The sequence below is a fragment of the Paramacrobiotus metropolitanus genome, unplaced genomic scaffold, assembly GCF_019649055.1.
Source record: "Paramacrobiotus metropolitanus isolate TYO unplaced genomic scaffold, Prichtersi_v1.0 Parri_scaffold0000013, whole genome shotgun sequence".
Lineage (NCBI taxonomy): Eukaryota > Metazoa > Tardigrada > Eutardigrada > Parachela > Macrobiotidae > Paramacrobiotus > Paramacrobiotus metropolitanus.
The window spans coordinates 1,211,440-1,329,288 of record NW_026570233.1 but is presented as its reverse complement, the minus strand read 5'-3'; the positions used below and the strand labels follow the sequence as shown (position 1 = coordinate 1,329,288).

Here is a 117,849-nt window from a genome sequence, read left to right as displayed (position 1 = left end):
AGATTCCCAATTGCTCGGCGCATGCTTGGCAAATTAAAATGGTAGATAATCGGATTAAGTATGCAGTTCATAAAGCACAGACACATAACGATGTAATAAACATTATCATCCCAAAATCCTACCAACTTCGCAGACAAGAAATAGATCATCTGAGGGATAAAACATACGACCACACACAGCACGATGAGGGCAAACAGCTTGAATATGCTTTTCTCATCGCGTTTTTCCAGTCTCTTGACAATTTCGGTCGCAGAAGCATCTTTTGCGGTGTTTGTATTGTTGTCACCGGTGTCTTGCGTGGGCCGGGACGGGGCCACGCTTCCGGCTGCACGAGGACCTAAGCATGAATATGCCCCATTTTATTATTGCCATCACTTTTGTCACGAAAGCAGTATCGGTAAAAATTTACTCTCCGCATATACAAATACTATGACAATAAACGAACGACAGGCAGTATAAATGCACATCTCTAAATGTGTACGAACATTTCACAGAAATTTTGCGGATTTCAACCAGTAGTGATGACCTTTGTTACACTGACCTTTTGTGGCCTTTGGTTTTGATCTCCCATTAAGCTTCACCGCAATGATTAAGTAGCTCAGAAGCGCAAATATCGGTGGCATATCGAAACCCAGAAATTCAATAACCAGCGAATACACCGGTTGAGCGGCGTAATTCAACTTGCACTGCAGATAACCGGTGTTATAATACAGCGCATCCAGCAGAATATACGGCGCAATCAAAGCTACCGTGTACATCCACATTGAAACGCATAGCGCCAGTGTAACTCGGTTGGAACGCGTGGCTCGGTAATGTAGCGGCATAAACAGCGACCACAGACGATCCAGACTAACCAGAAAAAGAGCATACCCAGATGCGCTAAAGAACAGCTTCTCCAGAAATAAGTAGTACGGACAGTATGACCTGCTTTTTGCGAACAAGGCGTACCAGACGAATCCCGTCATTTTGAACATGGCTAAACCCAAATCACATATGGAGATATTCAAGAGATAATATGAAAACGGGTTACGAATGGTTGGTTCCTTTAAGAATGCCAAGATAATGAGTACATTATAACACAGTGTACCGATGATAATGGCGCAAGCTGCAGTTACTAAAATGCACACTCGGAGCGGGACGCGTTGTTCGGAATAATGTGTAGATGAATTGAGCGATAAACTGAAATTCCCATACGTCACATTAGAATCCATTGCTGCGTTACGCGTTTAGTGTTTAATTGAGTATTAAAATATTTTTCACTGCATCGACACCCGGCATTATGTAGTTCAACATATCACGGTATTATGTAGTTCAACATATCACGGTATACACCGACCGGACCATTCAACAGCTGCGAGCGATGTCTTTCCTGCCGGCTTCCTGTTTCAATAATGCAAAAATTAATAACAGTTATGTGCTCTTCTATTCGAGCTACTGGCTGCCGCTCGGAGCCCTCCAGCTGTACCGCACATGACCCCGAAAGTTAATTAACCAAAAAGTAGTGCGGCAATCTTTAGGGCAATCATCTTGCGTCACACTAGGGCAGATATCACTATACTTAAGGTTACAGAATTCTGCGTAAATGTTTGGATGAGCAATAAAAACAGCAAAACCGATGTGCAAAAATAGTAAACATATGCCAATGCGCTGTGACGGAAACTGAAAATGTTGAGTTTCCATTCGCTCTAACTTTAATTAAATGTCTCAGCTATGCTTGACCTTTGTGCCAATCCAGTCTTGCGCATTTTTCGATCGGCTCTTTGTATTGAATAAATTCAACCTCAAAATAATGGTACTGTTTCAAAAATTGATAAAAAAAAAATTTTAATTGAATCATTCATTCGGAATATGTTACAAGAGTGATAAAATCTTAAGACTACAACGCGTTGATGGTACAATAGTTGTTTAACGCTTATCACTTTCAAATCTGGATAAGCTTACAAACTGAAACGGCATCAAAATAATATTATGTTTCTTGAGTATATTATGGTGAAATGTATGTATTACAAGAATCGTCTAATCGTACATCGAGCTGGGAACATATTGTATGTGCCACCATGTCACTCTGCAGTGCTCAGCGCTAAATATACCATTTGTGGAATCCGGTAAGCGTTTTTACCGCCAGGTGGAAATGAAACCTGTGAATGTTTAGCGTAAGGGACCACGCGCCAGTGGGCGTTTTGATCAGCAGAACGAAAGGATTTAAATTTCATCATTGGTATTCTCTTGTACAGATACAGAGTCCTCCTACAATCCGCGATGCTCCGCTTTGAAAGACAATAATTTTCCCGAAACGTTCACGAGGCATGTGCTACGCAGTTTTTAAGGAATGAGAGAGAATTTAAATACAGACAATATCGTAGATTATTTTAAAAAGTTAGTAAAGGTGCCGTAACAACAGCAAACAACAAGAGATTCAGTCACCCATATGGACAATGCCAAATCCGTGATACAAACACCGTTTTCTCTAAATGATACGTATTCGAACTTTCATGAACATTTAAAATAATATTAATTATTGATTTCGAACGTTGAACTTATGTTGTCGCTCTTCTTTAAGACTGTATACTGTAACAGCAACAGTCTCGGCAACAGTGTTGTTCATCGAAGAGTCATCATTTTTCTTATGGCTCGCCGCATACTTGGCAAGTTGTAATGGTAGATAATCGGATTGAACACACAGTTCAAATAGCATAAGCACATCGTGGTGTAGTATATGTTGTCATTCCAGAAGTCAGCGAGTTCCGCATACAGAAAATAAATCATTTGTGGTAGGAAGCAGAAAACCACGCAGAGAACGATCAGAGCAAAAAGCTTGTAAACGCTTTTTTCGTCCTGTCTGGCCATGACTTGTTTGACCTCGCCCTGAGACATATCGCCTGTAGTGTGCTGGGTAATATGATCGGTGATGTGTTGTGTAGTTCGGGACGGCGCCACGCTTCCCGGTCTCCCCAGTCCTAAGAAATTTAATTTACAGTACTAGTATATTGATGTGTAACTTATTACAAAAACTTAACAAAATACTGATTTTGTTAAATTTACCCCTTGTTGATTTTTGAACATTTTGATTGTGAACAGCAAACTTTTCAAATACGTTACTAAGTATAACGGTATAATAAACTTTATGATATGTGTCCTTGCACCAAAATGGAAGCTAAATCATAGTACATACCTTTTAAAAGCTTGGTTTTGGAACGTCCGGAAAGTTTTACGGCAATAACAACATAACTCAGTACCACAAATAATGGCGCCGAATCGAAGCCTATAATTTCGATGACCAGAGAATAAGTAGTCTGAGCGGCGTAGTTGAATGTACACAGCAAACTGCCGCGGCTGTAGTACAGCGCATCCATGAGAATATAAGGCGCCACAAGAGCCACAAGAAACACCCACATCGACAAGCACAAGCCCAGAGTCAAACGATTGGAGCGCCTGATTTTGTAATGCAGTGGAAAGAAGAGCGACCACAGACGATCCAGACTAATGAGCATTAAAGCATAACCGGCAGCAATAACAAACAGCTTCTCAAAGAAGTTATAATACGAACAGTAGGGCGTGTTTTGTGGGAACACGATGAACCAGATAAAGCCCGGCATTTTGAATAGCGCTAAACCCAAGTCGCAGATGGAAATGTTCAGGAGGTAAAAGGAAAAAGGGTTGCGGATGCTTGGCTCCTTGATGAAGGCTAACACGATGACAGCGTTATAGCAAACTGTACCGATGATGATCGCGCATACAACCGTGGCCAGAACATGGATTTTTACTGGAAGACGGTCACCTTGAAATGGCGTCGACAAGTTAAAAATCAAGCTTGTATTACCATGAGTTACGTTGACCTCCATGTTTCCCAGATATGACTGAGAAGTCACTCCTGCAGTTTCACACAAGCCTTATTCTCTTATATAATTTTCCTCTTACATGCCGTTAAGGTGATACTATTCCGGATCCCTGGAGCGTGTTACTGTCCAGGCCATCCACGACTGTGTATTTTGCGGCCCATTGAAAACTTCTGCTGAGTATGAGATCCATGGTTACACGGTTTTCAGTCCGAAATTTCTGTAGATATATCCGTTTCTTACCAGAAATGCTTCGAATGACGATCCTGCGGTTCAGGGGACACTTCTCACTAAACAGTGTTGTGTTGTTTGTATGTGGCAAGTTATACTATAGGATCGGCAGAGCGCAATTCTGCTGCCTCCGCTGAAGCCGGCATAAAGTTACCTTTATGTACAATTTCAACTGGTGTATAAGATCTCAAATTACAATCGCCACCGTTTGCTTGTTCGAATAGACAATGAACCTTATTTGACTCGCAAGTCAGAATGATTTATTATTCCATTCACTAGAGGAAGACGCTGCATGATTGTGAAATACTAAGCAGTTCACTGAAAACAGAACCGGGAAAAACCGTGAAATTACCTACAGATACCAAGTACGCAGCACGTGTACAATTTTTCCTCTAGTTGATCGAATTCGGAAGCCAAAAGTGTCGCTCATCCAGGGTCTAATCATTGACAAATTCTGAGTCTGAAACGTATTGTTCATGTGAAAAGGTGACAACAGAAATCCTGATATAATTCCGTTAAAACCATAAGTTACTTGTTGCCGATTGGTCAATTGGGTACAAAATTATTAATGTGCAGTTTTTGCACCCATAAAAATACCATTAATACATAATTATTATACTGTTAGATGGTGGTTGTTTTTGGATACCTACAGCACTTGTTTAAGATGGGTTATCGGTACCATTGGAAACGGTACTCGTATAGAGTAGAGCAGTAAGTATATAAGTAGTTCCAACTAGAGCTTTGGAACTGGAAGAGTTCACGCTGCGTTCTTTGAGGCCACCGGCAAATACGTAGGTTCTCTATGCAAAGCTTAAAAATAGTCAAATTCATTTCTGTTGGCTTATCCCAAGTCAGACTTACAGTCAGCTGGCTGTATTGTAACAACAGCCTATCTGGCTGCTGTTCTAGTGGGGTGGCGATCAGCCTTTACCACGATTATGCGGCTGTTAGGGTGAAAGGTGGCACGGCCGGAAACGATGCTGACCGCTCTTACTGATGTAACACGATTACACAGATGGCTCCGATTGGGATGACGCTGGTTCATCCCAAGCGGTCAAATGCAACAACATAACTTAAGGCATGTTTAATGACAACGGCGTTCAAGAAACGGAGCAAAGTTTAGGGCAAGAGTTTAGGGCAAGTTGATCAAGTTGATGGTGCAAGCTGTAGCAAGCTGAGTACAAGACTGAATTCCAGAAATTCATGAGAAGGAGATCTCGCCGGTAAAGTGAACAGAATTCATAACGCGATGGAATGAATCATAACTGGGTGGTCTTATCGTTCGTACAAATACTATCGCTACAGTATGTAGTATGTACCACCTTACTGTGTTGCGTCCAAATTAAACTGAAGGGGCCTGTTGCTGCCAGACACTGTAAATGCGCGTAACTATAATTTTCACCGGGAAATCGTTCTCAAGGGAACACCACGCACCGCGACGCACGCAACATAATAGCACAAAAGGTTTCTGGATAAGCGCGTAGGCATTAATTTCTACCTAAACGCTAGAACGCGTTTCATCACAATTAAGTATAATTCCAGAAAGGAAACCCAGCGGTAGCGTCCTTTCATAGCAATTTGAGAATTGTGACGATGAATGTGATATATTCTGCATCAGCTATAATCTACTGACAGGTCCCACCAGATTAGGTATAAAATCTGGGTTTCACGGTAGATCATTTCTGGTTGCCGCTGTTTGAATTCGAGACGCGATGAAATCTGTTAACGCGTAGCATATTGTGCACATACTAGTATTTCATACCCCAATCAACAGCCGCTTAATAATGAACAACACGACTTTTATTAACCTGACCATCTTCGCTGCGGACATTCCCGAACCGTCGTCCTACTGGTTGACAGCTTTTTTCGTCGTATACATTCTCGTCAGCCTCTTCGCGAACCTGATGGTCATTTCGGCTTTCTGCATCGAGCCGCGTCTACGTGATCCGTTCAACTATTTCCTCCTGAACCTGAGCATCAGTGACCTCACCAACGCCTTGTTCGCCCAGACCCATCTGGCAGTGTACACGCATTACAATTATTGGCCACTGGGTTATAAGCACTGCACGTTTTGGTTGTTTTTTGATTGGCTGTCGGTCAATGAATCCATATGCATGATGGCCGTGATCAGCGTGGATCGGCTATGGGCCACATTTTGGCCGTTGCATTACCGGCAGCATTTTAACACACGACGGTCCGCGCTGGTGATTTTGGCCAGTTGGATCATCGTTACTGCCGGCATCTTGCCGGGGCAGATGTACGATCGCCTGAACAGTGTGGACCGCTATGGACCGACGGATTGTTATTGGGATTTTGCCGGACCGGTGGCCTGGGCCACACCACTGTACGTAGTGCCCTTTACAGAATGGATTCCAGTCTTCACTACTTTATCATGCTATGGGGCAACGTCCATCCGGCTGTTCGTGCTACCTCGTTTCCGCTCTGCTCCGTCCGCAGGTACGCTGAGTAAGAGGCTATCTCCCGGTGTCAGTACCGAATCTACCGATCGATTCGAAGCAGTGACACTTTCCCTTTGCTGACTATTCATACGATTGCAAAGCAATAGTGGGATAATTCCAGTAAGTGTGTCGCACTTAATTACTGCATCCCCACCAGACAAGCGACCAACAATGATTCAGTGAACATTGGAATATGTTCACCATGCGTGCGCAAATCGTTCCCAGGAATTTTCCTTTAGCAAATGTCAAAAACAAAATTATCGTTAAATGGGCAAATTACGCCAAATTTTGTAATGCAATGCATCGGGAGTGGGCATTATTATCAGCGTATTATGTGAAGCGAGTTCTTTCTGATACAAACGTACACAACTGCTACGATGAAAGCGCTTTGCAGTTTGTAAACGTTTCTTGGTTTAGGATATTAATAAACTCCTCGAATAGGCTTTTTATTTATCAGCATTTGCCGGTAAAAGCAAACTGGACAGCTCTTAACCTTTTATTATTAACTACCGGCACACAATCCACACTACAGTGTAATGGTCATACCGAAGTCTCATCGCATTTCGTTTCAGGCGCTCCCGCCGGCCATCAGCGCCGCATTATTAAAGACCGGCAGGCGTTTGTCATGCTGTGCGCACTTGTCGTCGCCCTGATCATCGGCTGGTTTCCATGGCTGATCTATTCCGCCCTACTGACCTATGACAATTTGCCATTCTCGCAGTTAGGCTTTCTGATTACTTACTGGTTCGGATACACCACCGCGGTGGCCAATCCATTACTCTTGCTGACTTTTAACCGCACTATTCGACGCACTGCACTCTCGTTTATCCGATGCAGGTGGGATAAAAGAGTCTCACCGCAAGCCACGCATACCTCTAGCAAAATTTCCCAAAGAAACTCTATGAACAAGAGCGCAAGCGCAACTCGCTGAAGTACTTTGGACGCCTTTTTGTGTGCATGCAGTACTAGTAAATTTGGTGACTGCTTTACGCTTTGTCTTATTTTCTGTTGTCATTAAGGCTTGCGGAACGAACTTAATTCACGCTGTAGAAGTTGCGACATACCTGTATTTACTGAAACAGTTATGACACCACAATGCAAAAGGTAAACTACCAACACAAAGCAATATTCGTTTTCTCGTTTTGTTATGTAACTTAGGCGCATGCATTCACATGATCCAATTTAAGCTGAACGAAAACAGAAGACATGCAACAGCTTAAATGTTGAAATAATCTAAATAACGTGATTATTTGTTTGGAAAGGTCTGGAAGAGCACCCTGAATCTAATCTCGGCGGATCAAAGAAACAAGAATAAGCGAAGCAGCCTATACAGATACAATATATATAGAGTACAGGCTCATGCGCGGTCGCCAGTACCAGTGGCACCAATCACGGCTCCCAGGGTCTGTCGGCTCTTTTCTTCCTTAGATTACGAATGTTAAGAGGATTAACATCAACAAAAGTATGGACTGCTGCCTAAGTTTAAACGAATAGGGACCATATAATCTGGCGTCACGAATCGGACTTGCATGTTAGGAGGATTTCCGAACGAGCTGCTTCGATTAAACGATTAATTTGGCTTCCTTGGTCTGGATTGGCAGTATGCCGTCTTTCCAGTCTCTTTTCACTTGGCCAGCTGATGGCCAGCTGATCAGTTGCGACTCGATTTACTCTCGCCTGTAACATCACGAACAAGACGTTGACGTTAAGGCTGTTAAGCGTTACAAATTTCCAAAGCTACTTGTGCTTATTACCGTATTAATACTTTTGAAATCAAATCTGGCTGGACCCAGGTCATTTCACTAATTGATATACTATCGCGCAGACTGTGAGTCTTCATCAGGGTCACCAAAACACAGTAAAAACGGCTTTCCGTGCCGTGCATATCATCCTTTTTCATCGAATGATTGCCATTTTTGCTACGGCTCGTCGCATACTGGGCAGGTTTAGATGGTAAATAAGTGGAGTAAAGACGCTATTAGAGTAACATAAGCACATAGTAATATAGTATACGTTGTCATCCCAAAAATTAGCGACTTCCGCGTATAAAAAATATGCCATTTGCGGAATAAAGCAAACTGCAACACACAGAACAATTAAAGCAAAAAGTTTAACTGTGCCCCTCTCGTCCTGTCTAGTGAAGGTCTGTTTGAAGTTGTTTCGGAATTCATCTTTTGCACGTTGCATAGGATGATGACATAAATGGTTTGTACAAGTAGTTCGGGACGTTGTGACATTTTCACTTCCACGCAGCCCTGCGAACCAAATTTTGTAATACGTATTCAAATAGTTATCTGACTGTGAATTACGATACCTCAAGTTTTTCTCGTAAATGCTCATTTTTACTTAGTTTCGATAATTTGTCCAAGCTATAAAAAAAACAAACAAGAGAATTCATCCCTATCATGTACGCTGTACCTCTGGAACGTTTTAGCTCTGCCCGGCCATACAGTTTAACAGTAATGACGAAGTAGCTGAACAGTACAAATAACGGCGGCACGTCAAAGCCGACAATTTCCACAAGCAAAGAATAAATGGGTTGGGCGGTGTAATTCAAGCTGCACTGGTGATAACCGGTGTTATAGTACAGTGCATCCAAGAGGATATACGGCGTTATGAGTATCACGAGACACACCCACATTACAAGACACCAAACCAGAGTTAACCGATTGGATCGTTTGATTCGGTAGTGCAGCGGAAAGAAGAGAGACCAAAGACGATCCAGGCTAATCAGCAATAACGCATAACCGACTGCAATGAAAAACAGCTTTTCCAAAAATAAGTAATACGGACAGTACCCTGGGGTTTCTGGGAAAAGCAGAAACCAGAGAAAGCCCGTCATTTTGAATAGCGCTATACCCAAGTCACATATCGAAATGTTGAGCAAGTAATATGAAAAAGGGCTACGGATGGTGGGTTCCTTAACGAATGCCAAGATGATAACGGCGTTATAACAAACTGTACCAATGATAATGGCCGAGACAACCGCTATTATAATGTACACTTTGATGGGAAGCCGGTGTTCTTGGTAATAAGCAGAGGAGTTAAAGAATAAACTGGTGTTTCCTTGCATCTGTGCCAGGTTGACCTCCATGGTATATAACATGCTGGCGCTGGTTCGATCTTCAGAATGGAATCGACTAATTACCGATCGTTATAGGCACAGTGCCAGCTGCACGCTTATCATCCGTTTTCCTGTCGGAATTCATAAGCTACCATATGGCGTTTACTGACTAAGCTGTGCAATTAGAGAACTGCCAGACTGCGTCCCAAAACCAATCTTTGGTCTCGTAACAGTCGGATTGTTTACGTTGTGCACTTCGAAAGTCCGATCTGTCTGTACGAAGTATCGTCAAGATACCTTGTATTATGATTCATCTGTTCAACTGGCAACGTAAAAGTTCGAATACGTTAAGATCGGCTGACATTATGGCGGAAACGAAAAGGTAGAAACAGAAGTTGTAATACTCACCAAAAAGGTAATGTGAGCTGGATATTGACGGGGCATTTTCTCGGTGATACGGATAATTCACTTACAATGCTTTCCTTCAACATTTTATACTGTATTCTCAATGTTGTACATTGGTGCCTTTATAATACATCGCATTTAAATATAGATATAAATTCGTCGTAAATGAATTAATTACAAGTTGCCATTAACAGGTTTATCCATCCCGAAGCAAGTAGAAACTAATCAGTCATAAACTGGTCATGACGAACAACGAACAACGAAATCTTTATAAGAACATGCTTTAAGAAATTCATTACAGGAGCCATAATAACAGGAAGTTCAGTCTAGTAGACTAGCACGATCGATGCACGAGCTCTTACAGTAGGTATATGAAATCAGCAGGATGAATTGGAACACCTATGCGGTCAAACCCGCGTGATTTTGCAGAAAATACATAGAAAAAATTACAGAGGCCGCGAATAAAAGCAGACTCGGCAACGCTCTTGCTTTGAAGCATTCCGGGTTTCGAAGTTCGGTGAATTTAGGGTACGCCTTCTCAAGTTATAGGCTGAAGCAAAATGTCGAATCGAATCACCTGTATTTGGTTAGGATGGATTATCTCTTGCCCGTCCCGAGCCACTTAACACTCGCCCTCGTCCATGTGCCTGAGAGGCACATTTAATCACTCAGAAATTCAGGGAACGTTACACTGGCAGTTGACTTCTTCCTACCTAGCTTGAATTCCTCAGAAAATTGGTTTGCATTTTACTTATTCAAACATTTAGTAAAAATAAATGACCTGAAAACTTTAAAACTACGAATTCCAACCGCTTCCGGTTGGTGAACAAATGGTAGCCTCCCAGTGTGGCAGCGTGATTTGGCTTTGCTGCCAATTTTTCTTGCGAAGTCCTCCCTTCTTTCAAATTCAGTTTACCAGATTAAAAGTAACTCTTTCTACTTGCGTGCTTAATAAAAACGAAGAACAAAGTGTAGAAAACAGTTTGGATGAATATCAGACCGTTCTACACCATATTAGGACAAATCCATGGGCTGCGCCTGCGCGGCACACAACAAAACTCCGTGTAATTAAACCATAGACGAGTGCGAGTGTTAAGAATGAGCAATTTAGCAACTAATCTGGGTCTGACGTTTCCGGTGCCGTCCTGATAGCTTCACAATCATACTACGCAAATCTTTTACGCCAATGCACAAAATTACTGGATCGACCGCTGTCTCGGTTTCGACCAACCAGTGTGCATACTGAAATATTTCAGCCGGGAATTTAAAACTGCTAAAATCTTCGATCAGGAAAATGAGTATTAGGGGGAACCAACAGATGAACACGGTAACCGTCAACAGAGTCAAAACCGTTAAAGCAGTCCGTTCTTCTTTATTGAGCCAACGCCGGACAGCGGTCGCCTGGTTTCCCTGTTCGGCCCAACCACTCGGTTGACAACGGCTTCGCTTCAGAGTTTTCCACAATAAGTACGGATACGCTCCAATTATAATAAAAACCGGCAGATCGAATGTTGTTACATCGATGACGAACACGTAAATCGGTTGTAGTGACGTGTACTGGCGTCCCTTAGTACACATCGGTACTACTTTACTACTTCTACCCCTACTACTAAGGCTTAGGCTTTACTACAACTCCTACGCGAGTCATGACCGCGACTCCGAGTATCGACTTCTCAGAAATCCCCAGCAGAGAACTTTGACCGCGACTTGCCATTTCGACGTGACCACGCTTCGATGACGTAGTTCAACCTATTGTTCTAGTGTATTAGTCGACCCCATGTTCTCATTAGTCCACGTGTAGTGATGCAGCGGTGTGATTAGTCCACGTGTCCTCAAATGTCTCTTATTGGCTAGAGTTTAGATCCCTATTGTTCTCAGACCCGTACCTGCGCGTACGAAGAGCCAGCACTTGCGGTGCCCAGGGCTATATAAGGCGCTCGTCGCCCACACAAATGTCAAGAGTTGTAATCCCAACAAAAGTAGAGTCTTGTTACTCGATCTGATTAACTTCAGGCTTTTGCTCTGGTTTTCTCTTTCCAAGTGAGGCTGTTCAAACTGACCTCTGGGTGACCTTTCACCTATTGTCAGGGGTCATTCCTCTACTTCGTCGACGTGCATTATCATCTTCGGATAGTCTCGTGACGTAACAGGTTACCCACTTGATCCCACTTGTTTGCCTTGACCTTTCGGTCTCATCATCATCTTCATGCCCTGTAGCGCCAGGTTGATGGATATCTCTTATCGCTTCTGCTAACATCTAGCGTCGGACAGGTAACGTATACTTCTCCGTCGTGTGTGTATTTCTCGTGTTTGCAGGACCCGGACCTCTTCTTCTTTTCCTTTCCTTCTTCATACCAGATCAACGTAATCTTCTACCATCTTCCGTAACAGTTTGAGACAGAGTCGCTCTATCCGACTGGACGTGGTCGGACTAGTGGATACAGCACCCACTTCATTGTGTCAGGTCTTTTAATTCACGTCATGGCGCCCACCGATGGTTCTTATTTTCCCGATGTTACGGAAAATTGTAGATGGTACGTTATTTTGTATTTTCTTTTGTAACTGTAAAACGAAAATTGGTCCAGGTCAGAGTAAGGGTATTGTAATCCCACAAAACTGACCGAGGATCTCTTCCCTCGCCCAAGCCCCCGGGCATCTGTCTCTCATCTTTCTCTCTTCGGGTGAAATAATCCCACTTTCTTTTCTGATCATTTGATCTGGTGTGCCCTTAAGGTACTTGTGTCCTTAAGGCACAGGGTGGCTATAGGGGACCGTACAGCATAGGCCTCCCTTGAAGCGAAAGCTGTACTAATAATTCTAAAACTTAACTGATTATCATTTGATTATTCTGTGTGGTATTCGTGGGCCGACAAGCCGCCAGTGTGTGTGAATTTGCAGCATCATTTTAACAGTGAAATTTGGTTAAAGTAACCGTACAGTAGCCGAAAAACCACAAAGGTTGGCTACGATAAATCAACGATTGGATTTGGACAACTGAAACCTTAAAGGTCAGTTGTGATCTCGTGAAACGAACGGCAATATCAGCAAGGAAACGCTGAGTGGAATTTGTAAGTAAAACGTGCGAAAATTCGCAGAGATTTAGCCGTTCTTTAAATCGAAGCCTTGCAAAACATTGAACTTTCGTATCTGAGTTAGTGGAAAAGCCACTACTCCACGATTTTGAAAATTCTCTTAGTGGAAAAGCCACTACTCTACGATTCTGAAAATTCTCGAGTTAGTGGAAAAGCCACTACTCTACGATTTTGAAAATTCTCGAATTTCGGTAAAATCAACAGAGCGGATATAACCGTCTCGTGTTGTGTTAACGCGGTATCACTGATAGGCGGAATTCAGCCACAGTGTGTAACTAGCGGTAAAATACAGTAAACAGCTGAAACCTGAAAGGTCAGCTGTGGTAAATTGAAACGTAACGAAAGCAAGTTGTACATGCATACTTAAGTGTATGCTGTAACAACGAAATACGAAACCAGCGTTAAGCAGTGCTTTTCGTCTGGTGGGTTCAAACGAAACGGTTCTGTCAGTTGTCCTGTCAGCCCGTGGGTAACACAATCTGGGTGATTCGTCATCCAGTGGGAACTGTGCAGTTTGCTCTTACTTAATCCACTTAGTGGTACGGTATGTAGCAGAAGCACAGAAATACGAAGTAAAGCTTCTGAAACCTTGAAGGTCAGTAGCGTAAACGAAATAATACGAGTAACTTTTGCACGCAAAGGTGCGTGTAAAGCGGTAATACGAAGCGGATCGTTACGATGTACTTAATCCACTTAGTGGTACGGTATTTCTGTAACCGATCGGTGGGTAATACAAACTGGTTGTGTAATCAACCAGTTGGAACAGAGCAACTTTTGCTTACCAAACCCGTTCAAACGGTACGGTATAGCTGCGGTTGTCTGAAACGAAAACAAAAACAGGATGAGTAACATGTCTGATACTGAATTTCAGACAGCGAAAGGTTGGGCTGATCAGCGGATTGATGAGTACAGAAAAAAGGTAAAGGCCAAAATTTCATCAAAACATAATTCAGTTCGGCAATCTCAGAGCACAGCAGTTATGTCAGATGGGCATCTTAATGGTGTCCCGGTAATTAGCGGTAGTTCTGGTGAAAAAGGTACCCCGTGGGTAGATCGGTTGAAAGGTCCATTCACGGGTGTACAAAATTCGAGCCTCCTTTCAAAGTACCCAGTCTGTAGTTGGTCAGTCAACAGTGGCGGTAAATCCATGTAATGTGGTAAACCCGAACTTAACGGTAAATCCACAATTGGTAACTCCGTCGGCGTTAGTGGTAAACCCAAATTTATTGGTAAATCCACAAGCGGTGAAATCAGGCATGTCTTCAGTAATTGCAAATAATGGTTGGAATACATGGCAGTCAGATGTTGTAAGTGCAGGAGCTCATACCCCGAATTCAGTAAGTAATATTGTGGTAACTCCTCAATTGTCAGTCGGAAGCAGCACATCCGCGCAGGAACATATCGAAGATACGTGGGGAAGAAATAAAATTTTCGCACCAATCAGTGGCACTAAACTCACTGATAGTGGTAGTATTGTGAGATGGGACAGTATTCCAAATACGGAAGAAACGGTAAGCAGCCTCCTAATTGATCTCGATAATCAGACCGAGCCGGCACAACGCTCGAGTCAAACTAACTGCGGTAGTTTTGTGAATGAAGATTTATTATCAATTAATGTTGAGAAGGAACAGTTTGTCTCAAATCAGTCATTGCTGTGGCAAATTGTTCACGAAAATGATTTTGAACCACTGCGGTATGAGTTCCTTCAAGAGGTGAGGCAACTCGAACAAAGGTTTCGTAACTCGCACTCTGAGTATGATTTGAGTTCGGCTGTAAGGGAAAACTCAGGAACATTAATACGCAGTTCAAAAGGTTTCATTACTTCGTATCAACAACAGCTTAATGCGCAACAAGAGGTGATAAGATTAAATGGTGTAGTGAGCGGGTTAAATAATAAAAAAGAATCCCTTCAGGCAGAGTTTAATACTGTGATGAATAGTTTGAATAGAGAAAGAGAATTACTCTATGCAGAACTAAATACTGCAAACCAGTATTTGATAGCATCCAGGGCGGATAATGATTTGATGTTTGAAAAAGTGAAAGAAGTATCGAAGAGTAATGTGTTACTTGAAAAATGTAACAAAGAACTCGAACATGATAGAATTGATTTTGTGAAGTTAATGGAAGAGTTTTTGGAAACGGAGTCCGAAAATGAAAAGCAGTTGATGGAAATAGAACAGTTGAAAGTGAGTTTGGCCCAGGAAAAAGAGTTGAGATATAACTCGGATCGCGACCGAGATAGGGCGTTGAAAGAAAGTCAAGACTGGCAGACTTTGTGTCTCCAGAGCGATAGCTGTTTAAACGAAGTTGATTTGAAAATGCAGAATTTGAGGGAATTTATGCGCAAATCTCGGCAGGATATAGTTAATTTGTCAGAACAGCCTAAACAACGCCACGTTATTGGAAAAGTAACTTACGGTGGTGGTGAAAAATGGTTCGGAGCGGACAGACCATTGAGCACAGCGAACACAATATTCAGTCGGCCGCCGGTAGTTGAAAATACCAGGCAGTCAGACTCTTCGGGTAAAAATTCGTTGGAAGCGATGAATGTAAGTAATATCTCGCAGCTAAATTCTGTAAAAACCCCATTTAATGGAAGTACCGGCGCATATCAAGTTTGCGGGGGTGAATTTTCCCCGAACGGTGGTAGTAAAGTTTGCGGGGGTGAAACTCTCCCGGTTGGCCAGTTGGAATCACCTGTGGAAAGGGAGAACGTACCTAAGCAGTACGGAGTACAACCTAATCGGTCAGTACCGGGTATTGAGACCCAGTTCAAGGAAGTAAGATTTCAAGTGGAAAATGATGAAGTAATTGAGCGGATAAATCAGCAAAGGACACAGGTCGGTCATAACGCAGCACAGCACAATAGTGCAGTCGAAGACGGAAATCGTCCGAATCAGGTAAGAAGGTCAAGAAATGACCATGTTTCACAGCAGGTAAATGGACCTGCAGATACTGGTGAATTTTCGGAAATAATGAAACTGATACAGAATGTAAATAAAAATTTTTCTGATCGCAACGAAATAATGAAATTACAATCATACAGTGGTAAAATGAAATCCGGTTCAGTCCGTGAATGGCTCTTACAAGTCGAGCAGTGTCGTACTTGTAATGACTGGAATGATAATATGACATGTCGTCAAGTATTAGCCGCTTTGGAAGGCAATGCAGTTGTGTGGTTTCAAAATTTGGTAAGAGATAAACCAAATAAATCCTGGGAAAATTTTTATAAGAAAGAAATTTTGGAACATTTTAATGACTCGTTCACGTCGCAAGAAATAAGGCGAGAAATGTCAGCTCGAAAATTCAGTGAAAATGATACAGTGGATAGTTATGTGGACAGTTTTATACTGTGGTTTGAAGAATTGAAATTATCGGAGGAAGAGAGAGTCAGTATTTTGTTAGAGGGACTGAACCCGAACAAACTTGATTGGTATGAAAAATTGTTCGTGAGGAAAACTGTTAATCAGCATGAGTTAACTCAAGTAATGCGTGATTTTGAGAAAGTGGAAATCAATTTGGGTCGGAGTTTTACCGTGGCCGAAAACGAGCAGTTTCATAGCGATGAAGACGGCGGTTATCAGGCAGATTTAGAGAACGATTTTCAGGCCGGTTTAGGCAGCAGTCCTCAGGAAATTATTACTTATGCGGATCAGCCAGGAAATAATTTTGAAAACTGCGATATTGAGCAACAGGTTGAGGCAAATAATAATTATCAGGCAGATCCGAGTGCCGTTGAACCGACAGTTATGGGTAATAATTACCAGGAAAACCTTCAACCGGTAATTGATGTAAATTATTCCGATAATGAGCAACAGAATGATGGTTGGTCGTCCGAAAACCAAAACGTGTTGGCAGGTCAAGAGTGTACGGAAAGAAATAGTGTTCAGAATAATATGATCGAATCGAGTTATAATACTAATTCGTTGAGGAAAGGTAAAAAGCGAAATAACGTCGCGGTAAATGTGGACTTATCTCAAGTCCAAGTTTCTAATCTGGATATGCATAAGCCGACGATTGATGCACAAACATGGATGTGTGTGCTCAATGTTAATCACCGGCAGTCCAAGGTCATGATCGATACTGGGGCAAGTATTTCGATAATTCCGCTCAAGTTAGCTCAAAAGATGGGTTTAGCAGTTATGCGGTGCGATGACCATATGGAAGAAATGATGGTAGATTCTGCATATGAAAATTTATGTAAGGTGGAGCCTTTATCTGCATTAATTACGATTCGTGAATTTGGTACGATTTTTGAACATACGTGTACAGTTAGTTCCAAAGTTGATCGTGATCATATCATTTTGGGAATGGATTTCCTTTCTGGGAAACCATTTGCGCTTGATTTTAACACTATGTCTTTGCGTCTTTGTTGCCGAGACGAGGAGCGTCATGCGTATACAAAGCGTACTAGGTATAGGTTTGATGAGATGATTAAATTTCATCACTTTAATCCCGCAGCAGCGCCATACATTTTGGAAACTCCAGCAATCCCGGCGTTATTACGTACGAGGCCTTTGGGGCTTGCACCTTATGCTGAAAATGCTGAATTTGTAACGTATGAAACAGCACATAACATTTTCGCCGACGCACCAAAAGAGTGGAGTCAGGCTGGATTGAATGATGCTAACGTAAGATGGCCGAGAGAGCCAGAATCGTTCGATTTTGATGAAGAAATTCAGAATAATAACCCGCCCATAGATTCGTATGCGATTAATGCTAATTCTGCAAAAATTCGCAAACCTATTGGAAAAACGAAAGTAAATTTTGCTAATAATTTTAAACAGTCGGAAAACGTGAATCAGGGACGGACGCAAGCAAGTTTGCGGGGGTATAAGAATCAGTCTTGGTCGGATAATATTATTAGTCCTCAGTTTTCCGGAAGCAGTGGTCAAGTTTGCGGGGGTATAGCTGGTAGTTCAGCAGGAGCACCGCCCGGTAATTCAGTGACGAAACGTACAGGCAATAACGTGCGAAATTCTCAGTCTAATCAGAATACGAGTACAAAACAGCCAGTTGAGAGGAGAGTTCAAGAATTAACTGTTGGTGGTAAAACGTTGAATATTGTGTCAGTAAACCAGCGTGGCAGCGGTAGCGGAAATTTTCGGAATAATATTGAAGCACAATGTAGAGGTATGCCTCAACGTGTTAAGAGAGATACTAATTTTAAAAATTGGATGACTCCGCGGGTAGATCCGAAATTTAAGGATTATATTCCCTCGTTTGATGAATTTCTTGATATTAAATTCTGGCGTGAACAGCAGAAAATTCAGAAGGATTCGAAGAGTTGGTATCATATGTTTACCCACCCAGAAAAAGCGGATACTAAATTCATAAGAGAAGAAATTAATGATTTTACGGTACGTGATGGTGTGATATATCGTAAAAATGACGCTAGAGCCTCTAACCCGAGACTTTTTGTCCCATTTAACTGGAGAGTGAAACTAATTCAGAGCGTACATTTTGCTATTAAGCACGATAATTTATTGCAAGGTACGACGACTTATCGCTACTTGGTTGAAAACTTTTATTGGTTTGATATGTTGCTACAAATTGATCAAGTAGAACGAGAGTGTGAATTATGTAATCAGATGCGTCAAGGTGCAGCGTTGTCTCAGAATACCGGTAGCAATTATGGTACGCAGTGTGGCGGATCCGAAGTTTTCTAATAGATTTGCGCTATTAGAAGACAACACAGCCGAGTTCGTAAATGGGCAGTTTGTACCGGCTAATGATAGTCAGGACGTTTATATGGGTAAAGCGCCGATCTCAGCGGCAGATCATCGCGCTTTGGTACAGTTAGATGCGAGCAAGTTAGCTAAAGCTAGGAAATTACCGGCAGGAGTAGCTAAGGTTGATTCGTCAAAATTTGCGAATAATAAGCAGAGAAGCGGTAATGTGCGTAAAGAAAAATTCGCGAATAACGTAGCTGGTCAGCAAACGCGAACAGGTATGGGTACTGAAAAACAGAACGGAAATTCTGATAATGAACCGCAGAATGAGATTCCGACATTAGAGGAAACACGGCAAAACCGGCCGAAGCCGATTGCAGAATTTAATAGGATTGAATTGGTGCCACAGAATGAAGTCAGTATTCAGCCTCGGACGAAAGGAATAATTCGGGCGAAAATTAATAAGTCGGATGAGGAAATTGCAGATTGGGTAAGTAAAGGCTTAGTTGAACATGATTTCGAATATTAAGGTAGACGAGTCGGTCAACTTTTATTGTTTGACGGTGTTATCGACGTAAGTGAAAAAGGCTTTTGCCGTATACCTGTTATGAATATGTCGGATGAACGTATAGAATTTGATCAAAATTTTAACCTGGGAAATTTATCGCTCGTTGAAGAAGTTTATAATGTTGACTCGAAAGAATTTAAGGAAAATTATCACGATGCAGTATGTAGTGTAGCTACCACTTGTGAGTGTATGGCTATGAATATTCATAAAATGCCCGATGCTAATATAATTGACGAGGAAACGGAAGAAACTTTTAGTAAAATTAAATTTGGAAATTTAGCGAATGAGGAAGATAAAGCAGATTTTAAGCGGTCAGTGTATAAGGCTAAAGGTGTGTTACCGACTAAGGATAGGCCAGTTGGCTGTTGTACTATTTATGAGCATCCGGTAAATACGGGAGATAGTCCGCCTGTGAAGTCTCCGCCGTATCGCACATCATTGGAAGACCGTAAGTGGTTAAGATCTAAAACTGAAGAGATGATTAAGGACGGAATAATCGAACCTACGAATTCTCCGTGGGGAGTCCGATTTGTATTGTAAAAAAGAAGGATGGGTCACGTAGGTTGACGGTTGATTTTCGTAAATTAAATACTAAATTATTGGGAAGTAGCTATCCGTTACCGAGAGTCGATGATATTTTGAACGCACTTCGAGGTGCTACAGTTTTAGTAAAATTGATTTAAAAGCGGTTTTTGGCAAATTAAGCTTAAGGATGAAGATAAGCAAAAAGCAACTATGGTAGGTGAAGACTTTCAGTATCAGTATGCAGTACTACCTTTCGGGATGAAAGACGCTCCAGCGGCTTTTCAGCGCGCCATGGACCTGTCACTTGTTGGTATTAAATGGAAGAATGCGTTAGTTTTTATTGATGATATTATTTGTTACAGTAAGAATAAAGCACAGCATAAGAAAGATATTGCAGAATTACTGTTACGATTAGAAGAGTGTGGCTGGACTATTAATCCAGAGAAGTGTGAATTTTTTGTTGATAAAATTAGTTTTCTTGGTCATGTTGTTGACAAGGATGGAATTTCGTGTGATCCGGAGAAAACGGAAGCGGTACAGAAGTTCGGTCCGTTCAAGGACAGGAAAGATATTATGCGGTTTTTGGGTATGGTCGGTTACTGCCGACAGTTTATTGACCACTTTCAGGAGAAGGCAGAACCGTTGCAGCGGTTGATTCCTAAAAAAGCGCAATTTAAATGGGGTCAGGAACAGGACGGAGCAATGAAAGCCCTCAAGAAAGCGTTAATGGAAGCCCCGGTACTAGCACGGTTTGATCCGGAAGCTAAAACGAAAATTCATGTAGATGCGAGCAGAATAGCAGTCGGTGCAGTATTGCAGCAGGAAATTAATGGTGAGTGGAAACCGGTAGCATTTTTAAGTAAAGTAATATCTGGTTCGCAGAAGAAAAATTATTTCCCGACAGAACTCGAAGCTTTTGGTTTGGTTTCAGCTTTTAAGAAATGGAAACATTATATTGGTGATAAGTACGTTGAAGTCCACACGGACCATCAAGCGTTAACATTTTTGCATAATTTAAAAGATATGGGTAGTCGCATCGGCCGATGGGCACTCTATCTTCAGCAGTTTAATATTAAGCCAGAGTATGTAAAAGGCAAAGACAACGTTATAGCAGATGCATTATCGCGTAATCCGGGTGATCAGCCGGAACCGGCATCTAATGAGTCGGATGTAGAAGTTGATTATAGGGAAGGTGAACCGTTTAATGGTGATGAGAATTTGCAAAGGCAGTGCGAGAAAGTGAGGTTACGCGAAGCTAAAATTGAGTCTAGTAGATTGCAGTGTATGACTATGGAAGTTAGAGCGTTTACTCCCAATGACCAGAATGGTCCGGCGGGAATTAAGCAGTATATGTTTGTACCACAGGATAAGGCACAGTTTTGGGCAAATGAGCAGTCTAAGGATCCTGCTATTCAGAGGTGGCGTTTAGCAGCTAAAAAGGAAGCTGATGGTATTAAATTAGCACCGTTCGAAACTAAGCAGCTGAAAAAATTAGTTTTAAGACAGGGAGTACTGTATTACCGATATACCATGGACGGCAAAGAATATTTCATGTTTTATGTACCTTTTCAGTGGCGATTGAAATTTCTTCAAGAAAATCACGATAAAGTACATAGTGCACATTTAGGTGTCACTCCGACATTTTTGAGAATGTATAGGCATTTTTATTGGCCTGGTATGAGAATTGATATTGAGAAGTATTGTAAGTCATGTGTGCAGTGTCAGGCGATCAACCCGCAGAACACAGCAACACCCGGTTATATGATGACGAACCCGATCGTAGAACCGCGTTCAGCATGGGCAATTGATATTGCACCAGCGCTCCCTACCAGTAAAAATGAAAATAAGAATATTATTATTGCAGTAGATTATGGGTCAAAATACGTAGTAATGAAAGCTGTGAAAACTATTGAAGCTTTTACGTTAGCGCAATTTTTATATAAAAGAATTTGTATGGTTTTCGGTATGCCGGTCAGTATTACGAGTGACCGTGGTTCAAATTTTATGTCTGAAGTATTTAAGGAATTAATGGCACTTACGGATACTACGCATGTTCCGACTACAGCCGGACATCAGCAAGGCAACGGCCTTGTGGAGAAACGTGTTGGTGAAGCTAAGAAAGCTATCGCTAAGTATATTAATGATAAGGAAACAGATTGGGATTCATTTTTACCCGGTTTGTGTGCAGCTTTTAATAGCAAGGTAGTAAATCGTACTGGATTTTCACCCTTCGAAATAATGTACGGTACTAAGATGCGTCTTCCTATTCATAATTTTATCCCGGAGGTTGATCTCGAAAAGTATCCTATTCCAGCACATGTGTATGTGCAGAAGCTACAGCAGACTTTAGCGGAGTGTTTGGATCTTGTCCATACTAATGAATTGCAGCATAAATTCAGGGATAAAATCAGGTATGATGAAAATAAAATTGCTGTTTAATATAAAGTAGGTGATCAGGTAATGATGCATAAGATTGGTCAAACTAAGGGGAAGAATAATTCTTTATTACCGAAATGGACGGCAGGATACACCATTGAAAAGAAAGTGGATGATGCGCATTATATTGTGACCTCGAATACGCGTGGTAATGTAAAACGTGACAGAGCGCATGTGTCGAGATTGAAGCCCTTTACTTTTCGCGAATTTGCGTCAGAAAATGAGCCCGAGGACAAGGTTGCTAAACCGTTAAAATGTAAAGAAGGTATGGAAGTACAAAGTGAGAGAGTTCTGTTACCAGAACCGACGTTCCCTGAACTTAAGGAAAATGACTTAACACCCGAACAAATTCAGATGCTAGCTCCTAGTCCAGGCGTAATTAATCGTACTAAGAGCGGTAGAATTATTAAGCCTGTTGAAAAATTTGGTATGCAACCGAAAGCGGCAAAACCGGCTAAAGCGAAGAAGAAAACGTAAAGTTTTTAAGAAATATACTTCAGTAGGTTATTACGAAAAATCGCTTGTTGAAACCTATTGACTCGAATATTAGATTGAAATTTGAAATTTGGGTTAGTCCATACGGTGTATGCTGTTATGAGTTGTTAGAAAACGTGGAAACGTAAACCGGCATTTTGGCGACAGTAAAATAAATTTCTGTTAATTAACGTGAAATTAAGCTGATATCAAATTGGCTGTAAAATTTAAGTGATGGAAGAGTGTTTGGGATTGGTGTAATGATGAATGTTGGGTTTTTGAATTTTGAAAAAGCTCAGTTTCTGTCATGAAGCAATGGTAAATCCTATGTGATAATTCTGTGAGGCGGTGTTGTGAGTCGTAGTAAAGGATTGGTCATTATATGAAGTAATTATTATCACAGTAAAATCTGTAGATTTTGAGCTTGCGAAGTACATTGAATAATTTGAATTACTTAAACGGCATTTGTGAGAAACTCACTAATATGGATAATTTTAGAAGAGATTAACTTTTCCAGACAATGGTACGGCAGTATCTCATCGTGTGACTGTCAGTACCAGTTATGACGAAGCGAGAATTTTCAAATATAACATAGCAGGAGTTTTTAGTTCACGTCATGCGCCCAAACGATGGATCTGTTATATAAGTCGTCGGATTAAAAAGGTATCGATATAGTTTACCGAAACGTAATATTTTTAAAGAATTATGCAGTGATCAAATTTAAGGATAATGTTTTGAATATGAACGAGCGGTAAGCAATGCGTATTAAGTATAGTACTTGGCTAAGAGAATTGTTGATATTTATCGAACTACAACGGTGAGCGGAAAATATCTACTATGAATTCTGAAATATCTTTGAAGCTAGAGAAATGCAGTAATTTTCAGCGAATAGAGGATAAGTTATGATTATGAAGACAAAATGCGTACAGCGCAACTTGACGCAAAACTCGTATAAGTGGAAGTTTTGGTAATGTGATGTAATTGAAATATGCGGAATCGATTAATGATTTACGGTTATAACCTCTGAAGAAATGGAAATATGTTGGCTAATACGTAATGACCTTTCGAGTTACAGAAATCTCAGAATCAATAATATAGGCATTATTCTGTTGTATGAACCCGGGAAGTGGACAAATAGTCCCACCCACCCTTAAACCCCGTTTAATTGAAATAGAATACCCAGCAGTATAATTTTTAATAATTTTCGAAGAAGAATTATCGTTGAGCAGAATGAAATATAATTTCCCGAGCTTTTGATCGATAAATTATTGAGGTTTTATCTTTTACCGGATCAATGAACACTTAGGTTTGGTAAATGAAATGTGAATATACAGTATGTTTCGGTTTTAAGAATTGAGAGAAAATCCAACCGATATTGGGCAGTAACGGTGTTGGTGACTCCTGGTGTCACCTTTCCACACCATTCACTAGCCGCAATTTCAGCCGTTTACATTGTGTGATAATTTATGTTACGGAGAGATTTATATCAATTTTTGATAAATGACGAGCAGATTGTCTGAAATATTTAGCCTATGTAAATTGTATGGTTTTGTTGAGAGGAGAAGTCAGAGTTTCGAGAATAAGACAAACTCAGCCGGTATATGATAAAAGGTTCTCAAATAGTTATATCACGGCATGGCACTCCACCATGGTTCTTATTATTAATTATTCGGAATTTTTATGAATCTTTTTGCTGAGAAATGAAAACTTGGTTTCGACACGGTGAATTAGTGACTAAGCGGTGTAGCGGATATGTACATAATTATGACGGTAATTGGTAGTTGTACCGATGTACCTCCACGGTACATATTGTAATAATTATAACATGGTGCTTTTTGATTGTAATGAAGTTTTCCTATGCACAGTAGGTCTTTGATTCACGTCATGGCATACCACCATGGTTTGCAACCGTTTGTTAAAATAACCGTCATAACTGAATACTGTAAGTGGAAAATGTTAACATTTTTGTATTTTTGCACAGAGTGAAAATTACGATTGAACTGTTTATTCGGAATGGTATACGGGTTAAAAGCCATGAATATTGGGTAATTCGAAATTTAACGGATAAATACGTGTACAGAGTTCAGTACTCAGTGAGATACTAATTTCTACAAATTTTTATGGGAATTTAAAAAATGTTAAGATTACAGCAGTAATTACCTGCCATCTCGAGCAGCATCAGATAAACTGATGATAAAAACTCGTAGCGGTGCAGTGAGTGCGACATTCAGAATACCTTTGCAATATGCACGGGGTGAATCGGTATCAAGTTCTGAAATAAATTTTTGTAATGCATTATTTTTCCTCTTTTGCCAAGTGTGCAGTAGTAAGGATACAAAATAGGAAAGTGTAAATTTTACTTATAATTAAGTATAATTACGGAATTCGGTATTTAGTTGCAGAAATTGTAATTTCTGATAATAGTATGGTGAGAATCCTAGTGTAGTGGCTTTTCAAAACTGAGCAGTACAGCTATAGATTTTGTATAATTTGAGAAATGGAATCTCGTAGTCCAGAGAAATTAGCTTTGTTTAAAATTCCAGTAAGAAAGTGTTTTGAGCAGCGAAATGAATACAAGCCTAACGAAATGTGCCAGTGATGGCGCCCCCCGGTGTCATCTTTCCACACCATTCACTGGCCAGTTCAGAAAGTTACCGTAATGTTGCGTATAATGAAATTTGTAATCGAGGTGGTTTCTTAATACATAATTATTACATCATAATTTTTCTATGTGAAATTATTACTGGAAAAGTGAACTCTTTACAGAAAAGGTGTCAATCTTAAAATTATTAGTGCCGCGGTGGAAGTGGCGATTATCGTTTCTAATTGTGACTTGAATATTTCACTGAATTAATAAAGAAACGTTGATAGGAAAGTGAAAGTTTTCTTGGTGAAAGTACCAAATTGTTTTCGGAAGGGATTATGCATAATAATACAGTTCAGTCTTAACGCCTAAAAAGATGATAGTGAGCTGAAGTACTGTACTTCATGTTGAACAAATAATAATATGATTAGGTGAAAATAACGGAGTTATCAGCTCCTCAGTACTTAGTAATTCAGGAAAATATGAATTAGTAGTTAAAAGTAAAATTTTACATGAAATGTTGTTAACAAATAAAACCTACCGTAGTAAAGTAAGAAAATTCGTGCGTTAATTTTTCAGTGTGTAGCGTGGTGAGCCGAAGGCTCCGAAATCAGCTGTGTCGGTATGACTTGCAAATTTTGTCAATGTTGAGGTTTTTAATTCTTTAAATTTACACCTTATCCTTGTTTCACTGCGATTGGCATTTTTACTGTTACTGACTGTTCTTATCTGGAAATGGCTGACGATTCTTTTGATTCATTTGTGTCGGTTGAATTTGTTGGGAGTAAATCTCCTCCTAAGGCGTCGGAAGGTGTTCATATTTCTGTGAAACGAACCACGGTGAAAGAGAGCGTGATTATGAAGAAAAGTCCTTGGGTGATTGTGGATGGAAAGTTGTCCCGTGTTGATACTGTCAAACCGGTTGTTCGTAAGGCACCAGTAACGCGGAAGAAGAGAACAGTCGGTCGCCCAGCAGGATCGGGCACGGCAGTCAAGTATGTTGGTCCGAAAAGACGCGTGGGACGCCCAGCGAGAGTTGTCTCTGTTGAACCCGATGAGAAGGAAAATCAGGTCTCTAAACCTCCAGTGACGAAAGTCGATGTGGCAACGCAGGTTGAAGGATGGCCAATTGTGAGTGTATCGTCTCGGCTATCCTTACATCCGAAATTACCCGCGGTATCCTGTGATGAAGATGAGAACCAGTCTGTTGTTGCAAGCGAATGGATTGTCAATGATCGAAAATTAACCCATAAGCGAGGCCGTGTGAGTCCGCTAAATGAGAAGGAGAAGCGTGTAGCTTTGGATGTGGGATCTGAACGACCTGTGCAGTTGAAGAAAGGAAGGGATAGTGATCAGATTGACAAGATAGATTTTGGGTCACCGAAAGTGAAAATTACTGGCATCAAAGAAGCCGTCAAGTAGAAGAATGTTGGTGCAAATGTGCGAGAAGCGATGGATAGTATGCGTTTTCGTCCGAAAGGCAGCTCATCCTCAGTCGTTGAAAGCCAGAAAGTGATTACGCGGAGCCAGTCTGTTTTGTCGAAACTAGGCCGTATGAGTCCGCTAAACGTGAAGGAAAAACGTGTTGAACAGAAGAGTATTCGCTCAAATGTCGGTGAAGCAGTGGAGCAAATATTTGAGCGTCTTAAGGCCATTTCAGCGTCAGAGGTCGAACGTAAAAGAGCAATTCCACGAAGACAATCTATATTATCAGAAGTTGGCAGTGTGCTCAGTAAGGATGCGTTAAAGAGTCCGAAGAAGCAGCAGAAAGTCGTCAAAACGCGAGCTGGAATGCGCGAGTTGAGAAGCCTTAACAGCGGCGGTGGTTGGGCTATTCGTACTGGTGGTAGACCCAAGAAGGAAATTCCCGAGGATATTCCGAAACGTTCGTACGGTTTTGCCCGTCGCGGAGGCACTAAAGACTGACGTAGTCAGTGGTACAGTATTAGCTAAATTATTCGATTTTTACTTATGTGATAACCCGATGGAAATCCTACTGTCTGGGCATTATTTTCAGTATTTTTACTGTTTTAATCTTTTAAACTCCTACAGTATAATATGAACAGATTTTATCGCCTAAATCGTCTGCATGCTTTTTATCCTATTGGAAATTGACGATGACGAATGCAAGAAGATTTGGTGTTTGGATTCTGAAGTCGTAAGAGCACCTTTTTACGAAACAGTAGGAAAAGAAATTGCCGTGCAAGAGGAGAGATGGAGATGATTAATTCTACGGTGGAATTACGAGGCAATTTAAACGGAGTAATATGACGTACAGTGTAGGAAGTGCGGTATAAGGTAAAGTAATTTCTCGACGTTTTATTTCACGTCATGGCAAACTACGATAGTTCTAACGGCAAGTATAAGAGTCGTTTAATTACTTTTACTGAATTTGTAAACTCGCGATAGGTAATTATCTAGCACTTAAACTGGAAATTGCTCGTAACCTGGAAATTGTTCGTGAATGATTTTGCCTTGGTTGTTTTCTGTTTTTGACCGAAGTGGAATAGGTCTCTCGTAGCAGCTCGTCATTTCCCATTGGAGAATGTGTGGTATCGTGACTCTAGTTGAGATTACTGGTCACTGTGAATTATGATTTTATCTTTTGTTGTTTATGTGGATATTCTTTTGTGCACAGAATTCTTCCAGTTTTAGCGTGCCTGTATTCGGAAATATGTATAGCGGCACAGCGGATACTCGTGCTCTCTTATTTTAGGAAGATTTTAGCAGTGAAAAACTCCAGCAAGGGCAGGACTATCTAAGCAGATGTGGCGGTATGATGCTTCTGATGATTGGAATTTAGTACTGGATAAGCCAGAAAAATGGATGTATAGTATTGAGCTAAGTTTGAGTTATAAGAAACGTGTATATAATAACCTAAGGTGTGTAATTTAGCATAAATGATACTTTTAGACATTGCAGGTAACGATTTTGGATTGTGCAGTATAACCAGTAAAACTGTAAGAATGTCGAATAATTGTAGTACAGTGGCATGCGCATCGTTCGTACAATGAAGTTAAGCGTGGTTTAGCATACTGTCTTCCAAATTTACGCTAATGCTAGAAAACAACCTTTTATTTTGGAAAACTATAACAATAATCTAATGAGTAGTACTGTTTATGAAATACAGTAATAATAACTTCGGTTCCACGAAATTTAATTCTATGTATAAAACAATGCGAATTGTGTTCGAATAAATGCGCGATATTAATTATGTAGAACTTAAATCTGAGTGTAACTGGATGCATAAACTATGGAAGTCTTTTCGAAAAGTTGATTACGATGATTACCTTTTAAATGAAGTTTTATATGTTCCCACCCACCCTAACCCGTTTCAGAAATTATTATGAATGAACGTAAAACACGGATGTTTTGAGCATACTATGTTGAATTCTTGTTGAATTTCGTGGGTATTGTTTGTTTGTGCAATGTTGTTCAGGGTACTCCAATAGGATACATGCAGTTAATTTGTAAATTCAGTATAAGGTCTTCTAGTCCGTCTACCAATTCCGCAGTTAGATGTTCACATAATGGACTTAACGAATAAGCTTTAACTCCATGTTTCGAAGTAGCAATATTTTTCTTAATTACGGCCAATTACAGCCACAGCAGATTTATTATTTTTAAATAGTACAGTATTTGTCAAAACATTTACTATTGCATAAAGTCTGAGTATTGTTAAATCTTGTTTGTTGCAGTTGGCTTTTTAATCCTTTAATTTTCACTAGTTGATCGTAGTACGGTGGCTTCAATCGACTAATACTTTCGTGCTGTTGCCAGTTAGAGAAATACGAAATAACATCAAATGACCAATTTAAAGCACTTAATGCTAAAACAAGAACTTTTTGTCGTTTATACGCTTGGATCTCATGGACGTCCCTGCTCTCCGCCTTTCCACTTCCTTGGACTTCCGGATTGCCAGTTACGCTCCAGGATCCGATGACCTACAACACTCAAACTCACTAACAACTTACCGGATCGAGCGACGTTACTTACCTTTTGATGGCACCGGATAGTCGGGATGGAATTTGGCGATAGTGCTAGATGTTGCACGCACTACGCGGATGGAGCAGATGTTACGATTTCCTATGTCCCTATGTTCGCTTCCTCTACGTTCCACGTCGTTACACGATGTTCCACATTTGTTCCACTACGATGCAGCGAAATCTCGTTTGCGGGGGTGACGTGTACTGGCGTCCCTTAGTACACATCGGTACTACTTTACTACTTCTACCCCTACTACTAAGGCTTAGGCTTTACTACAACTCCTACGCGAGTCATGACCGCGACTCCGAGTATCGACTTCTCAGAAATCCCCAGCAGAGAACTTTGACCGCGACTTGCCATTTCGACGTGACCACGCTTCGATGACGTAGTTCAACCTATTGTTCTAGTGTATTAGTCGACCCCATGTTCTCATTAGTCCACGTGTAGTGATGCAGCGGTGTGATTAGTCCACGTGTCCTCAAATGTCTCTTATTGGCTAGAGTTTAGATCCCTATTGTTCTCAGACCCGTACCTGCGCGTACGAAGAGCCAGCACTTGCGGTGCCCAGGGCTATATAAGGCGCTCGTCGCCCACACAAATGTCAAGAGTTGTAATCCCAACAAAAGTAGAGTCTTGTTACTCGATCTGATTAACTTCAGGCTTTGCTCTGGTTTTCTCTTTCCAAGTGAGGCTGTTCAAACTGACCTCTGGGTGACCTTTCACCTATTGTCAGGGTCATTCCTCTACTTCGTCGACGTGCATTATCATCTTCGGATAGTCTCGTGACGTAACAGGTTACCCACTTGATCCCACTTGTTTGCCTTGACCTTTCGGTCTCATCATCATCTTCATGCCCTGTAGCGCCAGGTTGATGGATATCTCTTATCGCTTCTGCTAACATCTAGCGTCGGACAGGTAACGTATACTTCTCCGTCGTGTGTATTTCTCGTGTTTGCAGGACCCGGACCTCTTCTTCTTTTCCTTTCCTTCTTCATACCAGATCAACGTAATCTTCTACCATCTTCCGTAACAGTTTGAGACAGAGTCGCTCTATCCGACTGGACGTGGTCGGACTAGTGGATACAGCACCCACTTCATTGTGTCAGGTCTTTTAATTCACGTCAGTAGCAGATAATTCAGTTTGCACCCATTGGTTTGACCGGGTAAACGGTACAGCAGCGAGTCTTGAATTTGCATCGGCACGTAGATAACGTGGACGTATATCCACATTCCTACACATGCTGCGATGGCGACAGGTATGGAGTTATGCAGTCGATAGTGATTGGGAAAGGTCACCGCCGCTATACGGTTGCAGGTGATGAGGGCTTGCGCGCAGATGATACAAGACGTGAGGCTGCCGGTTGCCCATAAGTACACTTCGCACATTATGTTGCCCGCCCACTACGTGGGTTTCATCCAGATGATGATGTCATAAAACTCTACCAGAATGAGGTATAACATGTTACAGGACAGCAGATGGATAAGATATATGTAAAAGGATGTGTGGCCAGTGGTTTTACGGATCAACACGCCGCAAGTCACTGCATTTAACACGAAGGCGCAAGAGCCGGTAAACGCTTTAAAACCGGCCAGGAAGTTCCATCGCAGCCCAGTTAAATTGCTGTCGAAGTGGGCTTCTGTTGAATTTCTAAGAGTAAAGGAAATATTCCCGAGCGTCATGTTGAATGCAACGAAAAGCTAATTTAATATGAACAAAATTTAATAGCCAAAATTTAATTAGTAACAGGAAGTCTTCCCAATATCTCCTCGCGCTGATTTAAGTACCAACAACACAATTTTGAGGATAATGCGTGCTCGCTGCAAAGTCTAACAGGGAATTAGCGGCTAGCTCACTCCTGGGTAGAAACCGAAACTGCACGCCAACAAGCCCCCACTTTTATAAATCTTTCACGTGCAACACATTAAAGGCCACCGCAGCAAAATGCTTCGAGGCAAAAAAGAAAGCAAGCAGCTTGGACGACGAAATCTAATAATTGAATAATCTACCAGATTGAAGATCTGGTAGATATACGTACATTTCTCGTAATAATATAATCATTTTATCCGCTTCCCTTTACGTACACGGGTGTTTATATCTACGTGCCCGGAAGTGTGCATCATCTACGATTTGTGCGTGCTCAATATTTCGAATACAAAAATTGGAACGATTTTGCTGCCTCGGTGACCAGCTTTAGCACAGATTGATGAGTTAAAGGTACCGCAAGCAATCAGGGAGCTATAAGTAACACTGCTCACAAAGGGCTTTTGTTTTTCGCTTAAGTGATTCTAATCACATCATTTCTATAGCAAGCTTATTCCTACCCTGATATACATATACCAGCTAAAATTTTCTGTAATCTTCTTATTGCATCTGATATCCCATCTGCTGGACAGTTCGGACCACAGAAACAGATGCATGAAACTTGCCTTTGAATCTGTCTCTTACAACGCCACAAATTTAATATATGCGGGCGGATAGTTATCAGCTCCTTAAGCTCCCACCCCAGCTTTTTCACTATAGCGGAATTTGCGATCTCGGTTTACTTAAATCGATTGCTTTCCATTTTCGTAGGTCATCATCGATCATAGTGACTCTTAGTGACCTGGCAAGTCAAACGGGATTTTGCGTATGTTAGGCTGTTACACAGGTGTATTCACTCCACAGGATCGCCCTATGTTGTGCTCTACGGAAAGAGCCGGTTCAAGCTTGGGAATATTTACTTTAAAGGCGTGTTATTTTACGTTGTAAAGGCACGTTTAACTCCAGAACGGCAGTCGAACAGGGCAGTTTTTTAGCCACACCATCCGAAATTTTAATACACATTTTACCCGTTATTTTATAAAATGTTTCATGTCCGCCGCATCATACAAGGGTTGTCTTTCTGATGCATAACCGCGCGGTGGTATCGATCCGCTCCGGGCCTCTGGCCCGCGAAGCTCGTACATTATCTGGCACCCGTTTCCTTAAAATTTGACTTCAGCAGGTTGTACATGTACTGTATGATGTCATGTTGAAACTGCTACACAGAACTTCAATGACAGAAGGCAATGCTAACTGCAGAGAGTTGTAAAATACATAATATCATTACTTTGACAGCAGCACAAACACTGTAACTGTATTCATAATGGCAAAAACAGCAGTTTATAATATTGTATCATTATCATACTGTGTGTTTTTCAAGCCTGTGGTCTATGGGTGCTGTTTTACCCTAGTGCATTTCACAGTAGGACGCCAGTTCGGCCATATCAAGAACTTCGCTGCTCAAGTACGACTATCTTCGCCTCACGAAGCAGATTTTATTCTTATTACTTGTGGAATGACGGTGTATGGATTCTTGCAGGTTCGTGCTCGCTGCTCGCAATTCCGTATTCCGTACGATGTTTTACGGGAGCCTCCCTGAGCACTGTCAAACGGCCCTCGACATCTTTGATATCCATCCTGAAGTGTTTGCCAATCTGCTTAGGTATGGGACTGGAAAGACAAAAGCTGTTTCATCTATCTTCCTCCGCTACAGTACTCATATCCGTTTAAACTTGCACTTTGCAGTTTCATGTATGTTGATACAGCTCCAAAACTCACGACAGACAATGTCTTTGCGACTGTGAGTTGCGGAGACAAGTACGATTTACCGTCCGCTGGTTAAATTCTGCACTGACTTGATTGTTAGTCAACTTAATCTAGAGAACTTTCTGGCCACTTTCGAAGAGGTGGGACATCCATATCATTATTATGACAAGAAAACCAGGTCGTGGAGTGGTTGTTATTAAGTATTTCCTTGCAGGCATTTCATGGGCATGCCGGTGGAATAGTGGAGAAGTGCCTGGAAATGGTAGATGCCAAGAGTTACCGGATTCTGCAATCGGAGGAGTTCCGCTCTATCAGTCAATACATGATAAAATATGATTAAAACAGTATTCCCATACAATGCATCATGTTCCCATACAATCATCCCATACGATGCATCATGTCATGATGCATCATAGCAGTACAGAAGTAAAGGAAGTGCTATGATTGTATAAAAATTAATTTTATGGATCACCAGTCAGTCTGTAAATACAAATTTAATACAAGCCAAAGCAGTAAGCTTTATCAAAATTAAAAGGTTTAGCTTGCTCAATGTGCACTGTCCACTTCCACTGGATTTTTCGGTATTAGTAATATTGTCCTTAATGGTCGACAAATCGCCAAAAACACGAAAGCGTTTGGAGTCCGCATTGCACGGTTTAAATATTTCAGTTGGTTCGGGCTTTTTCAGTTGGTTTCGTCTTCATTCTTTAGTAAATTCTGATGGCACTCCCACTTAATAATATTGCAATGTCCGTACACTTATAAGTTATAGTACATGTACCGGTAGTACCTATATTATGTATATAGATATTAATAAGTAAAAGTTAAGCCGTGTAAAACTTGCCTTTTCACTTTTATACTCTTACCTCTGTTACTCATGACGTGAGCTGGCCTTTAAGAAACCAGCAGCACACCGCTACTTAATGAAATTTAAAATACAGTACACCATCGCGGTATTTTAACAGTGAGAATGGTGAAGTAATTTAATACCAACAAGTAGGAGTTTTTAGCATCACAAGAGTGCGTAATCTACAGATACATAATGTGTTGTTGCAAAATAAAGGGTGAGCAGGCAAATTTGCCGGGAGCAAAAAGATTGTATTGTAACACATTGCAATATTATAGTTAAAAAGTAAAAACTAAGAAAAAACCATGGCGCCGAAGATAAAACTGCAAAATTTGAACACGGTAGTACCGTGTTCATAATATCAGTACAAAACAAACGGTCAGAAAAGCAAAACTGATTTATTATCAACACAGGGTACCAATTTCTAAACAATACCTCGTTACGAAAAACCTTATCGAATACTTACTGAGGGTGGGGTCTGTATATTCCGAAGGGCATGTGGCCGAGCAACTCACCGGACTTTGCATTCATGGATTTTGGAACGAACGAGATTTTTAAAAGAATTTTGTATCACAAGTATGCAACGTCGATTCGCGGTTTGTTAACAGTCGCTCGCCGATCTTTGTCTAGAACTTAAATTACCCTGAGCCGTAAAATACTTTGTTCCTGGCGTTGTCGTGTGGAGTTGATGGCCGAGAAGAAGGGCTTTCGGATAGAGCAAATATTTAAATAAAGTCTATGCGGCGGAAATTATAATAAATTTATGAATAAAGTGGAAGCATATTGCGAAATCACCCTCTGTAAATGCGCCACCATCTGGCGCTTCTCGTCTATCGTGGTACAAATACAATTTTGTACGGGGCCGGAGCAAGAACAATACTGGCAACATAATCCTCATGAGACACCTTGTTCCCAGGTGCATTTTCCAAATTGAAGTTTTTCACGATGTTGGATATGAAGAGGTACAGTTCCATCTTAGCCAAGGCTTCTCCTAAGCATGACCTTTTGCCTGCAAAAATTGTAATTCAGCCAAAATTGTGCAAATTAACCTTTGTGTGCCGTGCATAAAGAACCATGTGCGTATGTTGAAGGCTCGATGTGTCGACCTCGTAGCTTTGAATAGCATGCTCTGTTATTATTTTTGTGTGCGCGTATGCTGATAAAGTGACCGGCATCATATTGAGCGTACCAACTTGAAACGGCGCAAATCCGGTGGGATGGGTGACCTTTCCGCTGGCATCCTGGAAGCGAGTGGGCCAATACTCGCCAAGCCTCGCCTCTGTACTTCACCAATGGTGATCGCCAGTACAGTCTGTATATCCAGAAATACTATAGTTGTCATTAATGACAATATGACATACAACTAGGCACCCGTCATGGCCCACCGCTAGATAGGAGTACATCCAGTATTAATAATGTCATTAATGACTTAATGACACTTTTTGACCATCTAAAGACTTCCTGATGCCTTTTGGGCCATAACGAGCCAGTGGTGAAATAAAATAGCATTTGGGCCAATACTCGCCAAGCCTCAGTGAGTGGGGTCAAACTTGTCAGGATTTTTCCAGTAACGCGGATCGTGGTGAATGCTGTACAAGTTGGGCGCCAACAGAGTTCCCTTTGGCACAGTATATCCATCAATTACCGTGTCGGCTAACGTCTGATGGAGAACACAAATGGGAACCAAGCTGGCGCAGCGCTGCACCTCCAGAATTGCCGCCTCGGTGTACGGAAGAAGCCCTGTAATTACTGTTTGTTAAATATGATATGCCATAATCGTAGTTTATGGTAGACTAGATCGGTGCTGACCTTTACCATCCATTCGTACAGGCCGGTCGCGTGGGATGTTGTCATCAATCTCCTTCTGCATTTTACACATCACATCCGGGTTTTCGATTAGAAAAACTAAACTCCATAGGGTGGTTGTGGATGTTGTTTCCGTTCCGGCAGCGAAAAGATTCAGCACCGAGGTCACTAGCTGCTTATCTACGAGTGTTTGACTTCTTTATTATAAAGAAAACATGGGTATTGTGATGTTCAATTCCCAATCAAATGCACCCTTGTAGTATATATAAAAGCCGTAAATACAAGCGTCTTGCAAGGAGCCTGCTTGAAGGAGGCAAACCACAATCTTGTCAAAGATATTACGAAAGTTTGTTCTACAGTACTTTGCCCGACAGATTGTAGCGATCGAAGATGGTTTAACTTTCAACTCGTTTATCATGGTGAGAGTCACATGCACTGAATACTGATTACGTAAGCGGAGAATTAAAAGTGCAGTATCAATAAATTTCCTTATGTCAAACAGAAATTTATAAAACGCAAAAATCACCTGAAAAGTTACAGTGACAGCGCATACAAGTACTACAACTGGCTGATGGTGAGTTCAACATGTACAGAGTACACACCTGTACATGGTTTTAGCTCAAGCTCAAAGCCGCACTATTGTAAAGCAAAGCAACATTTGCATGTCAGCTTCTACGAAAATATACCTACTTGTATAGATATACCTACTTGTATCTGTACCTACTTGTATAGATATGACCAGCAAAATATTCTACTGCATGAAGTAATATTAATTCACATGCAGTAACTGTTCACACATATTGTACACGAAAATCCAGTACTTATCGTTAGTTACTGCATTATTGCTCTATCTATATATAATTTATCGCCTACCGGTGAATGTGCTATTCACAGCTCCTTTTTCTTGCTGCTTTTTCCCTTCCTTAATGAATGCATCGATGTAGTCATCGACTTCTTCCGAGGAGAACTTGTTCTGGTGTTCATCAATCAAGTGTTTAGCGAATCCATACAACTCATATATGTTTTTCCAAGCGTGTTTGATGGAGTTCCATGCAACTCCATGCAGGAATGTACTGCAGGAATGGGAACGTCTGTATTACCTGCGTTGTGGGTCCAGTTATTCGGACATTCTCAGGAAACAGCGAAGCCAGTTTGGTGAACTTGGCATCCGTATGCGCAAATCGTTTGCCAAAAACTGCAGACAAACACGTGTTCTTTACCAGCGACACAGTAAATCAAGATAAACCGATTTTGCATTGAGGCAGTAGAGGTCAGAAAAGGTCGTACTTCCATAAGTTTATTCCAAGAAATTTGCAAAACCTACCGAGAGCGCATATGACATTGGACACGGAGTGAGACAGCAATGTTTTGGGGTCAAACGGTTGTTTATTCTGCTTTCGCAGCACCGCGCACATATCTTCTACTTCGGCGATAATGTTATCTTCCAGCCAGGTTTTGCCCATGCCAAAATCGCGTAAAGTGGAGATGGCAAAACGCCGACGTTCCTTCCACAAACCCCTTTGGCTAATAATTAAACCTGGAAAGCACTAACGGTTGAGTTTGTAAAAGTTGGTATGGTTAGTTGATACATTAAGTCTGTAATTCTCATTACAACTACGTAACACGTTTGCGTACACGTCCGTAATCCATAGTAAATTAATGGTCACTTAGTTTAATAAAGGGTTGATTGGCGGAAAAATCATATTACAATTATTTCAAGTTTCCGTTTCAAAGTAGATCAAATTGACATAAATTTACCATGCCCTTGGAAGAAGTCGTTGAAGAGGAAGCGCTGATCTCGCGCGGCATTAACTTCCTCGTTGAAGGCCTTCTTCATTGTGTCGTAGCCGTGCATCACCACCATCGGATACTGATTGCCCATGTGCACCATAATGGTATCCCCGTATTTTTTGCTCCATTCCATAAACTTCTTAAATGGCGGGTCTTTGGTGAATTCCAGAATATGACCGGCGAAAGGCAAACCTGTTGTGAGGCAGTTCATAAATACATAATTAAAAATGCATGTTGTAAACAGCTTAATACTGCACAAGATGCTCGCAGTTATATAATGCACAATAATAATATTGGTATTATTGTGGGATGATGCCTATTAGTCAGAATTATTTCTTCAACATGTACTTCAACATGCCTACTTCAACATGTACAGATATTATAGCTTCTGCAAATTGTCATTTTCAGAAGCCATTTGCATCAGCTGCTGTAAAATTGACATAGAGTATAGCAATATTATAACAGTTGACGGACAGTTAAATTTAGGTAGCTGCATAGTCTTTATGGCAAGCCCGAGTGGTCAAAAGCAAACTGTTTTTTAAGGATTTAGGAGAACTCTTCAATAGCCTTTAGTTTGAGATCTTGATGAACGATTTTGTCATTTCATTAAAGAGTTTCCTTAATGCGCAAGATTCTTTAATCTCTTTTTGAAACTTAACTTTCGTTTCCCACTAAGTTTGCTGGAAATTGTTTAGTCTTTTGTTTTAACTAACCCGGGTCACAGTTGAAACTTTTATGTACACTCTGTGTTAAACTAAAACTAAGCTTCAAAAAACTTTTCAAACTGTATCGATGAATTTCAGTCGAAACTTTAGTTTCAAGTGATCTCACAACTATAACTACAGTTGTCAAAAAATCGTGAAGCTTGCAAAGTTATGGGGAGTTGTCAGACTTGTCACATATACTATAAGGATGATGATACTATAAGGAGCCCCGTATACCGGATAACCTAAAGCTACAGTCGGGACGCCAACAGGCGTGGGGACTGGAGGGTCGGAGAGGCCGAGTGGGAGGAGGGGAGAGGCCGAGGTGGGAGGCCGGGAGGGTGGGAGGCCGGGAGGGTGGGAGGCCGGGAGGGTGGGAGGCCGGGAGGGTGGGAGGCCGGGAGGGTGGGAGGCCGGGAGGGTGGGAGGCCGGGAGGGTGGGAGGCCGGGAGGGTGGGAGGTCGGAGGGTGAGAGGCCGAGGGTGGGAACCAGGAGGGTAGGAGGTCGGGAGGCGGAGGTCGGGAGGTGGGGCCGAGGTGGAGGCCTAGGAGGGTGGGAGGCCGAGGGTGGGAGGCCGGAGGTGGGGAGGCCGGAGGGTGGAGGCCGAGGGTGAGAGGCTGAGGGTGAGAGCGAGGTGAGAGGCCGAGGTGGGAGGATATGTATTACGTTGTATTTTATTATTTTCTTTTTCGTTGTATTTTAATGTTGTCAAAAATAGTATTTTAATGTTGTCAAAGCAGTGCACGTAAAGTATGCCTAATGACCCAAAGTCCGGAACCAACCGCAAAAAAAATAAGACAAAAAGCCACTTTCGCTCGAATCCAGAGGACAATCTTCGGAAATTGCTGGAATTTTTTTTAAAAATTCCAAATTATTTCAACTGTGATCAAATTATTTCAGGCTAGCGAAAGTTCCAGTATGGATCCCATACTAAATCAAAGCAGAATTAGGAGAAAAAATGGGTATCGCGCGAAGCCGACGCACGATATTCCTGCGAGATTTGCAAGAAATTGAACAAAAATATTGAAATGATTATTTTTCTATTTTGAACCCTTTAAATTATTTTACGGTTTTGAACGTTTTTAATCTTGCACACTTGCACAGTTAAAAAAGCTCCTTACTTTGATTTCTACGAGTATCTAATCTGTTTTACTCTACGAGTATTTATCTGTTTCGCCCCTTCGAAATCTGCCCGCTTGTACCTGTTGGAAACTTGAGGGTAAAGAGGGATTACTGCTTAAAAATACTAGCCGATCTTGTAAATACGTAACTAAAGAAATTATTATTTTTGATTGAATTTCTAGCGATTTTTGCAGCAAAATCGACTGTCCGCTTCGCACTCCGCGCGAATGAATTTTTTACTGGGTCCGTGAAGGATCGGTTAGCCAACTTGCGCAGCCGATCCGCTCGTTCTCGTCTCATGATGCCTGACATGACCCATCAGCGCGGAGGACGGGAACGAGTCGGACAGCAAGGGTTTCCTCTCCCTCCTGCCGCCTCCTCGTGGCGTTGTCTGGAAACGTCGCTATCCTGACGGCCAAGTGCAGGTTAAACCAGAGGAGGCCTTACATACTCGTGAAGCTCTGGCAGCGGAGCTAATTTGATGCTGCTAATACTGCTGATTTGATGAACACGGTACAGGTTGTATAGTGTGCCAATATATACTACATGTTTTTTGCCACATTATAATTAATTATAATTATTGTGGGTTTTCCTGGAGAATTTTTGTTTAATTTAGAAATTGTACCTATTTTAAGTTTAATTTTAAAAGATAAAGGTTACCCACCTTAGACATACAACCTTAAAGCCAGATGTTCTTTAAGCCAATTAATTAACGAGGCCAAGCTCTCTTTAGTGCAGGCTTTTCGGCTCTAAGTTGGCGCTGTGGAAAAAGTACGACAAGTACGTATTTCAATACGAACGTATTTCGACAAAATTTAATAGACTCGAGTGATTAATTGCTGTTTAGGATAACTACAGAGCCAAAACTACATATGCAGTTTTTTTGGCAAATTGGCCAAATACATTTCTGGTTGACTATTACTTTATAGTTATCATTAACTACTCATGCAATATTTCACTGGCAGGTTTGCTGTTTATCACAGTTTGTTGTGTAATACTAATTGTTTCATTAATTTCGTTTTTGAGAAAACATTCCCGTTCCGCTGACTGCAGAAATAACCTTAATTCTTTGGGCTTTTCCCAGATCAGATTAGTCCAGATCTGCAGCGAATGCCGGTCAGTTGTTACGAACTGCAATCAGCTCCATATTTATTGGAATTTTGCCGCCTTATAACTTCTACTGGTTCAGACACCAACCACTGGTTTTCCCAGCTGTCCGTCGTGACAGAAGCAACGATTCAGACGATATGACCAGTGATATTATCATATTTCCTTTTTTACCTATAAGAATAAAAATACCTTCCCGCGTTCAGTTTCGTCCTTCTATTTTTCCGCGATTTTAGTAATTACAGTGTTACCACGCCAACCGCCCCGTGGAAGCAGTTACAATATTCATCTAATCAACCCACTGCGGATGGCAACTGCTGCCAGCTGTTGGCAACCGTCGCAACTTTCCTGCACCCGGTCTCCAACCCTCCCAACCTCGTCACCTCCTGGCCTTCTACCATACTGGCCTCCTACCCTTCTGCTCTGTTACCGTCCCGGCCTCCTATTCTCCAAGTTTTCTGCTCTGGGTTGTCAAAGTTTAAACTTAAGTCAAAGTTTAAACCTTAAGTTTAAACTTTAAACCACGAGACTAATTTTGAAAGAAATGTAGCATCTTGAGTTTGCATGAACGTTTATCATATGGAACTTCACAGTTAAAAGATTGTGTAAAACAAAGTTCAATAAACAGATTAAGGACGTTCAGAATTTAATGTGATGTTTCAACATCCGCGCACCAAAACCAGACACTTTCTTAAAGATTTCTAGCAAGGAATGTTTAGCTAATGAGATTTCTTTAATCTGTATCCGTGACTTGGATTAGCAATTTGAAAGAAAGCATTAAACCTTTGTTTGAACTATTTATTTCCAGTTTACACTGCAATTTCAATTTTTAAAGAAAGTCATACAAACTTTAACGATTTTGGACAAAGACTAAACCTTTATCACACTTCGTTAAACTTCGGAGAAAGTTTAGTGCTTACTCTACTTTAGTCCACTCGGGCTTGCCATAAGTCTTTGCGTACCTGGCGGTCCCGGGGGTAAGTTTTTGTGCCGGCTGGAGCGAAAATACGCTATGGCCAAAAGGAGCACCACAGCACCAATAACGAATTCAATCATTTCTCCGCTGCAGTTTCTTTCGGCAGTTTGTATAGCGAAATAATTTAATACGCAAGATAGTATAGAGATAGATTGTTTGTTGTGCTTTTACAAACTTTCTTGTGGAGGTGTGTTTAAATACTAACCGCAGACCGGCCAGAAAAGCTAAAGTGCTTCATCATGTCAGAGGCAGCATGATGAAACACCAAAACTACAACATTGTGCATGTGCCTGGATCTCGAACACCTACGTGGCAGAATGAAATCGTACTGTCAATTTGTATAAGATTCCATAGGGCACTGAAAGGACTTTCATCCTAGCTTTTCAAGCAGTCTGAGCAATAATTTAATGAACGACGATAAGAGATAAGGATTCAAGGAAATCTCGGCAATTACTTAGCATAATATCCGTATTACGCTGTCGGTTGTGTACGTTCTACCTGTATCTGTACGAGTATGTTATAGTCTGTACACGACCTGCTGGTGAGCGGGGTACAATATACAGCACGTAAACAACGCAGTAACATGGCAACTTTCTAACTGCAGGTTTTCAAAAGTTTTCTTATGCACAAATAAAATATACAAAGAAACATGACGCGTAAAACAGAACAACAACTGGCTAATATTGTGAACTAAATACGTATTTTTCTAACCCATTTATTATGAAGATGTATCTGCTGTCTTATTGCTTGATGTATCTGTCTCTTGTTGCTTTGAAAATTCACGCTTGTCAAAAAATGTATTTTTAGGTGTTATCGTACCTGGTTGAAAAACTACTTGAACCGCAAGCGTTACTAGAGTTGATGCAGTCCATACATGAATTCAGCTGAAAGCTTTCCAACGACGGATAGCAAAAATAGGTAAGTAAGACTCTTAGCTGAGTTAGCTCATACAATTCACAATCAGGTGCATGAAATGCTTAGGTAAGTACATGAAGTTTTATATACAGACATCTGTGTGCAATTTTCCACCTTTGCAAAATATTCTCATGCTTTTTTTAATCTTGAGAAGAAGTTACAAAGTTCCGTCTGCCAGCGCAGATTCACAAGCGGATGAATATGCTTGCACGAAAACCGGACATGCATACACTTTATGAAATCGCAACAAAAAATTGTTCCAAGTCGACCATGTATTTTCTGCTGTTATTTTAGAGGCATTCGCAAAATGTAATAGACCACCAGCACAAAACGCTCCCGACATATAATGATGGCGCGATCATCGTGGAACGAAAACCATTTTACACGGCGATGGACCGAGAACAAAGCTGGACACAAAATTTTCATGGGAAACTTTCTTACCAGGTTCGTTTTCTAGATTGAAATTCTTGACAATGTTGGCAATAAAGAGATGCAGTTCCATCTTGGCCAAAGCCTCCCCCAGGCATGATCTTTTGCCTAAAAGGGTTTACAAAAGCACATCCACATAAGAAGTTGACTGCACATCTTTATATAAACTAAGGCCACAGTGTCAGCTGCTTAACGTACCGACTTCAAAAGGAGCAAACCCAGCTGCTGGATGCACAACTTTCCCGTCAGCGTCCAGAAAATGACTAGGATCGAAGGAGGTCGGATTCTCCCAATAGCGTGGATCGTGATGGACACTGTACAGATTGGCCGCCAGCAGTGTGCCTTTGGGAACATTGTATCCGTCGATCACTGTATCCGCGAGAGTTTGGTGGAAACTCCAAGGGGCACGAGACTGGCGCAGCGCTGGATTTCCAGAATTGCGGCTTCAGTGTAGGGAAGCAGACCTAACAAATGTCAAGCCTATAAGCTCTCGCATCTATATTATTGTTACAAACCCGTCCGGATCGCATGGCTACTGCCAATTTTGCTTGGAGTGCGCCGCACGTAATAGTAACGAGCATATGATCGATGACCTTTATCTTCCATCCGAATAGAGCGATCGCGCGGTACGTTGTCATCGATTTCCTTCTGCATCTTGTGCATAACGTCGGGATTCTCCAGGAGAAAAACCAACGCCCAAAGGGTGGTCGTTGATGTCGTTTCGGTCCCGGCGGCGAATAAATTCAATACGGAAATAATCAGCTGCTGTTCTGTAATGGTGTGGCTTGCGGATGATTTTCGATTTAACCAGTGTTTCAAAATTAAACTGTATTTTCTTTCTTGTATAAAGCTTGTGTATACTGTAGCAGTTCTTTTCATGTATGAGTACTGTAGTAAAATTAATTTTGAAATTTGTTTTTGCCGCTTACCGGAAAATGTGCTGTCAACAATTCCTTTGCGTTTTTGCTCTTGGGCCTCTTTTAGGTAGGGATCAATGTAATCATCCGCACTCTCCGATGAGAATTTGCTTTGGTGCTCATTAATTAACTGTTTACAGAATGCGTACAGATCGCCAAAGTTTCGCCGGGCGACTTTCACGGCACGGCGAAATGGCCCGGGAACAAATCGCAAAATGGGAAACGCTTGCACAACTGCCAAAACTGGACCAATAACACGTGTGTTCTCCGCAAAAAGTGTTGATAGTTGTGTCGAATTTCGCATCGGAATGGTCGAATCGTTTTCCAAAAACTGTAAAATCCCCGGTGGAAATGAAATCTGACTGTATCCGTACAGATTTATGAAAACCGTACATACATTATATGCACTCGGTACTTTATGGATGGTGATGCTTAATTATCGTCTATATTTATCTTTTTAAAAAAATTTGTCAAGTTTCAGAATCAGACAATTAGGTGATGGCACCGGTTACAAAGAAATGCAGAGCACTGTAGATAAATGCCACTGCAATGTAATGCCTGCACAACGGTAACTGGGACCACGATCAAATTAACAATATTTGCATTTACTTAATCTAATTAATGCGCTTACCAAGAGCACAAATCACATTGGACACGGAATGCGATAATAGTGTTTTAGGATCAAAGGGCTGTCGATTTAGCTTCCTCAGCATACCACACATGCCCTCGACTTCGGCGATAATATTGTCTTCCAAGCAGGTCTTGCCCATGCCAAAGTCGCGCAGCGTGGAAATAGCGAAGCGACGCTGTTCTTTCCACAAATCTCCTTGCGTAAATATCAGGCCTGCAATTCAGATACATTGTGTTAAAAATTATCTTTCTACTATACTCGACACTCCGTCTTTTATATGACCTTTTTCTGCAAAATCTTTAACAAAGACAAAATCGCTGGTCCCGCCCGGTGGTGACCTCGTCATTCAGGACTTTCTTGATGGTGTCGCAGTCGTGCATGACCACCATGGGGAAGCGGCTGCCCATGTGAATCAGAAACGTGTCACCGTACGTCTTCCGCCATTCCATGAAGCGCTTGCACTGAGGCGTTCTTCCCAGTTGTAGCAGATTGCCCACAATCGGCAGACCTATTAACTGTCTTATTTTGTCCCTGTTATAATTGCATAAAGTATTTACGTATTGTACTAAAGCAACAAACTGCTTGATGATGCTCGGAGAAGTACCTGGAGGTCGATTGTCGACAGCTCGTCGGTCGATCGTCGTCGATCGTGTCGACAGCTCGTCGGTCGATCGTCGTCGATCGTGTCGACAGCTCGTTCTGATCGGAAATAAATCAGCCCCAGAAGCAGAACTATACCTCCAATAACGAATTCGATCATTTTAGTGGTAAATTCTGGGAGGATTCACAAGAGAAATGCGGGAAAAGCTTTGTAATGATATAACGGTAGTTGTGTAAAATCCGCAAGCAATGCACGTGTGGAAAAAGGCTTTAACCGCAATTAAAGAGTTTAACCTTATTAAGCAGCAACTATACAGGCAGATCTGGGCACTGAGGCAACGCCACGCTTTGTGAGTTTAGAGTAATAACTGCGTGATTTTCACAACATATTCATTGGGCCTATGCAAACCAAAACAATAATGACGATACTTATAATTCATAAGTTGCAGCAAATTTGTGACGCCAACAAGAATAAGAGTTCAATAAGTAAGTACAAGAAACAGTCGTTCTATCAGTTGGATAAAAATGTGCACTTTGTTCTTCGATGCATGCCGACTTTTCATGAACTTGATAACCATTAATCAAAACAGTGCTCTAGCAGTAATAAAATAAATTCTGATAACAGTGTTGTGCAGTGTATGAATACGCAGTCCAACAGTGCATTTTGAATTTGTCCGCTTCTAGCGCAGGCACCGTTACAAGGAATAATTGTTTCTATACAAGTAGGCGTTTGTACCTGCCAGTATTTAGTATTCTAGCCTAGAATAATCTCATGCCTAATCATAATAAATGTTGTATTGTACCTTATAAATGAAATATTCCCATGCATTTGACTCAAGTACTTTACCGTACTACAAATGGCTCAAAATTCCTGCACAGGCAGAATGCCGCTTCGACATGCCGGTTGTAAATAAGCACACCTTACTTATTCATCTAATGCGATTCATTGTAGAAATAACAACGTAAAATTAAGCACACTCAACATAGTAAACCATCAATACAAAACATTCCTTAAGCAAACTAATTATGCGCTCATCGTGGAATAAAAACTATTTTATAAGGCGATGGACCGATAATGACGCTGGAAACGTAATTTTCATGGGAAATTTTTCTTTCCCAGCTCGTTTTCCACATTGAAATTCTTGACTATGTTGGCAATAAAGAGATGCAGTTCCATCTTGGCCAGAGCTTCTCCCAGGCATGACCTTTGCCTGGAAAGGTGTATGGATACACGCTGACGTAATTAACATTTTCATTGTACATTTGTAAGCAGACAGTGCCCATGTCAAACACTTAACGTACCAATTTCAAAAGGAGCGAACCCGGCTGCAGGATGTACCACCTTTCCCTCAGCGTCCAGAAAGTGATTAGGATCGAAGCAGGCCGGATTCTTCCAGTAGCGCGGATCGTGATGGATACTGTACAGATTGGCAGCCAACAGTGTACCCTTGGGGACATTGTATCCGTCAATCACCATACCCGCCAGTGTCTGGTGGAAAACTCCTAGTGGTACGAGACTGGCGCAGCGCTGGATTTCCAGAATTGCGGCTTCGGTGTAGGGCAGCATACCTGCAACGTCCTTATACGTATTACGTATCTGATTATGTAATTCGTACGCGCAGGCCTTCAATACAACCAGTTTGTGTTTTCTGATATAGTTGCATTGTACGTATAGTGATGGGTTTATTATTGGTGACCTTTGTCTTCCATCCGAATAGAGCGATCGCGCGGTATATGGTCGTCGATTTCCTTCTGCATTTTGCTCATGACGTCCGGATTCTCCAGGAGAAAGATCAACGCCCGGAGTGTGGTTGTTGCTGTTGTTTCCGTTCCGGCGCCGAACAAGTTCAATACGGAGATGACCAGCTGCTCTTCTGTAATGCACAAGGAGTGTGCATAGTGTATACTGCTAAAATCTCGGTGTAGCCGGTTTTTAATAAAGATTATAAGATTTCTACTAGTATACTTCTGTTTTGGAAAGGACGAGTAAGTTATGAGTTTTCCTTTACGTATGATACTTGTAGATGTTTTTCGTTTTTGATGTTTACATACCTGTAAAGGTGCTGTTAACAATGCCTTTTCGTGTTTGTTCTTGGGCCTCTTTTAGGTAGCCATCAATGTCATCATCCGCACTCTCCGATGAGGATTGGCTTTGGTGTTCACTGATCAACTGTTTGCAGAATGAGTGTTGTTCGGCAACATTTCGTTGGGCGATTTTAACAGCACGGCGAAATGGCCCGGGTGTAAATTGTAGGATAGGAAACGCCTGCACTATTGTCAGAATGGGACCAATGACCTGCACATTTTCGGCGAATAGCGTCGACAATTTGCCAAATCGATCAAACCGTTTTCCGAAAACTGTCCTAACTTGGACATTCTATGGAAAACGAGAAACCTGCAACATGCCATGCAAGCGATCAAGAAAATATAACTGTAGTTATAAACGGTTAACGAGACCGATGTCCTTACATAGAATGCACATCATCGCATGTTAATTATAGATAAAGTTGCAAATTTGCTTATTGCATTTGCGTGTAATTAATTTTCTAACTTCCGCTACTGCCACTGGTACAGCTTGGTCGCGCAAACTTTGAGGGTTACGTAAAGATATATGATCGATGCAATAATTATTAAGTGATGCTTATCTTATATCAGTTACAGTTATTAAGAGATATAAATACACCAAGGGCACAAATGACGTTGGACACCGAGTGGGATAACAGTGTCTTGGGATCAAAGGGCTGTTGATTGAGCTGTCTCAAGACTCTGCACATATCCTCCACTTCACCGATAATATTATCCTCCAACCAGTCTCGCAGCGTGGAAATAACAAAACGACGCTGTTCTTTCCATACATCTCCCTGCGTTAATATTAGGCCTACAGTTAAAACGTTGTTAGACACCGGTGTGCGAATAGTTATTTATCACCCTGTTGGCCAGATGGCCTTTTCCTGCAAGTTCTTTAAGGAAAACAAATCCCTGATCCCGTCCGGCGGTAACCTCGTCGTTCAGGGCTTTTTTGATGGTGTTGTAGTCATGCATGACCACCAGGGGATAATCACTGCCCATCTGAACCAGAAACGTATCACCATACGTCTTCCGCCATTCCATGAAGCGTTTAAATGGAGGCGTTCTTCCCAATTGCAGCAGATTGCCAACGACCGGCAGACTTATTGTTTTATTATGCTCTTCGTCTAATTACATTATTTATATACTTTGTAAAATCAACACGACTGTTATTGCTCGAAGGCGAACCTGGAGGTCCGGGCGGAAGATTGTCGACAACTGGTCGTCAGAAGTATGTCTCCAATGACGAATTCGATCATTTTAATGGGAGATGCTGGGAGAATTTGCAATAAAAATGCGGGAAGAGCTTTTGATTGCAATTAGTCAGTTTGGAAATCCAAGCAGCGACTGCCGGTGTAAATAAGCAATACCAAGCTTCCGAGGAATAGCATGGAGATAGTTTAGGCAGGTTTACTGTACAATGTTGTATGATCTATTGGGCCAATGCAAACCAAAACGATAAGGTACGAACGATACTAGTAACAGTACTTACTTATCACTTTGTACTGTACGAAGCGAAGACATCAGTAACACAGTTCAGCGCGTACAAACCAGTTATTCCATGTACTTGGATGAAAAGCCAGAAGCCTATACTACTGTAGAGCGGCACTGGCTGTACTTTGGTCTTCTAAATATACCGAGGTTTCGTAAATTTTATGACCAGCACCTTGCTCTAAAAGTACAGTAATTAAATACGCTTTATGTGGATAGTCCAACCGAGTATTTTGTATTTGTCCGCTCACACAAAATGTCTAGCGCAGGCACTAGTACTGTCACCAGAAACTTTTCTAGAGGCGTCTGTCTGTACCTACTTAGTATTCTAGCTCAGAATAATCTTTATGCGTAACTATAATAATTTTTGTAGTGCAGCTTGTTAGTAATATCCACATGTATTTGGCTCAAGCACAGTACGTTGTACAATACTTGTGCATATGACTCAAAAATCGAGATCCCTGCACAGGCATAACCGGCTCAACTTGTTTTGAAAATAAAATGCGTTTACTGTACTTATTCTCTGTGCTGCAGTGTGTAATTCTTGAACAACCAACTGCACTGTTCAGTATTAAACCGCATCAGAAGAAGTACTAAACGATTTAATTCAAAGTCACTTTTTTTGCCAAATTATAACCAGCAGAATTTGATTGCATTGTTTGCCTTCTAATGCGGATGTGTTTTAAGGAACGCGAAAACTGCAAAAGACTGCATTTGACAAAGAAACGTTATAATATATGGACAATACTTCGGTATGTAAACTGCGCATCTCTTATAAAATCATAACTATTTGAACTGATAACATTTTACAAACAACAAATTGGCAATGTAATTATCGAGACAACTTGGCGATAAGTTTTTCGGGAGCGGTAAAGTCAGAATTATCACAGACTTTTTGAGAATCATTGCAAGTGTATGGCGGACGGTATTGACCAGGAGGATCACAATGCGAGCAGCCAATATGTATAAATCTCTCCCTTTCCCTGTAAAATGAAAACCGTTTGGTACCTTTATCGCTATCTCTGCCAGATCCATTTCTTACTTTAACGAAAATCAGCCCTCTGGATTCAAAAACCAACGATGGGTTTATATCAGCCAAGGCTTTGTTGTGGGGACTAACATGAATCTTCCCCGCTGCAACAGCAATCAAGGATTTCGCAAGTACTAGTACATTGTATATACGGTACGGAGAAAGCGCATTAACAGGAGAACAAACCTTCTCCGGTGGACTCCATTCTACTGGCAGTGTTTACGGTATCTCCAAATCTGAAGTCAAATGGCAGTTATTGCATGTCATCGATTTGACCTTGATGCTAATGGGCCATGCGTCACAGTGGGAACGCGTTACCAACGTATACATACAGACAATAGCGTGGTGCTTTTGTCCCGATGACCCCCGCAACTACTGGGCCTGCAGCAATAAAGGATCAGTTTACAACGGGAATTACGAAACTTCTTGAAGAGTAGCACTGGGCCTTAATCGACTTAACCTTGCTTACCCGAATTTATCCCGATTCTGATGCTTAACTCCATTTTGTCGTGCGTCATGTCGGCTGAAATTTTACAGCGTTCCAGAATCGCCCGTCCCAGGAGGCATAACACATCCGCATGATTATGGTTGCGCATTGGTATGCCGCTAGATATCTGATAAACGGACATCACTCCTCATAACTCAGCATACTTCGCCTTGCCCATTATTTTAATCAGTACCGCTTTAGGGATCAATATAATTAACGAAGTGGCTATTTTGCCGCCGTTTTTGCGGTAAAATAGCCTTTAGCTATTTTGCCGCACTATGTTCGGCAAAATAGCCTTTTACTATTTTGCCGCACACTGCGTTAAAATAGCCTTTAGCTATTTTGCCGCAGTACGACCGGCCAAATATCCTTTTGCTATTTTGCCGCACACTGCCTTAAAATAGCCTTTAGCTATTTTGCCGCAGTTTTCGATACAGAGCATTATATTTAAAGTCGGTTGCACTATAGCCTGCACTAAAACGCATGCCGACAATCAGACTCCAGACGTATGAAGCAAGAGATTAGACAGCGTGATGCCGGTGGCAATGTCGCCGATGCGCACATCAAGATTTTCGTCACAATCGGGGCGTTCCTCCTCGTGAGCACGGCTCAGATTACGCACCACAAAGTGCTGAATCTTAAAAGAACTAAAACAGGGGGCGGGTGATGGATTTTTCAGCTCAATATGATTGTTGCAGGACTTACAGGGTACAACGTTGTAGGAGGAAATCACTGATGTTTCGTCATTTTATCGTACGCGCTGTATTGTACGTATACTTGCTTAGAGAAGAAAAAGCGCTACCAAAAGGTTAGCGACGACTTACGTTATGTCGCTGTAGGATGTAATAAAAAAACATTGATATTCACCCGTTAAGAACTTTATATCGTGCGATTATACAATGGTATTTAAGTTAATCATCTGACAATATTATATATTGAACGAACGGCAGAATCTTTTATTACGTATATCCACTCGGGACAGGACCAGTCAATCAACTAAAATTAATATTCATAACGTACTATGTACCAGCGCTGGTACTTTTATCGGCAGTTGCTACGGCATAATGGACATCACTCCCTTTCACGAGAATACACATCACTGCTCTTCTATACGTTCGTGTACTTACACAGTTACACTGAACACTACCCACAACTTCTGCAGTTTGTATACGTATTGTATGCAGAGTTACTGTTCTAATAAATTTTGTGCATCCTCTTGAAACCAGCTACTCCTACTGTCTCAAAGGCCACGTAAGATTACGAAAGGATGGACCGGAGCTTTACTTTCTTTGGGCAAATATACCGAATAAGGCCCCAGACGGCCAAGAAGCAATCACACAGAATGAGGAAAACGAACAAAGTTTTACGGTGCTGAACGTCAGGCGTTAGCGTAACAGATTCCCGAATTTATACCCATTTCCCTCATATTTCTTAACAGCTGACAAATAAAACACGCTAATTAAAGGCACGTGCCGGGCGTCGTAATACGCGCACTCCTTTCTTTCCGCAGCAGCATTTCCATTACTTTCACATGCAGGGAAGGAGCTGCATGAATAAATGATGCGACAATGGCCCCCTAATGGATATAATAACTTGTGGAAGCTCTGAAGCACATAACTTCCACTGCGTGATTCTTAACCAGCTGTTCTGCACGCTATTTGTGCACAGAAGTGATCTTTGATTCTTTGTACATATATTTCGAACAACAGCGCATCCTGTTCCAGTAAAACTGAATGTAGGAGTTACCGTTATATGCAGCTAAACAACCTTGCAAACAACATCTGGAGCACATACCGGCATACACAACGCTTGGCTAACAAGTACCACTTATGTCAATGACCGCTTACGGTTTACGCATTAGACCTCAACAACTGGTATGGAGGAAGTTGCGGCATGCCAACCATTTTGCAGCGCTTGACGTTTATTATTGGCACCCTGGGGCGTAATTTCGGGGGTGGCGTTATTTTTCAAATACATATGATCTAGGAGAGGCCATAAATGCAATGGTTACCGTACCTGGTATGGTGGTTCTGAACTTCTGGTATGCTTCCGGTTTTTCACCAGGGTAATAGGTATTTTGCGTAAACTAGTTGCCAACGGCCGAGTTTTGTTTTGACCTTGAAATTTATCAACCCGACTTTTTTGTTTATTTCGGGCGGTTGTAATACTCATGTATTGAATTTGATTTTGAGGCCGACATCTTAGTGGGTAGAAGCAAGGGAAACCGAATCTCTCCGGCGCTTGGCGAAAAGTTCTTGATTTCTTTTCATTTTAAACATAGGTTGTCAAATGCTTTTGAAAGTTGATTCTGATTTCTGAATATATTAGCACGGTATGCACATTAATACATACTGTTATACTTGTATGATGTATGTACAGCTGCAAACTGATAATAATGCTTTATGCACTAAACTGCAGACGCATACTTGGACAGTCCAATGTACCAGAGAAAAAAAACACAAAGAACCTCGGCTGCGTGCGTTTGGCGGTAGGTAGCGGCTACTGCCTCGTGCAACCGAACAAAATTTTATTAAGCAAACGCAAAATAACAATACAAAAGAACAACAGGGTCGGCAAAAACAGAAACACTAACCATTATCCAACTATTCTGGCTCGTCCGCTACATCAAAGCGCAAGCGCTCAACGGGATCGTCTACCGACAAGCTTTCGTCGCTCCTGCAGTGGCCGCACAGCCAATTTTTGTCCAGTGGCCGCGGATCCTTCAGTTGCTGCACACAACTGCTATGAAACAGCTTTATGACACACAGTCTATTTGCGCACTTAATCATAGGGTCGGTATGAAACGCATCCAAGAATTCTGTTGGCATCTTTGGCATGCGACAGTAGCAATGGATCTGGACAATTTTCGCTTTTTCCCAGCTTGACCGAATCGTGCAGCTGTAAGCGCGGTCAGGCGCTGACGGAAACCCGTTTCCTCCGGCAAACGTTCCAGCTTCAAACCTCTCAACTAGATACTCCCGGCATTTCATAAACGGCTGCTCACTGCTCTGCAACAAAAGCAAGGAGCACAGGTTAAGTATTTCCCTCGGCTGTAATGCTTATGGCTCGGGGCTGGTCTATCACCTTAGATAACACGGTTTTTATACAGCACTAGAAATTAGTATAAAATTACTAGAACAAACTTTTCCCTAAGTACAATTTTACACCATTACAATTTTAATTTTAATATGGAAGATAATTTGTGAATCCAAGGTCGCCGAAAAGGAATGAAGACTGGCGCTGTCATTCGGCTAAGGAGTTCATTGCCGAATCGCTTCCTGCTTGCAAATCTGCGAGCGAAAGGAGCGATTTTCTGCAGCCGTTTAGGCTAAACAAATCAACACGGTGCCCGAAATGATCAAGAAAAAAGGCAACAAACATGTTTATGGAAGACAAGAATTTTGATCTTCTGCTCTCCATCACAAATGCATCAGCAATACTGCTACTATCTGTAGATTGTCGAAAGCACACCGGCAGTTTGCTGACCGCTATCTTGCTAACTCACAAGATACAATATTTAGCTTGAAATTTGAAAAAAGATCGACTACCGACATAAAGCTGAGCGACTATTGCTAAACGTCAATAATTTCTTGAAACCTAAGAAAAAAACTAGACAATAAAAAATGCATCAGCATTAAAAATACCACAGTGAAGCTGCTGTGGACATAGTACCGTAGTAAATACTGGTCGGTCGCGCCAAGTATGGACAGATGCACAAAATAAATTTTAATATAATTCTGTAAGTGGATTTAACATTAACTTTGCACCCTTCTTGTATAACTTTTTCATTGCGGACAAACAATAATAAAACCGGGGTCTTCTAACGTGTTCGTAGGGGGCGGGGTGGAGCTTAAGAAAGGAGGGTAGCGGGCGTTTTTCGGGTGCCATTCTAAAAAATTCAGGAGGTGATCTTTTTGTAAGGACTTTTTCAAAACCTATTGAGTGACTTAAAAGGTGTCCTCTGTGGGTAAGCAAAAGAATCTTGCGCTATCCGTGCTCTTGGAAATTTTGAAAACTGATGTATCGCCCATAGACCTGTATGTTAAAAGCCACCTTCAAAAGAATGTGGTTGCCTGGAGCGCGGCTCGCGTTGGGTAAGATGTTAGCAGTTTAAAAAAAGGTAGAAAAGTACCTTTGTATGACCACTTCATTATGGTAGTTCTCAAGTTCTCAACCACTCACAATTTTTAAAAGAATATTGACTGATCATGAGTAATTCTTATTAAGCAGTGCGATGTTTGTGAAAAAATTTAAAAAGAAAATTCGGCTGCCGATTCTTGCAAATTAACTTCTAGTGCAGAAATATGACTAAAAAAGTCGCTGTAGATAAAGAATAATCATAAAAAAATAACGGAAGCATTTTGGGGTTCAACGGTGGCAGCTGAGAATTTTTTGTTACTGTCCACACTTGGTGCGACCGACCTGTAAACTGATTGCGTGATATCTTAAATTTTAAAAGATGCTTATGAAATTGATGGAGATTCCTACAATATTCAGACAGGTTGGGAAAGGTTGCCTCATTCAGTAAAGGTACCTTGTTCACCTGATGTGCATAGACGTGTATTACTTTGTGCAGTACAGAGGTCATTTAAGGTGGAAATACTTTCGCGTATCACAGCTGGCCAATAAGCTGAGTTTGTACTACGCTAATTCTTGCCAATGCCTGGTTGTCCTGTCTACGATACATGAACTGGGGATGCGTTTCTATACATACTATAACTAAATATAAAACCCACCTTCTGCAAGTCGAACGTCATGTGTGTCGGATCCTGATTTTTACACAGAAGGTCGCAGTAGGCTATCGAATAGACTCCGCAGTCTTTGCCGTTGCGTTGTTTCTGCACCATTGGGCTATACAATCTGATTTCTTCAAACGCAGGAGGAAGCTGCATGATCGAAGCGATCGCCTGCTTTATAAACGTTGTTATGGACATTTCAAGGCTATCGAACACATTAACGTAATTTTCCGGTCCGGTGTGAACGTTAGTAACGGTGACCCAGTGGTTTCCTCCTCTGTTAAAGATTTGAATCTTCCTCAAATCTGAGTTGTCCGGATTGAACCATTTTTGCATAGCGTTTCCTCTCCAGACTTTGATTATGCTTCGCGCTCTTTCTTTCTGATCTGGGCTTAGTCGCGGTTTGGAGTCGAGTTCAAAAGTGTTGAAAAAGCCGAGATGAACAAATCCGCCAATATTAGGATTTTCGTGTTGCATAATACTTAGTGCAGCAGTGCATATTGTATCGTCAATCCATCCTCCTTCCGTTTCTTCCAGTATTCGTCCCCGTTGCAAAAAGCCCAAATGTATTCCTTGGCAGGTTATCCAGTTGCAGTTTTTGGTCAAAGAGCAATCTATCAAAACGGTGAAAGATTTTTTACCTAATTTTTGCAACCCGCAAAAAAATTAACAGTAAAAATGCGTTTGTGAGCGGAGGTTTTCTTCCTTGCTGACGTATAACGTACAGTATACGGATTACTTTATGTTTACAAAGACTTGATTTCTGATTAGAAAAGGTATTGTCTGACGATGTGTACTAGTACCAGTATTCTAACGTAACAGTGGTAAGGTCGATGCTGCACGGGAAAACACGGGTGCTGGCTGTGTGCACGGGTGTCCTTTTTGAGTGCGGACGGCTTTGGGCTGTGCCGCTGTGTGCACGGTTTTTTCAAATTTAACTTTTCAGGACTTTCGTAAAATTTCTAGTTTTCCAGGTCTATTCAACCGCAGCAGGTTTTTCGACCGGTTTCTGACATATTTTCTCATGTGGGTAATCTAGAATTTATTACAGATACTTTGTTTTACGGCTCATAACGTTTCTACGTGGCTTGATGCAAGCGAAAATGGTGTCGATGGTGTCGTTCGCATGCTTTATAAGCTGATTTGATCGTGCTTGCGGTAGGTACTTAGCCGCATTTTTGTCGAAAAATTATGATAAGTTGTAATTATATACAAAATTTTAAGTCAATACACCTTTAAATTGAAATTAAAAAATTTCGATAATTTGCCCGTGCACGAAACTAGTCCCGTGTCCACAGCCAACACACGTTCCCAAACTCCGTGCGCGCAGCCAACACCCGTGCGGACCCAATAATATCACTCGGGCTTAACAGTGCACGCGGCCATAATGTTATCGTAAAGTGCTAACAAACTGTTTAGAAATCGGTTTTTGCCGCTTAGCGTAAAAATGTACACACCAGTTTTAACAGCTTTTACTTGAAGCTGGTACACGTACAGATAACACGAGTTCATAGGGTCAACACATGCTCGCAAGATTACGAATATTACTACAGACAATGCTTAAAATTTCCATTTGCTAAACGATAAATGCTAAACTAAAATTCGAAAGTGCGACTCGCAAATTCTGCTGCCGGAAGCTAGTTTGTGCTTTCCTTCTGCAAAGGAAACATAAGGTAGGACGTTGTCACAGTGTTCTGCTTTGTGAAATTTATACAGTGAATGCAACTATGGAAGCTGCTGCCGTGGATGTAACAATAGCTAGTAATTTTTAAGCCTTTTTTACTGGTGGTAGATGGGAAAAAAACCGCTTCGGTTTCTCCCATATTTCGGTCACTGTAGGTGTAGTGATTCATATTTCGGTCTCCTGGTTATTAAGTTTCCTGGCAAATCAAAATCGACAGAGATGATTGTTTTTTTTCTGTAAAAACAACACCTAAAATTCGAAGCATAAAAATGATAAATTTTCATACAATACGAAACAGTTAGCAGAGATGTCATTTCCATTCAGATTCCAGGTGTGACTGTTGTGACTGGGACCAAACAGTGAACCGTCAGTGTGCAGTTCAGGAAAATGTTATGAAAATGTTAATTAACAAAGAAATCGCTTCACACTGGCGACGGACAATAAATTCAATTTTTTATCGAACATCAGTAAAACTAAAGCACTTTATAGGATAAAATAAGAAAAGACAAAAATGTTACCACTAACATTTTACGAAATGGCTACGCGCGAGAGTATCGCGCGCGTAGTACTTTGACTACGCGCGAGAGTTTCTCGCGCAAAGTCAAATAACCACGCGCGCGAGTTACCGAAATTTACATTTACGGTAAGCAAAAAATTCGTAACGTGAAGGCCATTATATGTACCACAGAATACATGCACCGCTTGTACAGTACAGTAGATCTTGAAATAACAGACAACTTTTACAATGCTTACATGAAAATGCAGATCTGTATACACGTACAACCACACCGCCGCCACCGTACATACAGCGATTTGGACAAAATAATGGGCACCAGTAAACATCCGTACCAATGGTGCATGCATTTGCACCATTGGTGCATGCTGAGGCAGGGTGTAAAACCTGGCAGTGGTACCTGCCAGTGGCAGTGCCAGTGGCATGGCAGGCGATAAAACCTGGAGACTCTGGCAACTGGCAAACAATAAAACCTGGCAGATGCCGCATAAAATGTGGCACCATATATAAGCATGTACGGAGTGTGTACCACGTGTAAGCGGTTCAACTCAAACGCAGTGCTTGGTCAACTCAACTCAGTGCTTGGTCAACTCAAACTCAGCTATATATTTTTGAAACCCTTTGCCAGCGCACAGTAACCTATTATTGTACAGTGTTAGCAGTATTAGTTATGCACAAAGTTCGTAAGTAAGCTTCGGCATACTAAAATTCGAAAAGGTCACGTTCTATTTGCCGTTTTGCGCATAGTGCCATATTGCAAAACGATAACACGACGTATTAAAAAAACGATCGCGGCACTTTCAGATCTAGGAGGTGCTCGGCTGGAGCATGCTTGCCAAGTGTCAAAATAAGCATCGTAGCTACTAGCTGAGTTCCTCCGCACACCCCTTTAGCGGCTTAGCTTATGAAGATCGTTACCGTAAGGTATTACCAGTCATAAAGTAATTAAGGCTTCGGTCAAACCGAAGCAGAACGGGCATCATTTTATAAAACATTTGTTAATATAAATGCTCAGATCAGGTTTACTGGTTTTAATTTAATTTTACCAGTTTTGGGGTTAGTCGTACTTCAGCACAGTAGTGCACTATAGTATCCAAAGGTTGTATGCACACATACACATAGCAATACCAAAGTTAAATTGTATTATTGCCACTCTCCTCTAGACTAATAATTCAGAAATGATCAAACGGTTGATGCTACTACGGGAGAGTGGCAACGATTATGCCCAAAACTACACCGCTCACTAGTAAAGCGATCAGAGTATTTTTGTAATTTTTCCGGAGCGGACTGACACCAGTTGGCAGTCGGTTAAACTAGAATAATTACAAAGACTAGTCTTTGTACACTATTTAGTTTACGGCTTGTTTTCGTCAGGTCTATGGAAAGTCTGTAACCAAAATGTTACACGATTCTGATTCGCACATTTTAGGGGGGTGGTTTAGCACAGCACAAGCATCAAGTTACACAAAGGAAGATACTGTAAGGGACTATCTATAAACTACGTTCCCGAAAATTCGTTCTGTACGTAGTTTGTGTATCCTTAACTATACCGTTAATTACAAATTTATAGTATGTACACGAATAATACGTAATTTGCACAGCGAGTCCGCGACGGAATGTTTTCGCTGACTGCGAAGCAGACAAGAAAACGCCACTTCGTGTTTTACATACATGCCCGATTCGGCTAATTTGGATCAGAATATTTTCTCTGTGATTAGGCTGCTCGTTTCCGCTTTTGATAACAATTTATAGCGAGGTTGTACGTACTGCATGTCTGCCAGTTTAAACGCTAATGTTGAATGATAAAGTTGACGCTTCTACGTTTACATTTATGCAACTGCTATGCAGGGTGTAGTGCTAATTAAACATACCCAGTAACATTCCACGGCTTGCTTTCAGTACTGTATTATGAAAGACAAACATAATTTTGAACCGGAAATACATTCTAATCGAGTGCTATAATCCCTTGTAAACACCACGAAATCATGTCTGACTGCAGAGAAAAAACTACTATAGTGAGTGGTTCCGCGCTTTTGTTACGACTACAGACTGCAGGCACATGCTCTGCAAGGAGATACAAATGTTTTATTGTTGTGCGAATAGCAAGTCTGATGTGCGAATAGTGTTTGTACTACGGTATCGGCTTGGCTCAACTGCTCGGCATACGTGCACGTAAACTTCGCTGTTATTGCAAAAAAACCGGCGCCCTGTATACACGCACTTTTACATTCACGGGGTAACTCCATGGGCCTACGCTGGTGCGCCAATTCCACGCACAGCTAGCCTTCCTTATCTTCTGGTTTTGTTTGCTGATTATTTTGCTTTGTCGTAATCACTTGTACATAACGGCGGAAAATAAGCTATGGACACAAGCAGATGAACCCGAGCGATACGCGAGTATTACAGCATATCCTCCTTTGCGGTGTGCGTTCGGTGCAATCCGGTGCTTTGAAGATTTACATCTGACTCTGAGTCTGGTGCTGTTTTTAGTGTTTAATAGTGCCGGCACCTGCCGGCTGCCGTTACTGTCACGTTCGAGAAATGTATGGACTCCATTTAAGGTGGACAGGAATAACAGGACCATAATGAAGCGTTACGAGAAACTAAATTCATATCAGTCTATATCTGCGGTCTCGTTATTCGACTAAGATGTCAGTCTGCATAAGCAGTAAGTAGTTTAATCGTTATTTCTAGTATTTTTGCCTTATTTATTATTGGCATTTGAGAGTTTGACAATTTTTTACTTGACACTTGGCTTTTTAATAATTGACAGTTTTTTTACCGTAAAGTTTTCGATAAGTCTGCGCACACTACAATTTATTTTAATGTTCGTATCACCACCGTATATATCTATATGAAATTTTGTTGGTGCACAGGTTAATTTAACAGATCATAATGATAACTAATAAATTTTGTATAGAATTCAAAATTTGCAAATATCTGTGCTAGCAGCGCGATATTACTTGTACATCATTGGTGTCAAAGTTATATTTTCAGCAGCATTGTTTATGTATAATACTATAATTTCATGTTTAGGTCACTTCTGTACGCCCGGAAAATTCCTGGCGTATGCTTGAATAGTTTGCTATGCGCACGGCAAATTTCTGGCGTGTAGTCTGTTTGCACGAAATTTAAGGTAAAAGTGTATCTTGGCCGTTAGCAATCGGTTTTACGCAAAAGGTGATTTTCCTAGTGAAAAACCAGAGCGTGCCTGAAATTCGGAACCATGACACCAGGTACAACATATCCATACTTCCATAGAAGTACCGAAAGTATATTCCTGATAAGTAAGTTCATCCAGCTGCTCCTTTTCCCTAAGAGGGTTGGCCAGTTGCAGTTGTTCGCGTGTATGTAAGTCTTTTATGGTCCCTGAATGCGTATATCTCAGAAGTTGGTAACTTGCACTGTACACCATCCCAGTTTTGAACTTCCGGTTGCACAGTGCCCGTTTAAAAAACACCATAAGTAGCCGTTTAAAAAACAGGCAAGACGCTTTTTGATCGCACATCTTAATAGCTATTATTAACAGATTTTTGAAATTTGTTTCTGAATTAATTAACGCAATCCTGGTGTAAATAGCTGCCCTTTGAATTATATATGAACAAATACTTGGACCACTTCTATTTGCACCAATTTTTAAGTTGGACAGGATGGGATAGATTTTAGTCGCAGCGCTGAATAACATTAACAGATATGCAGTGGCCAGCACCACCCGCTATTAAATACTAACTTACCGGCTACTATTATTGCGATTTTCTGTGTATTGTCACCTGTGGCACGGTTCGTACCAAAGAAAAAAAGTGAATCGTTTTTTCGCTCCTTGTAGTCACAGTAGACATCTGTATACATCCTTTAGACACCCTGTAGACCTATCGGTAGTCACCTGGTTTCTTAGGATGTATACAGCGTGTCTAACGGTGTCTACAGGTTGTCTACAGATGTCTACCGGTGTATACAGGCAGCCTTTTAGGTTCAGCTCGATACTCTGCCTGTATACACCGGTAGTCACCTGTAGACAGCTCGTAGACACCACTGTAGACATACTGTAGTCACCTGGTTTCTTAGGTTTTTTTAGGATGTATACAGGTTGTCTACAGGGTGTCTACAGGTTGTCTACAGATGACTACAGTGACTACAAGAAGGAAAAAAAACGCTCCAGTTTTTTTCTTTGGTACGAAACGTTCCATATATAACCACTCAGTAACATATTAATAATAATAAATAATATAGTGTCAAAGCGTTCTGACATTAGTAGCGGAAATTATATGCTTTGATCATAAGTGTTCCCGCAGTCTCAAAGATGTTGAAAGTCCTAGTAATAGTCGCAATCTAAAAGATTTTCAACGTAGCTTTCCGTTTTTTATTACCGAACTTCGCGCGAACAGTGAAATTCAAAGTCGACCTTTCTGAATTTCATATGCTGTCGCACAATTACGTACTTGATGTATTGTACATATAGCCGATGCTGTTAACAATTCCCAGGAAGAACTGACTGTGTTCTGGAAAGAGTTTTAAGAATATGCGAGTCATCAAGCACTTCGAAGTTCGAACCGCTTTAATATTAATTATCATGGTAAAGACTCCGAACCCGCTTTTACATGGTGCCACATTTCATGCGGCATCTGCCAGGTTTTATTGTTTGCCAGTTGCCAGAGTCTCCAGATTTTATCGCCCGCCATGCCAGTGGCACTGCCGCTGGCAGGTGCCACTGCCAGGTTTTACACCCTGCCGCATGCTGATGCTCTTTTGGTCCATGCACCATTGTTTTGTGTACTTTCTTAAGCGCTAAGAAATTTTATAATTATGTCGTCGTTGTATCAGATCAGTGCATGCATTGTAAAATGCTTTATTTATTGATGTGCCGTGTAATGCTCTGTTAACAAATAGCAAATCTACACAATACTGGTGCTGGAAATGTGAATTAGTGAATTAACGAAATAATACAAGCACGCTTTCATCGTGGTGCATTATAGGCAACGACGACGATAACTCAATAATTGTATAAGCCGCAGATCGATACTGTACCGGTACAAACACGATTGCATCATGGTACGTTACTGTGTTATATTGACAGCAAGGTTTCTTAGGTTACAAACACGATTGCATCATGGTACATTACTGTGTCATATATTGTGTCATATTGACAGTATCCAGTGTGCAATGTGATGCGAGCAACCGACAACCGATGTGCGAACAACCGACTTGTCGTCATCGCTATTGGTATTGTCATCTGCACTGTACTGTTCTTTACCTTTACCAAATAATGGCGACGGTGCCACTGCAAGGCGTGATAAGTTACCGGATCCATTACGTTACTGAAGAGCTTATCGCGATTGAATTGAACCAGTGATGGGTTACTGAGTTTCTTGGACCCCTTACTTACTTTTACTGTTGCTTAGTTTTGACTTACTTTACTGTTACTTTTTCGCTGCCGCAAACGCTACTTTTACTTACTGTTTACTAATTCGCTCTAATGGTTACTTACTCGGTAAGGCAAGTACTAATAACTAAAGCTTATGCGAAGAAGCTAATTTCGCGCGAAGCGCGAAGGTAACGAGCGAATTTATGGCGAAATCGTAAGAAATTCCAATAAAAATCGCATTGTCAGTAGAAATATTGCCGGTCAGCATTTTTCCCTACTTTTTACTTACATTTACTGTTATTTTAAAAACCTTACTTACTGTTACTGTTACTACAGGTCAAAAACGTTACTGGTTACTGAATGCTTAATATTAGGCTGCTGTTTACTGAGTAACTTTCCCTTACTTACTGTCTACTCAGTAACCCATCAATGCGCGATTCCAAATTATTACGCGCGTTAAACCGGCAGCCGGTAATAATGCTGTTCGTGTAATTTCTAATGCATTTCAGTCTCGCCTATGACCTGGTCAACCCGTGCTACCTGGTCAACCCGTGCTAGTTGATCTTCTTAAATTGCAAACCCTCGGGTAAGGTTTAAAGGGCAAACTCTGGTACGGAAATGTGGAAAAATTTGGTACATTTTCTGGCGTCCTACCTCGTCAGCATCTCTGGAAAGGCAAAAGAAATACATTGACAAAAACGATCAAGTCGCAAACGTGTGGCTGTGATCTTCTGAAAAAGGTTACAAACGTTTTGAAGACAGGAAAACACAATAAAATTTTGCGCTGAATCTAAACTTTTTTTATTGAAATCGCAAAAAAACTCTGAATCGAGTAAAGAGGTAGAAATGTGACCCGGCTAAGTCGGCATTGCACTGAAGCCAGGCAGGCACTGTGTCGACGGCAGTCTGTTTGCATCCTGCAGTCGGGGTCAATTGGACCAGTGCTGCAAGTTAAACGAAGTCCGCTAATATTCGTAATTCACATTTGAAAAATCGTAGTTCTCTATTAAATCGATCACATTAAAGAGCATAAAAAGTGAGAAAGGATGTACAATCCCTTTTGAAAAAAGTCCATTTGGTTAAAGCAGTTGGCTGTGCCACACGTTTGGGCCCTTTGTATGTAACGCATTTGACAGACATTTGCGGAAAGCACAAAATTTTTCTTGCAGCAGAGTTCTGTGTCATTTGTTTCATTATACCTTGTCAAGGGTATACTGCCCGTAGATACTCATCTTCCGGTTTCGCCAGTTGCCTGGTTAAGCGCGTTTCCTAGTGGGGGTATATCAAAAATACGCTGACGTCCGTCGAAATTACGCCATGCTTTTCCGGTAAAAAATCTACCTAATTCACATTTGTGTATCTCTGAGAAATACTAATGTGCACGAACAGTTTCCGCTCTCCATATATCTGAAAAAACCGTCTTAGAAATGTGCATTAACAGATCCCTACCACTGATCACTTTTGCTGCACCACAAAAATTAATTTTGAAAAGCACTTCCTGAAACGCCTAACGATTCACAATATTTCAAACAAACAACAGCTGAGAGCGTAATACAAAGTACACAATTTCGTAAGCGGTGGCCTCAACACATAAGAACATTAAGTTTATAGCCGCTGCTCTACTATAAAGTGTAACGACAGACCGCACTCCGTAGTCCGTACAGTGGTAAAATAGCGAAAGGCTATTTTGCCGGTCATACTGCGGCAAAATAGCAAAAGGCTATTTTCGCGCACTGTGCGGCCAAATAGTGAAAGGCTATTCGGCCGACCATAGTGCGGCGAAATAGCTAAAGGCTATTTTAACGCAGTGTGCGGCAAAATAGCAAAAGGCTATTTGGACGCACAGGAGAAAACTGCGGCAAAATAGCCATAGCCATATATTAATCACTTTACCAAATTGAGAGCCTCTGTGGCGGGCGGCTACATGAATAACCACGGCTGACTGAAATGCAGTCTATGCAGTATGCATTACCATTCAGTCTATGCAGCCTACGCAGCTTATCAGTGTGCAATCTAAGGAGTTAAGACCAGCACTGCATCTATGCAGTAAAAGTGATTAATATATTGATCCCTAAAGCGGTACTGATTAAAATAATGGGCAAAGCGAAGTACATATTAATAACTTCAGGAAGTGTTACCATATAACTGTCGTTTATGGTTTCCACTTTATAAGCATCATAGTACGGCACCACCTCGTCGAATGCCGAATGTGTCCGATTCAAAAGGTCAATCACTTCTAGTGGTGAGCACTTCATTACTAGCTTGGCAAAAACGGGTAGGTCGCTAAATAGAATGGATACACTATCGAATGATTCGGCACTGAGTGGTTCCTTATTGCGTAGCTGTTTTATGATGGATCTAAAATTTAAAAAGAATAGTTAGATGCACTATCTAACAACCCTGTGAATTTAGAATTAATATACAGAATATGTTAATCAAACATGGCTAAAAAAGAGAGTGAAAAGAATTGAAGAAGCCAAACAAATACAGAGGAGACTAAAATTTTTATTAAAGGTCGTCGATGTACTGAATTACGCACAAAACCAGAAATGTATTTTTTACTAAACCAGGCGTTAACTAGTTATCAGCAGCAGCAGCAGCAGTACTGCTGTACCTTGGAAGCATTTCGGCAAGGAGCATATCGGTTTTGGTAGTTTCCTCCACCAATGTAGCCGTTTTGACCTGTACCAGATGTTCCAACTGTTGCGTCTGCTGGTCAAGCAATTTGAGCATGTGCGAAACCACGTTTTGCGGCAGATTAGAAAGCTTTTGAAATGATCGCTTAATCCCAAATATCGGCGGTCGTAGATTGTAGTCACTCCGCATACAGTCCTCAATATCGATCTCCAGTGGGGTCTTCTTTACCGTTCCATCCTCGGTGCGTGACGACAAAGCTACAAACCAAGACAGAATATAACCGGGATCATTGTGGTGTAAATATGTTGTGCAGTGACCTTTTAGCTTTAACGCATCAAACGCAATGATGCCAAAACCGTGTACATCATCCGCACGGCATACTATTAAATGGTTTGTGCTTTGTTTAACGCGCATCATCTTCGGCTCGGTGTTCACTGCTTGGGATATGCGGTCGAAGCCGGCGTGCGATATTTTCAACGTGAACCGGCTATCGATGAAGCAGGTTGTAGCGGTTAGCGTTCCATGGTATCCCAGCGCCGAACTGTGTATGTACATCAGTCCCTACATCACAATTTGTAGAACATTAATAAATTATTATAAGCTCAAATTTGTGAATTACTAGTACTCGTATATGTCTCAAGACTGATATGCAGCAGACGCTATTACAAATTTGTGCCACAAAGTTCTTTGTATTTAAACATTCTTTGATTTATGGAGCATAAAATAAATTATTGTGAGTTCATTTTTCACATTCACAAGTTCTAAATCTTAATGTACAGGTTAGTGAATCATTATATTTATATTATTGAACTTTCTGCAACTGCGTGTTAAGCAACCAATGTTGCAACAAATGTCGGCCATTTGATCACTTATTCAGCGAGAATTTAATCAGATGAATTTTATTAGGACACGTCACTTTACGCGCTAAGAGACGAATCATGAAACGCGTTGCGATAGCGGCAAAAGTCTGTCACGCGATCCCTGTAGGCCATTTATTCCATACAAAAAAGCGCTTACTTTGACGAGGTCATAGAGAAATGACAGCCGGACGGCCACATCGGTGAAACTGTTCTTCTGACTGAGGACGTCATGTAAGGTGCCACGATGACTGAACTCCATTAATAATTCACACGGGCCTTTCTCTTCCACCTTTACCCCATAAAACCGCCCGACATTGGCGTGGTACAAACCATGGACCTGTCAAAAAAAAAGAGTAATCAATATTTACCTTTGTCAGCTGCACGGTGAATAACTAACGACGGTTACCGACTTACCGTTAAACTTATGTTCCGAAAGGCTTTATTCCGCGACAAGAGCTTGACGTTCAGTCTATCCGGAAGGGAAATGGACAAAACCTGCTGATTGTCTAATTGCAACAACGGTCCATGGTACGTTAATGCACAGACACTTTCGTATGATTTGATGGAATATTTGCCGGTGGATGGCGTTATACCGGGTTTATAAAGAAACATATGCCGAAATTCTTGCTCTTTTATCCGTTGCCTAAAGTGAATTAGCATTGAAATAATCTCGTATTAAAAAAACAACAAAAATGAACCATCAATAATAATAAATTTGTTAATCTCCAAATAAACAAAGGTTACAGAAAGTTCGTACCGATAATAGTATATAAGATCGTACCGATAATAATATATAGCTCCACACGCCATAATTATTAGGGCGCAAAGACCGAGTACTAACAGTGTGATGGTCAGGTCACCTAGAAGGGAATCGTAATAATTATCACAGTCATCTAATTCATATCAAGCACAACTCTGAACGTTGCTTTTATGTGATTATATTGAAATTCGTTTCCTGTCTTTTCACTTTACTTCCTAAAGCCAGACAATGCTGTCTATCAAATCCACATTTGGGATCATTGGTCGGAAACGCTGTGGAATTATGCCATTTCCAAAGCTCCGGATCCACAATGTGAAGTTTCTGTATTTCCGTATCATACTTTGCAGCCAACTGCAGAGCACGAATAATCAAAATACTTAAGTAATCGCCTGCGACACTCGAGAATCTTATCTTTAGTTAACCGGCAGGCACTAATATATCTATGAGTTCCGCTAACAGTTTTAGATGTACAGGTTTGTGTAATTTTACTTATTTTAGGCAGTTTTACTTTTTATTTTATACTTTGTGCTACGTTGTGCTACGCTTTAGCTAAAACTTGCAACTTGTCTTTCACGGCATATATATATATATATATATATATATATATATATATATATATATATATATATATATATATATATATATATATATATATATATATATATATATATATATAAGGGCGAAAATAAACGCGTTCCACCGCTCCTGTACTGCTGCCGTCACCCGCCTGGAGTGTGACGTTACGGCAATACATATGGTTAAATCTGGCGCGGTACGTAAGCGCCATGTTCAGCCACAACGTCAAACTCCAGTCGGGTGACGGCAGCAGTACAGGGGAACGGTGGAACACGTTTACTTTTGCCCCTATATATATATATATATATATATATATATACATACAAACATATATATATATATATATATATATATATATATATATGTGTACGTAATTTCCAATTTTCTAAAGATACGAACACTGATATTAAAATATTATGACCATTAAAATGTATAGCAGAAAGATACTAGTTTTAAACATGTCAGTAAAGAAAAGCCCGCGTAGCTTTCTGAACAGTACAGACGTCAGAGGTGACAATTAATTTCCGAAAGTAAAAATTGTTGTAGGAGAGCGCACTCGAGTTGTTGCGTATTGCGAAAACATGTTCTATTGATACCCATGCCAGAATACGCGTGTTTCCGGGAGAAGCCGGGACTTACAAGTATCACGATTAATTCATTAATAATCATTTACCTCGAATTTGCCGTTGCGGGGGTTCAAGCGCAGCAACGGAATGAGAAAGCTGGCCATGCCGGATCTGGCGACGCGGGTAGAACTTGACCGTTTGCTATAAATCTGCTGGCGGAGGTTGTGCGCGAATTGTGCCGGTGTCATGTTGGCCATTTGATCGACAGATCGATTAAGGTACTGTACAACCAGGAAGCACCAGGCATTAAACAAACAACCATTTTCGCTCTATTTCTGCACGGAACAATTAGAATTAACACATACCTCGGCAAAATTTGACAGCAGATCGTATATCAGCGCCGTGGCTTCGTTCTTCTGCGTAAAAGAATAAAACGCTTGTTACTCTGGCAGTTAAATCATCATTACGAAAAGAAGCATTATATGTTGTACCCGGTAACTGAGCGGGACAGTGATATTGTAAACACTCTGGGACGTTTGAGCGGTTTTATTGATAAATTCCTCCAGGTCATCCCATTCGAAGAGTGTGTCCGATGAGATAATTACCGATTCGAAGGCTTTCCTGGCTTTCTGTCAACAAGATTATGTTTCGCATCGAGGATTTCTCCGCAAAACCATTTACAACCACCGGGAACGTTAACGCACCTCATCATCCGCGTCATTCGCTTTCCAACTGAGCAAATACGGACTACCGGGTGTCGGCTGCAGCGCCAAGGTGAAAAAAATCTGGCCAAAATAAATAACACCATTTTAATTTTGGTTACATGTAATAGTTTACTTAATCCGCAAATATTATTGTATACTTGTTGAGATATTTCTCAATAAAAAAACATAGACAAAGTACATTGTGTTCTGCAGGCAGTTACTGGGAATTTGTAAGAAAATCTGGATTTCGCTTCCACGTACCCCAAATTACAAAATATTTTCGCAGTATTTTTAATACCATGTATTGTTAGCCACTGCCGAAGAAAACATCAGCAGCGGTATGCGAAAGCAGATTAATAGTACATTGAACTCCTAACTTAAATTGATTAAGAGCGCAAATGAAATTCTTTTACTGTAGCGTAACTCGCGCTATAACTCGTAACTCAGGTTATTGGGAATAGCGTAACTCGTAACGTAACTCGCGCGCCCCGTCTAACTCTTAACTCTAGCTATTGGTCCATTTTCCATAACTGCCCAGGTCTGGTACATTCACTTAATATTACTTACAAAGTCTCCGTTTGTCATGTTTAATTCGTAAGCCGTAATCTGCAAAAACAAGCAAAGAAAAATTAATATGAACAATTTTTTACTGCAAAAACTGTAAAAACTGAAAAGAATTCCCATATTTCATTGGCAGTATACACAGACATGCGTGGCTTTCTAATTCCCTAATGGCCAGAAACCAGGAAACTGAATTAATATGGTTGCAGCCACTGCGTTTCACACCAGAAGGAGCTACTAAGCTACAATATCTGTACAAGATACAGTATGTACACCTACCATGAATTCCCGTAGTAGAGGTGGGTTGATGAAGACAAGGATCACTGCAAACATCAGAATGAAATTGTTATTTGCAAGAGAAAGCAAATCGGATTGGCAATTTTAGCAGTGTTTATACAGCCGGTGACTTAAAGTATAAAATCAATTATCCATAAGCAGATTTATGGCAGTACCCCAGCAGCGGAGAACCGCTTAATACTATATATTACTCTGCATTATGCCGGTTCCATTTAAAAATGCACTTCTAGTTATACAGATATTAAACAAATACAGCACTATCACCTCACCTCGCGTGTGATTACGCAGGTCATTCAGTACACCACGGTATTGTTCTTTCCCAAACACCGCCAGATTGGTGTACGCATGGGGAATGAACACTTGCTGGACATCGATCCTGTTATACAAGCCGTCTTTGATCAATGCATCACAAAAGTACTCCGACCAGCTCATGCCGACTGACGGACAGTACAAGCCCAGATTTTGGTCCACTTATTGTCCAGGAGAACTTGTGTCACGGCGGCCACCATATCGGTGCCGGGCAGTGGGCCCAGCTGGACCATCGTGGGAAATTTCTCGAAATGGGCTAGATCAAAATTGGCTGGATTCGTTGTCAGGAAAACGGTATCAGTGGCTAAAAAATTACAAAGAAGTTAATGGAGTTTGGTAAAACCAGAGAAATATGCAGCAGGCCGGAGATAGATAAAATAATATTGGAATAATAATTACATATGTACATATAAATATATTGCGTACATACATATTGATATAATATATTGCGTACATTACGATGTCGTAAGGAAATATACATATATCTATAGTAATTATTTTTGTGCTGGATTTTGGTAGACGCCTAATTAAGTAATTTTCTTAACAAATTTAACCTGCGGCAAAGTTGGCTAAATGCACCGGGGCCACGTTACACCAGTCTGCACTGACAATCACCACCATATCATTTGTCCCCAATGTATCCTCAAAAACCATTTGATGATTTTCATAGAAATCGGCCCATGCCGGCAAAATGTTATCATTTGACGCTACACATTCCGCAGAATCCGTGGATACTTTGCTATGGTCGGAAATATCTAAATACATTGGGGTCAATTTGAGTCGCAGGTGGTCAGTAGCAAGCAGTTCTTCGATATCTTGAAATATCACATCATACGCCGGTCGCATAACCAGATATCCGCAAGTATCGTCGTTGGTAAGTGTAATGATTACCACGGTGAGATTGATAAAATTATCGCAATATACGGCATTTGCCAATAATTCTGCATACAACAACAAATGGACGGCAGAAAATCTGAGCATTATGATCGATCTGCGCCATTCAACGCCACGACTAGTTCACATTTTTCTGCTTTGAACAGTCCGGGTGCGACTGTTTCCCGTTTGGGAAACCCTTCCACTTGTCCTTAACTTCTGTGTTTAACGGAGGTGTGGGAGGGCCTTGGAGCTGACGTTTTCAGCTCACCCTGTAGGAAACAAGCATACCGGTTCCCTTATCCGTACTTGTACGATTTTTGTACTAAGACGAAGGGTTAAAGAGGCCTTCCTGTAAAAGTGTTGGTACACCCAATAGTTCATTAATATCTTATACCGTTAGTGCTCACCGTGCAGCGCATTTAAGGTAGTTATAAAATTATGAATCAATGACTTTTTTATGAAGACATAATAAGTTTGGTTTTTATGAAGACATAATAAGTCTAGAGTAAATCACACAGAGTATCGGATTAGTTTCTCCTGTAGTACGAATTAAATTGCCTTCCGATCTGATATTCCATGAATTTCCTGACAGACAGTAGGAAAAAAGTTATGACGAACAAATTGTGTTTGACACATAAAGCGCCGGATCCGACATCAAACGGCGGTTATTATTGATCATATGCGCTTTGTATTACACACAAAGCCTCTTCAAAGGTGCAAATATTTTACGTATCGGATTAGGATAGCAGTACAAAAAAGTCATTTTTTCAGGGTTTTTTAAACCGACAAATCGCAGAATGCTTGCTGATGCGCGTGGGTAACCCACCAAGAGTTACCGCAAACTTTATTTTCTAAATAACGTTTCGTATAACTTGCATAAATTATAACTTGCATCCATTATACTTGCATAAAATAATATTATATGCACCTAAGCGTTAACCGCGCTACCAATTATCTGTGCGTATGTATTTGTAAGTTAATGGAACGACCGAAAACAAAATCGGCATGAAATTCAACATTATCTAGCATACAGCATTAACTTCTATGAAAACTTTTATAAAGATACTTATGAAACCTAAGAAACTTCATAAATGAAAACTGAAAACTATTATAAAGATGAAAACGTTCATATGAAAACTTCTATAAAGATACTCGTAGGTATGTGACGAGTGACGATGTCATAAAATGCACTTTCTTCTACCGTATTAATTATATGTAATAGTCAAGACAAAATATCGTGACACCAGCAGTTACACACAATTTTTGCTCGATCTCCGCTAATTAAACTTAAACTTGCTAACGGGGCTTGTATAAGTGCATTATTCGGCCGACCTGACGCAAATCTTGCCAGTTCCATTGCAACGAGCTCGCACCATTCTAAAACGTAATATAACACGTTTTAGATAACGAAAGTGGTACAACTTTCTTCACAAGTTCATACATTTGATGACCGCACCATTATTAATAAGAACCGTCAAATCTTCCGTAGTCCGGATGCCAGCAGCTTCGCAAGAATACACCTTTCCCACATTGTCGGCGATGTGAACGACTGCGCTTTCGCATTTATCGCCGAAATCGCTAGCCGAATCATCAACCATACCATGATAATACAAGAGCTTTATGGTAATCTGGTGCAGAACAGAAAACTGGCTAGTTAGAATTTCCAGCGCGGCGTCTTGGGCGGGAGCCATTGCGCAATAGCCCGCGGAGTCGTCGTTCGTGGCCTTTACAATCATTACTGTCAAGTTTCTACTAAGTTCAGCCACTATTTGGTATATCATTGAAATTGAAATCAGTGCATAGCACAGAACGCTATGTTGATGAATTTTCCGCAAGTACATCTCATTAAAAATTAATGTATTTAAATAACTAAAAACTATATAAGTACTGCTGGAAGTCTCGCCGAGCTCAGGGTAAATACGGTAACATCATCGTGCACATACATATTATTTCATGCATATAAGTGGCTGCATACTGTAGCCTGATAGTGCATACTGTAGCCTGATCCCTTGGTTCAATTGAATTAAGTTTTTGCAGCCACATCATTACCTATGTTCAACTCCTACCTGGTTAATGTTACTACTCTTGCACCTCAAGTACCAGGTGCAACACTGGAATGATAAACAATCCGGTGTAAAAAGGACTTAAGGGAAGTGGCCCGGTACATGGTACCAAATTCGTGTACATGCACGAAATCTTTCACTTTCGCGCACTCCCAAACCCTTTTTTCTCTTGTTTTATGACAATCTGTAGTCAAATGATTCGTATACACAGGCCTGAAAACCGTTTGCGCGCGCAACATCCGGTTCGCGAGTTATGGCTGTTAGAAAATTCAAAAGTTTAAATGCATTCAGGTGTACCAAAGTCTCATTATGGACCGATCTCTTTCAGATTTTGCGTAAATGCACATAACCACAGAATTTTAAAATGAATTTCAAAAATTTTAAAATTCAATTTAAAATTGTGAAGTCTGGATCGGTGTAAAACATCTTCATGGCCATGTGCATTTACATGCAAAATTGAAGGAGATCGGTTCATAATGACTTTTATTACCTAATTTGATACTTTTGGAATTTCTTCATAACTCGCGAACCATGTTGCTTATACATTTCAAAACTGTGTTCGAATCATTGACAATCATAAAAAAGAAAAAAAGTTTGAGTAACGCAAAATGAAAAAATTTCGTGCTACAATTAATCCTGAACCGGATGTTGCGCGCGCAAACGGGTTTCAGGCCTGTGTATACAAATCATTTGACTACAGAATGTCATAAAACTAGAGAAAAAACGGTTTGGGAGTGTGCGAAAGTGAAAGATTTCGTGCATGTACATGAATTTGGTACCATGTACCGGGCCACTTCCCTTAACGATTCTGGATTAGGGGCAACAGCTGAACAAGCAAAAATGAAAGTAACAGCTCCATGTCGATGACCGTGAGAAATCGCACGAGAATTGTACACTATATCAACGTAAACGTCAAACAACTGTGATGATAACGGTCGGCTTTATATGTTCGCGACACTCGTAAAAATACCACACAAAATAAAGCACTTTGCAAGTCAGCATGGTTATGGCACTGGACAGAGCAAGAACATCAGTTACGTAGCGCTTGTCACCCGTGCCGGGCCAGAAGACACACGACAGTCGTTGTATCTAGCACTGGGCGAGACAGAGATGTCCACTAGAGAGCTAAGGTCACGAGAATAATGGAAGTTAACACTAAAAAGACAAACCCCGAATAACCTGGACTGCGGATCTGGATATCCTATTCCTGCCCATTTTTATTTTACATTGTGGCTTTCCGATCCATCTTTTTTCTCATTCCACAATCCACATTGCTCCAGAAATGCATTGATTTCCTTTTACCGCAGGACCAAAACTCCTGGCCAGGCAGTATGAGCGACAGTGAACTTTGTTTACCTTTTTTAATGCTTGAATTATTACTTTTCCGTTATGAGTGCCGGAGTTTTCACATACATTGATTGATCTTTAAAACGAGCCTCACTAATGTGGGCTTAGTTCAACCTAACTGAGATAGTTTTAAGACGGAGCACCAAGAAGCCCTGAAGTAGTATTCCAGATCACTGCCATCGCGCTTTAATTCCGTTCCCTCCGAAAAGATCCAGCTCAGAAATACGAGCATATAATATAGCATATAGCATGTTTAGATGACCAGTCGATGTGTACATCGGCACGCAGGTGTTATCCGTGCGTCCAGTTCTTCGAGTCGCCACGGTGGCCTCGTTGTCCACTGTCGTAAAAATATTTTGATTCAATTTCTCATTATTTGTTGTTTCCTGAAGGCTGCTCTATGATCTTAGCAGGAAGTACCCTGCCTTTATGACCACAAACAAATTCGGGACATTTTCTTCGAAGAGTAGTCATCATTTCATCGCATCAAGTTTTCTTACAAAGTACTGAGCGGGCGGCTCATTTCTTACTAAACGAGAAAATTGAAAGGTCACAAAAAAGCCGTACAGATCCGCCACGAAACTGACCAAAACCTTCACAACTTAAAGACATTTCAATTTTCCAATTAACGTTAGCATTTCAAAATAACATTTCGAGATAACGACCAAATTTCAAATTACGGAGGAATTAAGCTTTATAAAAACCGACATTCCCTTATAATAATGCAAGAGGCAAGTCACGCAATGCCAGGCAAATGGGCCGTTACAGCTAATTTAATATTAATTAACACTCGGCACTCGGCAGTCGTCCTGCTTCTGTTCAAAGCCCCAATCACACGCACTGCTCTTTCCCCAACTGCTCAACACCGAAACATGTCGGAAAGGGCAAGGTTCTGCTAGCGAACTGCTTCTCTGCATTCCCAGTTCGCAGAAAAATTACAGTTTTCATGCACCCACTTACGCGTTCTAACTGCTATCTAAAAATGCAAATTTGAGAAACTCCCTTTCCATTCACTGCTTTCAGTATTCCTTCAACTTGCAATTTATTCAACATTCACGTTAGCACACATAATTCTGGCTATTCTATCCTTACTGGCGCTATAACTTCACGAATTAGATGCGCGAACTCTCATGTTCCGATCAGCAAGTACAATACCAGTATCCTGACTAGTAAACAGATCCTGCATAAGCAGCACCCCAGAGTCCAGACCATAGGTCGCTGTTTGTTCAACCCGGCTTGAATTTCAAAATGAGTTCACGCTTCGGAGATTCGCATTTCTTCAAGTGCAACGGTGAAAACTGCATAATCTTTTCTTACGCGATGGTCCGATTATTTCGACCACAGCGAACAGCGGTGTTCGTAGAGAGAAGGGTAAGTACTGCATGTACTGGAAATTGTACAATTACCATTGTGTACTGTATACTTATAAACGACGGTATAAAATATCTTAATTATCAGGTGTTTAAATTTCTTGCGCGTGTTTTTTTTGGGTTAATATACATTAAACTATTTTCCGCGTTTTTCTCGACAGAGCCGAACCTGCAGTGAATCTTGCCATATCCATCCCAGGAATTTCACACCATTCTGCGAACAGTACAAATGGTCATATGCATGTATTATTTGATCCTTTTCTACTGTCACACGTGTTTATATTTTGATTTTCACAAGCAATGCACCCATACCGCTGCTGATAAGAACAGTTAGCGATTCTGTGGGGTCGATGAATTCATTTCCATACAATCTACCGAGAATATTAATGGCACTTCCAGCTGAGTCTTCGCATCCCATGGTGAAATCCGATACAGAAGTGGTATTAACCGATGTCGCCATCAGTCGCCGTACATCCCGGAAACTCGCATATCTCTCGAGTAACATCTCGAAGACAACGTCGTAAGCGGGCTTCATAGTCGCGTAGCCACACGTGTCGTCATTCGTGGTGATGGCGATAATCAGCGTAACATTACCGCGTAAGGTCAGGGACAAACATGGTAAAGACAGTAAAATAGCGGCCAGAAAATGTTGCCACAATAAAGTCATCCCAGTACTTATATGTTTTGATAACTAAATGCCCCAACGCCAAACGCGGGCTTAGTTATCCACACAACTTAGCTGTATTTTTCAGCATCCCGATCGAGCCAGAAACCTATCTGCAAGTCGTTTTGCTAACGAAAACTTGTGGACCTGACCCCGTTCAATCGTTTAACATCTGCTTTAAATCCCTCCGCAATATTTGAAGGGGCAATCAATACATAGCTGCCGAGGCATTGGCAAGGGAAAATTTAGTCAGAGAACACTGTAATTTGCCAAAACGCACATAATTACATATACTATGCTTGAAAGAGTCCACAGATGCAAGTTACATATAGCACACAGGTCGTTTTTCCCCATTCGATTTCTTAAATTACGTATGTTATATACGGTTTCACAATGTGAGGCGTTAAAGTACGAGTAGCTTTTCAGGATGGCATTATTAAAACATAAGTGCCCGCGATTACTTCCATTCCGGAATCGCACTCATGGCAAACGGCATTCTTTATACTGCATACTTCAGCAGTAAATGTAAACTGATTTCATATACAGGATGCGAGTGGGATAATGTGCACCTTATCCCCCGCTCCCTGCAAACCTTCGCGGACATTACGTTATTACTGAAATGCATACATTTGCATGTGACCATGTGATTTATGATGCTTACTCGTAGGTAAACTACACCAACCCAATCGGTTTGGCATTCCGCGTGGGAAAAATTCAAAAGCTTCCTACCTGAGTTTCGAGATAATATGATTATGCAACTTTCCGAAATATTTGTATGAACCTTAGATCCTTAATATCGGTCAGAATTATCGGACGAGGTGCTCAGGAAATTAAAATCCTTATTGGAAAGCAGGATATTATACGAGGTACATTCATACGCCCTGCGCCGACACGTTTGTAGTAAAGCAGCTAAGTCGGGTCCTAATTTGCAGTTTTACCGGTTCTACGGTGTACTAAGTGCAAATTATCCATTGTATCGCAATCAGATAACCGCGTGTCATTTATGTAACATACTTTTTTTATTAAGTAATTCGCCTTATGAGTTGTATTAATTTTTAATTGTTAATAATTGGTAATAAATAAGCTACAAGATACCGCTGGCAACTGGCAATTGAGTTATCGCAAATGCATGTGTCACAGGTGCAGTTACACGAACAGGCAAAATTTCGGGAGGGTACTAAAAGCTATTTGAGAATTTGGCGAAACAAAGCGTACATTATCAGACTGGAAACTAGCCATTAAAATTGGCAGTCACAGAACTCTGAATTACCATACACAGAAAGCGCGTGTACGTACCAGATGCGAAACGGGCAGCTTTCGACGTAATGTAGTCATACCGCCCTGGAAAAGAATTTACCGCTGACTGTAAACTTGGGTAAGTCATAAATTTTTGCGTGGAAGAGCACTGCAGTTTCGTACGCCTAAACACGTACCCCCGATCCCAAGGCATGATTTCGTACGCTCGCCTACCGAGCATAAACGGATACAGATTTCGAGCACTCAGCGGATCGCTTGGCGAATACGCAAAACTGTTCGATTCAAAATGGCTATAACTTTATTCTGCCATTATGCACGACAACTTCTTTGGTATCAAAAATCTTCCCACAATTTTCCTCATCTTTTGACGCATTGGTTGGCAGACTTCATCCAGAACTAGATCCTGTTTTAACAGGATCTTGTTCTGGATGAAATCTTTTGTTATTACAGGATCTGATTCTTGAGATCTGCCAACCAATGCGTCAAAAGATGAAAAGTACCAAAATTGTCGCATAATAACAGAATAAAGATTATAACCATTATCAAACAGTTTGCGTATTCTAAGCGTCCGCTGATGCTCGAAATCTATATCTTTATGCTCGCTAGGCATAAAGCTCTGGGATCAGGATCAAGTCAGCACCACAAACTGTTCGGGATTACTGCCGAAACCGTGATGGAGAACGTGGCTGTAAAATGCTCCAAGTTTGTCAATTATGCATGCCACACTGCGGACATCCCGAAATGCTTGGGGCAGATCTAATTCATATCGTTTAACATCCTTCATAAATGCAAATTTGTCGGCAAGCATCGTATTTATAACGCGGATTGCCGGAGCCATGGTGGCGTAGCCGTGCGTGGGATCAGGTGTAGTGTAAAGGTTAACGATGGTCACATTGAAACTAACAGTGACAGCTGTTAACATAAACATACCAGCTACTATGAGAAGTATTATAAACGAATTTCTAAACATCATGATTTTGACTGCGCGTAATTGTAAAGTGGGCATGAATCTTTTTTGCTCCACTTTACAATCGCGCGATGCTTCCGATTCTCGCAAAGCAGCCTGGCGTAATTCTGCTTTTCACACAAGCGCACGTTACCGGTTAGCATAGCAAACCTTTATGCTTTACGCACGTCTTTACCAATTTTATAAAGACAATGGTAAAGACAACAGGGCAAAGTTTATTCTGTTTGCATTTACATTTTGTCACGGGTGCATTTCAGAAAAAGTATCGATCACTCTTTATTCACTATTCCGTCGAGTATGCGTAGAAAGTTACACGTTTAGTGCAGACTTGCAATAAACAAAGGTCAGGTTACAATTTATATGAATGTTTATCAAGACAAGCAATGTGCAACCAAAGCATGGTAAAACCATAGTAAAACTAGTCATGTTTAACGTGTTGCCTCGCTAGTTGGAAATACTGTATATACTCGTACATATACAGTATGTACATGGTTATTGAATGCAGATTGTTACGATTTTATTCCATTTTTGGTTTTAATTAATGATAAGTTTGTTGCAGGCTTTTCCGTTTCGAGGGATGATGAATCACAACGAGAGTGTTAGTGTCTTGTTATTTGATAGTCCTGCCAGTCAGGCGTTCATAGGTCAAGGTCTTGCGCACTATAGGGGTTCTCATAATGCCACAGCCGCCCTCAAATACGTAACATGCACATACGGAAATGGCTGTAGCACGCAAGCGGAAATGTCTGCCGGTGGCTTCGGCGCATTTTTTGCCAATGATATATGGATAATCCGATTATACTTTTGGGAAACTGCAGCAAAAATCAAGATAAATCCTAAACGTCCTGTCTAGCTCTCGGAATGCAGATACCCTGCGAAATTTTAACGATTTTATGTCACAGACGATTATGTTTGAGGATTCATCAAGACTATTGTAATCTGCATACAGATGACATTGTATCTAAATAGTAATAAATGCATTTTTTGCCTGTGAGTAAATGCATATTCAATCGTTCGTTTGTACAACATGCGACAATATGCAGCGCTATTTTTTATAAGTATCACCCTTTTCAGGTACACTAATATCTCGCTTAAATTGCATGCTCTTTCGTTCACATGCTAAGTATATAGATACACGAGTACAGATAATGTATTACTGAAATAACGATAAATAAGGATGCGATTTTGACCCAAAATATTTTATTGTTTCGCAGCCGTTTCTCAGCCGTTCGCTAAGCCTTATAGCTCCACGTGCCATTTATTTTTAAGAATCATAAAACTGATTAGCAATCGTCTATAAAGCAAGATACATTTTCCACAATGCGGCACACGTCATTAAGGGAGCAACATATTAACGCCTACGGGTTCATCTTTCAGATTGCCCCCATTGTGGTCATGTGTATCTGCTATACGCTCATTGTCTTCAAAGTGTGTCTGGTGCGGACAGCGGTGGGGCGGAATAAGCAGAAGGACACCTCGTTGCGCTTCAAGCACCGGTTCAGTGTGGAGTTGGGTATCACTAAGCGAACGGGAACGGTAGCGGTGTTTTTCATCGTCTGTTTTCTGCCCAGCGTAGTATGGAGCTACATACCCGGTAGCATTGTCCAGGACCTGACGGAGAATCTGGCACCGTCACTGTCTCTGCTCATGTGGTTCGGTAAGTGCAGCTACCGGTACGTGAGACCTTAATAGGTCGGATTATACACGTTTGAACTTCAAATGTTAAAGCGCAGCACAAGTTATAACATGGTATTGTATTTTCTATTAAACTTGCGCAGTATTTTGCACAGCAGCTCAGGTCAATCACGAAAATTAACTGCTAACCAATTTCCTATTAATATAATATTATCAGTTCTCATCCCATGTACCTACGTTATTCTTTTTACGTATAAAATTCATGGTCAGCTCAAAAGCATCTTTATTCGCTAAGGAAACTAATTAGCAGCTGTCTGAAAATCATGCACTCTTCACCATTACAATAATGAATTCTGCTCTAAGTATATGTAGGAATGTATAGCATTTATTACCCTGCGCAGAAATATCCATTTTTTTATCCTTTTCAAATCCTTTCTATACGTTATTGCTAAACTGGTATGAATTTTGGTCACAACAACCGCACGTTATATTTAAGTGAACGTTGCCTTCCATGAGTACTTGTACATGTTGTACTTGCTGCCAGAGAAAGGAGAGACAAGCTTGAAAAATTATCGCAGGGATCGCTGTTTCTTCTGGTGGTACAGTACAGAAATGGTACAGAAAATACATAATGGGAAATACTGTAGTTGTACTTACAAGTTAATTCAGCAACATTCACACTGAAGCGCGATTCGCACTGATTATGCCAAATTAAAACGATAAAAATGTACGGAAATCAATAAATCTGCCTTTTTAATAATCCCTCCTTAGTCTACTCCTACAATGTCACAAAAGATCCTCCAGAAAAGCAAGATCCGCCTCCACAACCGCCTGCAGCGCACCGAAACTGCGTTGTTAACATGAATAATGTCCACGTCTGGAAGTACATATTGTACAGTACTAAATACTCGCACTGACTATTGTACTCTTTGCAATTTAACCATAAGATACCGGATGCATGCGTTATGAATAATGATCAGTAATTCTATGTGTACTACAGTACCGCCATGGCTAACTGTTAACTAACGATTTTAAGTTAAAGTTTATTTTAAGACTGAATACAATTCAATCTAGCATCTGGAAAAGGGCACAGCAATAACATACATCGACAGCTCAGCGAGCGCAATGCGTCATCAGCAGAAGTAAAAGAATAAACTAGAGTTGGTTTGTGCGAGTTCGGGCATGTTAACAGTTAGCAATAGTAAACAGAGTATTAGACCAAAGTGGTAAAACAATACAGTGACTAAACCTGGTAAAAAAAACTTTGTAACTAGTTGTTACTTCTGGAAGCGTCATCTAAGCACTATTGCTGCCGGATTGCTCCAGGGCGACTCCGTATGCTCGATTGGTTTGACAGTTTCTGGAGCAATTTTCTGCGGTGCATTCGGGCTGAATTACTGTTGCCGGCCGGCAAGATGCAATTACCGAATACGCATTAAAAGTTTTGCGTATCAGACTACCAGTCACTAAACTCAGGACGTACTGCGGATGACTCTGCAGCGCGGCACGCTAACGGTGGAGGAGAATGTTGTTTACCTGGCCGCCGAAAGGTTTCTCACTTGTAGGATTTGATTATCTGTTGTCTATGGGCATCTTGTCGCAACGCGCACGTCATACTGGAAACTCTTATTTAAGCGCCGAGTTCTGTTCTTTTCATAGCTTCGAGACAGAGCGCATAAAACTGCAGGGGCGTTTATTACAAAGGGACGGGGGCTGGATTCATAGTTCGAACGAGTAAACTTAGACCAGTGCCGCTGTCAGAAAATGGTGGCTAGTGAGACTTAATTAGCTTAGCAGAATCATGGATGCACCATTCAGACGGTACTTACTACAGAGCCGTTCCTCTATCCTCATTAGGCACTTTTAAAAGCACAGTAAAGGCGTTGATTTTGGGGGTGCGGAGTGTTTAATACATGCTTCACAGCACTTCGCTTACTAAGTGTAGAACGACGTAGAATATGTGGGATTATCGCAACACGCTAGAAGATATGTAGCGGCATATCCTCTCACGCTGGATGTTTGTGCACTGCAGATGAGGTGCATATATAGCAGCTGGGCGACAGCGGTCTGTGCTCGTAACAACATGGATCCATCCGGTGCGAACCGGCGACAGATGCTGGGCGACGCTATTTTCTTGATTAGATTCCCACAGCTGACTCCCTCGCTATTCGCTGACGGTACCAAGGTGAGCGGAGAAAGGGTGTTGGGTGTTAACAAAAATGGACTAATAATTTGGAAATTGCTTTTGTGGCAGAGTGGTCTTCTGACTGAAGCGGAAATCTCCGGTATCACCATGACAGTGTGACCATGTACCAGAATGCCACCGTGAAACCGTTACTTCCATTTCTTGCGGAATGTCGTACGGGACCACAACCGCTGGATGCGTTGACGCTGCGTTACGGTGAAGACGTTTTTGTCCAGCCCCAGGGGGTAGTTGATTGGTGGAGGCCAGCCCGGATTACCCGCATAAACCCAGACCATGTGTGGTTTGTACTGTGTGACAATGAAAAAAGCGGCGTTGTAACGCCGCGCAAAGTGGTACGGGCTGTGGATATTTTGCAACATGGCCAGCCTTTGAAAATGCGAACTGTCAGATGCTATGATTATCACGATGCAACGTATGGCAGTAAGGAAGGAAGTCAACATCGGGTCAGCTGCAACGGACGGGATGTGGTGGTTTGGTTCTACAGTTTGATGCTTGATAGCCATCAGGTCGTGTCATGGAAGACGAATAATGGGAAGATTTAATAAAATATATATAGTGTCCCATTATAGTGTCGCATTATAGTTCCCTCCATTTATGTTCATGTGCAATACGACGAAAAGAACGGAAGATAGAACGAAGGGCAGTCAAACGAGCGAAAGAAAGCAAAATGTTTTGAACTGAGTGGTCAACAAAATTACTAGAACCCGTATTATGGAGAATTACAAAACTGCACTTGTGGTGGCTGCTGAAATCAAACATATATTCTATGACGAGAGTCGGGAGCGATTAAGCAAGAACGCAGAATGAAGGGTTGTACGGCATCAGTTACGAAAAAGATCACGAATTCAAATAGGAATGTCTTGGCTGCATGGTAAAGCAACTTCAAGAGGTACATTGTTGCAGTAATGATGAGGATGATCTCGAGAATTCTAAAAAAAGCTAAAATTACTATGGCAGTAAGCAAGCCGAGTTATTATAAATTAATTCGTTTTAGGAAATATGTATGACGGGAAAAAAACATAGATTGGCAATGAGAATTATGTACAAGACCCAAACAAGAGCATTGGAATACGGGAGCGTAACTAAAGTACGCGTATGACAACTTTTATTCGGCAACAGCCTGTACTCAGTGACAAGATATGTAGAAAAAAATTGAGTAGGGAAAGTGTTATCTATAAACCTCTTTTTATTGCTTGTATGTAGCCTTTTACAGTTCCGTTAATTTTGCGCATCATTGATGTTTTTGTTATTCAGTACCTACACAAAAACAGGCCTGTGCAGATTCACAAAATTTAATTGAAAAATTTCTAATTAGTGTGATTCACTGCAGGCATATTTTCTGTGTGTGTTTTTATATGTTTTCAAAGTTCATATTTTTATCATATCTTATAGTACGTGGCTACGTGCTCCAAAAGTACTGCGTTTGCAAAATTTCCTGTGATAACATAATTCGCTAGTCCCAAGAAAACGTTTTCGAATAATTTTGTTACGGCACCTCTACGGTCTACCTGCACCAAAAATCACGCTGCGGCAGCAGCCCTGACATAAGAAGCCTTTACCCATTGTAGCAGGAGTGCTATGCGGGCAAAGTGTTAGCGATTATAATGCATATCAACGGTAAGAACTTTCTATGATGAATCAGCAGGGAAAGTATGTGTGCGGCTGCGGCAAAGTGAATAGGAAATGTTTAAACACTTCATTCAGCGGAGTTGCACTATCTCTCGATATTTCACCGCTTAAAGCATCTTTCAAGACGACGACCGTACTGACCGCGAGAAACTCGTTTTCCACCGACATACTACGTGTGCATCGTTCGCTGAAATCATGCGCGATGCAACCGGAATGTACATCCATCGCCTGCTGTATGCCCAGTGTCTTTACTAAATTTTATAAACTCAGAGCATTTTTACAAGGCCAGTTTACCGACAAGAAATATTTACGATGGGTGTGCCAATCACTCCGATATTTCACCTTCGAATCATGCTGTTTATCTGGACAGAAAAAGTTTTGTTCTTTGATTTGAAGAGGACTGCTTAAAAACATATTGGAAAGTTTTACAACGTCGGGACAGTTGTCACCATGACCTCCCCAGGTCGACGTGTGGTTAACTGTATCGTTGCATCAGCGTTGCGTATGGTAGTTACGGCAATTTGGATAGTCGTTTTCGTCATAGAAAAGCTCTTCCATGGAATTGCTGGCTACTTTACCGCGAGCCCACCAACATTTGTACGTCTGTAGAGTAGCAAAAAATACACAGATTACGAGATATAACGTTCATAAAATTAAGCCGAAATTTTCATCAAATGTGCTGCGCCTGCATCGATATTAAAACATTAACTGCAAAATGGGATTTAATTTCAGATAATTCAATAATATATCATGCATAACATCCTTTGTAAGACACGACCAGTGTCTGCTGTTTTAAAAATAATGATTCTGGTGAATCGATAATTCGGTAAAATCCTGTGAAATTCTGTTAATTCCCTAAAATTTGGTAATTCTCTAAAATTCTGTAAGCTCGATAACTCTGTAAAATCACGGGTTCAGAAAAAAGCTGTTAATCGTTGTGCTTTTAAACAGCATGGATTTGATCAACGCCATTACCAACCAGATGGTGAAAAGGCAGCACGCAAGTTTCTAATGGAACATCCTCTAAACATATTCAATGTGTTGTCATTTGGAAAGTTTATATCCGGTAAAATAATCAACGTCTTAAATGCACGTGCATTCGACGTATTCTTTTTCAAATTTAGAACGAGCAGAATGCTTTTGCGACTGTGTCCAAAGAAACTGTAGTATTTCCGTAAATCAGTTGTCTGCATAATTTTGCTCGGAAATGTTAACTAAAAATATTTCTAAAAACATGAGCTGCAGTTCTCAAGTGAGCACCATTTTCATAACGTTTAAGTTCTCAGATCCGAAAGGCAAGATAATTCTCATTCTTTTTATAGACCCTCTTTATAGATCTTTCTTAGATTTTATGTTTGTAGATAACGGGAAATGTGTTGGATACCGGCCAGCCGCGAAGGCTCCATACATTTACTTAACGTACAGTGAGTTGATCGAACGAGCGCAAAATTTCGGCGCCGGCTTGCTGCAACTAGGCGGCCAACCGAATAACGACTACTTGGTCGGCATATTTGCACCGACATGCGTAGAATGGACAGTGGCCGAGTACGGGTGCATGGCGTATGGAATGGTTGTCGCTCCGCTATACGATGCGCTCGGTGGCGAAGCCTGTTTCCTTGTTACCGATTTTTGTAAGCCAAGATTTCTGTTACGATGGCAAAATCTTCGAATCAGCAAATTTTTCTTTGCAGGCAAACTGGAAATCATGATTTGTGGTGGAGACGCGCAGGTCGACGCTTTAATGCACGACGGTAAATTTCCACCATCTTTGCGGACAGTTATCACGATTCATGAGTACCTTTCTGAACATAGAAAGGCTAAGCTAGAAGATTTCGGCGTTCAGCTGCTTTCGGTGGTGGAGGTTGAGGTAAGCATACTGTAAGCAGCATTGCTCATAGTTTTTGACAAAACACGCCAATGATAGGAATTAGGACGCTTAAACCCACGCCCACTTTGCCTTTCTAAACCAGACAGCCTGGCTACGTTATCGTTCACAAGCGGTACAACGGGAATACCAAAAGGTGTCACAATTACACACCGGCAAATGCTGACGGGCGTTATGGCTCTAGCGCAGGGTTTTTTGGTAAGATCACTTCTTTTTTACGGGCAATTTATGTGTATGAAACTTTGAAGTATACTATCACAGCCGTTACAATTTGGCCCGGACGACACATTACTGGGATTGTTCCCGTTGGCGCACATTTTGGAGCGTGAAATGGAGAAGTTAATTCATTTGCACGGTGGAAAAGTGGGTTACATCAGCGGCGACGTGTTGACCAACTGGTTCGCTGACGCCAAAGATGTTGCCCCGACAGTATTCTTGCTCGTACCACGGCTGAACAGCCACCTCTGTACGGAAATACAGAGCGACCTCAATAAGTCCCTGTACCGTCGTACGTTAGCAAACCTGGGCGTAGCTGTTAAAAAAGTAGAAATGGAGCACGGAATCTTTCGGAAGGATTCTATTTGGGATCGTCTGGTGTTCCGAAAGTATCAAAACATGTTGGGCGGAAAAATTCGTGTGGGTGTCACAGGAGCGGCGGCTACCGATGGTGAAATTCTGAATTACGCGCGCGCTGTACTTGGCTGCTACGTACGAAATGCTTTTATTTTAAGTACTAAATAATAGCTGCCACATTCCTCTATAGCTAGTTACGAAATTTCGCAGATTTTTGAAATTTATGGCCAATCAGAAACAGCTGGGATTGCATTTTCCACTCCTTACGGCGAAATGTCTGCGGGTCATGTCGGGTTGCCGTTACCCGGTGTGGAAGCCAGACTGGAAGACGTTCCTGAATTGGAGTATTTCGCTCGCGACGGACGAGGGGAAGTGTGTATGCGAGTAACTTTCGGGTCAAACGGATATTATAAAATGCCAGAAAAAACCGCGGAGCTCATCGATAGGGATGGTTGGATTCACACAGGGGATGTTGGTGAATGGCAACCGGTCAGTAAAAAAACCGTAAACCTAAAACCCCATAATTCGTCCAAAAAACTTTTAGTCGGCAACCAGCTATTACAGTTTTATGATCTGCAGAATGGCTACATGAAGATAATCGACCGAAAAAAGCACATCTTTAAACTGAACCAAGGAGAATATCTGGCGCCTGAAAGATTAGAAAGCACCTTTGCGCGCTCCAATTTTATACAGAATATCTTCATCGATGGCAACAGCAAATACGAATTTTGCATCGCTTTGATATATCCAAATTATAAGGAGCTTGGTGCGCACACTGCCGATCCAAAGTCTCCGGAATCCGAGGTCCTTGTCAAAGCGCTTATCAAGGAAGAGCTGGTGCGAATTGGACAAGAAACCGGCATGCAGCCCTGGGAAGTTCCGGAGAGGATCGTTATGTTGCCGGAGCCTTTCTCTCTAGCCAACGGTTGCTTAACACCGTCTCAGAAGAAAAGGCGGGATGGTATTCGGCTTAAGTTCAGGGACGAGATCATAAATGCGTACCGCTAATGCCGCTGTTCATAGTTTTATCCATGTTGTTTATTTAATTTGTGGTATTCGCTACGCAGAAGAAGCTTCATTGTGCCGTGCGCGTGTTCACTGTTCACACATTTCGTAAAAGCATCAGATTATTCAGGTCTACTATATGGCTTCCTTACGAGCATTTTTGATAAATAATACATTCCAACGAATAGTACCAACGATCCATCACATCCAACTGTTTCTCCAGATTACCAATCTAAGCACACCAAACGAGAGATTGTAATATTTATTAGCTTACGAAATAATGTTACTGATCTTTATTAACCATAATACAGCAGTTAATTATTTTATAATTATTATTCAGCTTATTTTTCTAATTTTTATTTGTGTATTTTATTACCCTGTTTACTGGGTATTTGTTAATTTCTGATTTTTAGTTACGTACTTTATTGGACAATAATTCATTCAATCAGCAGAATAAAAAATATTACCCAAATATAAACTACAAAATACAACAAACCATCGGAGTGGGTGACAATACGCGTGCCAATTAGTGAACAGCAAGTCAGCAACCTTAAATACATATTCAGCCAATGCACTACGAAAATGTACGGAGAATACATAGAAATTTAAACAAGCAGATATGCCTTTTACGTAGACATTTACACCGAAAACTACCACAGGTAACAAATAAATAACTGTTCCAGCTCTTTAGAACAAATTAGATTCTCCCATTATTCAGCTTCCACGACACGACCTGATGATTCCATAGCATCAAATTTTGGAACAAGACAACGACGTCCTCCCCGTTGCAGCTGACCCGGTGCTGACTTCCCTCCATACCGTCATACGTCACATCCTTGTAATTATACACGTAGGAAGTGCGCGCTCTCAAAGGCTGGCCATGCTGCAAAATATCCGCCGCCCGCACCACCTTGTCCGGTGTTACCGTGCCTTGACGGCCCGTGTTACACCACACAAACGACACCTGATCAGCATTAAATTTGCTAATCCTGGCTGGCCTCCACCACTTCATCCCGTCGATATGGACGAAAACGTCTTCTTCGTAGCGCAGCGTCAACGGATCCAGCGGTTGGGGCCCCGTACGACGTTCCACAGGAAATGGAAGGGACGGTTTCACGGTGGCATTCTGGTACATGATGAGGCTGGAGATTTCCGCTTCAGTGAGAAGACCACCCTGTCGGAATACAGTTGCAAATGTCACAATACAGTTTCTTAATTAATACTTCATTTTTTTACATCCCTATGTTTCCGCTCACCTTGGTAGCGTCAGAAAATTGCGATGGAGACAGCAGCGGGAATCTTACTAAGAAAAACTCGTCTCCCAGCATCTGTCGTTGATTCGCACCGGATGGATCCATGTCGTTACGAGCACAGGCCGCTATTGCCCAACTGCATACAAAACATTCAGTGTATTGAGATAGTCTTATAATATAATTATCGGATGCCGTTCAAATCAGCGAAATATACAAATACACGTTGCGAAGAGATGCACAAATACCGATACGTAGGCGAGGGGCACAAATGCTTCGAATATCATGAAGAAACGCTTATTTCGGGGAGGGGCCGTTATTTCGAGAGGGGGTGGAGTGGTGATCGGCATTACTCTTTTCAAAAATTATTTTTCGATAGACTGTTTCATCCTGCCCTACTTCAAGTTTGAAACCGAACGCGGTAGTTAAATAGCGATTACAAATCATTTCTGCAACATCCCGGCACACGTTCTCTACAACAATCACCACATACTTCAGTTCGTCAGCTGAGTTTGAAACAATGCAAGATCCGAGATTAGAAAACAAAGTAACCATGATTTTGTTGCTCGTATCATTATTAGCGGGCCGTGGGCTGTAATCTAGGGCGTGCTCTAATTTTTCAAACCATTATTGGGTAGGGGCGCTTATTACGGAGTGGAGAGGCAGTGTTGTGAAGTGGGCCACAAATTCGATAATAACGGCAAGCGCTGTAAATGTAATAATATATTTCTAACACTGCGGTACCTTTCAACAGCCAGGAACACAACATTCTCTTCCACCATTAGCGTGCTCCGCTGCAGAATTATCCGCAGTACATGTTGACTAAGGGAGCAGAAGTGCTCCGAATGCAGGACCCGATAACTCTTAGCATCCACCATTTCCAGACACTTCTGCGCTATTCCGTCGGTATGCCACTGCACGGCCTGAAAAAACAACAACAACCACCTGGCTTTTTATCATAGATGATGCAGTGGACACCTCACCTCTTCCAAAGTGGCCAGGCAGTTCTCTGGATTAAGTTGGCTGAGTACCAAGTCAGTGCAGCATTTAACCAGCTGTGGTAAATCGTACTTATCTGCGCAACAAATCGTCGCGAAGGCGTTATCCCGAGTAAGATCTTTAACTGTATCAGCGTACATGAAACTGTAAAGGGCCAAGTTCTAACGGACTAGACAAATATATGGGGAATAAAGACAGTAAAAAACAACCAATTGAAACATCCTTGTCCCACCCACATACCTGAGCAGATTGGCAAACCCTTCAGGACAGATATCGGGGATGTCGAGAGCTGCTTGACACTGCTCTGGAAGACTCCCGTAAAACATCGTACGGAAGACGGAACTGCGAGTAGCGAGCACAAATCTGCAAGAACCATGTCTCGTCAGTTGTCATGCCACAAATGAAAAGACTAGAGCTTTCATCAAGCGCTCTCAAGGTACTCATACTTGTGCGCGGCGAAGTTCTTGGTCTGGCCGAACTGGCGCCCCACTGTGAAGTTCACATCACTCAGGTCTCCGCTGGCTAACATTTTCTCCATACAGTCCGCTATCTTCCCGCCAGAGTCGGGCCCATCAGGTGCCGTTTATGAGGTCGGATTCATGGACATGGTCGAGTGTTTCATAAACAATACAACGGCTCAGCAAGGGAAAGGTTTAAAACACCAGAATAAAGATCCTAGACTCCCAGGTTATCAAACGGAAAATGGCATTCACGAATCACTACCACCGCGTTACGATAATATCAGTTTTATAACTCTCAAGACTAACAAAACACATTAACAGCTAAGAACACCTAAAATCTGATCAGGAAAAATTCAGGCCAGTTTGGATTGAGTGGATTCTGGAGTCAGAAATTCGCTAGCGCGACTTTCACTAACGGACTAACCGTTGTGCTTCAGTGCTTGTATTGTACTGTACTGTAGCCGCTAGATGAAGTGGCTCCACTGTTAGATCCGGGCGCTGCCTTCCCCTCGTCGGGCATTGAGCACGGTGCTTACCGCCAACGGGCAGCGCACACGTAAAGTTTATTTTATTCATTTTATTTTAGTACTCTTTTACTTTGGTAAACCGTTTTCTATCTCACAGGTACCATCACTCTCTAAAATACTATCACTGAATAAACTAATCTCCATTTCAGAATCGCTTTCATCAACTAGATTTTCCTTATCCATTTCAGAGCTCTCATAATCATTTTCAGAGCTCTCATAATCATGATCTCGGTCATCATTCTTAAGCACCTGAGCAGCGAAAACGATTTACGGACAAGATCTGGGGTTACGCTTTGCCATGCACGAGAGATCATATCCAGGAAGTCTTGGCGCCCTGGCTTCTTCAGATATCCCGATTTTGTTACTTCATGATGAGTTGCTCGCCAAAGCTGATATTCGCTACGAAAAGAGGCCTTCATTGCTTTGTTAACGCTGACGTCAAGGGGCTGATAATCGCCTGTGCGACCAGCAGGCACGAAGATTTGCTCGACATTTCGTTCTCTAAGTAGGAGCTCCGATGGTTCTTTTGTGGACCGGTGCCTGGTCTCGAACTAAAACACGCTTTTGCTTTTCTTCGGGAAATGTATACTTTATCCAGTCCAGATCCATCTGCTCCGTCCACCAAGTAGAGTAAGAGCTCTCAACAAAATATTAGGAGGAACTTTCAGCTTGTTCATTATCCCTTCTGACAGCTTCCCATTCTTTCCCCTTTAGCACCACTACAGCAGGATATTTTCCTCCATCCGCACGGATCGTTAAAGACACAGTTATTCCTTCTTTTCGCCAGGAGGCTGTTTAACAGTAACCTGCAAAGCCGTTCACAGTCAGCTTTCCAGAGGAACCACCCCGGTGGCCAGGGCACCCCAAAAAAGCACAACAAACCAGATTCAATAAATTAATAAAATATCAGAGCTCTCACAATTCTCATAACTTTGTTATAAATGTTTGTTATAAATTGATTAAAAGCTATAGAATTACTTCTTTCACTCCAATGGGAGAAAGTGTTTTCGGTTTCGGCGCTACAAGGCGAATCATCGTCTGATCGAAATTGAATACGCGGTCAGCGGGAGTTTCATCCAGAACGATGGAATTGTGTAAGCGGAGAAAATACTCCAGCTCTTCTTCCTGTTTTTTAGAAAATTGTCAGAGCTCTCATTTATAATGTTAAAAAATTCAACTTACCAGATCTTCCTCCGTGAATTCAGACTTGCGAGCATGTCGAGTTGGGACACGATATCGCAGGCACTTTCTCCTCAAAAAGCAAGTAAGCCAACAGTCTGAAGCCTTGAAGGTAGGAGCTCCTTTCGCCTGGGCTAATTCTAGCTCTTTTTTTCAGCTCCAGACGTGTCACAATAAGACCCTTCTTCCGTTCGGCCAGGAGAAATTCGTACAAGGCGTCCTCTATGTCTGAGTGCTCCGGCTTTCGCTTGTGTTTCTGCTTTCGAAGAGGCTCGTTCTTCTTCAACCTGCTGCAGGTAGACTGGCTGCTTTCAAAACACGCAAGTAGATAATAAATTAAAAATCTAGCTGTACCTTTCCAGCGCGTGAAAGTTCTCCATGGAACTCCGATGTTATTTGCGTAACTCCGTGCGCTCACATCAGCGGCAGCAAAACCGATCAGAAATGCTCGAATCTGTTCCTCTGTATAACTACGCTGCTTACGGCCCATTTCGACAAATTAGAGCTCTGATTCAAATACTATCCACAGCCGAAATGCAATTATTCACTATAAAATCAAGCTCAGGTACACAATTTTGGTTCAAAAAACCTGTTAAAATGACTGAAAATCAAAAATGCAGCAAAAATTCAATTTTTTTATTCAATTCAGCGTATGTATATACGTCGTGCCTTTTCTCGTACACCAGACTCTGTGGAGCCACTTCATCTAGCGGCTACAGTATACGGTTCACGTAAGCGCCGCTAGGGCTGCAGCCGCTTATGCCCATATTTCCCTTCTGATCGCATCCCGCTTTATGGTTAAAGAAATTGTTCGCTCCACAAACGACACCAAACCATCAGAAACGCGACATTTGGTGCGTCAAGGCTCACAGACTCTTCAGTTAAAAAGTGCGGAGCAGCCAGCGGATCACCAGCTGCTCCCTGTGGCGCGCTACATAAGTACTTACCTGCGGATCTAATGTCGTACTGTATGTTGGACAAACTGTAACCGGCAAAACCATCCAGACGGATGAACCATCCGCCCCGAATTTCCAGTCCCGCATAACCGTCCAGGCAGAAATCGGGATGCCTACAGTCCACGATAACAGAAAGTGTAACAAAACTGGACGGGGAAAATTTTTGCTAGATAGTCCTTTTTTGGAACGACGGACGGTTTTGCCGGACTGCAAATTCGGGACGGATGGTTTATCCGTCTGGATGGTTTTGTCGGTTAAACTCCCTAACAGGACGAAGCCCTGAGTGAATGGGAGGGTTATCGTACCGATGTGCTCGCACCTTTAATAAGTATCATGTCACAAGTACAAACTCAGTACTAGAAAACATTTATAACAGAAACACTTCTTCAATGCTATCCTTATCGTACCCATGTGGTTCGATAGCGGTGTCAGTGGCATCCATTCTTTTCCATGCTGTGCGTGCCTAATGAACAATACGACTGGAAGTGTGTGTTGGTTCGTTTTATAGAAATTAAAGAATGACGATACTAATAATCAGTAGAATGTTACCTGTTGTCCGATGTTTTGTCAACTACGGTAGTCGTACAATACATAAGATGTACCGCGTTGTAACACGTACTTTTGCAGTAGTCAGTAGATACCCATTAGCCGACCAATACGGTTCATTTTATTTCAAACCGACTAATCTTCATTAAATTGAACATAAATGCGCAGAATTATACACTCTCGGCGATAAATTTTAGATTTTCCCATGGTCTCTTCCATGACACGACCTGATGGTCGCAAAGCATCAGATTGTAGAACCAAACAACGATGTTCTCTCCGGGGCAGAAGACCCGGTGCTGGTTACCCGCCATGCCGTAGTACGTTCCACTCTTATAATTCGATTCGACGGAAGTGCGCACATTCAAAGGCTGGCCACGTTTTAGAATATCACAGCCCGTACCACCTTGTCCGGCGTTACCGGGGCGGGTTATTCCCTGTTACACCACACAAACCACAGCTGACCGGAATTAAATCCGGTAATCCGGGTTGGTTTCCAACACAATATGCCCTCTTTGGTACGAGTACGGACGAAGACGTCCTCTCCGTAGCCGAGCGTTAGCGGCTTCAGCGCTTGTGTTCCCGTGCGATATTCCGCGGAAAACAGAAGGGACGGTTTCATGGTGGCATTGTGGTACGTGACGATGCTGGAGATTTCCTCCTTAGTCAGCAAACCATTCTGCCACCATACCGTTTCCAAATTAGATTAGCTACCAATGCAGTTTCGTCTACGTGTACTCTCGACGTGTCCGCTCACCTTGGCTGCGTCAGTAAACTGCAAAGGAGTCAGCAGCGGAAATCTTATCATGAAGAGAGCGTCGCCCAGCACTTCTCGCCGATTAGCGCTGGATGGATCCATGTTGTTGCGAGTGCAGGCCGTTGTTGCCCGGCAGGGTGTAAAACCTGGCACTGGCAAGTGCCTCTGGCGTTGCCACTGGCATGGCAAGGGATAAAACCTGGTATGTCATCCTTCTGGCACGCAATAAAATATGGCATATGCCAGAAAACACGTGCACAGCGGTTAATAAATAAGTAGAAAATATTGACGCTGCCTCCTTTGTACAAGTTACAAAAATTAATAAAACTGTGATTGTATCAGTTGCATTAATAGCTGCTAATGCTTAAACCCGTACATGGACAAGAGTTACAAGACCTTACTAATTTTCTCAACGAATTACACCCATCGGCATGAACAGCTCGATCAGCAATTAATGCGTAATGGTGCTGCAAAAAGAATGAATTTGAAAACTGTTCCAAGCTCCAAACCACGCCGATTCACGAAGAATATACTGCATCCGCGTTTCGATTTGCAATCATTTGGCATGGACGGTGTACGCTTAATACTGTAATGCAAAAATCCTCATCGCCTAATGGGAACCGGTTGGTGCCCAGACAAAGTACGCTGCAATAATGACGAGTAGTAAAAACTTCTATTTTACCATCGGGCTTATTCCGCACCGTCTGTTGAACTCTGTTCCTTACGCGATGGTACAGGTATAACGCGGGCCGTATGGGCGCCACGCGCATCCTCGACAGCGAACAGCGGTGAACCCGGATGAGGCTTTGTTGCCGAATCTAATGCGCACCGTGGCGCAGCAACACCAGACTAACAAGGAAGGATTCTGCAGCCAGTGCAACTGTGCTGCAGATCCGTCAATACAGCGCAGCAATGTGCGGGGTGGAAATCCCCAGAAACAGCGAATAGCTACTCAGGAGGGCGGAGCGTCCCGCCTTTACACAGGTCACGATAAAAAGTACAACCACACAAACATTTCCACACAGAGCAGATCAAAATGACGCCGCTCTTAACACAGATGCATAATTAAAAAAAATGCAGGTAAATATCCCGGCAATAGGCGCTCACGATAAGACTGTGATTTGATCACTGAAAATCCGAAAACACCCGTTATTAGGTTATTCTACACCAAACAGACCTGTAAAAAATAAAGTTAACTTTTAGTTGTCATCATCATCATTTAAATTTCGTAATTAGCGGCATAATTTGCATACCAGTATATGCGAATTGCCTTTAAGCTTTAACTATACATGTTCAAATGAGCACTTAAATTTCAATAAATCTTGTATGAATCGTTACATGTGCAGGCTTACTACAACCGGCACAAAGTGAAATGGCACTCACCGAAAACAGAAAATATCGACTTAAATCCAACGCTTATTGACTGTCTTTGACTCATATGTTAAACTTGACATGACTGATGATTAAAGGTCTGGGTTATCTGTTGTTTGGAAAACAGAAGATTATGCAATGATACGAACAGTTGCTTGCAAAATGGCAATTGGCACATGTACTTGTATTATGAGTGTGTGCGTATGTCTATGAAATTTGTATTAAAGGCGCTCTTGTTTTGTGCAACGGTGCAGATTCGCAACTGCATCGACCTTCTCTTCCGCCGGACCAAAGTTCAGTGCACATAGAGACACAACATTACATATTTTGGTAGTTACCATTCAGACATCAAACGCTAATCATTTTGAACTTAAAGTTACTGTTCTGCCTTCAGCCATCGTTTTTACGTAGACGACACGTTGACACTTACAATTGCCAACATACTACGAACAATTTTATTAATTGTCGTTCCGAACATTACTGATTGTGTCTGCGTTAGTCTGTCGAAAAAGAGTAACGCTTGGAAATGTACCGATGCTGGACATTGGGTAAGCGTTCGGAGCTGTGTGGTATACAACACGGATTATAATTACAAATATTGATAAGTACCGATATTGTGAAGTGTTGAAATTATGTAAAGTTGCATTTTAATTAGACGTACGGTGACTGGGTGAATAAGCTAAATGATGAATATTACTGCTGTTATTTTTATCTCGTTCTAGAATCCCAGTTCTCAATAGCGGGCTTCATACAATGGAAGCCAAAATTGTCTTACATTCGGTCCGGGACCAAATGACCAATAAAAATAAATGGCCCAGGACCAAATGACCAATAAACAGAAAACGCGCAAGAATACGAATACTTGTTCCTGGCGCATTTCCCAACGAAAACCATCAGGCGATATCTCAAACGAAAGACAAAAAAATTTCAAGAATTTCGATACCAAACGGGTCATCCTTCATGAGATCTAAGAGAAAATCGAGCCATTTTAGTTTATCGTAGACAAAGCGCACGATTTCTGTGTGAAAACTGAAACCAAACCGCGGATGCAAATCCTATGCTATGTCTACGAGAAACTTTAGATGCCTGGATTATCTCTTAGATCTTATAAAGAACGCTTTGTTCGGTATCAAAATTCTTGAAATTTTTTCCTCATTCGTTTGAGATATTGGTCGACGGTTTTCGTTGGGAAATGCGCAAGGTGTAAGTGTAAATGTCAGCAGGCCGATGGCCAGTCAAAAATTTGGCTATTTGAGTACAGAAAAGTGCTTGGTTGAGCGAGTTCTGTGATTACATAAGTGTAAGACAATTTTGGCGTCCATTGTACATACATGTAGTTGGTGCAACGACGATCGTGAAGTGCTGAACAGGTTGCAACACCACTAGAGAAAAAAGAGTGACGGCGGTAAACATTCAGGCTGATCTACGTAGTAAGATATTAAGCTAATAAGACCTTAATTAACTCGTTTGTTGCATGAGATTAATTTCCATGAAATTACAGTAATTCAGTAGTTCTTTAGTGCCCGTTAGAATAACAAACTGCTGATTAATCGAAGAAACTGCCCCTATTTTTGCATCGGTTTTTCCATTAAGCAATTTTGTAATGCAATAATTGTACTAAAATTGGTGCAGTACCCGGCCGTATAACTCATCGTACTGTATGTGTATGACCTTAATACGAATATGACTTCGTATTCAGGTGCAGTGTGTGTACAAAGGGAGAGCTCTTGCCATCAGCGTTCCACCCACCGGAAATCGTCGACATGGAGATCAGCCGTACTCAAACATCACTAGTTTGCCGGTCGTTAGAGATCGACTTAAACAAGTGCAATATCACCACATGAGAATTGCCTTGAAAATTTAGTTTTAGTAATACTTCTACTTCTATTACGTATTTGCCGGGACGAATAACCGTACGATGTATATGGTACTAGATCATTTTTATATTTAGTTTTGAAAGTTTCAGTTTAATCGCTATTTTTTATTTTAGCAGTTTAACAGTGAGTTCCAACATCGTAGTGAAAGTTATGGTTTTGATAATTCTAGTTTTCCGGCATATGCCATATTTTATTGCGTGCCAGAGGGATAACATACCAGGTTTTATCCCTAGCCATGCCAGTGGCAACGCCAGAGGCACTTGCCAGTGCCAGGTTTTACACCCTGCCGCGTATGCCTGATATCTGCTGATGTGTAAAAATTGTTTCAGCGCGCGGTATCCTGCCGGTACCTTTCAGCAGCCAGGTAAACATCATTCTCCTCCGCCATTAGCGTGCTGCGCTGCAGAATCTTCCGCAGGGCTTTCTGACTGATCGCGCTGAACTGGTCCGATGACAGGATCCGGTAACCCTTAGCATCCACCATTTCCAGGCACTTCACTATTCCGTCGGCATGTCCCTGAATTGCCTTTAACAAATAACACCAACAAACTGGCTATTCTTGTCAAAAATCTTGCGAAATTGAAGGGATACCTCACCTCTTCCAAAGTGTCCAGGTAGTTCACTGGGTTCAGTTGGCGGACGACCAAGTCAGCGCAGACTTTCATCAGCTGTGGCACATCGTATTTGTCCGCGCAACTCATCGTCGCGAAGACGTTGTTGCGAGTGAGATGTTCAGCTGTATCAGCATACAGGAAACTGTAAAACACACTTTCAGTGGGCTAGACAAGGAGCTGGGGAAAGATAGATGACACAAAGAAGGAAATGAAACATCGTTGTAGCAGCCACATACCTCAGCAGATTGGCGGGCATGTTCGGGGTTTGAAACAGATCAGTGGATGGAAAGGTTCTCGAAGCAGCTAATATCCCAGTGATCGGACGGAAAATAGAGATCGACATAAAACTGAAAAAGCAATACTTAAGAAGTGAACTAAAGCGCTAGAGTAGCTAAAGTCTGTTGAAATTTTAAAGTCCCAACGGCCAACGGCTAAACTGGTTAATACCGCGCTTAGCCACACTTACGGGGTCGACTCCCTTAATTAGAGCACCTTCATAGCACCACGAGTCGCGCCTGTCGCGGGGCGCTCACAACGCGGTCGCCACCTGGTGGGGCAGATTCACTTATTTAAATACGGACTATAAATGATGTAGATTTTAAGGAATATAGGGGGCAAAACTAAGCGTGTTCCACGGTTCCCCTGTATTGCTGCCGTCACTCGCCTGGAGCATGACGTTACCGCAATACATACGGTTAAATCTGGCGCGGTACGTAAGCGCCATGTTCAGCCACAAGGCCCACAACGTAAAACTCCAGCAGGGTGACGGCTGCAGTAGCCGGAAACGGTGGAACACGTTTAGTTTTGCCCCCTATATTGACCAAGCGGAAATTACTGTTGAAGGCGGCGACCCTTCATAATACTAAATTTATCAGAGCGAATACGTATCGCGGAAACGGCATTTACAATAAACCACGAAAATATCAGTAGCAGAAGCGAGAAGTGGAACAGGAAATGCAGGAAAATAACGAGAACAATGATTAATCAATATGTTTTTCCACATGTACTAATAATATCCCCTCCCAATGGCAACCTGATTGCCATTATGAGGAGATATTACATGTGAAAAAACAGATTGATTACGTATAGTGCGATCATAATAATCATAATTTTTTGCATTAATAAGTTTTTCCTTTCTTTACGTGCAATCCTTACATAACCGTGCCTTTATTTCCTATACCTGGCGCTTTTTTCCATATCATTTACTGTTTATGTTATGTGGACGATACTGTAGCTGAAAAATTGTTATATTTTAGCAAAAATCAATCAAAATTTTATGACAGTAGAAATGCGCCGTTATTGTAGCTGTCAGTCAAAGATTTCAGCGTATGTAATTTGTAAATCTCATTTTCTACACTGATGTGGAATGTCCGCAACATCCGCTGTCCAGTAAAAATCGGAAACCGGTCCGTCCAGGTACCATTAATTACGAGCTAGAGCTCGCGGAAAGAAGATCCTGCAGCGTCCCAGAGACTTGTTTGGTGGCGTTCGTGCATTCCGTACTGGAATCGTTGTTGTTAACGACCGTCTCGATTCGTTTCTTTGATTTGTAGGTGTTAATGAAAATGGCCAGCCACTTCCCGGGATAGGCGTCATTCTGATGCGCAACGCCTTGCTGGTCCACGATGTCAGCCAAGCCGCCAAAGTTTTGTAATAAATACTGGTATCGTGCTATAAAAAGAAAACTGCCAGTGCATATGAAAAAACAAATGAATCGTCGTGCGCAATAATAAGAGTACCAAGTAAAAAATTCATAGTATTACGAGTACTTTGGGTTACAATGCTTAGCGCTTTTGATACATTAATACCACTTCCGCCTGTTTCAGAAATTTACCTTCGCCGGTAAGGGAGCTGCACGCTCCGCCCGGGATAACATCCTTCGAGTGCAACTGTGATTGCTGAATAAGATAGCCGATATTCTTGACCAGTTCCAGACATTCTGTTCCGTTCGGGGGCGACGAACCCTTGATGATAGCCTGCAGCTTTAGATTAGCACTATAGATTTGCTGTAGAATTCCGGTAAAAAATCCGGAGCTGTTAGAAATGGGCGCGCCGGGAACGAACACCGATGCGGCAGCTGTCATAAACATGTTTTCCGCATCTCCGAGATCTTTTATGTATTGCCGGTAGAGATCTACAATTCAAGACCAAATTAATGCTGAAAGGGTTTCCCTAATAATCAACCTTAGGCCAACACTCTTCGACTTTTAATTAGACCATTTGGCAATTATTTACCGTCTCCTGACAAGTTCGGGTAGGATCGGTCGGCTGGATTGCAAGAGGCACTGTTAGTCCCATAACTGCCGTAAGCCTGAGAGTGGACACTTACGGCAAACAGCGCCGCCACGATCAACCTGAATACCATGGTTAAATTTACAGTGGGGAAAACTCCGCGTACTACCGAGTAGGTTTATCTGTACAAATGGTGGTCAGGTTTTCGTTTTTTCCAGTGGCAGCGGTTTGGTTGTTTGGTTTGGTAGAGCTGGCTGCCGCTAATGGCTTATATGATCGAGGCAAGCCGCAATACACTGTCCACGTGTATTGTGCACGTGGAAATACACCGGCAATTTTATCGGTTCTATGCGGCGGAAACCGTTAGTTTGCTGGTACAGACACTTAATTAATGGCCAACCAGACACCGTCGAGTTGCTGATTCGTCTACCAGAAAACATCCAAGACCCTGAGGCACAGCTATAATAATGTTTTATGTTTATGCACTCGAATGGTTTTCCTCGTTGTTGACCAGTTAATCGCTGTTTTCTTGATCATAGCATTTTCAGCAGCCGGCAGAAACCGATAATGTCAGAGAGTTCAATGACAGAACTTCTACAGCAGACAACTGCTTCCGTTTTTCGTAAATAACACTGAGGTTGAATGACATTTAGGATTCGAGCACATCGTGCTGTAACGGCTGTATGACAAACCGTGATGATTAATAATATTCTACGCGTTTATCGTGGCTTATTGATCACTTACCGATAAAAACAACAGCAATTGACGTTCTGCGCAGCAGCCTGCAGTAAGTAACTTCAAATTTTCTAGCAAGCGGGAAGCTCTTTGCAGATTTTTTCAAAATTCCATTCTTCCGGTGAAATAATTTTCGTTAACAAATCTGGCTACATAATTCGGCAAGATTTTGATTAGAAAATGCCCAAACTTTAACGACACAACAAAAGCATCGGAAGTCGAAAGAGAGAGAGTAAAGTACGCCATTCTACTCTCAAAGCATCGTGTTAACTTCATATGAAATATTCACACACAATATTCACGCGATATTTTTGTTCTCACTTTTGCAGCTCGTTCCGTGTTATTACTTTCTGAAGGTATGGCGACGAATTTAGGCCATGGTGTGTTAATTCCTGTAATGCCTGGTCACCAGGATTTCCTGCGTCTGAATTGAACCTGCAGCTTTATTGTCTACAAATCTTCCTGGCAAGCTGGAAGCTGTCGATAATTAGAGAAAACCGGAGCATGTGAAGCGTGAAATTGGAGCATGCTTAAAACATAATTACATACTACATATATACTATATATATCAGTATACTATATATATAAATACTATTTATCAGTATACTATATATAATATATATACTATACTATATATATAAACATAATTACATACAATTTATATCAGGATCCATGAAGTAGGATGTTAGGCATAACGATAAGTAAGCCGACGTGCAGTTAAGCGCACGAATTCCAGCCCGGTCCTATGACCTCACGTTGACGGCATATTCCATCATAATGCCGTCAGGCATTCCATCATTGGCTTGTCGCCGCACCAGCCCCATCCATGTCAGTCAAGCCCATCCTGACCAGGACCATATATAAGGACTCCTCTCCTCACCGTACCAGTCAGTAGTCTGGCAGTAGTCTACCAGGAGACTACCAGCCTTACCTAGGATAGCATTGTTATAGTGGGCATAGTGTTTATTGAATAAAGGTCATCATCACACGTGCGCGTAACTGGTTATTGTAGGTACACATCGGTAGGCACACAAAGGTCATCGCTTACCTGCACAGGTATAGGAGAATTCTATATTGTGACAGTTTCTCCACGTCGCGAACTCCTGAAATGTACGGGAACTGCTTTTAATAACGCCTACATACATCCCGGCGTACGATTTCGTGTTCTACTGTAAAACGTAGTAAAGCACTCGCCATAAGCCATCTCCCAGTTACCACAAGAACTGTGCAACAGCGACTGCAACCCTGCTGCCAAAATCACAAGCGTCCTAATCCCGCTGAATGTATTAGAATGGTACTGCAATGTTTAAAGTTTTAAGCGCATTAACGGACAACTCCTTTCGCAAGACTAACTGGCAGCGCCGCAGATACAAATCTCCGATTAGTGGACTTCGATAGGAGATACAGTTGCATACACTTCTATAGTTGATGATTAATGTGCAATGATAATGAAGAATCCCGTACACCTACTGTCACGCACATAATTATCTCTGCCTTGTCTGTGCACTTTGTATCAACAACACAAACAAATAGTTTACCATAGTATGAGAGCAACCTTCAATAATACTCAGATTTTACACAGACAACAAGTATTCAGAAGTACTGCACAAACACGATGTAATTTTTCAACCGTATGCGGCCCATATCTGAATTTCACAGCGACACAAAATTATTATCGTACCCAACCCATATCTGAATTTCACATTAACCCGCAATGTATTCTATGGGATATTCTCAGCTTATCATCTACATTCGGCGGACATTCAGTTTCACTACTGTGATGTAACTGAAAATGGCATCGCCGACGCGAACTGGACATGTATGGTTTCTGCTGGTTCATGGATTTATTTTTTGCTTCTGGATGCATGTAGTTGGTGCCAAAGTCGCCGTTTATCGTCGCAAGAATGACAGGATTTCCGATTACAGTTCATTTACCGTGTTTTCTAAACGGTCCGTCACCGGAAGAGAATTTTTCCCAGGTGATCTGGTAAGATGCGCAAAATAACCTTTGTGACTGATGCTTACTAATAAATTCAGGTATACCGTTGTGATTAGTACGATGTCACGGTGAAAATTTTGGATAGGTAGCGGTGCGTTTTAAAAGCATGAGTAATCCATAGGATCATTGCATCAGATTTCCTTGTTACGTTGTTATTAGTATTGAATTACCGTATCTTATCAGATTTATCTGCGGGTTGCCCATCCCATTGACGCGTGTACGCCCAGTTTTCGACGCCCGCCCGAAGGATATGAAGCACGGACGAAATGGGTTCTGCTTGTGGATGATACCGACTGTGGCGAGAATCCGAAGCATATTAAGCTGCTACATGCCTCCAGTAAAAGCTACGATGGGGTCATCATTTATTCTGCTCAACCAAAGGCAGAACAAAATAAATTACCATCAGTAAACATTCCGGCAAGTGTCTCTGAAAGTCTCAAAATCAGTGTCGACTTGGTGGATTACTCTGCCGGAATTCAGTTGAAAAGATTTGAATTTGTCCTACGTTCACCTGAAAAGTAAGGTACAGGCTGCGGTTGTGATCTGACGTACGTAACAGATGTCGTTAATGGCATACTAAAAACTTGACCTTGATAAAAAATTTTTTCAACTGAAAAAGACTTGCGCTATTATTAATTTTTTACACACAACAGGCAGAAGTGGCAGCCGTCACAAAATAATGTGTACCAGTACTCGTACCGTAAGAGAATTTACAGCCTTTACCTTTTTTTACCGATTGACTACAACACTCCCAAGATGAAATTAATGTATTTTGAAAACTGAAATAAACTCTCTACCGAAATATTTTATAAAACATTGAAGCATACAGCTAGTACAAGTGCAGTACATCTGCATACTTATTTTTAAGTAAGCAATTAATTCTGCTTGGCATTCGATTACGCAGTGGCACCCGACACACTAACATAATTATATGTTAATGATAAACTGTACATTAGTCAGGATGCCAGGATATCAAAATAATATTCTCATCCCATAGGTACATTCTGAATGCCTCCGTCAGTGGGGCCGGAGACAAAGCGCTCTCAAAGCAGGGCAAAACCAGCTAAATCCAATACTCAGCGCCGAACATCATCAGCGCCGAACTGGGTCTACTACACCGGGCCTACTACTACCGGGATCCGGGTAGTTGACCTCTCATCAGCTGACTTATCGTATATCAACAGCACTGTTGCTGTCCTGATAGTCCTGTCTGTTGTTGTGGCAAGACTAATCGCAATGTACCTGGACAAACCAACCGATGAGCGCCGGGAAGGAAATGCCAATAATGCAGTTTCAACTCCCCGCTCCGCCATCGGAGCGGACCCAACCAGAGCAGAGTGGTTGATTAACTCAAATGTAGGAATAACGATACTGCCCTTTGTATAAAAACTTTATGCCTTTCCTGCAAGCAGAAAACCTTGGTCTGGTTAAGCATGGTAACACCGGTCTGTTATAATCAACTTAAATTTTCAGTCTATTAGATGGAGAATCGAAGAGTTAGTCACAACAATTCATGTTGAGTGGACATATTTGATTTCTGAAATACTTACTTAAACCGTAATTTTTGTGTTCAGACGGTGAGCCAGCCCACTACGCCGGTGCGGTCCGACCAATGGCTTGACAACACTCGTGATCAACTCAGGGAAGAAATGGCTCTTATTATCATTCATAATCTCCTGGCCGGGCTGGCCGAAGCCGAACGTGCGGCTGACCAGAGAGCCCGCGGGACCGCCCTGACGGCTGACGAGGTCGAGAATTTGCGCCAGGCCACGACGGTGCAGCCGCCCACGGACGAGAACTGTCCGGTATGCCAAGAGGATTACGCTGATAATCCGCGTATCATTGCCCTACCCTGTCATCACGGTGAGGCTGATTAACTGCATGGAATCTTACTTCCTCCTCGCACTGGTCTGCTGCGAAGCGATTATACGTAGAAATTAATTTTGTCTAAACATGGGCATTGGGTTCTGTGCTTTACAGTTGGACATGACAGCTGCTTACGAACCTGGCTGACCAGCTACTCTCGACAATGTCCTCTCTGCCGACAGATGATTTGAGCTCTGAGATACTCATCCGGTGACATGTCCTGCTTACTGGGTTAATTCTGTGATTTTTATATTCCAAATCTCCAGCAAATAATCTGGTGAGAACGGAAAACACGGACGTGACATTCTGGTGAGAAGGGCGCATTTGTTTTTGACTATTCCAATTTCATATCAGATTTACCTACGGGTCGCCGACCCCATCCATGCGTGCACACCGCATATTCGACGTGCTCCAGAACACTACGAAGGCCGGATTGCTGCAAAATTTGTTCTGCTGGTGGATGATGCCGATTGTGGTGACGATCCCAACCACACCAAGCTACTGCATGCTTACAACAAAGGCTACGACGGTGTAATCGTCTATTCTGCGGAGCCCAATGATGATGGTGATGAGTTACCAGTGCTTGATATGCCGACAAACAAGGCTGACAAGATCAAGCTCAATGTCGACTTGGTGGGCCAACATGATGGAACTGAGCTCAAAAGATTTGCGTTCGTCTCTGGTTCTGCTGAAAAGTAAGGCTTCGCAATAACTTATTTTTTATCTAAATAGCTTTATTTTAGTTAGTAATTTAATCATACATTTTTTAAATTAATGTTAACGTCGTTATAATATTGTTTATCTCTTACACGAGTCTGCATCGCCTTAACAATTATTTGTAAAAATCATATCTCATTCTTGGTATCAGTGATAGCCGGCTTTCGGTTGAATGCCGCTTTTAACTGATTGTAGAAAAATTATTTTGCGCCTTGGAACAGACTCAGTTCAGCATAGAAATATACCGTACACTGCCACAAAAATTATTGTTTGCCAAAAGACATTTACTGCATGTTCATTGCTCAGTTTATAAAAGCCAGAAACTGAGAACGAGTTATGCAGATACGTTTTAAGATACATTTTACATAAAATCATTTTCGTCGGTCTTGTTTTTGCACATCAATTTACAAAATATGTTGACGATCAGATTACAGTACATGTATTTATTTATTTAGCCGTTGCAATTTCCCACGACAGTGTAAACATGAGTGTTGTAAAACGCGCAGATACATTCTACGATTTACTAACTCCACGCCCAGTGACCGGAAGGCAAGGACACACAGGCAAAGCAAATCAACGCACACCAAACGCCTATTAAAGCCGGAAGCCGCACGGATCATCACGAAGTGGACATTTGCCGACTTCTCTGTTTGTGTGGCTGCAGTTGTGCTATTGTCTTCTGCATTGGGAGCACTGCTGATCCGAAGATGTCGAACTCGAACGTCTGCTGAACAACCGGTAAATGTTAACGATGGAACCAGCAGCGAAGATAGTAGTTCGGACAGTGAAACCGACGAATCAGGAAGCACCCAGGACAACGACGATGACCATGATGATGAAATCGACGATGATGGCATAGATGTAAGGGTGTTCATTTTAAGCGAATTTCAGCATGGTCGTTGTCGACGATCCATTAAACAACGATTAAAGACTTATTTCAATGTCGCAGGTACTATTTTTTCGTGCCAGGCCTCGAAGTGCCCGACAGTTGTAGTACTTCAAGATGTGTTCTTGACCGAATGGCTGACTGGTTATTCTCGATATGGCCGACAAACGGTCGAACTGTGATTGAACTCCTGTTACACCAGTTGACCCCCGACCTCCCTATGGTCGTTGCTTCGCGGTGCTTCCTTCTGCAGCTTGCACTTGTCTTTCTGATGATATCAATACTCTACATTCTGTGATTCTTGTCATTAATGCTGATTGTGTTTATTTGATTACGTTTCAGCTTATAACTGTGCCGATAAATGGTGGGAAAGGTTGTTGCCAAAGTCCGTTGATTTCCTATTTGCTTTTGCCAAACAGCTGGTGTGCAGGCCTGCTTGAAGCATCAAACGTCGGCAGGGTTGATATTCAAATGTACAGAGTGTATATTGTGCACATGACTACTTCAGTAGTTGTACTGGTAGTTTGGTAGAGGCAAAATACACATACTGTTCCTTCTTTTTGAATGACATCAATGGCATGCAGAAAAAATCTCAGCAGCTAATGTGGTGATATAATATAAATACCGCTATTACGTACTTCGAGAACAAAAGTCATGCTGTCAGCTAGAGTATAAGACTATGTGCACACGACAGCCGCCCATACCGCCGCCTACCTGGTTGCCTCAGGCTGAAGCACAAATATCTTGATCTTCGCCAACAGTGGCGATGGCACAATGGCTGTGCTACGTGGATCTCACTCGGTAACCAGCGGTTCAATTTCGACCCATCGCCATTTTTTGCGAATACCTCACGGAACCGCCCTCCCTTCCCCACGGACAGTCGACTGAGGGCTGATTCTGTGACAATGCCTGACTCAGTTTTGGGTTTACATGGAATTTTTACACAACCTTGGTAGAAGTGGAATGGATCGGATTCGGCTTCCGCTAAGGCAATTTAGCATTAAACTTGAGTGCATAGATAGACAAGCAGCATATTTATAGACTGTTTAGAGTCAACTGCATAAAAAAGGTATTATGGTAAAACAACGAAATACAACGATAACCAGATGATTCAGATCAACAGCGCATACCGTCTGTCCAAGGCACCTGCGCTGCTGCTCAAGGCAAATATCTTAAAAAAACGTAGGGAAAAATAAAGATGGGTGTTTAAGCCAAAATAAGCGCTGGCCGAAATGACCTTGAGCCGAAATGTAACGGTCGTAACGTAGACGCGAACTGATCGGACGTGACTTAGACTGGCTGCATATAAACCGTGCTGCATGTCCGCCGATCGTGCGCACTGTATGCCCACATGCACGATTGAACTTGGCAACAAAATCGTATTACAGATACGGCAACAATTTTGGACTGAAAAAGTGGAAACCGGCCAGCTAGTCAAGAGTTTAAAACTGCTATAACAAATTCAAGGAGTATGCAACATTAACTTTACCAGTGCCCAGACACTCTCAATTTGCTAGCACTGCGTGCGAACGGGGAACTGCTCGCTTGTGCAGTATGCGACAAAACTCAAAGCATCCAGCTTTTTCTGCCGGCTGCAAATGTACATTGTTTCTTAAGGTGTGTCTCGAATTCTAAGCGAAATCAAGCTTTTGGTATGGTTGCTCAACCGCGCAGGATGGCTGTATGCACTGGCAACGCCTACAGTTATGGAACGCGAAGCTACTTCGTGTTCGGTGATCCATTCACCTTCAGCAAGAAATTTAGTAAGAACACGGGCATGGCTGCAAAAACCCATCGCCGCAGAATCCCCGCTTGAACATTCCATTCGGGCCGCAACATTGTTTGCACCGATTATTGCACAATACCCCACCTCCAGGTCCTCTGCAACTTCCTGGTGCTCCACAGCTGTTACCATTGGGTTTCTACAACTAACAGTCATCCAATATTTGTGAAAGGCAAACCACAAATTTGATTTCATGCAAAGATCATGAAATCGATATTGTTAGCCGTAAAAATACACCTGCTGTTTCACACTCTTTAAAAGATAGCGTTCGCAGTTAAAGACCAAACATCGGTACATGTATGTTACAAACTTTTACATACCCCTTTGCATTTTTTGCCAGAAGCATCAGCATCAGCATGCCATTTCACTACTTCAGCCTGGTTCGATACCGTCGAGATGGGCGTTTGAGCGGGGAGCGATGCATGTTGCTGCGCCACCCGCAACTTTTCCTGTAGATGATTAGGGTTTGTGCGAATGGCTTGACGCTGCTGCTCATGCCCCGTGTCCTGTGCTGAGCGAGGCAGTTCAACGGCTTGAATCATTACCACACCACAAAAGAAGGTCACAGTGCACAAGGTCGACATAATATTAAACGGCATTCCCGATATGTTGTTACTCTTAGTTCGCCAACGACTGAGCGCAAATCAATATCTCAAAAAGATTTTTCTGAGTATTTATAAGATAGCTTAACGTTGTTTTGCCAAATTTTGCTATGACTGGAGTTATAGCGACGACATTTAAATCGATGAAAGTTGATTTTTGCCAAAAATCCGGTATAAACGAACCGGCAAGTAAACGAATTACTTAACATACTTTCAACTTCTAAGCAGTTATGACTATGACTTCGTTATCTCAGTTCCGTCATGCTCTTTAGCAGTTGTTTTTTTAGAAGGTATACTGTATTTGCTGCCGGCTTATGGTGAGACAATCTTTGTACATTCGATCGGCGTGAAAATCTTGATGAGTGAAAAAACCCGCCCGCCCAACATCCGCTTCGTTGATTAAATCGTGGTCGTTGTTGCTGTCGGCCCAAGGAGCTTTAGCGAAGCGTGAAAACAGAGTACTCGTGTCAAACGTGTGCTCAAAACGTTTTTCTTTTCTGCTCTACTGCAAAACATTTGGATGAAACTGTTTAACTTGTGCAGGACATCTTATCTTGATTTATGCTGCAACCAGGCTAAAGTTCTACTTTTTCTTAATTTCCCAGTTATTGACGGCGGATTTAAAACATTACTAAAAATTAATACTAGAGAAGTGCACGGCTATGGCTGTAGGCTAGCAATAAAAGACAGAAGTAAAGCCAGAAAGAGAATACACGTAGAGATTTTTAATAACTGATCTTTACTAACCATGATATCCGTAATTTGTTTTAAATACGGCACTTTGAAAGTTTAACTATAGAATAACTTTAATTTTTCTAAATTGATATTTTAGTTTACATTCATGCTTTGAATAAAAATCGAAGCAGGTGCTCCATTTGTTTTTATTTAAGCGGTATTTTATTTTCGCTTAATGGATTGCAACATACTGTATCTAGCGAAAAAATCTGGCTCTATCGCCATTATTCGCCAATCCCCATATTCACGCGGGAAAAGACTCGTAAGCTTCCATTAATCGGTGAAAATTTACGACGCATCCTGGTGATTTGCGATATATATCGTATTTAAGATTCTTGTCAGGTTATGCAACGAATCTTGTGAGTAGCAGTAAATTTACCTTTTCTCAATCTATATCCATGTCACTGCTGCAAATAAGGGTAATTATGCAGTTATACAGCAATTTTGTTAAAATACAATTAGCAATATCATTCAAAAACGTTACGAACAAACGCTTGAACTCTGGTGAAGGTTGTATTTCATGTACAAAACGAAATTATAAAATCACGTTCCAAGTAAGAATTCACGCATATTCAGAACATGTGCAATCACCAGCCGGCAGCAAATGCGACAGCTAAAAAACAACTGCAAAAAAGCATAACGCGTCTGACATCACGGCCAAGTCAAAACAAATCATTAGCTAAACGCTTGTCTGCGTTAAGTAATTCCTGTGCATGTCAGTTCGTTCTTCCCGGATCTTTGGCAAAAAAATATTTGGTCAGTACAGTAGTTAGAGTAGCAATAGTAGCCATAACTCCACTTGCGGCAAAATTTGGCAAAGCAGCAGTACGTACGTTGTCTTATAAACACCCAGAAAAGCTGTTATAGAGATGTTGATTTACTGCACGATCAGTCAATTAATTGCCACAGCAACAGCTCGACCATGTCGCTTATTCGAATGTCGACTTTGATCGTGGTGACCTTTCTTTGGGGCGCTCTACTGATCCAGGCCACTGAGCGGTCTCGCTCAGTCCAGGACACGGCGCATAATCAACAGCGTCAAGCCGCTCGCACCAGACTGGATCAACCGCATCAAAAGTCGCGGGTGGAGTCGGTGGACCACCAACATGCACCACTAGCCACACAACCGTCCACGTTGACTATAGAGACCCCGGTTGGTGTGGTCAAATCGCATGCAGCTGCCGATGCTGCAGGCAAAAAGGCCTGCAAATGGGTATGTTTATGGGAAATGCCAAGCAAGTAGTTCAGTAGTAAACTGGTATCGGTTTGTTTACAAAAACTGAAAATTTTAAGTAAGTATACGTATAAGGCACTGTTAGTTACGATTTGAAGCTTATTGATTTTGCTTAGTATGCTTGTCGCGCTTTTTATTTCACGCACACTACTTGACCAAATTCCTTAGAAACCTGGCGATGATAGCTGTGGAGCAGCAGGAAGCTGCAAAGGATTGAGAGGTGGAGGGTTGTGCAACAACCGTTGCAAAAAATGTTGCGGACCGAGTGGAATGTACAGTCGGGGAAGTTGTGGCGGGTGGTTTTATCAGACATGTCAGTGCTTCTATTGATAATTTTGTTGTACGAGAACAACAAACCTTCCGGACAGCTCAGGCTTGCGTGGAACCGATGTTCGAAGGACGTGCTTCTGTAGATCACTTTACGGTAGCTTATCCCGATAAAATAATGCTGCTTTCAAGTCGTCCTCGCAGTCATGACCCACCATTACTGAAACACCATTACGATAGTGTTAGTGAAACCTGAATTTACATCGGAGAACGATTATAATTACGCGCGTGTTTTGGTCGTCGGGCCATTAACAAAATAAAAATTCGAGAAACCACTCAACTCACGGCTTAGTTGTTTAATAGCCGCAATAAATGCAGTAAGAATTTTGTGAAAATCCATAGAGATACTTATTGTGTCCGTGCATCATAGAGTCGAAAGTTCACAATCACCCACGCTGTTTCGTGTTTTACTTGACGTAAGAAATTCTCGAAAGGGGGTAGCAGCGGCGGTTCCTATAACAAGGGTGCAATCATCTAGCTATTTCACTAGCCGGTCGTTCCGTTTCGCAAGCACAAGATAAAAGTTACGTAGTAAAACACTCGCCATACACAATGTCCCAATGATCACAACGCCTTAAGGATTTGCGGCCCTCATTTGTTACAAGCAAACGCGGCATTATCACGTTAAATCTTATATACTTATATTGTCAGTACTTCTATACTCAGTAGCCAGCACCAAAAAAAATAATGGACGATGCCGATCACATGGCTGCCTCGCGAAGGACAAGCATAGCCCACTCAATCGTATCGAAAAGTGACAAACCCACGGAAGCACAGCAGATGTGTAACTCTTCATAAATCTGCATTGAACCAATACACCTACATACAATGTAGGACTACCGTTAACCTTTAATAAGTATCATGATACGAGTACAAACTATGTACCAAAACGAAACAGCATTTATAACAGAAACACTTCCTCTATGCTATCTTGATCGGGGATCGTACCCATTACACAAATCGCGTTTCCCCGTTGTATTTGCATAGATATTCGCTGCTTAAAAAACTCTTTCGCCCGCTTCTGGCCAGTGGAAGTCGCTATACCGTTTCCAACCATTTCCACTAGCTTTTTAGTTCCGTCCCCATAAGGTCCGTAAATTTCGATGGCTGCAGCAACGAAATCGTACCTTGGTTGCAGCCAGGCATGCTTCGCTAGCTTTCCCTTTCCGCGAGTTCAGCTGCCGCGCCGACAGTCACGGAAGTGCGGTCGATATATGAGGCCGCCAGCGTGTCCACACAGGTAACATCCACCGCCAACGGTTTTCCGCGGTTCCACGGAATAAGGGTGATCACATCCGGCCTCTTATTATCTTTCACGGATAGACCTTTTGGTTCCATTCTCGAAGGGAAGCCAGCTGATTTCAGGCCCCGGGTAATTTTTGCGCTGATTCCGTCGTGTCGAGGTAGTCTTCCGGCGGACCGCTTACAGCGAAGTCCGTGCCGGCCTAGCTCGTCGACCAGCCCACCACAAACGCACACATGTGGAGTAACGATCGGTGCTCCCAGACGCAGCGCAACACTTATGCGAAAAGCGTTGTCTTCCAACAGATTACCAAGGCAAGCTGCCGATAATGCATGGATCCACACGCCTGCTTCCGGGACTGATACCGCCTTGAGATGCGCGACTTCCTCCTGTGAAGTCCGTAGTGCGGTTAGCCTCGAAAATGTTTGCAGGGTTGTAGGGGTGTCCCAAGCTTTCTGGACGTGTCGGAAAGCCTCCGGCGGAAGTTCGTCAGTGTCGGCCTCTAACTTCCAGGCTCGCGTGGCGACGGTGACATCCGTTGCTGTCAGTGTCGGGCATAATCTGGAAATCAGTTGGTGCAACGAAGAAGCCGATGCTAAGTAGGCAGAGAAAGCTAGCTTCTCGGTGCGTCTGATTCCCAAACCGCCGAAACGAACAGGAAGGCAGGCCTGGAGCCATGTTGGGTGGTCCATCCTGACATTGGTAATTGTTTCGACCGCCTCGCGAAATACCTGGTCGAGTCTGTATAGCTCTTGTGGAAACATCCATGCGAGGGAGGTGCGCAATATGTGAACAATTTTCGGCACTCCTAGGCAATTCTTCAACAGGAATAGCGCTTGGTGTTTAGGAATTAGCTGCAAGCGGCCGCACATAACACCGAGCTGGCTGATTTTATCATTGATCATCGGGATTACGGCGGCTGGTAGAAGAGAAGAGCCGAGCAAGTTCAGTTTATCAGCTGATACAATGGCTATCCCAGGGAACAAATTGGTGAAGTCGTAAGCGGCCGATGTACGCTGTGCTTCCGTGCCACCGCACAAGAAAACTTCGCACTTCGCAATGTTTACTTCTAGTCCAATAGTTTTGGCTTTCTCTATCAGCAGCAGGAAATTACGAATCACGTCCGATGGCGATCCTCCTAGCGTACCAGCATCCGTATACCACGCGTTCAGGTAGGTGTTCAGTTTGTTGACAATAAACTGCAGTACCAAGCAAAACAAAACTGGTCCGAGAGGATCCCCTTGTTGCACGCCAGACTGAGAGGAAATGACTGCATCTCCTAGGAATACTGAGGAATGTGCACCGTAACACATTTTTATAAAGGCATAGTATTCCGGAATGATGTCGGCTATTATCCGCAATACTTCTTTGCGCGACACGCAGTTGAAAGCGTTGGTGAAATCAATTTTGAGAAGAGCCTTAACGTCACCGCTGTATTGAAGGAGAAAGTCTCTGGTTCCGTGGATAATTCCTTCAACTCCTCTCTTCACTCCTGAGCCAAGTTGGTGCGGTTGGAGAATCTCCGATGTTACTGTCCTAATTCGGATATCCACCGCCTTGGCAGCAATGCGACGGTATACATTTCCAACGGCAATTGGACGCAGACCTCCGTCCTTTTTGCGTAGGGCAATGAGTCGAGCGCCACAGAGCAAGGGAATAACATCCTTGGGTACTTTGCCAGCAAAAACGAGATTGAGCAGGTCCGTCAGGGCGTCACACAAATCAGACGCGGCGTCATCCATTTTAGCGCCGATTAGGTCCAACAAATGTTGCGGGCGCAGGTAGTCTAAATCTCCTGCGCTTTCTTAGGTTTCTTAGGTTTTCTTCGGTTTCTTAGGTTTCTTAGGTTTCTTAGGTTTCTTAAGACTAAATGGTCGCATAGCCTCATACCCAGCATTTTGTACGAGGAGGAGCTACCTTGGCCCGATCAAAGGCGCACACACGACCTTAATCCGATCACTGTGCCCGCGTGTGTGCACCGCGTCCAAACACCCAGGTTGGCAGTAAATTTAATCACTGTGCCTGCACATACGCAATATGGCCAGCCACCCACATCGGCAACAACTTTATAACATCGCTATGGCCGCCATTTTTAACGCACAAAAAGTCTGCTTGAGACCACTGGTGCTAAACTAAACGAAAGTGCATAATTATTTCCTGAAATCCTGCACGAGCACAACCGTTCAAAGCAATAAATCTGCGCCAAAATAATGTTCACTTTTTATCCATTCTAAACGTTTTCTTGGTTGGCGTGTTCGTAATATCACTGTGGCCGCTCTTGGTCTTCTTGCTGCGCTTACTCTTGGCCTGCAGTTTTGCTTCTTCTCGCTTTTCGAGGGCCTCAATAACCTGACTGTCCGTCGCAATGAGCCCTGCATCCGCGCGCAAGCGATTCTTTAGTTTCCTTTGCTTAGGGGCATGTGCTTCGTCGTCGTCGCAGTGCGCTCTTGTCCAGTGGTATGCCGTTTTCAGCACATTTCAACAGCAGCTTCTCAATATAGTTTTCTTCTTCATCAGTAAATTTCCGTTTATGAGCTCCTTTTTCCTCTTCGCACGCCGTTTAACTTCTCCCAGAGCGTAGCATATGGAACGTGATACGTTCTTGCTGCTGAACGCAGAGACAGGTTTCCGGATTCCACGGCTCGAAGAGCTGCTGACATGCCTTTACCATAGCTTGCTGGTACAGGGACGGGTTCTGCTAATTTCTCCACATCTGATGGCAGGCCCGAACTATTTCTGTTACTCGCACTGACAGAAAACAGACTGGCAGGTAAGTGAAGGTCTTCACCGAGATTCTCCATGTCGGACAAAACGGAAGACGGATAGTTATCTTCAGGTAAAATGACAAAATCATTTTCGTCCATAATTACAAAATTTCGATCTTGCAAAACAAATTAACATTCGAAAACAGTGAAAGGTCGTAACGACGGGTGGCCGTAATTTGTTAAACAATTCACGGCCGCTAAAATTTATTAATAATTGGGCTGCCGCGTTAGGATGACAGCCATGTTGTATGCGCGTGCAAGTGGTTAACGTCGTTGCCAGCTAGGGTGGTTGGGCATGGTGCACACACGCGGGCACAGTGATCGGATTATGGTCGTGTGTGCGCCTTTGATCGGGCCAAGGTAGCTCCTCCTCGTACACAAGCGGTGCAGTGCACTTGTACGAAACGGATATTTTGAACTCAGTCGTACAGTGCACTGCGCTGCATTCGTACTGAATGTGGAAATGTTGGGTATGCGACCTTTTCGTCCTAAGCTGTACATCAGATTCTGTACTCGTAGTTCTGCCTTTGGCCGTGTACGCACGCTACCGCAACATACGTCCGTACCAGTGTTGTAGTTTTCGTGCATTAACAAAGGCCTAGAGTAGCATTCGTTACAGTACTTGGGCATACTAAGTAAGTTTTTACCTGCTGGTGATATCATCGACATGGTATTTAAATAATAAAAGTAAATTCCTTTGAAGCTGGCTGCTGCTTATTCAGTGCAGTGTAGTTGTTATCCGTTTCGGTCTGACGGCAGCGCCGCGGAAATAAACCTCCAATTAGTGAACTTTCATCGGAGATACAGTTGCTCAAATTTCTATCTGTATTGCTGATTAATGTGTAATAACGAGCAATCACGGTATACAGATATGTACTTACAAGCATACAATACACCTTGCCTGAGCACTTTGTATGAACAACACAAACCAAATATTTTACACAGGCAACAAACATTCAAAAGCAACATGCGAACATGTTATAGTTGTCAAACCGTAAGCTAATATCTGAATTTCACAGCAATACAAAATTATTACCCGTACCGTGTACTATCGGGTAATTCAATTGATCGTAAACATTCGCCGGACATTCAGTTGCAGCAGTGAGATGTACAAAAAATCATAAAAATGGTATCTTTGATGAGAAGTGCATTCGTTCGGTTTTTGCTGGCTCAAAGAACTGCTTTTTGTTCCTGGATGCATGTGAAGGATGCCAGAATCAGCCTTTATCGTCGCGAAAATGATCAGATTTCCGACTATAATTCCTATACTATATTTTCAAACCGATCTGTCTTCGGAAAAGAATTTTCCCGGAACGATCTGGTACGAAACGCAAAATAATCTCAGTTACTGATCTTGGTTAACAGATTCATTCAGTTTCCGTCATGATCAGTACGATGTTATGGCAAAACCTTTGGAAATACCACGATGCTTTCTTGGGCGTGTGAAATTCATAGGATCATTTTCATCAGATTCACCTTGTCAATATTGCTATTGCAGTAGTTTTTGATGGCTACCGATCACTTCGACCGTTTTCATTTCGGCCGCGTTCATTTCGGCCAAAGTTTTTCGGCCACCATTCACTTCGGCCGTCGTTCACTTCGGCCGTCATTCACTTCGGCCGCGGATCACTTCGGCCACACTACATTTCGGCCGATGCTCATTTTGGTCTGATTCGAACAAGAGAACGTTATATAAAAAAATTGGTACCAAATGATGAATGGACATCCAATCGCGGAAAGTCAAAAAATGAACGAAAAGAAACACAACTGATCATTCGTCTTAGAGGTTAGCGAATGATCGGAAATACAAGGAAAAACTAAAGGAATAAGCACAAGACAGCGAAAAATATGAACCAATATAAAAAAGTTAAGAAACCAAGGACGACCACACGAACCCTACCGTCACAAGGGCGAAGGCTAAGAAAGCTAGGAAACCCTTAAAACCAAGAATACAAAGAAACCATAAAATACAAGAATGCCTGGGAAAGCTTAAAGGATCCAAAAAAAACCAAGGAAACCTATGAAACCAGAGAAACCAAAGCAACCTAATGAATCTAAGAAGTCTAAAAAACCTAAGAAGCCTATAAAACTTAAGAAACCTAATAAGCAGGGGCGTAATATCGTTGGCAAGGAGGGGGTGTCAAACTTTGACAGGGGGCCAATTTTCCCAAAAAGTGCCAAAATTTTTGCTTCGCGCAAACTAGGTTCTTTGAACCAAAAAATTTTGACAGAGGAGCAATTTTCAAAAAATTTTAAACCACAGCCGCAGTAATTAAAGATTGGATACGGTATTTTTGTACACTCGAATGAATTGGCAACCGCCACCTGACGTGAACATACGCCGATTTAACGCTCCAGCGCGAATAGTGTGGTGTTAGTTCACTGTTTTTTACCATTGTTCGCAGCTTTTTCGTCACTGACTACGTTAGCCCTTCGTTCCATATTTTGGTAAAATTACAAACTGACCAGCGCAAAATTTTTCCGTAAGCCCAAAAATGTTGACACGGCGCAATTTTTCGGCCAAAAGCTAAAAAATTTTGCGCAAAAACTTTTGGAGAAAGGGTGGTGTCAATTTCAAAAAATTGCCGGTTGACACCCCCCACATTACGCTCCTGCTAAGAAGCCTAAGAAACCAAAGAAACCTAAGAAACCTAAGAAGCCAAAGAAATCTAAGAAACCTAAGAAACCTAAGAAAACCCAAGAAGCCTATGAAGCTTAAGAAACCTAAGAAACCTAACAAAACCTAACAAAAGCTACGAGGAGGAGCTACCTTGGCCCGATCAAAGGCGCACACACGACCTTAATCCGATCACTGTGCCCGCGTGTGTGCACCGCGTCCAAACACCCAGGTTGGCAGTAAATTTAATCACTGTGCCTGCACATACGCAATATGGCCAGCCACCCACATCGGCAACAACTTTATAACATCGCTATGGCCGCCATTTTTAACGCACAAAAGTCTGCTTGAGACCACTGGTGCTAAACTAAACGAAAGTGCATAATTATTTCCTGAAATCCTGCACGAGCACAACCGTTCAAAGCAATAAATCTGCGCCAAAATAATGTTCACTTTTTATCCATTCTAAACGTTTTCTTGGTTGGCGTGTTCGTAATATCACTGTGGCCGCTCTTGGTCTTCTTGCTGCGCTTACTCTTGGCCTGCAGTTTTGCTTCTTCTCGCTTTTCGAGGGCCTCAATAACCTGACTGTCCGTCGCAATGAGCCCTGCATCCGCGCGCAAGCGCGATTCTTTTAGTTTCCTTTGCTTAGGGGCATGTGCTTCGTCGTCGTCGCAGTGCGCTCTTGTCCAGTGGTATGCCGTTTTCA

At 41.8% G+C, this 117,849-nt stretch overlaps 12 protein-coding genes and 1 pseudogene across 13 annotated transcripts; 4 read left to right on the top strand and 9 right to left on the bottom strand.

Annotated features, from left to right (window-relative positions):
* Positions 1-5,851: 5,851 nt before the first annotated feature.
* Positions 5,852-11,598, top strand: LOC129584222 (5-hydroxytryptamine receptor 2A-like; the record flags this gene model as incomplete). Its single annotated transcript, XM_055476341.1, has 3 exons — positions 5,852-6,524; positions 7,099-7,363; positions 11,544-11,598. Coding segments are annotated over exons 1-3 (993 nt in total), but the record flags the coding sequence as incomplete, so codon positions are not given.
* A 21,787-nt stretch (positions 11,599-33,385) lies between these two features.
* Positions 33,386-41,577, bottom strand: LOC129584284 (cytochrome P450 2H2-like). The gene is made up of 9 exons (XM_055476419.1): positions 41,242-41,577; positions 37,313-37,537; positions 36,879-37,091; positions 36,655-36,749; positions 36,428-36,527; positions 35,558-35,734; positions 35,292-35,488; positions 34,938-35,004; positions 33,386-34,757 (listed from the first exon to the last, which is right to left on the bottom strand). The coding sequence occupies exons 1-9, from the start codon at positions 41,333-41,335 to the stop codon at positions 34,579-34,581; spliced, it is 1,347 nt and encodes a 448-aa protein (XP_055332394.1). The 5' UTR covers positions 41,336-41,577; the 3' UTR covers positions 33,386-34,578.
* Positions 41,578-42,325: 748 nt separating this feature from the next.
* Positions 42,326-45,200, bottom strand: LOC129584285 (cytochrome P450 2J6-like; annotated as a pseudogene).
* Positions 45,201-45,782: 582 nt separating this feature from the next.
* LOC129584221 (cytochrome P450 2C20-like) lies at positions 45,783-47,911 on the bottom strand. Its single transcript, XM_055476340.1, has 7 exons — positions 47,693-47,911; positions 47,407-47,625; positions 47,299-47,321; positions 46,800-47,124; positions 46,445-46,621; positions 46,046-46,316; positions 45,783-45,958 (listed from the first exon to the last, which is right to left on the bottom strand). The coding sequence occupies exons 1-7, from the start codon at positions 47,856-47,858 to the stop codon at positions 45,844-45,846; spliced, it is 1,296 nt and encodes a 431-aa protein (XP_055332315.1). The 5' UTR covers positions 47,859-47,911; the 3' UTR covers positions 45,783-45,843.
* Positions 47,912-49,633: 1,722 nt separating this feature from the next.
* Positions 49,634-68,894, bottom strand: LOC129584220 (atrial natriuretic peptide receptor 1-like). Its single transcript, XM_055476339.1, has 14 exons — positions 68,789-68,894; positions 68,222-68,302; positions 68,009-68,146; positions 67,883-67,933; positions 67,625-67,798; positions 66,588-66,726; positions 66,397-66,475; positions 66,030-66,258; positions 65,773-65,952; positions 65,073-65,316; positions 64,733-65,012; positions 64,257-64,476; positions 49,805-49,949; positions 49,634-49,716 (listed from the first exon to the last, which is right to left on the bottom strand). The coding sequence occupies exons 1-14, from the start codon at positions 68,804-68,806 to the stop codon at positions 49,634-49,636; spliced, it is 2,061 nt and encodes a 686-aa protein (XP_055332314.1). The 5' UTR covers positions 68,807-68,894.
* A 14,656-nt stretch (positions 68,895-83,550) lies between these two features.
* Positions 83,551-87,012, top strand: LOC129584341 (long-chain-fatty-acid--CoA ligase 5-like). The gene is made up of 8 exons (XM_055476491.1): positions 83,551-83,999; positions 84,354-84,468; positions 84,764-85,033; positions 85,094-85,269; positions 85,327-85,485; positions 85,549-85,995; positions 86,071-86,349; positions 86,440-87,012. The coding sequence occupies exons 1-8, from the start codon at positions 83,853-83,855 to the stop codon at positions 86,866-86,868; spliced, it is 2,022 nt and encodes a 673-aa protein (XP_055332466.1). The 5' UTR covers positions 83,551-83,852; the 3' UTR covers positions 86,869-87,012.
* Positions 87,013-87,377: 365 nt separating this feature from the next.
* Positions 87,378-92,536, bottom strand: LOC129584383 (BTB/POZ domain-containing protein 6-B-like). Of its 2 annotated transcripts, none has more exons than XM_055476539.1 (7): positions 92,229-92,536; positions 89,561-89,994; positions 89,355-89,477; positions 89,099-89,258; positions 88,860-89,038; positions 88,122-88,254; positions 87,378-88,039 (listed from the first exon to the last, which is right to left on the bottom strand). In XM_055476539.1, exons 2-7 carry the CDS (start codon positions 89,650-89,652, stop codon positions 87,563-87,565), a joined length of 1,164 nt encoding a protein of 387 aa, XP_055332514.1. In that variant the 5' UTR covers positions 89,653-89,994; positions 92,229-92,536; the 3' UTR covers positions 87,378-87,562. The 2 variants fall into 2 exon arrangements, with proteins under 2 accessions (XP_055332514.1, XP_055332516.1); XM_055476541.1 differs by having other exon boundaries at positions 89,561-89,833.
* A 417-nt stretch (positions 92,537-92,953) lies between these two features.
* LOC129584443 (BTB/POZ domain-containing protein 6-B-like) lies at positions 92,954-93,905 on the bottom strand. The gene is made up of 2 exons (XM_055476600.1): positions 93,538-93,905; positions 92,954-93,459 (listed from the first exon to the last, which is right to left on the bottom strand). The coding sequence occupies exons 1-2, from the start codon at positions 93,637-93,639 to the stop codon at positions 93,211-93,213; spliced, it is 351 nt and encodes a 116-aa protein (XP_055332575.1). The 5' UTR covers positions 93,640-93,905; the 3' UTR covers positions 92,954-93,210.
* Positions 93,906-97,094: 3,189 nt separating this feature from the next.
* LOC129584439 (uncharacterized) lies at positions 97,095-97,530 on the bottom strand. The gene is made up of 2 exons (XM_055476598.1): positions 97,382-97,530; positions 97,095-97,311 (listed from the first exon to the last, which is right to left on the bottom strand). The coding sequence occupies exons 1-2, from the start codon at positions 97,484-97,486 to the stop codon at positions 97,111-97,113; spliced, it is 306 nt and encodes a 101-aa protein (XP_055332573.1). The 5' UTR covers positions 97,487-97,530; the 3' UTR covers positions 97,095-97,110.
* Positions 97,531-98,565: 1,035 nt separating this feature from the next.
* Positions 98,566-100,033, bottom strand: LOC129584387 (uncharacterized). The gene is made up of 3 exons (XM_055476545.1): positions 99,635-100,033; positions 99,234-99,533; positions 98,566-99,070 (listed from the first exon to the last, which is right to left on the bottom strand). The coding sequence occupies exons 1-3, from the start codon at positions 99,762-99,764 to the stop codon at positions 98,826-98,828; spliced, it is 675 nt and encodes a 224-aa protein (XP_055332520.1). The 5' UTR covers positions 99,765-100,033; the 3' UTR covers positions 98,566-98,825.
* Positions 100,034-103,601: 3,568 nt separating this feature from the next.
* LOC129584219 (E3 ubiquitin-protein ligase RNF181-like) lies at positions 103,602-104,422 on the top strand. Its single transcript, XM_055476338.1, has 3 exons — positions 103,602-103,721; positions 103,940-104,228; positions 104,346-104,422. Exons 1-3 carry the CDS (start codon positions 103,602-103,604, stop codon positions 104,420-104,422), a joined length of 486 nt encoding a protein of 161 aa, XP_055332313.1.
* Positions 104,423-104,481: 59 nt separating this feature from the next.
* LOC129584417 (uncharacterized) lies at positions 104,482-106,363 on the top strand. Its single transcript, XM_055476578.1, has 4 exons — positions 104,482-104,508; positions 104,586-104,926; positions 105,455-105,809; positions 105,898-106,363. Exons 2-4 carry the CDS (start codon positions 104,820-104,822, stop codon positions 105,940-105,942), a joined length of 507 nt encoding a protein of 168 aa, XP_055332553.1. The 5' UTR covers positions 104,482-104,508; positions 104,586-104,819; the 3' UTR covers positions 105,943-106,363.
* A 5,304-nt stretch (positions 106,364-111,667) lies between these two features.
* LOC129584218 (uncharacterized) lies at positions 111,668-113,500 on the bottom strand. The gene has a single exon (XM_055476336.1). The coding sequence runs from the start codon at positions 113,498-113,500 to the stop codon at positions 111,668-111,670; it is 1,833 nt and encodes a 610-aa protein (XP_055332311.1).
* Between the last annotated feature and the right edge of the window lie 4,349 nt (positions 113,501-117,849).

Bases quoted from the DNA above. Each gene is read 5' to 3' on its own strand.
- LOC129584284 (XM_055476419.1), bottom strand. From the start codon at position 41,335: ATGATTGAATTCGTTATTGGTGCTGTGGTGCTCCTTTTGGCCATAGCG. The intron at 36,528-36,654 runs GTAATACAGACG...GATGAACACCAG, and splicing joins TAACTGGACCCACAACGCAG to AACAAGTTCTCCTCGGAAGA. The intron at 34,758-34,937 runs GTACGCTCAATA...CAATTTTTGCAG, and splicing joins ATTTGCGCCGTTTCAAGTTG to GCAAAAGGTCATGCTTAGGA.
- LOC129584221 (XM_055476340.1), bottom strand. From the start codon at position 47,858: ATGGAATGGCGGAAGACGTATGGTGATACGTTTCTGGTTCAGATGGGC. The intron at 47,626-47,692 runs GCCATCTGGCCA...TTTTAACTGTAG, and splicing joins TAAAGAACTTGCAGGAAAAG to GCCTAATATTAACGCAGGGA. The intron at 46,317-46,444 runs GTCACCAATAAT...AGGACGTTGCAG, and splicing joins TATTCGGATGGAAGACAAAG to GTATGCTGCCCTACACCGAA.
- LOC129584220 (XM_055476339.1), bottom strand. The intron at 66,259-66,396 runs GTACGATCTTAT...AATTCACTTTAG, and splicing joins GGAGCTATATATTATTATCG to GCAACGGATAAAAGAGCAAG. The intron at 65,317-65,772 runs GTAAGCGCTTTT...ATTGTGATGTAG, and splicing joins TTCTCTATGACCTCGTCAAA to GGACTGATGTACATACACAG.
- LOC129584341 (XM_055476491.1), top strand. From the start codon at position 83,853: ATGACCTCCCCAGGTCGACGTGTGGTTAACTGTATCGTTGCATCAGCG. The intron at 84,000-84,353 runs GTACGTCTGTAG...GCTTTTAAACAG, and splicing joins CCGCGAGCCCACCAACATTT to CATGGATTTGATCAACGCCA. The intron at 85,996-86,070 runs GTACGAAATGCT...GAAATTTCGCAG, and splicing joins GCGCTGTACTTGGCTGCTAC to ATTTTTGAAATTTATGGCCA.
- LOC129584383 (XM_055476539.1), bottom strand. From the start codon at position 89,652: ATGGAGAAAATGTTAGCCAGCGGAGACCTGAGTGATGTGAACTTCACA. The intron at 89,259-89,354 runs GTATGTGGGTGG...GGCCCTTTACAG, and splicing joins GGGTTTGCCAATCTGCTCAG to TTTCATGTACGCTGATACAG. The intron at 88,040-88,121 runs GTGAGCGGAAAC...GTATTCCGACAG, and splicing joins AATTTTCTGACGCTACCAAG to GGTGGTCTTCTCACTGAAGC.
- LOC129584443 (XM_055476600.1), bottom strand. From the start codon at position 93,639: ATGGATCCATCCAGCGCTAATCGGCGAGAAGTGCTGGGCGACGCTCTC. The intron at 93,460-93,537 runs GTGAGCGGACAC...GTATGGTGGCAG, and splicing joins AGTTTACTGACGCAGCCAAG to AATGGTTTGCTGACTAAGGA.
- LOC129584439 (XM_055476598.1), bottom strand. From the start codon at position 97,486: ATGAGTTGCGCGGACAAATACGATGTGCCACAGCTGATGAAAGTCTGC. The intron at 97,312-97,381 runs GTGAGGTATCCC...TATTTGTTAAAG, and splicing joins ACCTGGACACTTTGGAAGAG to GCAATTCAGGGACATGCCGA.
- LOC129584387 (XM_055476545.1), bottom strand. From the start codon at position 99,764: ATGGTATTCAGGTTGATCGTGGCGGCGCTGTTTGCCGTAAGTGTCCAC. The intron at 99,534-99,634 runs GTAAATAATTGC...CTTGAATTGTAG, and splicing joins CCCGAACTTGTCAGGAGACG to ATCTCTACCGGCAATACATA. The intron at 99,071-99,233 runs GTAAATTTCTGA...TTCTTTTTATAG, and splicing joins CAGCTCCCTTACCGGCGAAG to CACGATACCAGTATTTATTA.
- LOC129584219 (XM_055476338.1), top strand. From the start codon at position 103,602: ATGTACCTGGACAAACCAACCGATGAGCGCCGGGAAGGAAATGCCAAT. The intron at 103,722-103,939 runs GTAGGAATAACG...TTTTGTGTTCAG, and splicing joins AGTGGTTGATTAACTCAAAT to ACGGTGAGCCAGCCCACTAC. The intron at 104,229-104,345 runs GTGAGGCTGATT...TGTGCTTTACAG, and splicing joins TGCCCTACCCTGTCATCACG to TTGGACATGACAGCTGCTTA.
- LOC129584417 (XM_055476578.1), top strand. From the start codon at position 104,820: ATGCCGACAAACAAGGCTGACAAGATCAAGCTCAATGTCGACTTGGTG. The intron at 104,927-105,454 runs GTAAGGCTTCGC...TAAAACGCGCAG, and splicing joins GTCTCTGGTTCTGCTGAAAA to ATACATTCTACGATTTACTA. The intron at 105,810-105,897 runs GTAAGGGTGTTC...TCAATGTCGCAG, and splicing joins TCGACGATGATGGCATAGAT to GTACTATTTTTTCGTGCCAG.
- LOC129584218 (XM_055476336.1), bottom strand. From the start codon at position 113,500: ATGGATGACGCCGCGTCTGATTTGTGTGACGCCCTGACGGACCTGCTC.